Source organism: Myotis daubentonii, chromosome 3 (assembly GCF_963259705.1).
Source record: "Myotis daubentonii chromosome 3, mMyoDau2.1, whole genome shotgun sequence".
Lineage (NCBI taxonomy): Eukaryota > Metazoa > Chordata > Mammalia > Chiroptera > Vespertilionidae > Myotis > Myotis daubentonii.
Genome location: NC_081842.1, coordinates 96,201,107 through 96,345,285, shown reverse-complemented (window position 1 = coordinate 96,345,285; position 144,179 = coordinate 96,201,107).

Here is a 144,179-nt window from a genome sequence, read left to right as displayed (position 1 = left end):
TAGGGTTGTTGGAGATACAGTCTACAAATAGCACAGAATAATGGAAAAAACACTTTACCTTTGTTTCAGCTCAGCTAGATTAGATATGTGTCCATAAGCAAGTCCTCTAGCTTATCTCTACCACCCTTTCTTTATCTGTAAGTCATGTCATTTGAACTTGTTCTCTAAGATGCAGCTCAGGACTTATAATGTTTCCATCTTAAAATAAGAGTTTTCAAAGCAGAAAGACAAGTTTTTCAGGGAAGGTATAAACACAAAGGGGCTGGGATCATCTTAGAATCAGCCTAGCACAAGGTGAACTACTGTAAAGAGTATTTTAGAATTGGTTGGAAGCTTGCACTGGCTTGGTTCCAAATTTCTTTCAGTGCTATTATTTTTTAATTAAATTTTTATTGAAATATTTGGAACACCAAAAAGCTTGCTTGTGATCATTTACAAGATATAGTTCAAAGTAACTCCTGCCCAGCAGGGTCATTTGCATGCAGAAAGACTCAAAAATTTGAATATGCCAGTTACTTTCATTTATTTGTTCATTCATTTAACAACTACATGCTATCTACCATGCCAGGAAAATGCTATATAACAAAACTATACTGGAGGGAAAAAATTTGAAAGTGCCTGCCTTCATGGATCTGAACGATAATGGGAGAGAACCACATGAATCAAATGTTTAATTACATTTAGACATTTTTAGATAAAACCATTAGAGCCCTTACCTTCTTTTTTCTTTCCTAAGTCTCACAGATTCAGATACATCACAGGGACTAAACTGTGTTTAGAACATAGTGTTAATACAGAGTGAAACCACACCTGAGCTTGGTCAGTTTGAGTGTTTAATGCTTTTCATCAACATTCACAGTATTGAGATATAACACTGTATCAGTATGTGCTTATTGCACTGGTAAGCTAACAACAAAACAAGCTGTGTTAGATAATATTTACTCCATGCTGGCTTGTGACTAAATGTTTTTTGATGGACTATGACTTGTGGATTAAAAGTATAGCAACATCAAATAGCTTTGAGGCTCATATAAAGTGTCATCAAAATTCATAGTAAACATAGCAGGAGAGACTACAGATATTTTAAACTCACTGTCAAGGAAGTATTGCCATCTTTCATGAAATTGATAAGGGCCATATAAACATATTAAGGAAAATCTCTTTCCATCTACTTTACTTTTTTAAAGCTTACAGCATATGTGGGGGGAGCGAAACCTTCAGAAACATAGAAGGGTGAATTGCTAATAGCTATTCAGCAGACATCCTACATATTTTGTTGACTTATAACTTTGTAAAATTCATAGTATGTTATTTCTTATCACCATTGCTTGTGTTGTCTTTTCTCTGGCCAATTTTCTAGGTGCATTTCTAGTGGCATAGATGTAACTAGCCTGCCTGAACATTTTTATGATGCATTTGACAGAAACTTTTGTCTTTTAAAGTAAAGTAAATTATTGTGGAGGGATTGAACCTACTTCCATGCTCATTACTATTCAAATTATGGACTAAATGAATGACCTAGTGGGCCTTTCAATTGATCCTATTTTTACTATAAGGTACCCATATTATTTTTAAAGTTTAATGATTTGGGATTTCATTTACACAAAATAATGAGAGCCTGTGCATGACTGCAAATTCTATCTTGGGTGTTGTCATGCACTACTGCACTTGATAGATAATTTATTCAATCTTGGAAGAGAGCTTCTTAGAAATAACTGACATTGAGGATGCCAATAAACATTGATGCCATGCATGTATCAGCTGCGAAATCATTACTAGGTGAAACACCTACTGTGCAAAAAGCTTCAAACTGACTCAATGAGGGATGTAGTTTAGCCAAAGGCATAACAATGAATTCATTAATATATCCTACTTCTCAATCTCAGTTCTATCTTTTAAATTTGTATTTATTCATGTTTTATTGAGGTAAGTTGGTGGAATAGCACTTAAAAAAACAAAGTACTCTCTTTTCATATATCCTAATAGATAATTGCTATTTCAAGTTCTATTAGCAAATGATTGCCATTACAAACCTGCCTTTCTAACTAGGTGGCAAATAAACAGACTACCTGAAATTTTGCTTGGAACTTTTTATTGAGACTAGGTGAGATTATAGAAAGCCATGCTTAAATACTGGTACATGTTTATGTTATAAGAAACATATACATACTAGAGGCCTGGTGTACAAATTCGTGCACTGGTAGGGTCCCTGGGCCTAGCCGGCGATCAGAGCCGATCAGATTCCCGGCCTCCTGACCTCCCAACCTCCCTGCCTCCTCCTCTCATCTCCACACACACTGCCACCTTGTGGTTCCCCACCTCCTGGCCTTCCCACCTCCTCCTTCCCTCACTCCCTCAGCGCACTGTCACCACCGCTGGTCACCTGCCATGTTCTGTACCACCCCCTGTTGGTATCGGCCATGGCAGGATGGTGGAGCAGTTGAGTGGGGGTGCCAAGAGGTTGGGACTGGTGCCAGGCGCTGGCAGTGGGCTCCCTGGTGGTCAGCACACTTTATAGCAAATGATTTAACTCCCAGTCTTCTGGTTGAAACTTTGAGGGGACAATTTCCATACTAGCCTTTTATTATATAGTAGTAGAGACCCAATGCATGAAATTCATGCACTGGGGGTGGGGAGTGGGGGGGGGTTCCTCTGCCTGGCCTGTGTCCTCTCGCAGTCCAGGACTCCTCAGGGATGTCTGCCTGCCCACAAGCCTAAGCTAGCAGTCATACATCTCTCTTACAGTCCAGCACCCCTTGCTCCTTACTGCCTGCCTGCTCACTGCTCCTTACTGTTCGGCTCGCTGCTTAGTGCTGCCACAGAGGTGGGAGGGGCTCCTGCCATCACTGCTGCGCTAGCCAGCCAGCCAGGAGCCCAGCTTATGGCTGAGCGGCACTCCCCCTGTGGGAGCACACTGACCACCAGGGGACATCCCTCTCACAATCTGGGACCTCTGGCTCCTAACCTCTCACCTGCCTGCCTTCTTGATTGCCCCTAACCACTCTGGCTGCCAGCCTGATCAACCCTAACTGCCCCTCCCTTCTGGCCTGATCACCCCTAACTGCCCACCCCTGCTATAATGATTGCCTCCAATTGCCCGCCCCCTGCTGGCTTGCTTTCCCCCACCTGACCCCCCTGTTGGCCTACTCACCCCCAACTGCCCCTCCACCAGCCTGATAACCCCCAAATTCCCTCCCCTCCCCTCCTGATCGCCCCTAACCGCCTCTGCCTCGGCCCTGCCACCATGGCTTTATCTGGAAGGGTGTCTGGAAGGTCTTCCAGTCTAATTAGCATATTACCCTTTTATTAATATAGACTAGAGGCCCGGTGCACAAAAATTTGTGCACTCGGGGGGGAGGGGGGGTCCCTCAGCCTGGCCTGTGCCCTCTAGCAGTCTGGGACCCCTCGGGAGATAACGACCTGCTGGCTTAGGCCTGCTCCCGGGTGGCAGAGGGCAGGCCCAATCCCTAGGTGCAGCCCCTGGTCGGGCTCAGAGCAGGGCCGATTGGGGGGTTGGGGCGCCGTCCCCTGTCACACTCAAGGCAGGGTCGATGGGGAGGTTGTGGAGCAACCCCCTGTCACACACAGAGCAGGGCCCATCAGTGGGGTTGGGGCTCTGTACCCTGTCACGCACAGAGCAGGGACCATCAGGGGGTTGGGGTGCTGCCCTCTATCACCCACAGAGCAGGGCGGATCAGGGGGTTGGGGCGCCACCACTCTCACACTCAGGGCAGGGCTGATGGGGAGGTTATGGCTCTACCCCGTCACACACAGAGCAGGGCCGGGGGCGGGGGGGTTGGGGCGCCGCACCCTGTCACCCACAGAGCAGGGCCCATGGGGGGAGGGGAGCTCCCCCCTATCAGGCACAGAGCAGGGCGGATAGGGAGGTTGGGGCCCCGCCCCCTGTCACACACAGAGCCGCAGGGCAATCAGGGGGTTTGGGCGCTGCCCCCTGTCACGCTGATCCCAGTGCTGGGAGCATATTACCCTTTTACTATATAGGGTAGAGGCCTGGTGCATGGGTGTGGCCGGCTGGTTTGCCCTGAAGGGTGTCCTGGATCAGGGTGGGGGTCCCCACTGGGGTGCCTGGCCAGTCTGGGTGAGGGGCTGAGGGCTGTTTTCAGGCTGGGGGTGACTGAAGCTCCCAACCGCTCCTTTTTTCCTTTTTTTCTTTTTTTTTTTAATTCTGGGCCAGCTTTACCTTGAGGCTTGGCTCCAGCTCTTAGGCCTCCGGCTGAAAGTAGGTTTCTGGCCTTTGCTTACAATGTTGCCAATCTGCTGGCTGAAGTTGGGCGTATTTGTTACAGAGTTTCTTAAACTGCCCGCTCAGAGGCAGCGGCAGGCGGGAACGTTGGAGTCCTCCGTCACTGAGGCAACCAAGCCTCATGTTAGTTTCAAGCTGCCTGGCTGCCGGCCGCCATCTTGGCTGACAGTTAATTTGCATATCTCGCTGATTAGCCAATGAAAAGGGTATCGGTCGTACGCCAATTACCATGTTTCTCTTTTATTAGATAGGATAGAGGCCTCTTCAGGGCAGACCAGCCAGCCAGGTGGGGGCCGGCTGGTCTACCCTGAAGAGGGTCCTGGATCAGTGTAGGGGTCCCCTTGGGGGGTGGGGCCGGCCTGGGTGAGGGGACTGTGGCAGTTTGCAGGCTGGCCACACCCCCATTGGGGTGGGGGTCCCCAATGAGGGCCATGGCTGGCTTGGGTGAGGAACTGAGGGTCAGTTGCTGGCTGGCCATGCCCCCATCAGGCTGAGGGTCCCTGCTAGGGACTGGGTGGGCCTGGGCAAGGGGCTGATGACCTGCTGGGGGGCATGGCCAGCCTGGGCGAGGGGCTGATGGCCATTTGCAGGCTGGCCACACCCCCATTGAGGCGAGGATTCCCACTGGGGTAGGGTGGGCCTGGGCAAGGGGCTGATGACCGTTTTCAGGCTAGCCATGCCCCCATTGAGGTGAGGGTCCCCACTGCGGGGCATGGCTGGCCTGGGTGAGGGGCTGAGGGTCATTTGGGGGCAGTTTTCAGGCCAGCCAAGCCCCTGCTTTGTTCGGAAGGACTTCCACAAGGTCGCCCGGTCTAATTAGCATATTACTCTTTTATTAGTATAGATTGAAATCTATAAATCCTTCTTTAGCTTCTCTTGCCTTCAAAATAATTTAACTATTAATCTTTTAAAAAACATATTACTTTCATCTCTTAACATCCTCCCCATAATAAGCAGCCACCAATCTACTCTGTGTCTGTAGATTTTCATACTGGGGACATTTCATATGAATGCAATTCTATACTGTTTGTTCATTTGTGACCTTCTTCTTTGACTTGGCATAATGTTTCTAGGTCCATGCATGTTATAACATGTGTCAGTACTTTATATCTTTTTATTACTGAATAAAATCCCCTTGTATGGATATAGCACATTTTATTTATCCATCCATCACTTGATGCACATCAAACTCCATTTTCATTAAGGATACAAAGAGAAAGTTACAGTGAGAAAACTTATTTGTAAATGATTGAATATTTACAGTTTTATATTTACAGTTGCTTATTTATTCTAAAATGTTATGTACATGCTTTTGATACCAAGGCAAGAAGAACAAAAGAGAAAATACACCAGTTCCACCTTCAATTACTTGTAGTTATTGAAATAACTTACAGAGAAGGAGGCTGAATAAGTTCCCAAAATGTGAAGAAAGAGCAGAGCTATTCAGTTTAAGGAGGCATTAATTTCTATTATCCCCTTTTATAAATAAGAGTTGTTAATAGCCTTACACTTTAATTTAAAGTTCCTTTCTACCATGACAAGAATAATGAGCAATACCAATAGAACAATCTTTTGAATAAAAGACTGAATTATCAGTGGTAGGCTAGGTCATAAGAAATTGCTGTTTTTGTAGAGAAAAAAAGTATTGTCTAATGTGGTTAATTTAAGCCTACCAGAAATGACTGAAATTCACTGATGGAAATAAATAATTTTCTTCACTTACTTTGATAAATGTGGTAGATTGATATTAAAATGAAATAAATATATAAATGCTGTTGTTATAATAATCAAATATCACAAATAATCACATTAGAATACTAAAGTGTATTTTTTTTCTCCATTCTTCTTTCTGGGAGAATTTACACATACAACTTCTTTTATGTGGAAATTCAACTTTCACATCACTAATTTGTCCTCAACATTCCAAAAGCCATGCTTGCATAAGCCATTTTTTTTTTTTATAGACTAGCTAGTAATTATGTCTTGGCTCAAAATAATAACCTTGAATAAACAGATTTACTAACAAAATTTTCAAATAAAAGGAAAAAAGAATTCAGGAATGAATAGGAGAGGTGAAAGTAGTCATACCTAGGTCCACTGCCTTTTCTCTACTGTGTAAGCATACTTTCACCCACTTATAGATTTCCATTAAAAGTCTATATACCCCCAAAATAAATCTACATTTTCTTTCTTTTTATTGTTTTTTTTAATTAAATCTTTATTGTTCAGATTATTACATTTGTTCCTCTTTTTCCCCCCATAACTCCCCTCCTCCCAGTTCCCACCCCACCCTCCACCCTCACTCCCCACCCACTGTCCTCATTCATAGGTGCACGATTTTTGTCCAGTCTCTTCCCTCATCTCCCACACCCCTTTACCCCCCAAGAAGAGTCAGTCCATTCCCTTTCTATGTCCCTGATTCTATTATAATCACCAGTTCATTCTGTTCATCAGATTCTTTATTCACTTGATTCTTAGATTCGCTTGTTGATAGATGCATATTAGTTGTTCATAATTTGTATCTTTACCTTTTTCTTCTTCTTCCTCTTCTTAAAGAATACCTTTCAGCATTTCATATAATACTGGTTTGGTGGTGATGAACTCCTTTAGCTTTTCCTTATCTGTGAAGCTCTTTATCTGACCTTCAATTCTGAATGATAGCTTTGCTGGATAAAGTAATCTTGGTTGTAGGTTCTTGGCATTCATCACTTTGAATATTTCTTGCCACTCCCTTCTGGCCTGCAAAGTTTCTGTTGAGAAATCAGCTGGCAGTCGTATGTGTATTCCCTTGTAGGTAACTGAGTTTCTTTCTCTTGCTGCTTTTAAGATTCTCTCTTTGTCTTTTGCTCTTGGCATTTTAATTATGATGTGTCTTGGTGTGGTCCTCTTTGGATTCCTTTGGTTTGGGGTTCTCTGCGCTTCCTGGACTTGTAAGTCTATTTCTTTCACCAGGTGGGGGAAGTTTTCTGTCATTATTTCTTCAAATAGGTTTTCAATGTCTTGCTCTCTCTCATCTTCTGGCACCCCTATAATTCTGATGTTGGTACGCTTGAAGCTGTCCCAGAGGCTCCCCACACTATCTTCGTATTTTCGGATTCTTTTTTCATTTTGCTTTTCTGGTTGGGTGTTTTTTGCTTCTTTGCATTTCAAATCTTTGCCTTGATTCTTGCACTCCTCTGGTCTGCTGTTGGGAGTCTGTATAGTATTCATTATTTCAGTCCGTGTATGCTTAATTTCTAGTTGGTTCTTTATCACAACATCGAGGGTCTCATTAGATTTCTTGAGGATCTCATTAAGTTTCTCAGCGGCTTCTAGACAGTTCTTGAGAGACCTTAACATTATGGTTTTGAGCTCTGAATCCTCCATTTCTGTCATTTCTGTCCTGTTTCTTTGTCTCGGCATTTTTTATGCTTTCTTTGTGCACCCCCTAGTGGTCTTTGTGTGTAGTCTTGTTGTAGTTAAGCCTTGATTGTTGTGGGTAATACCAGGGGTGATTTGACCTCCATGCCAGCTGGCTGTGAGAATCAGCTGTGTCTGCAGTGAGAGAACTTCTGTCTTCTGGAGAGGTGCTAATCTAGCCTTTGCCTGAGGCTATCTGGCAAATGCCTCTGTGCAGGGCTTGGGCGGGGCTGGTCCCAGGGGATCAACAGGGCGGGCGGAGCAAGCAGTTATGGCTGCTCTCAGTCCCGTCCCCAGAGGCTCTGCCTCTCAGAGTCCCAGCAACCACTGCAAGCACCTCAGAGAGAAAGCTGCCTTCGAGTTCAGACGGAAGCCAGACCGTCCCGCTTCTCCCGTTTGAGTCTGGGTCCCTGGAGACTCACCCAGAACTGGAACTCAGAGCCTGGGACTCCCTCCCGATTGAATCAGACAACCGCGCCCCTCTGCACCTTTGTATTTTCCACACTGCACCTCCTCTGAGTCTCAGTATGCTGTTCTCTTTCCTTCTAGTTGAAGAATTTCCCCTCAGCCAGCCTTCCTGTGGTTCTGGGTGATGTCCATTCCATCTTTTAGTTGTATTTTTGAAGTGGTTGTGTAAGGCAGCAATCTCCGGTGTTTACCTATGCCGCCATCTTGGTTCACCCCTAAATCTCCATTTTCTTGATTGACTTATCATATATCTCAAAGAAGCTTTACTGCAAGATGACTTATAAATAGCAGAAGAGAAATCTCAACAATTTTAGTGCTTTGTCAAACAAAGTCTGAAGGTAAACAACCTCTGCTTTCAGGTACATTGGTCCTTGCTGACTGAATTCACTTACTCTTATTCAGATAGTTTATAAACAATTTTAACACAGTTTCCTTTAGAAAGAAGACTTACTCAAAGAAATTACATTTTCTACAAGTGTTTTTTGTTTTTTGTTTTTTGCCTCCGTGTATAGCATGTTTTAAAGTGATTATATTAGTGCATTAGTACATGTGGCATACCTGAAGGAAATACTGTGAAAATTAATTAAATTATATGTATTTTATCTTATCAAATGAAAAATGATGGCATGTATTAAATAAAGTAGTGAGCTCTTTTCATATTTAATATATAGATTGAAAGTGGCATACACACACACTCTAAGATAAACATTTTTTTTGGGTAGAATGCTGATTGGAATGTAACTGAGAATAGAGCTACACATATTACAGCTATTAACATCTTGTTCTGATAAGAACGCACAGCCAAAAGAGCTTCCAGACCACTGACACAGAAGTTTTTATGCATTATACTTCACTACAGAAATAAAGAGATTTAAAAAAAAGTTCTAGTTGCAAAGATTATAAAAACTATCTTAAATTATAGACAAAGATTTCCTATCTATGTTAAATCTAAGAGAACTTTGATAATTATTTTTGTTGTTGTGTAGGCAGTCTTTGTGCCCTATTTAATAGCCACAAAATGCCAGGAAGGATTCAGTGTAATGGCAGTCAATGTGAAAGAAAAGAAAGGATATAAACTGTTATTGATTTAGAAACAGACATGTTATTAATGTCCCATGTAGCACATAAACTTTCTGTATAACTCACAACCAAACCATCATATTATAGAGTTATTGGTAATTTTCAACTAAGTATACACTAGCGCTCACTTTATAAACATGAAATAAGAAAATAAAATATTTAATTTTAACCATGTTTTTCAGTTTTGGATATATCTTCTTATCAGCTGATGTAATATAGATTATTATAGAAAGGTAGTAAAATATGGACCTACTGATGGATAACAAGAGTGAACGAGATGAAGCCAGATACTTTAAACAGTATGTTTTTTTTTAAAAAAAATTAAAATCAATTTCATAAAATTTAGAAAATAACAGTGAAGTAAAAGAAAACATTTAAATGGATCATTTAAAATTCATTATCTAGCCATACATAGTAGTAAGCACTGTTAACATTTTTATATATACACTTTTAATATTGTACATGTATTTATGGGTACATACATACACACATGCACAGGAGGCCTCTGGCTTTGCAGATCCTCAAGCCCCCATGGTGCGGCCAGGAGGACGTCAGTCTGGCCCACCACGGTGGCTGTCCCTGCGATCTGCACCTTCTGGGCCAGGAGGCGGATCTTGTGCAGCCACTCCTGGGCACTGATGGCCTGCAGGCGCTACTTCAGCTCAGCCTGCAGGCTCCACTTGGTGCGCTCACAGCTGTCACCACCGCCATGTGGGGAGTACAGGCCACCCTCTGCTGGCCTGCCTCCCCTGTCCAGAGGCTCTCTGCGCTGTTCACCTGCCCATAGTGACTGGGGCTGGGTGGAAGCCAGGTGTCCTGCCCTGCCCAACCCCGGCCGATCCGCCCCTGTGCAAGTTGCCGCCCACCGGGAAGGGTCACCGATCCAAGTCCTGGGACCATGGACAGCCTCAAGCGCTGCCCCCCACCCACCAGGTCACGGATCCGGGTCCCAGGACCACGGACAGCCTCAAGCGCTGCCGCCCTGCCCACCAGGACATGGATCCGGGTCTCAGACCACGGACAGCCTCACGCGCTGCCCCCAGCCCAGCAGAGTCACAGATCCGGGTCCCGGGACAGCAGACAACCTCCCACGGTGCCCCCCGCCTGCCAGATCACGGATCCGGGTCACGACCGCGGACAGCCTCAAGCACTGCCCCCCTCCCGGCAGGGTCACACATCCGGATTCCGGACTGCAGACAGCCTTGCCTGCTGCCTCCCGCCTTCAGTATGCAAATTAGCCACCATCTTGTTGCTTCAGGGTGGGGGTCCCCACTGGGTGCCTGGCCAGTCTGGGTGAGGGGCTGAGGGCCGTTTTCAGGCTGGTGGGCAACTGAAGCTCCCAACCTCTCCTTTTTTTTATTCTGGGATCTATTTACCTTCTATGGCTGTCACTGGAGCTGAGAGCCGGCTTTAGCTCTGAGGCTTGGCTCCAGATCTGAGACCTTGGCTGCTGAAAGCAGGGATCTGGATTTGTTTAGCTTCTATAATTGAAACACTGTTGCTGTCCTGCTGGCTGAAGCCCGGCTGGCTGAAAGCAGGTTTCTGGGATTTGTTTAGCTTCTATATTTGCAACATTGTTTCTTAGAGTACAGCTCAGAGGCCAGCAGCGGCAGGCGGGGAACCTTGGCTTCCTCTATCATGGAGCAAGCAAGCCTCCTGTTTACTTCAGCTGCCTGGCTCCCGGCCGCCATCTTGGTTGGCAGTTAATTTGCATATTGCCCTGATTAGCCAAGGGGAAGCTTGTTGGAGGTACAGTTAATTACCATGTTTGTCTATTATTAGATAGGATACTGTATATTATCAGTTTTACTCATCTATATACTATTGCAGTTATCTTACCACTTTAAATAATTATTGATTGGCCCTAACCGGTTTGTCTCAGTGGATAGAGTGTCGGCCTGCAGACTGAAGAGTCCCAGGTTTGATTCCGGCCAAGGGCATGTACCTTGGTTGCAGGCATATCCCCAGTAGGGGGTGTGCAGGAGGCAGCTGATTGATGTTTCTCTCTCAATGATGTTTCTAACTTTCTATCCATCTCCCTTCCTCTCTGTAAAAAAACAATAATATATATATTTAAATTTTTTTTAAATTATTGATTGATTTTTATTTGATTGAGAGAGAAACGCCAATTTGTTATTTCACTTATTTATGCATTCATTGGTTGCTTCTTGTATGTGCCCTGATTGGGATCGAACCCCAAACCTTGGCATATCAGAATGATGCTTGAACCAACTGAGCTTCCCATTTATTACTACACTTATTTTTTCTTTTATACAATTATAATATAGGCTATTTTTAATGATTGCATAACATGAAATACAATCAACATAAATTTAGTTTCACCTAATTTCCTCCTTCACCATTGTGAACTTGAGATACTTGAGATACTAAAGTTGAAAAGAAACACCCTTTCTCTCTTTCTTGCTCTCATTTTCTTGAACCAGCTACGATACAGCTTCTAAGGACCTCACCATCCCATCTACCATTGTACTAAATGTGTTCCAAATACTTTTACTCATTTATAGATTTATGTTTTTGGAGTTATTGTTAAGAATTTATACACAGTGAAGGTCACGTAATGTTTCATAATTCCATATTCAAAGATTTTTAACAGACTATAACTTTTCTCTTCAACTCATTAAAACAAAGACACCAGCGTCTTTCAGGAGGCAAAATTTTGCTTTCCATGTATATGATCCACTTACAGTTGACTGTCGTGGCTAGAAATGAATAGTTCAGATGCTATTGAATTTTTGACATTATTGAAAAAAAAATGAGCTTGGATAGTCCAGAAAGATTTATTTTTAATAAAGAGTAGTAAAATGAAAAACTTATATTCCCTTTATATGTCTTTTTCTATTTCATAATTAGATTTCTCAGAGACACAGAAAAATAAGAAGGATTATAAATAAAACATAAAAATTGAACAAATTGCTCTGGCCAAAATACATCCAGTTATATGCATAGAGTCTGGAGTCAAATTAATAGCCAGTACTAAGTAAATAAAAAGTAACTACTCAGAAAGCAACTTTACTGAGAAACCACTATATAAGATTATTACATTCGTAAACATGGTCAGAGAGTTGAGTCTTTAAAATCTCATAAATCAATAAAGGGAAAATTTTTTATGTAATTTGTATTTGGCTGTTGGTTTTGTTTTTGTTTTGGTACATTTAAAATGAATATTTATGGTGCTCTGTATAATCACAATAAGTATAATATAAAAGGATAAAAAGGGAAAGATGACTACGTAGACATTAGAAATGTATCTATTCTGTCCTTTCTCATATTTATTTCTATTTGCCTCATTGCATTATGGAAATGATTGTTCACCTCCTATACAATGGCTAAATTCTTAATAAAGCTAAATTGCATTCTCTCCAGACTATCATTAAAGGTTTAAGGTATTTCAACTGGAATAAAGGAAGAGAGAAAAAAGTTTGGGGGTAAGGTAAAGAATAAAATGCAAATAAAATAAATAAGTTTGCCAAGCCTATATTAGTTCATTATTTTAAAATCAATTCACATTTCCTCTTCAAAGTTTATCACTAGAAAATGAATTCAACCTTATTTTAAATAGTTATTTTTGTATTAAAGCATCACACACATTTAAAATAATTAAATGCTGTTGTATAGGTGAAATAAAAATTTCAAACTTAAATTTTTGAAGCATGAAACCCTGAAGGAAAAAACAACAGTTAAGGATGACTAATGATCAATGTGACAATGTGATGTTCCAGTAAAGTTTAGAAGTATAACTTTTTCCAGGGTTTAGTTAGATACCATAAAATAATTACAGAACATCATAGTGAAAGGTTTAGTGTTTGTTTGTGTTACAGGCTGCAAACAGTGTCTAGACTAGAACATCACCAGCTATTTACCTATGTATTCAGACAACCTATTGTTTGTGCACTAAACTGCTAAGTTTCAAAAGGAGTTTGCATTTTTCAATCATGTTAACTTTGTGTGTGTGTGTGTGTGTGTGTGTGTGTGTGTGTGTGTGTGTGTGTAAAAACAGTTTTAATTAAAGAAATCTGTAGTTGATGAAAGGAAATCGGGTGTTATAGTAATGTGTTTAAACACACTTTAAGGTGTGAAATATATATCTGGAATTAATAAAATTATTGCCATTTCCTCTACAGGAAATTCTTCCAGAGACATTTGAAAAATCATTCTGATTTCTTTTCCTGAAACTATGTGAAGGATTGAAAACATCAGTAGAGGGCACTAACAGGCTGTCTGGAAAGCCTTTCGTTTCATTGCTGTGACATGAAGTTGAGCTGGGAAGGCAGTACCTATTAGCTGCATAAAGTTGCAGATGTGGTTTTGGAGATGAAGAATACAACATCTATATTGTCCTTGAGCCAAAAGATAAATTTACAAACCTAATCCATTCAAATGTAATTTACTTTCTTTATATCAGATCTTATCTTACTAGCTTTACATATTCTTTCTAATACCTTATTTTGTCTATGTCCTTTTCAAATAAAACGTTTTTATAGTTTAGACCTCATTGAAGATAACTAAACTCAAACCATAAGAATATTTAGTCAGGCAGTCAATTCTGGGTGATCTATATTGATGGGGGTATATAGGAACATTCCCAAATGAGAACTATCTACAAATAAGTTTTGGTTTTGACATCTTGTTTTTCTTTCAAGTTCATTTTTGAAACTAGACAAAAATGATTATAGAAATCTGTGGTGAAATACAAACCTTGAAATAAACAACTAGTAATGGCGATCCAAAGAGAGTTATTTAAACATTTTGGAACAATAAACTGTGGGCAGAAGCTGCTCTACAGCATGTGACTTTAGAAACTTCGGAAAAGTCTTTCTGATTTGAAGGGCTTTGAAAAATGCAATCAAACCATGTGTCCAGTAGCAGGGGCAATGGAATATTTGTGAATAGTATTGGCAACAACTAAAGGGATATAAGTACAGACACTAAAAATTATGTTAGGAAATGACCATGATGGAGCTAGAGAGCATTTGAAGTTTGTACTCCTCTTCATTTTATAAAATCAGTTAATTATTTTATTTTTTATTTGTTAAAGCAATTTGCTGTGCTTAACTTAAAAATTAGCTGTAGAACTATACCACATTGAGAAATATATTAGGATTCAGGGAGCTAGATCTTCATTCATGCACTATCTCTAAAATGTTAAAGAAGTATCAAAATGACAAGAAGTATGGCCTTTAGAAGTGTAGTTAATAGGCCCAGTTTTCCTTAACTTTAAAATGAATATAATTTCAGCTGTTTAAGTTGAACTGAGCATTAAATATGAATGTATATCTAAAGTACCTGTGGTATTTTGGTATTCAATAAATGCTTCTTCACATTCCTTACCCCCTCCCTTTTTCTTTTAAAATTACTTCCTTCGGCTATACCAATTTTTATTTGAATATCACAAGTTGTCATAGGCAGTATTATTACTGGAATCACTTTGCCACAAGTATGTTATTTGGTTGAAGCCTATGTTTTGTTTCCTCTTGTCTCTTTGCTAAATATGCATGAAATGAGATTTTATTTGCATCACTTAAAATACAATGTGAAAGTGAGTAAATCTGGAATTAGATAAAAGTTTCTTGTTCAACTTAATAAGCTTGATTGCAAAAATTTTAAAGAAATTATATACATGAATGTATGTGTAAGTCCAATTTGGAAATATATATAAAAAGAAGTAATATGCAAATTAGCTGGGACATCATAACCTGTCATGCCTGGACCATTAGCATATTACTTCTTTATTAGCTCCTATCATCAGAAGGCTGCCTGCTCACGCCTCCGGTGTTGCTCTGGAGATGGCAGACAGGGTGGAAGCAGGGAAGTGGGAGCGGGGAAGAGGGGAGGTGGGAGCGGGGAAGTAGGGAGGTGGGGCAGAAGCGGGGAAGCAGGGAGGCAGGAGAAGGCGCGATCAGCCCTAGGAAAATCAAGGGTGGGTGGCGCCATGCGAATTTGCGCACTGGGCTTCGAATATCCTATCTAATAATAGAGAAACATGGTAATTAACCATAACTTCACTACCCTTCCCATTGGCTAATCATCAAGATATGCAAATTAACTGCCAACCAAGATGGCGGCCAGAAGCCAGGCAGCTGAAGCGAACAGGAGGCTTGCTTGCTCCAGTGATGGAGGAAGCCAAGGTTCCCTGCCTGCCGCTGCTGGCCTCTGAGCTGCACTCTAAGAAACAATGTTGGAATTATAGAAGCTAAACAATTCCCAGAAACCTGCTTTTAGCCATCAGAGCTGGAGCGAGCAGGACCACAACAGTGTTACAATTATAGAACCCAAACAAACCCAGATACCTGCTTTCAGCAGCTGAGGTCTCAGAGCTGGAGCCGAGCCTCAGAACTAAAGCTGGCTCTCAGCTCCAGTGACAGCCATAGAAGGTAAATAAATCCCAGAATTAAAAAAAAAAAAAAAGTTAAAAAGGAGAGGTTGGGAGCTTCAGTCACCCGCCAGCCTGAAAACGGCCCTTAGCCCCTCACCCAGACTGGCCAGGCACCCCAGTGGGGACCCCCACCCTGAAGGGGGTGTGAAAAGCTGCAAACAGTCATCATCCCCTCATCCAGGCTGGCCAGGCACCCAACAGGACCCCCACCCTGATCCGGGACACCCTTCAGGGCAAACCAGCCGGCCCCCACCCGTGCACCAGGCCTCTATTCTATACAGTAAAAGGGTAATATGCAAACTGACCCTAACAGCAGAAGGCCTGGGAATGACTGGTCACTATGACACGCACTGACCACCAGGGGGCAGACGCTCAATGCAGGAGCTGCCCTCTGGTGGTCAGGGTGCTCTCACATGGGAGGAGCTCTGCTCAGCCACAAGCCAGGCTGATGGCTGCCACTACAGCGGTGGTGGTGGGAGCCTCTCCTGCCTCCTTAGCAGCACTATGGATGTCCGACTGCAGTTTAGGCCTGCTCTCCGCTGGCAAGTGGATTTCCCCCGAGGGCTGCCGGTCTGCCAGAGGGATGTCTGATTGCCATCTTAGGCCCAATCCCCCAGGGAGCGGGCCTAAGCCAGCAGGTGGTCATCCCCTGAGGGGTCCCAGACTGCGAGAGGGCACAGGCCGGGCTGAGGGACTCCCCCCTCCCCCCGAGTACACACATTTTTGTGCACTGGGCCTCTAGTCTTATATAATAAAAGTGTAATATGAAAATTGACCAAATGGCGGATCAACTGGTCAGTGGGGGATGGGGCTGGCAAGCAGGTGTCACCAGGTCAGGCAAGGCACATGCCAGCAGGCAGGGGGAAGGGACCGTGAAGGAGTAGGGGGGCAGCAGCAGCCAGTGGTGTCAAGGCAATGGGGGCTGGTGCCATCCCCTGATCGTGCACCTGTTTGCCTCCCACAGAGAGAGGCCAGGGGCGGCAGCAGTGGCGGGGTAATTCAGGTAAGGGCCGCCTGGCACCAACCCCAGATAGGCCTGTTGGGGTTGCCTCCCGCAGAGGGAGGCCACCAGTGGCCATGGCACAATTGGATGATGAGCCGGCCACTCACAGCCCGTGCCATCCTGATCGGCTCACTGGTCACCTCCCACAGAGGGAGGACAGACTACGGCTTAGGCCTGCTCCCTGCTCCCCTAAGCCATCAGTAGGACATCCCCCAAGGGGTCACTTATTGGAGAGGGTTCAGGCTGGGCTGAGGAACAGTCATCATCCCCTCATCCAGGCTGGCCAGGCACCCAACAGGACCCCCACCCTACCCCCACCCTACCCCCACCCTACCCCCGTTCACAATTTTCGTGCACCAGGCCACTAGTGATTATATAAAATGGAATAATATACTCAAATATATATTCTGACTTGTATAGAAACAATACTATCTTTATGTTTTGCCAGGTTTTTCATATAGATTTTTTTCTTGTTAGTTTATATAAGTTTTTTGTGTATATGCTATGTATGCTGTTATAATCTTTCATTATAATCCTTCATAAAAAACAAGCATTGGGTTTTAGTAGCTTAGAAAAACAGTTATGTGTGTTTTTTTTCATCATAGGTCCACAGAATGGCTGGGTTTTGGCAAATTTCACCTGGTCAGAACTGAGATTGATTCTACTCTGGAGATCAAGTTCAGGCAACCTTTGCATGCCTCATTCTAAAAACCATTAAGCTACCTGGGCATGTTTTTCTCATATTTACTGCTAAGAAGTGCAAGAAAACAACTCTGACTACATAAATACACTTAAAGCTCTCTTTTAAAAGCATGTATATATTTTCCTTCACATACCATTAACAGAAGTAAGTCACATGACCATGACCAGTAATGAATATGTGGAAAAACAAAAGTAAATTTGTGTACAAGTAATCTGATCTATCACAATATTGTCAATGTGTTCTGCACATAGGTTGTAAATGCTTTCATTTTCCTACAAATTTTAAAATCTATACATTCTAATAAGCTTTTCCTCTTTAAACTCTGGATTTTGTGTCAAGTATGCATGCTAATCATAAATAATTTTCATCTTACATATATTTTTAAATGTTTTTATAGTATTTACTAGAGGCCAGGTGCACAAAATTTGTGCACTCGTGAGGGAGGGTCCCTCAGCCCAGCCTGCGTCCTCTCGCAGTCTGGGAGCTCTCAGGTGACATCCTTAGCACTGCCGCGGAGGTGGGAGAGTCTCCTGCCACCACTGCTGCGCTTTCCAGCCATGAGCCCGGCTTCTGACTGAGTGGCGCTCCCCCTGTGGGAGTGCACTGACCACCAGGAGGCAGCTCCTGCATTGAGCATCTGCCCCCTCGTGGTCAGTGTGTGTCATAGCGACCGGTTGTTCTGCCGTATGGCTGATTTGCATATTAGCCTTTTATTATATAGGACTAGAGGCCCGGTGCACAAAAATTTGTGCTCTCGGGGGGGGGGGGGATGGTGGGGTGCCTCAGCCTGGCCTGTGCCCTCTCACAGTCTGGGATCCCTCGGGAGATAACTCCCTGCAGGCTTAGGCCTGCTCCCGGGTGGCAGAGGGCAGGCCCAATCCCTAGGTGCAGCCCCTGGTTCGGCTCAGAGCAGGGCCAATTGGGGAGCTGGGGCGCCACCCCCTGTAATGCACAGAGCAGGTAGATTGGGAGGTTGCGATGCCACCCTCAGTCATGTTCAGGGTAGGGCCGATTGGGGGGTTGGGGCACCGCCCCCTGTCACACTCAAGGCAGGGTGGATGGGGAGGTTGTGGAGCCACCCCCTGTCACGCACAGAGCAGGGCCCATCAGGGGGGTTGGGGCTCCGTACCCTGTCATGCACAGAGCAGGGCCAATCAGAGGGTTGGGGCTCCGTACCCTGTCACGCACAGAGCAGGGTTGATCAGGGGGTTGGGGCGCCATCCTCTATCACCCACAGAGCAGGGCCAATCAGGGGGTTGGGGCGCCGCCACTGTCACACTCAGGGCAGGGCTGATGGGGAGGTTATGGCTCTACCCCATCACACACAGAGCAGGGCCCGTGGCGGGGGGGTTGGGGCGCCATCCTCTATCACCCACAGAGCACGGCCAATCAGATGGTTGGGGCGCCGCCACTCTCACAGTCAGGGTAGGGCTGATGGGGATGTTATGGCTCTACCCTGTCACACACAGAGCCGCAGGGCGATCAGGGGTTTGGGGAGCTCCCCCCTATCAGGCACAGAGCAGGTCCAATCAGGGGGTTGGGGTGCCTTCACCTGTCAGGAACAGAGCAGGGCAGATAGGGAGGTTGTGGCCCCACCCCCCGTCACACACAGAGCCACAGGGCGATCAGGGGGTTTGGGCGCTGCCCCCTGTCACGCTGATCCCGTTGCCGGGAGGCCTCGTGGCTCCGCTGATCCCAGTGCTGGGAGGCATATTACCCTTTTACTATAAAGGATAGAGGCCTGGTGCATGGATGAGGCTGGCTGGTGTGCCCTGAAGGGTGTCCTGGATCAGGGTGGGGGTCCCCACTGGGGTGCCTGGCCAGCCTGGGTGAGGGGATGTTGACTGTTTGCAGCTGGTCACACACTCTTCAGAGTTGGGGTCCCCACTGGGGTGCCTGGCCAGTCTGGGTGAGGGGCTGAGGGCTGTTTTCAGGCTGACTGAAGCTCCCAACTGCTCCTTTTTTCCTTTTTCTTTTTTTTATTCTGGGCCAGCTTTAGCTCTGGCTCCAGCTCTGAGGCCTCTGCTGCTGAAAGAAGGTATCTGGTTTGTTTAGGTTCTATAATCGAAACAATGTATAACTCCAGCTCTGAGATCCCGGGCTTGCTGAAAGCAGGTTTCTGGGGTTTTGTTTAGCTTCTATATTTGTTACAATGTTTCTTAAACTGCCAGCTCAGAGGCCCGCAAGGCAGGCGGGGAACGTTGGAATGTTCCATCACTGAAGCAAGCAAGCCTCATGTTAGTTCCAAGCTTCCTGGATGCCAGCTGCCATCTTGGCTGGCAGTTAATTTGCATATCTCGCTGATTAGCCAATGGGAAGTGTAGCGGTCATACGCCAATTACCATGTTTCTCTTTTATTAGATAGGATTCTTGAATTTAGATCCTTGTTCCATTTGCAATTTTTATGTGTATTTTTCAACCTAAACCAATTTGTGCTAATTTTAACTTATCTTTCAACTTTGCCACTAATTTTATTAACTCATTTCTGCATGAATTTGTAATGCCGTCATTTTCATATACTAAATTGCCCTGTATAAATTAGTCTATTTCTTGTTGCTTTATTTTTTTGTGGTAATCAATTTTGGTATTTCTGCACTAAAATTACATAGTTCTCATTTCTGTTGCTTAAAAAAAAAAAAAAGTTTGATTACAGTCCTACCTCCCAGGCTTTAATTTATCTTACACATTTTTTTTGGCCTGTTCTGGATGTTTTCTCTTGTGGGGGATCTAAAAGATTAAGTTTTCTGTGCTCAATTTAAAAATACTTTTGTAATTGTGGAAAAATAACATTTATATTAAACCATCTGAAATTGCAAAGCTTTTCCCTTTTAGGTCCACAAAAATAGTGATTCATTGTAATTCATCCTAACATATAAAATATATATTGTAAATATATATTCATTTAGAATAAATTATATCTAAAAAAATATAGACACTTCCCATCCAGGAATATAACTTTTTTATTTTCCATTTATAAATTTTGGTTTGGTTTTCACATAGGCTTTTAACCATTTTTCCATAGGTAATTAATAAGGTTTCTGAAGTTTAATTTGTTGTAAATGAATGAGAATTATTTTGCCTCATATTTTATATTTTTACTAGAGGCTTGTTGCATGAAATTCGTTCATGGATGGGGTCCCTAGGCCTGTTGGGTGATCAGGGCTGATTAGGGCAGGGCCAATTGGGGCCTAAAGGCCCAGGTAGGGTCGGGAGAGGAGGTGATAGTCAGAAGGAACAGACACCAGGTGCTGACTCTGCCCTTAGCGCCCCACCACCCCCACGGTTCCCCGCCTCTTCCCTCCTCCTTCCCTTGGTGCTGTGTCGCCGGGGGGGGGGGGGGGGGGGGGGGGGGCGGGGCGGGCGGGGGGGGGGACGCCTGCTGGCCAGTGGAGGGATTAGGGGAGGAGCCGGGAGAGGTTTTGATCCCCAGTTTGGAATGTGCAGGAGGCAGCCAATCAATGATTCTCTATCATCATTGATATTTCTATCTCTATTTCCCTCTCCAAAATCAATCATATATATATTTTTAAAATGCAAGGTTTTTAGAGGAAGAAGGGTAGGGCAAGGGAGCTATCGACAGGGAGGCATTTGAGATCTTGCTCACATTTCAAATAGAATAACATAAGGTGGTCCTCAGGGGGTGACAGGTGAGGAGTGGCAGTGTGTGGAGCAGGGTACTGCGGGCTAAGGAATGGGCTGTCATGACTGGCAATGTCTGTGACAGTGAAACCGAGCGTGTGTTGGGGCCATCGCTGGGATCATTCATCCCCAAGAAGTTTTGATTTCAGACGAGAGAACACGGATATCAGCGGGCCTTTCTTAGCCTAGAGCAGTGATGGCGAACCTTTTGAGCTCGGCGTGTCAGCGTTTTGAAAAACCCTAACTTAACTCTGGTGCTGTGTCACATATAGAAATTTTTTGATATCTGCAACCATAGTAAAACAAAGATTTATATTTTTGATATCTATTTTATATATTTAAATGCCATTTAACAAAGAAAAATCAACCAAAAAATGAGTTCGCGTGTCACCTCTGACACGCGTGTCATAGGTTCGCCATCACTGGCCTAGAAGGTGACACGGGCAGCAGGAATGGGCTGCCCTGCTTCCAGACAAATGTAAACACACAGTGTAACTGCATATGGACGTCAGTCAGCGGCCAAATCAATGCCCAGCCAGCCCTGTGGCTGTGTCCTGCCACTCTGGCTGTGCTATGGCGGAAGCCACACCCCCAATCGCAGGTATTATACGAAGGGGCAGGCAGGAAGCCAGAAGCTGGAAGTTGGAGCTGAAGCAGGTGGGCAGTAATGCGTCCACCATGGAGCTGGACGGGGAGCAGCTATGGGTGTGACCAGCTTTGGAGTCGGAGGGGCTGTGCTTCCTGCACATCACCAGTGACTCCCTGTGAGCCCGTGGTGCACCAGCCAGGCCAAGCAGGGCCTGGGGAGGCCTTCCCTCCTGGAGCTGGAGCTGTTCTTCCCATGGTGGCAGTGTCGGCAGCTTTTTTTTTTTTTTTTTTTTTTTTTTTTTATTGAAAAGCAAGCTCTGGGCTTGTGGTTCCTGGGATCCCTGGGCCATAGCATACGCCTCCAGGCCTCACTGTGCCCCCCCCCTCCCTCCTCTTTTGTTGAGCACCTGACCCCTGGTGGTCAGTGTTCATCATAGCGACTGGTCGGCCGGTTGTTCTGGTCATTCCACCAGTATGGTCACTGGGCTTTTATTATATAGGAATGCTGATTTATAGGAAAGATACTGCTTTTTCCAAGTTGATATTGAAAGGAGTTGAGTATAGTGGTTAATATCAAATCCTCTGAAGCCAGACTACATTGATTCAAATACCAACTCCACCACTTTGATGAATGATTAGGGGTTAGTAGTCCTCTTGGGCTGTGTCCTTCTTTACAAAAATAAAAATAATACCTGTCATGAAGTTCTGTTTCCCAGATTTCTGTCTTTTGTTTTATTTTCCTCTTTAAAGATCACATCCTCAAATCAGCAGCATGGACATATGTGTGTGTGTATGTGTGTATAAGTGTGTCTATATGTATATGTGTGTATGTCTAAGGGGGAGAGTTCACATTGGAAGGGATGTGGGAAGCAAGCCTGCAAATGCAAACTTTAATCCTGTTTGTGAGATAATTTCATTTTCCTTGTTCTGGTAGGCCCCATTCTGCTAAATTATTGAGCGAAAGTCACCTAGCAATATATGAAAGGCCCCTAAGGGTTAAAATAGCATACAATCTTTATTTAAGTGAAAATGCACAAAGACAAAAATGTCAACCCATCATCCATCACCCACTTTATAAATGTGAGGTTCAAATATTATATTAACCAAGACAGTAAAGAATAAAGAGAATTAGCGAGCAAGAGTAACCTAAGTTAAGTGGGTAGAATAAGGCAATGTTAAGTGAGAAAATTTGGAGAAAGTCAGAGAAAAGAAGACATAAACAGATAAGATTTAACCTTACTAGTACACCTTTCTTGGGAAAATAGAAAAAAACTCCTAATGTCAGTATATATTTTTAAAGTAACTTTCTTATTATTGTGTTTTTAAATGTACAATTCAATAGTTATTATTATACCCACAGTGTCAACTTCAATAAAGAGGAAAACTAAGACAAGCTCAAATTACCAAAAATTGTGTTTATTTGGGAACAGCAGAGAAACTGCTATTTGGAGTAGGCAGATTGTAGCAAGCTAAAGGCTAGTCCACTGAGGTTTTGGCATTATTTATGGGCAGGAAGTACAAAGAGTGGGTAGGGAGTTCAGCTAGAATCCAAGCAGTAAGATCATTGGCTGCCGAATGGGGAGAAGTTTTTGGTCGATTTTTATCAGTTGAGTGATAAGTTTTGGTTTTCTGTCAATAAGGCATTTACCAGAAATCAGTCTTTCAGTCCTTAAGTTTCATTTTACTGAGGATCCATGCATGAGATTCTTTAATTGATATCCTCTTTCTTATGTTCCATTTTAGGTTGAAATACTTTTATAAATAAGTGACACCTTCACCACAGTCAATTTTATAATATTTATATCACCTCAAAAAGAAGTATCACATGTACCCTTTAGCTGTCACCCCACCATAATCCACTCCCTATGGACTAAGCAATCACTAACCTATTTTCTGACTTTATAGATTAATTGATTGATTGATTGATTGATTGATTGATTCTGGACATTGAATTTAATGGTTTAATGTAACATAGATCTTTTATAACTGGCTTCTTTCACTTAACATCATGTTTTTGTTTCATATATACTAAGGTATGTATTAGTACTTCAAAATAATATTTCACTTTATATATCTACCACTTATTTTATCCATTCATCAGTTGATGAAGATTTGTGTTGTTTCCACCTTTTATTTATAATGAATAATGCTGCTATGAATATTCATGTACAAATTTTTGTTAAGACATATGTTTTTATTTGTCTTGGTATACACTTAGGAGTGGAATTACTGGGTTACAGTAACTCTATATGTAATCATTTGAGGAGCTGCCACACTGTTTGCCAAAGTGGCTGCACCATTTTCTATTCCCATCAGCAGTGCAAGAGTATTCTGATTTCTCCACATCTTCACCTGGTTATTATCTGCTTGTTTGTTTGTTGTTTTATTTTGTTTTTATGATAGTGGATGCAAAGTAGTATCTCATTGGTTTTATTTGCATTTTTCTAGTAGACAATTATATTGAGTATGTTTATGTGATAACTGGTCATTTGTATATTTTCATTGGAGAAAATTCTATCCAGATCCATTGTCCATTTTTTAAGTGGAATTATTTGTTTTTTATTGATTGACCTCCAATGATATTTTATATTTTCTAGATCAAAGTTACTTACCTGATGTGTGCAAATATGTTCTTCCATTCTCTGGTTTGTCTTTTCATTTTCTTGATAGTGAGCATTGAAGCACAAAGCTTTTAAAGCTATCTTCCCTTTTCTTGGTGGTTATTCTCTTTATTATCTATAAGTAACTTGTTTCTTATAAGATGCTGCATTAGATTGCCAGGGCTGCCATAACAAAGTATTGCAAACTAGATGTCTTAAATAACAGAAAATTATTGTTTCATAGTTCTAGAGGCTACAAGTTCAAAATGAAACTGCCTGAAGAATCTGTTTCATGCCTTTGTCAGGCTTCTGGTAGGTGTGGGGTATATTTAGCATTTTTTACCTTGGAAAAACATCAGTCTGATCTCTGCCACTATCTTCACATTGGCATTCACCCTGAGTGTCTGTGTCCAAATGTCCCCTTTTCATAAGGATACCAGTTATATTGAATTAGAGGCCCACCCTACTCTAGTATGTCCTCATCAGAACTGAACTAATTGCAAATGTAACAACACTAATTCCAAGTAAGATTACATTCTGAAATACCTGGGGTTAAGACATCAACATATAAATATTTCAGAGATATAATTCAATCCGTAACAGCTGTATTGTCAAATAAATAACTTGTTATCCAAGACTTACTTAGACATTACTTAGTAAAAATTATTTGAAATTTATGTAACATAACCATTTGCAAGGTCTTTCCCATACCTTGTCTCATTTATTTTTCTCATAATCATCTGATGCAATAATCAGTACTTATATTTTATCTCCGTTTCATAAATGAGGCAACAGCTGTTTAGAAAGATTATTGATTTGCCTCAGTTTATTGTTTCTATGTGACAAAAACACAGGGGTATATTGTCTGACTCTACATCATCTCTGAGAGCTTTTAAATTCCTAAAATAATGCTTATGACTATATCTATCAATTGGAAGGAAAGATGACACAGATAAACGTCACAATGTTTTTATACTTCCGTAAATTTATGAGAAATAATGCTCCATGAAAATGGTATAAAAGATTACCAATAAGCCTGTGGATTTTACCAGCTAGATAATCTAGGGAATGCCAAATTAATAAAAAAGCATTATTCCTGCTTTTAATAATTATTAGGAAATTTAAGAATAATATAGAAAATAACAAGTGAGAAAACAAGATCAACCCTGTTCTGGTGGTTCAGTACTTTAACCTCACAGCCTACTCAATCCATTTGTATTATGTATTGTTCAATTGTGTGCTTCAGACAGTGGTCAAAGGACTGTTAAATTTTGGTGGATTAGAATATTCTGGAATGCCTTTATTATGAAAACTAAACTTGAATTAGAGACTAATGTAAGGGGATGGACCTGGAGTTATAGAGAGGAAAGCACATTACAGAGGAGAGCAAAAACATAAACCAAGGTAACAAATTGACATTGTGAATCCTTTCTCTCAGTGACAATTCAGATTACAGTAGCTGGACAAGAAAATAATTATGGACTTAATAATAATAAAAAATAAAATGTGCTGTTTGTCTCATTTTATTACTTATGTTTATTGATTAATAAGTGACTGACTGATAGCTATAAAATTTTATGCTAATTTCAAAGCATTCAGCAAGAAAAGAATCACTATAAAAAATAAGATCAAGCTTTTACTTCATGGTAATAAGGAAAACCAGAGCATATTTAAAGTGGAGGTTTAAACTCCTTAGTAATTTTAGTCTATCTACTCTATAGGTATGGAGTGTGGGCCAGGAAAGAGCAAATTTCCTTTCCAAGGAAAGCCAACCCTGTTCTGGTGGGTCAGTACTTTAACCTCACAGCCTACTCAATCCATTTGTATTTTTCTGCAACTACCAACAAGGTTGCCAAATGTGATCCATGCACTTGTCCACCCGAAACTGAATGGGAGCCTCAGCTCATTTCACACAGGTCAGCAAACAGCAGTCAAAGGCTAATGGCTTTCTGTCACCACTAACCCAGGGCAGGTGCAAAGGCTGACCTGAAGGTTAGAAGCTCTACATCCCATTACCTACCCCAGGAGCTATCTGGTCCCCTCTAAAAAATAATTTACTCAGTGCAAAACTGAAAGTACTGTCTGATTTGCTGTTTTCCCAGTGCTAATTTACAATGTGAAAAGTTTCTGAAGTGGCAGAACTGATGGGCGGACCACTTAGTTAAATATTTGTCAAGTAGGAGGCAGCAGTGGTTAGGACTAATAAAGAGAAAAGTCAGGTTATGTTACACCAAGAGGTGAATCAGCATTCAACATACGATGAGACTCTTGGGCTAAAATCCTCATGCAACTGTTAAATGCAAAATATAGCCACACAAAAATGTTTTTAAGGAAAGCTTTTCTTTCACAAAGTAGCCACCAATTGATATTAATTATTAGAGATAAATTAGTTGAAAATAATTAATTTTCAGACTATTTAAATTGAAACTAGAATTATATGAAGAGTAGCCGACAACATATTTAGTATTAGTGTACTATAATTTTAGAAATATTTATTTTCAGCAATAGTTTGCCCCAAACTATTCAGAAAACAAGTTCCATGTGTTTCAGCTTACATTTTAGGATAGTTTTGCCTTAAAAATAATTTTAAAAATCTGTTTAAAAATTAAAAATTGTGGGTAAATATACTCTGAAGTTAATAAAGATTAAGTTTTAGTCACCCTCAAATGCATAGGTCACATCCAAATCTCTAATAACTTTTGGTTGATTAATTCTATTATTTTTCTTCAAGAAAGCTCTTCACATTATATAATATTTAGTTCTAGATAACTTGGATGCACTCCTATCAAATTACTAATCATAGTAACACTTTATTAAAAGCCTTCCCAGTCTACACAAAAATCACAGGAAATAATGTTTGAAAAGACTGTTCTCTGTGGGCCTCTGGGGGGAGACACAGCCCCAAAAGTGGTTACTGTGTTTTCTCATGCTAGTTCACAGCATAACTATACACAGAGATGCACACTTTGAAAAAATACAAATGCAAATGCAAAGATTAGGTTGAAGTGAAGCAGATACTAAGATCTGAAAAATGCTCAGCAATTCTACTTAGGATGAACCTAAAATATCACATTAATTTAGATATCTAATTGCATTTTGCAAGATATGAAATTACATTTAGTGAACACGAAAATTATATGACTTTCAATTAAAAAGTCCCAGCTTTTTAGTTATGCTTTGTAGGGTGAAATAATTCTCAGAATTCACAAAGACCTTACAGACCCTATATTATTTTATTTTATATTTTAGTTCAAATAATAACATAATGATTTAACATTACCATTATATTCCTGATAAACCGCATATATATATTAGTAGCCCTGCACATGAATCCCTATGCCAGTAGCTCTTGCCACCTTCCTGTAGCTTCCCCCTTTTCCCTGCCCCCCCCATAGCTTGCTGCCCTGCCCCCTCCTGTAACTCTCCACTGCCCACTTGTAGCTCACTGCCCCACCCTTCTGATCCATGATCTGGTCGTTACTCAGTCGGTTGTTACGCATCAAGGTGTAACGATCATTTGTATATTACATCTTTATTATATAGGATATATATATATATATCATTCAAGGTTAATTATGTACTACCAGGAACACAATAGTCAGTTTTTTCAACATATCATAGAAATCTGTTCCTATGATTAACTTTAAAATATTGTTACATGAAAAATATCTTAGAGTCAAATCAAAATTTAAGAGTTTCCTTAGATGTTGTGTTAGCAAAGAGATACACTTTAAATTTTAAAATAAGTTGCCTTGACGGCTGGCCAATGTCACTCAGTGGTTGAGCACTGACCAATGAACCAAGAGGTCACCAGTTCAATTCCCAATCAGGGTACATGCCCGGGTTGCAGGCTCAATACCCAGTATGGAGAGTGCAAGAGGCAGCCAATCAGTGAAGTTTCTCATTCATCGATTTTTATCTCTCTATCCCTCTCCCTTCCTCTCTCTCTAAAAATCAATAAAACATATTAGAAAAAGAACTTGCCTTGAAAGCTATGTTTTTTGCTAAAACCTGAAAAAATATTTTCTTTAGACTTAGAGAAAAGTTGAAATAAAAAGTACAGAAGATCCTTGCATACCCTTTATCCAGCTCCCATAAATGTTAACACCTTATATAATCACTGGGGGTCCAATGCACGAAATTTGTGCAAGGGGCCTGGCCCTTGCCACTGCAGCACTTGCCTTGGCTTTGTCCAGAATGATGTCCGGAAGGTCATTTGGCTGTCCGGCCTAATTAGCATATTATGCTTTTATTATAGAGATAGTACATTTATCAAAACCAGGAAACTCACAGTGTCCAATACTATTAATTAAGCTACAGACCACATTTGAATTTTCTCATTTTCCCATAGTGTCCTTTCAAGGGCCCAATCAGGACCCTTCATTGTATTTAGTTTTTGTCTCTTTAGTCTCCTCCAGTATGAGACAGACTTTTCATTTTGCTGCTTCTCTTTCAATAAAAATTTCATTTGTTTTCTGGAGGAAAAGGATGGACATTGAATCCCCTGATTATTTGTTATCATAATGATTTTATTATCATGTCAACCACTAAGCAAAGATGAAATTATCAATAGTGCTACTAAAATACTTAAAACCACACATTTAGGCTCATGTAAGAAAGAATAATTCAGACATGTATATTGTCCACATAAAGTCATATGATATAGTTTTATATTATCACAATATCTATTAGAAATAATTGTTCAATACCATTTTCTATGTGAGGAAATTGAGGCTCGGATAAAGCACTTGACCAAAATCACTTAACTGATTAGTAGCAGGCCAGAATTTTAAAAAAAAATTAATTACAATTCATACATATTTCACAATCTTCAGTGCATGAGTTGTACTAACAGCTACAATGTGATTACATTGGGATAGAACGTAACAACTGTCAGTAGCTTTTCAGTAGCTTTGCATAGGTTCAAATCCTACTCACAATAAAATGTGACACAACCTAATAGAACATCATTTGCCAAAAAATCCTAAACTTTGCACTTAATTTTTCTTTCTTTTTTTTTTTTTATTAGGCTGGGTCAAATGTCACATCTACACAAACATGTTAACATATTTTACTAAATTGCAATGAGTTCAAATAGTTCTATCCAAATACCAAAACTAAATTTCTCCCTATATAGCACCTCTCAGTTTTGAGAGAAGTCATATTCAGAGAGGTCTATTGATATATCTCTTTTCCAAATGTCCTTGTCACCAAGTTACTAGGCCATCTGAGTTGTCAGTCAAGAGCTAGGTGTTATCTCACTCTTGAGGCCATAAAGTTTGACATGTACAATAGCACTCCATCATCAAATAGAAGTGGCATATACTTGACTGAGTGGTACATATAGGCCTGAGCAGGTCATGAAAATACAAATAAGTTACATGAAGAAGTAGTCAAAATGTCCATGACACTCATTCCTGTCACACGACCTCTTCCTCTCAGCCTACGCTTAAAGTTTCATGATAAGTTCCCTGCCATCAATTGACAGGAAAGAAAGAAAGAAAGAAAGAAAGAAAGAAAGAAAGAAAGAAAGAAAGAAAGAAAGAAAGAAAGAAAGAAAGAAAGAAAGAAAGAAAGAAAGAAAGAAAGAAAGAAAGAAAGAAAGAAAGAAAGAAAGAAAGAGAGAGAGAGAAAAAGAAAGAAAGAAAGAAAGAAAGAAAGAAAGAAAGAAAGAAAGAAAGAAAGAAAGGAAGGAAGGAAGGAAGGAAGGAAGGAAGGAAGGAAGGAAGGAAGGAAGGAAGGAAGGAAGGAAGGAAGGGGAAAGAAAACAGGCCCAGTTTAGAAATAGTTCTACATAATATGTAGGCACTACCCCAAAGTGGACAGCCGGAACACCACAGCCCGTTTCTGGGACATCCTCCTGATAGGCAGAACATCAAGCAATGCATCTATTTTGTCCCTTTGCTTGGAAGAAGAAATAGCCAGATGTGCAATTGTACTAGTATTCTAAATTAAGGATCATGTTAAATTATTTTGCTGGGTGGTCAAGGGTTTAGAAGGAACATAATTGAAAAATTGTTGACAAGGAAATTTGGAGAAGTACATAGATGTTCATCTCTGAATAGATGAACAATGTAAAGATAATTGTGTCCCAAGGAATGCTTCCCAAAGGGTGACTCAGCAGAGAATTTTTATTTATTTATTTTAATTAAATATGTTGTTATTGATTTCAGTGAGGAAGGAAGAAGGAGATAGAGATAGTAACATCAATGATGAGAGAAAATCACAGATCGGCTGCTTCCTGCCTGCCCCATACTGGGGTTCTAGCTTGCAACCTAGATATGTGCCCTGACTGGGAATCAAATCATGACCTCCTAGTTCATAGGTCAATGCTCAACCACTGAATCATGCCAGCGGGCAGAAGAAAAGTCTTTAAATAATCAAGTGGATTGGACCTTCTCTGTAGATTCCAGCCAGCCTCAACTCTGTTGCCACCCAATAGGCTCATAACAAGGTGGCCATGATGGCAGGGATGAAGGTTATGCAAAGGCTCAGCAACATGGACTTACACTCATCAAGGTAGTCGTAGTTATAGTTACTGCTGAGTATACAATCTGCCAGCAGCAGAGATAAACACTGAGTCCAAGATGTGTCACTATTTCCTGGGGTGATCAGCCAGGTTGTTTACACTGGACAACTTCCATCATGGGAAGGGGCACTTGGCCTTATAGGAATAGATTCGGGACATGGGTCTGCTTTCCTGCATGTGATGTTTCCACCAAAACTACCATCCATGGACTTGAGAATGCCTTATCCACGATCATGCTTTTCCACAAAGCATTGCCTCTAATCAAGGAACTCACTTCACAGAAATTGTTCCAATATCCTGAAGCAGCTGACTTGAAAGAACAGTGGAACGGCCTTTTGAAGATCAGTTACAGCTCCAACTAGAATGGAAACACCTTGCAGTGCTGTGGCCAGGTTCTCCAGAAAACTGTGTATGCTCTGAATCAGTGTTCAATACATGGTGCTGTTTCTTTCCCCCATAGCCAGGATATGGAGGTCAAGGAATCCAGGAGTGAGAATGAGAATGGTACCATTCACTATTATTCCCTAGTGATCCACTAGTAAAATTCTTGCTTTCTATTTCCATGACCTGATACTCTGCTGGCCTAGAAATGTTTGTTTCAAAGGGAAGTATTCTTTAATCAGGAGTCATTGTTGTAATAATTCTATTGAACTGGAAGTTAAAACTGCCCTCTGGCTACTCTGACTCCTCATGCCTCTGAAACAATAGGCGAGGAAGGGAGATGTATTTGGTGAGGTGACTGATCCTGGCTACCAAGGAGGAATTAGACTGTTATTCTATAGCGAAGGTAAGAAAGACTATGCTTAGGATATAGAAGAATATAGGGTGTCTCTTAGTTGCCCTGTAAGTTCAGAAAAACTACAATTGAATCCAAGCAGGACTACAATTGGCCCATACCCTTCAGAAATGAAGGTTTGGGTCACTACACCAGGTAAAGAACTATGATCAGCAGAGTGCTTGCTGAAGGCAAACAGAATACAGAGTGGATAGTACTAGAAGGTAGTTATACATACAGCTATTTGTGTTAAAGCAGAATTTCTGTTAAAGCAGCTGTAGTAATCTAATATAGGTGTTCATAGTCATAGCAATATCAAATATAAATCTGGATAGATCACAAAATATTTGAAAGAATGCAGAGTGAATAATAAGTTATTATCCCAGTGCATGAAGGTAAGTTATTCTCATTCAACTTTCTAATTAGCTATTCAGGCATTGTTTGACAGCTACTCAAATAAAGTGGACCCAGCATGCATTGACACATGAGACCTTATTTTCCAAAATTGACTAAATATATGTCCAGCACACCAGAGTGAAGAGTATAAATGGAACAGTTCCAAATGCAGCTATTCCTGATTGCTCCATAAATCACATCTTTCATCTTATGTTAGTTTTTATTGCCATGTAACAAACTGCTATGAACTTAATGGTATAAAACAATATACATTTGTGATCTCAAAGTTTCTGCAGGTCAGAAGCCCAGGCACAGGTTACCTTTGTCCTTAGCTAAGGGTCTACCAATGTTGAAATAATGATACTGCTGAGGTTGCCTTCTCATCTGGAGCTTTGAGTCTTCTTTCAGTCCAATCAGATTATTGGCAAAGTTTAGCTACTTGCAGTTGTAAGATTGAAGTCCTGGTTTTGTTTTGTTTTCTGGATGGCTAACAGTCAACGGTTGCTTGAAGCAAGTAGAGACTTATCTCAGGAGCTGGCTTTAAGATTAATCCTTCCATCTTCAAAGCCAGCAATGGAGAATGTTCCTCCTATAGAATCTAACTTTATAGGCAGAACTCATTCTTTCTTAAATGGTCATCTGTTTAAGTTAGTAACACAGTAAAAACAAAAACAAAAAAACCTCTCTTTTGATGACTCAAAGTAAACTTATGAATAGTCTAATTAGAAGAGTGATATTTCATCATATTTAACGGGGAAGAGGATTTTACAAGTCATATACACCAGAGGGTGGAAATCTTTGGGGGCCATATTAGGCTTCTCTCTACCATATATATAAAGTTCAGAAAAAATTTATGCTAGTGGATAAGAACACAAACCTTCAAGTTAGACTTTCTGAATTCAAAATACATATTTGTTACTTTTTAGCTGTACAAACTTGTGCAAGCTGCTTAAATTTAATATGATTTTATGCCCATATGTGTAATATACAAATTATAATTGTATTTTGTGAGGGTTAAAATTTATATAGAGAGAAAATGAGAAGAGAGCTTAGAAAATTGTGTGGTATACAGAAAGCACCATATGCATTTTAGCAATTTTATTAATATTCAAAATATAAATATGTTAACACAAAATAAGATATAATATTTTTTAAGCTTCCCTGCCCTGCTCTGGATCCCTGAACACTTCCACAATTCCCTGTGACTGCTTTATCTAATTACAATTATTTTTTTTTAACATTTGTTAGTTAAATAATTATTTTTTTAGTTACATCAAGACCTATTTACAAGTTTCTAAGGCAGAAGGTGACATTTAAAGACCAACAAATCTGCAATGATCTAAAAGAATAACTCTCTCATGCTCTATTCTGATGTCTCATAATTTATCTGGACAATATTTTGAAGAGTTTCTCACTTAAATATTTGATATTGTTTGAGTTCATATTATTCACACCAAAATTGGAGTGCAATAATTACCTTTAATAGGCTATGGTTGCTTAATGTAATTTAGTATGTATTATGAAAATATAACATTAGGAGTAGCAAACATGTTGTAGAAAAATAGAAAATTTGGAAATCAAAGCACCTAATTTCTAAAGTTAGTTCCCCATGTAACTTTCCCAGTGACTTGTGAAAATCTCTAAACCATTGTGGGATTCTACACACTAACTCCACAACATCAACAAAACAACAATGAAATGGTGAACAAAGGTTGAAGACTCTTTGAGGTATAAAAGCTAATATCAATGTTAGCTCCTAAAATTTAAGAGACCAGTGCTTGTTTTCCAATTTGATCCATAAACACAGATCATCCAGGTTGAATTCTTTTTAAATAGCTAATATTTTCATTTGAGTCTATTATTTAAAATACTTTTCATATTCATCATCTCATTTTAACTTTACACATACGCAGGCACAGAATGTAGATATAGAGTAGGTAACTATTATTCTTACTTCGTAAATGGAATAGGGTAATTCAGAAAGGTGAAGTAACTTGCAAAAAGGCACACAGTTTATGAGTGCTAGAGCCAGTACTTAACTTTAGGTTTCTGTCGCTTTTTATTTTTAGCACATCATGCTACCTTCTTCATGTAATTTTTACTGTAAAATAACATAGTCTATTATGTTATTGTGTATGTGTATTTCACACACATATATATATTTTTAAAATATACTTTATTGATTTTTTACAGAGAGGAAGGGAGAGGGATAGAGAATTAGAAACATTGATGAGAGAGAAACATCGATCAGCTGCCTCACACACACCCCTACTGGGGATGTGCCCACAACCAAAGTACATGCCCTTTACCTGAATCGAACCTGGGACCCTTCCGTCATCGGGCCAACGCTCTATCCACTGAGCCAAACCAGTAAGGGCTAACACATATATTTTTAATCTTTAGGGCAAATAAGAAAAGAATCATAAATCATTTGTTATCAGGTTTGAGTGGCACAATATTGTACACTGTCCTGTCCACTTGAGTGGTCTTTAGAATCACAAATTTGGCAGCCAATATACAGACTTTTATTGAGTCTATTGTTTCCTAGTCACTTGGTTAAACAATATAGAATCCTGAGATATCGAAAGCAAGGCAACATTGCTGCGTTCCTATGTCAGTTGTACCTAGAGGGGATATCATTGAGAAGAGTATTGTTAATATTATTTAATTCATTTTTTTCTAAATATTGTTTTATGTCTTGTGTTGTCACCTTATATAGGAGATCTCTTTTGAAAATTGGTGTGTAAAAATCAAAAGACATGTACAAAAGGATAATCTCCTTAGAAATTAAATAAGCAATGGCAGAGTGACAGGGTCTAACATTTGAACACAATGTGAAAAATATTATAAAGTAGACAACTTAGCGTTCTTTACTCCAACTATTTTCTTGTCTTCCTTGATGGGAGTTAATTTGGTTTGGGTTTCAAGGAAATTGGTTGAATATATTTCAATATTATGCTTCTAAAAATGTATCACAAATAGAGATGATTCCAGAGAATATCTTAAAAGGATGGCATATATGATCTTTAGAGAAGAATTATGTTTTTATTTCCAAACAGACATGGTACATTTTTTCAATCTTGCCAGCCAATTCTAGTTAATAGAGCACCAATTATAAATTGCGTTTTCTTTTGGTATAAATGTTAGGCTTACTGTTATCAAAGATGAAGAAAAAAACAATAAAAATTTGGAACATAAAGGGTTACTGCTTAAAATTTTCAAAGCCCAAGTTAATACAGTTATTTGCTAAACACAAGAGACAAATTTTAGAGATTGGTTTATGGAGCTGTTAATGAGAATTCAATAGTTTCTTGACAATTTTGGTTTTACAATGACTTGCATTAACTCAAAGGATTCCAGCCCCATATTTTATTATTATATTATTATTACTATTATTTTGGTTAATCTAAACCTGAGAATATTTTTTTTCTATTGCTTTTTCAGAGAAAGTGGAAGGGAGGGAGGGAGAGGAAAAAAGAGGAACATCACAATGTGAGAGAGCCACATCAACTGATTGCCTCTCACACTGACACCAACTGGGGGTAGAGAGTGCCTTTTGATGTGTGGGCCAACACTCTAACCACTAGGGCCCAGGCCCATATTTTAAACTATTTTTTTCTTTGAGAAATACAAAATAGCCAGGTATAGGAGGTATCTCCATATTAACCTTGAGACTAATATAAAAGTAATCTATAATAATAAAAGGGTAATATGCTAATTAGATGGAACGTCCTTCTGGGCATTCTTCCAGATGTCCATCCAGACAAAGCTGGGGCCAGAGCAAAGCCCGGATCCCGGGTGCTGGAGGGAAGCTGGTGCTGGCAGCCAGGGGAAGGAAGGTGTACTCTTGTACGAATTTTTGTGCAACGGGCCTCTAATAGCTTTATAAAAGTGATTAGGTAATCAGGAAGGTATACAAGTAGTATATTTCTTCTTGTATCATCCTTAATTATCTCATAATTTATTTCTGAGTTATAATTTGCCACACCAGTGTGAGCTAAGGTTTAGGATGATGATTGAACCCGAGCTATGTTCTTATATTCCCACTACAAATATCGTTTTACTTTTAGTGGGACATCATGTCTAAAATCTTACGATTCTACTGATGAGTTAAAAAACAGACAAGAGATTTTGTAAGATTACCAAGCTGTAAATTTTGCCTTAACTATATGAATTAAGAGGAACATTTTTAAACACAAAAAGAAAAACAAACTCAGCTTTATCAAGCCTTTCCACTGATTACTTTATGTGATCTGGGACAAATAATTTAACCTTTCTTTTCTTTCAGCTCCATCTGTTAATTTATATTCTACGAAACATTTTTGTGTTTTAGCATATTTGCAAGGTAAATTAATGTTAAAAAGAAAGTGTCATTTAGAAAATGAGGATAATGATATAGTAATTGTCAGTTAAACAGTTTGATTTTTTGAAAAAAAATATGAAGCAATTTGAAGCATTATTACTTAATGAAAACAGTTATATCCATAACTCAGTTCATATGGGCATAACTGCATACATTATAAATGAATCATTTTGTTTTGGATAGAAAATGGGAGGTAAAAAGTTGTCATTCATCAATAACATAATGTGTGAAAAGTAAAGAAATTAGATTTATCTACTGGTTTAATAAGCAATGAACTTAAGGATGAAATCTGTTTCAATAATTAGAGTTTTATTATACTGACTAGGATCCCAGCGCGTGATTGGAAATCGCACGGTGCCACCCACCCTCGAGTTGCCTAGAGATATTTTCCCATTGATTTTTAGAGAGCATGGAAGAGAGAGGGGAAGACAAAGAGAAACATCAATGTGAGAGAGACACATCGATTGGTTGCCTCTTGCATGAGCTGGGCCCATAGCGCAGCAGTCCCTGCAGCTGCTGCCCATCGGGCCCTGCCTCGCATCCCCAGACCCCGCAGCCTGCTGGTCCGGCCCTGCCTCGCTCCCCGGCCCTTGAAGCAGCCATGGCTGCTGCTGATCAGGCCCTCCCCCAGTGCAGGCACGGAAGCCCCTGCCAGCCCTCCCCCGATGCTGCGTGCACAACCTCTTGTCCAGTCAACCCATTACAGAGTCCCAGTTAATTAGCATATTTCTCTATTTTATATATATAGATTGTTTTTGCCTATATTAGTCTTTTCATTGTTAATGTAAATGGAAAACACTTTATTCATATTTTGGTTGCTTCATGTCTTAAAATATCATTTTTTACACACTCAAACTGAAATAGGGATTGTTTTTATCATAGATATGATAGCATTATGTATTGAAAATCCTATCGGATATTTCCACTGATTTGGCATTTTTTCAATAGATAAATATCGGTCACCCATTAAATGCAATGTACTAGGAGTTGTGAGGTTTTACAAAATTGCAGTAAAGCTTGCTAACTATGATACAGGATAGAAGGTTGACTCTGAGATTTAATGAAACAGCAGCAGGTGTAAGCTAGCTCAATTGCAGGGGGTGGGGAGGGGAGAAGGCTGGTCAATAAGGACATTAGGTGTAAGTCTCCAGCCAGTCTCCATCTACATGTCACAAACAGAATCCCGCAGTTCTCTCTTTTCTCAACTGTCCTTTCTACCTTAAACATTTCTGTTAAGTCTGGATAGTCAGGAGGCATCACCCTTGGTTAAAGATTCAATACTTCTCTCTGTCACCCTAGTAAGAAAACACACAAAGATTTGGTCTGCCACTTTAAGAAGGTGCATTCGTTCTCAGTCTACATTTTGTAGATTCCTGTATAGATTAATAAAAATAAAACTCAATTTTGAACTTTTAGTTAACGAATAATTCACTCAAATTTTGACTAAATATCTGATCATATTTTGTGGGGAAATTACTTAATATTTACTCACTTTTAAATAATTGGCTTGAATAAGGATGATGTGAATTGATTTTATTAAACAGCTTAATTAATAACTTGGGAAGCATTTTAATAACTACTTCAATAATGTCACTGTATATGCAGAGCTCTCTGTGAATATTACCATGAATTACCAAAAATAATGCCATTGGCTAATACTCTCAAAAAGCTAATAGTCAAGTGAGAGAATCTGATATGTACAGTGTGTTTCAATGATACAAGGAAGTATATTTTAAATGCTTTTTAGCTCTGCAAAATATAATGCCAGTGCTCAGAGAAAAAACAACAATACTAATTCTACCTGAGGATCAGGAAAAACTTAATGAAGGAAAAGACAGAAAATAAGGGTAAGATTCCTATTGGTGGATAAGTATTGGAATATATCTCTATAGTAAGAATACTGCAAAAAGAATGATTGCCAGGGAGCAAAGTATGCTTGTCCAAACAGCAGTTTGATATGCATCATTCGTACAATATGAGGTTCAGAAGAGGGAAAATAGCTAAAGTGTGACCAAACCAAGACTGACCTTAAATCAATTCTAAAAAATCCAGACTAGGATAAAACATATGAAACCTATTAATGTTGATTCCTAACCAAATCATTAAGTATATAAATGTCCTGATAAAATAATTTTTCAATACAAGTAACGGTAGGTACTATACATTTCAAGGATTCTTAGAAAAATTGAAGACACATTATGCTAAGTGAGGACTCAGTTTGTTTTTCTAGATGGCTATATAAGTCTGAAGTAGCCCAGAGAAACACCTAAATGCTAGTTGATTTAAAATATCTAGTCCTTTATGAGTTGAAATGTGTTGGTATTAAAATTTTTATGGCATCTTGAGAAAAAGAGAAACTGAAAAAAAGCTTAATAAGATTATAATAATTTAATTAATATGCATTTTATCTGTTCTTTTAAATAAAGAATTGTAATGTGTTTGGTGGCCGGGGGGGTCCCCTAAGGCTGAATTGGGCCTAATGAGTCATTTACAATGGGGGCATATCACCAGTCATTTCCTTAAAAATAGGTCAATGGGGGGAAAAAATGAGACATATGTACTACTATTTGTAATACTTTAAACAAGAAAATAAAAAAAAATAGGTGAAACAGAATATTCTAGAAAATCCCACATCTTTTTTAATCCATTTCACTCTTCTTAGAGAAGATAGTAGTTACACTATTTGTAGCTTTCTCATTAGAACAAAATTTACTTAGTTGTCTGCATATCCAGGGTAAAAATATAATGAATGCTTTAGTTTTATAAGTGTGTTGAGACTGTTTTCCAATAGTGAAAGAATGACTATCAATATGCAAGAAGTTTAAATAAGCTTTATTAATATTTGAATTTTTATTTTCTATGTTAAGTAGAAATTATAAATATAGTTCCATTTAACACAATAGAGAGGGTAATTAGGGATTTATCTTTAATATTTTATGTATGTAAAGGTTTATACTATTTTAATATGTTTCTAATTCTGATGTTGTTCTGAGAGAATTAGAATGGCACCATCTGTGCATTTGTTAATTAATCATCATCAAATCAAATGTGTCACCATCAATGGTAATGTGTGTTGATCAAATAAACTTTGAATGAGCTTAACCCAAGTTAGTATTACAAGAGTAAAATATGCTATAGATTATAAAGCCTCTTATTAAATAATGTGAAAAACACAAATGATAAAGTCTAAAGTTTTAATGATGTCTGACAAATAAATGTTGTATCAAAATCCTGCTTCAAATTTATTTTATAATGGTAGACTTTAATCAGAATGGAAAGAATCATGGAAAGAACATATATTGAAAATATCCTTGAAAACTGAATCATTAAGCTTCAATTAAAGACACTCTAACAGTAATTATATTTACCTATAAGTTTTCATCCCTGTTTACTATTTGACGTGATGTTTAATGTGGATTAATAGAAGTGAAAGAATTTCCTTTAAGTGGAAACCACATTTTCAGTCCTAGATTTACCATATTTTTTGAGCTTCACATTAGTCTTCAGGGACATCACAGACTCACTCTAATTTATTTTTTTAATGTATTTTTATTGTTGAAAGTACCCTTTGTGGTTTTTCTGTTGCTGTTTTTTTATTTTCCCATTGACACCCTCTACCTGCCCTCCCCCCATCTGCCCCCCTGAGGCCTTAGCCACACTATTGTCTGTGTCCATGGATTATTCATATATGCAATAAGTTCCCAGATTAATCACTCGCCCACCTTCCCTCTGAAATTCATCAGTCTATTCCATGCTTCTATGTCTCTGGATCTATTTTAGTTTATCAGTTTATTTTGTTCATTAGATTCCACAAATGAATGAGATCATGTGATAATTATCTTATTCTGACTGACTTATTTCACTTAGCATAATACTCTCCAGATCCATCCATACAGTTGCAAACGGTAAGCATTCTTTCTTTTATACAGTTGCATAGTATTCCATCGTGTAAATGTACCACAGCTTTTTTATCCACTCATCTGCTGATGGGCACTTAGGCTATTTCCAATTATTAGCTATTGTAAATTGTGGACCTATGTACATAGGGGTACATATATTCTTTCTGATTGGTGTTTTTGGTGTCTTAGGATATATTACTAGAAGTGGGATCACTGGATCAAATGGGAGTTACATTTTTAATTTTTTGAGGAAACTCCATACTGTTTTCCAGGGTTAGTTTCCAAAATATGTAAGGAACTCATAAAACTTAACAGAAGGATGACAAACAATCCAATTAAAAAATGGACAAAGGACCTAAATAGATACTTCTCCAAAGTGGACATACAGAAGAAGAAGAGACATGTGAAAAAATGCTCAGTCACTAATCAGCTGAGAGGTGCAAAGTAAAATGACAATGAGATATCACCTCATACCTGTCAGAATGGCTGTCACCAACAAATTAACAAAAGACAAATGTTGACAAGGATATAGAGAAAAGGGAACCCTAGCACACTTCTGGTGGGAATGCAGACTGGTGCAGATCAACTCAAGACCTTTTATGCATGCATATGTGCTGGGGTCCAGCCCCAGCGGGTCCAGGGGTCCCCAAAGGTGTGGACGGAGTCGGCGAAGAAGGAATGACATGGAGACAGCGTTCAGTTGATCAGCAACCTAGCCAGGATCAGTGTCCAGGTTCCAGTCAGGTTCTCCTGCCAATCTCTGTAGTCAGGTTCAGTCCAGGATCCCTTGCCATGTTCTCCCGCTAGGCTCTGTCTCTAGGCTCTGAGGCCAGTCCCTCTCCAGGATCCTCCGGCATGCTCTCTCCAGCTAAGTTCTTCTGTCTCCAGGCTCCGTGTAGGTTCTGTCTTCTTGATTCTGTTCTAAGTTCTGAGTCTTTCTGTCTTGTTACATCTGTATTTATACCACTTGATTCAATCCTATCAATCTCTATTACAAAGGTTAGGGCGTTTCTTATCTCCATTCCAGGGAGTAAAGATTATGCAGCTTAAGCATGATTGTTCACAGTTAAAGTGATTAATTACCCGCCTGGCACTTAGTTAAAAGGTTTTATTCCCTCCCTAACTTCAGGGGAAAATCCCTACCTGGGGAAACAACCTTTCTCGGAGAGGTGACCTTGGTTAAAACACACAGCGCTAAGGGGAGCAAACATATTAAGAACAGTATGCTATATACGCCAGGTCCCTTGAAACAGCAAGGATGGACCGGCTCCCGGCAAATTCCCCCTTTTTTATTTTTTAAAAGCAAGCATTAAAAAGAAAAACCTGAAATGCTCTCTTATATCCATTTTAAGAGTAGGATTGGCGCTTTCCACTATTACCTGAGTCCTGATCTATCATCCCAGGGAGAGCTTGCCAATCCTGCACTTTCCCAGGGTAGAAAGGCTGCAGTGGGGTTAAGGATGAGGCTCCTTGGGCCTACCTTCTCCCATGCCATTACATTTACCTTTCCTTCCTCAGAAAAGCATGGACATACTTCTTATATAAAACGTTCTGTCTGACTGGGAGTAACCTTAATTCCTCTGCTAGCAAGCATATATGTTAAAAGATCAATACAGAGTCTTTTTCTTTAGACTCAGTATGGCACGTCTTCTTAATCTAAAGATCAATACAGAGTCTTCTTTCTTTGGACTCAGTATGGCACATCTTCTCAATCTAAGAATCAATACAGAGTCTTCTTTCTTTGGACTCAGTATGGCACATCTTCTCAATCTAAGTTCTGTACTATCCACCTTCTTACCCTACTTATCCTCTATAGGGGGGTCTGTAGCACCCTGGTGGAGTCCTATCCGTCCCGAGTGTGGGGTTCTCAATGGGGGGGGGGGGCTTACCTAAGGGAATCCTGTTCCAGGGGTTCCCAAAGGTGTGGACGGAGTCGGCGAAGACTATCCACCCTCTTCCTACGGTGGAGTCCTATCCGTCCCGATAATGGGGCTTACCTAGGGGTCCCTGTTCGGGCGCCATATGCCGGAGTCCAACCCCAGCGGGTCCAGGGGTCCCCAAAGGTGTAGACGGAGTCGGCGAAGAAGGAAGGACATGGAGACAGTGTTCAGTTGATCAGAAGCCTAGCCAGGATCTCCAGCCAGGATCTCCAGCCAAGTTCTGGTCTGGATCTCCAGAGAGGTTCTGCTTAGGATCTCCAGCCAGGTTCCGTCCAGGCTCTCCAGCCAGGCTCAGTCACCAGGTTCCAGTCAGGCTCTCCTGCCAATCTCCGCAGTCAGGTTCAGTCCAGGATCCCCTGCCATGCTCTCTCTCCAGGCTCCGCCTCCAGGCTCAGAGGCCAGTCCCTGTCCAGGATCCTCTGGCATGCTCTCTCCAGCGAAGTTCTTCTGTCTCTAGAGAACGTTCTGTGTAGGTTCTGTGCCTAGGCTCTGTCTCTCTTGGTCCTGTCTTCCAAGCCCTGTGTTCCCAGTTCTGTGTTCTGAGTTCTGTGTGTTTCTGTCTTGTTACAACTGTATTTATACCAGTTGATTCAATCCTATCAATCTCTATTACAAAGGTTAGGGCGTTTCTTATCTCCATTCCAGGGAGTAAAGATTATGCAGCTTAAGCATGATTGTTCACAGTTAAAGTGATTAATTACCCGCCTGGCACTTAGTTAAAAGGTTTTATTCCCTCCCTAACTTCAGGGGAAAATCCCTACCTGGGGAAACAACCTTTCTCGGAGAGGTGACCTTGGTTAAAACACACAGCGCTAAGGGGAGCAAACATATTAAGAACAGTATGCTATATACGCCAGGTCCCTTGAAACAGCAAGGATGGACCGGCTCCCGGCACATATGAGCATAACCAATGGACAAAGACAGGAGGTGGGAGGTGAGGGCATGTGCTAGGGGGTAGGGGTGGCCGAGGAGAGGTCAATGGGGAAAAAAGGAGACATATAATAATTTAAACATTAAAGAATTTAAATTAAATATATATATTGGGGCCTTGACTTACGAGTGTCCCGACTAACAAGATTTTCGAGATACGAGCGGTCTCTCGGCCGATTTTTTTGCTTTGAGTTGCGAGCTAAAATTCGGGTTTCAAGCCAGCTTCAGATATCCCACCACTAGTTGGCGCAGCGAACGTCACAGTGAACGCCACAACATCAGCCCAGCATCACGTGTCTCACTCGTTCACAATTGATTTGACATATGAGTAATTTGTGTTACGAGCTCCGTCACGGAACAAATTAAACTCGTAAGTCAAGGCCCCACTCTCTCTATATATATTTTTCATTGTTTGGTAAGTTTAAAAGCCTTTGAAAAGATTAATGTATTATTTATTAAACAACATATATGCATGAACATTTTTTACTATTATATAAGTCTGCTCTGAACATATTAACCTCAAAATATATATTCTTCATCATTGTTTCCTGGTATTTTTTGTTCAGGTATAACTTCCTACTTTTAAATAATTAATATACTTTATTTTATATAATAAAAACTATTGACTATAGCTTGAAAATGATATAATAAAAATAATGCAAAAAGCACCAAGGCAAAAAGAAAATGAGGTAGGACCATAAAATGAGGTAAGACAATAAATGGGTACACATTTCATAAATAGTTAGTCAAGATTATTACAAGTTTGTCCTTGAGTTTTCATGCAGCTAAATCAAAGAAATATCTGAGGCAAATTTCATAGGATTGTGCTGACAGTTTTTTAAAGTAAGTTTTTATTTATTTATTTATTTAAAGAGGAAAGAAGAGGTATAGAGAGATAGAAACATAGAGAAACATCATCGATTGGCTGACTCCTCCACACTCACTACTGGGGATCCAGGCCACAACCCAGGCACATGCCCTGAATGGGAATCGAACTGGTTACCTCTTGTTGAAAGCTCTACTTTTGAATTATAGTGTTTTAAAAGCTACTGATATTTCACTGATTGCTTATATTTTCTATGCACTCTATATTTTAATGACTTAACATTTTAAAAGTTCTGAGACTTTTTTTTGCCAGGCATTATAGCAACATAATAACCCTATCACTGCCAGGTGGAAAGGGGTAGACACTGTTCAGATAGGTCAAAAATTCACACAACCAGTGCATTGATCCTAAAACGTTTACTATTATTGATAAGGAAAGAGTTGGGGCTAGGCTAGAGGAGGTGTTGGAAAGCCAGAACCCTTAGGCAATCTTGTCAGGATACTGCATCTCTAAGCATATTTTTTACCCTCTGAGTTGGCAGGAACACACATACTAGACACAAGTCTTATCAGTTCCTGTTTTATTCCCTTTTGTTGTAAACCGGGCCAGAAACAAGACCTACAAAGATGGATTGCCACAGCTGTTGGAGGAAGTCCCATCTAATGCTCATATTAAAAATTAGGAGATCTGGGTCTGCCCAGGAGTTCTACTTCCACTCAGGATGTGGAAAACTAGAAATAGCACTGATCCCACTCCTACAAGAAAAACGTAGCTTGAAGTATTTCCTTGTGAAGAGAGACAGGAAACAAGCATTGGTACATGTGTGGTAGAATAAGGGAAGAGAGATTCTGAACGACATACCAGTAGATAGAAAAAATTAGCTAGCTTGCCTCACACAGGCTGCAAGAAAAGGATGGTAGCCAGCGGCCAGAGCTCAGTAGGTGTGGGCTGCTTTATTTATTTATTTGTTATTATTCTAGTCTCTTCTTTTGTTCATATATCTATTTTTTCATTTCCTATTCCTATTCAATTATTTTCTCTTTTTTGCTAATCAACTTTTTTCTCTTTTCTTTTTCTTCTGTTATCTCATCTTTTTTCCCTTTTATTATTTTATGTCTATCTGCTTTGTGCCCTCTATTTTCCTTTTCAATTTTTTTTCTTATCTCTTCTTTACTCTTTCCTTTTCTTCCTCCTTTACACTGTGTTTTTACCCTACTCTCCTAATTCTTTATTCTGATTTTCTTATTTTTAATATATTTGTATTGATTTCAGAGAGGAAGAGAGAGGGAGATAAAGTTAGAAACATTAATGATGAGAGAGAATAATTGATCAGCTGCCTCCTGAAAGCCTCTTCCTAGAAATATAGCCCACAACTTGGGCATGTACTTTGACTTGGAATTGAACTGTGACCTCTTGGTTAATAGGTTGATCTCAAACACTGAGCCACACCAGCTGGGCTATTCTTATTTTCTTGATTTCAGCTCTGCATCTACATATTCCTTCCCCACCTTTTTGTTTGTTTGTTTTCTCCTATTTCTTTTTCTAACTATCATTCTTGCTGTCTTTTCTCTTTCCTAATTCTCTCTTCTCTGGTGGTTGATTTTGTTGCTGCTGTAGGGGTCTTGTTTATTTTTTTGCTTTGTTTCTTTTGTTTCATGTTTTGTTGTGTTGCATTTTGTTCTGTTTAGTCAGCTTTTATGACATGGTTGGGGATAAGCCACATAGTCAGCCACCCTGAGAGGAGACTCCATCCATGAAAGGGACAATAAGATTCAAGACTAAACTACAACAGGAGAGCCCAAATAACTCAAGTAAGGGGCTTCCCTAGAGCAGCGGTCGCCAACTGGTGGTCTGCAGACCATTGTGATCCATGAGGTCCAAAAGGTTGGTGACTGCTGCCCTAGAGCACCCAGCTCAAGAAATCTAAGAGGCTGAACCACTAGGTCCCATAAAATACCTACTTACTTAAGAAAACCCCACAAAGCCTGGGAAGCATAGCAGCTTTATCTAATACATAGAAACAAAACTAAAGTGACAGGAAAAAATGGGGAGACAAAGAAAACAAGAAAAGGAGGAATTGCCAGAAAAGGAACTAAATGAAATAGAGGCAAACAATTTGTTAGATAGAGAATTCAGAGTAATGATAATAAGGGTGCTCTAGAAACTTAAGGAAAATTATAAGGGACTTAATGAGAGCTACATCACCATGAAAAGAAAGATTGAAACAATAAATAAAAATCAATTGGAAATGAGGAATGACAAAGTTGAAATAAAGAACACCTTGGAAGGTTTCACCAGTAGACTAGTAGAAGTTGAGGACCAAATCAGCAAATTAGAAGATATAGAAAAACATCCATCCAGAACAGCAAATGAAAAAAAAGAAAAGTAGGTTGTTAATCTAAGGGAACTTTGGGACAACATGAAATGTAACATTTGCATATAGGAGCAAAATCAGAGAAAGGAATAGAGAGCCTTTTTGAAGAAATAATGGCAGAAAATTTTTCTAACCTAGCAAAGAAAAACATCATTGAAGTTAAGGAAACAGAGAGTTCAAATCAAGATGAACCCCGAAAGCCCCATTCCTAGGCAGATATTAATTAAAATAACAAACATTAAAGATAAAGGAAGAATCTTAAAGGCTACAAGAGAGAGACAGAAAGTTACAAAGGAGCTCCCATTAAACTGTCAGCTGACTTTTAAGTAGAAAAAATTCAGGCAAGAATAGAAAGGCATGAAGTATATAAAATAATAGAAACTAAGGGACAGAACCAAAGACTACTCTATCCAGCATGACTATCATTAAAAATTGAAGGTGAGATAAAGAGTTTTGTGGACAAAAAAAAAAAATGCTAACAGTATCCATTATCACGAAGCCAGCACTGCAAGAAATGGGAAGGGGATTGCTATAATGAGAAGAAGAAGTATAGAGAAAGAGAAGATTACAGGCATAAAGAATAAGAATGCCAATATAAGTACCTATCAATAATAACCTTAAATATAAATGAGTGCCCCCCAAAAAGACATATGGTAGCTGAATGGATCAGAAAACATGACTCATATATATGCTGTCTACAGGAGACCCACCTCAGAACAAGAAACTCACACAGAATTAAAGTGAAGAGATGGGAAAAAATTCTTAAATAAAAAAAAAGCTGGGGTAACAATACTGATATCTGACAAAATAGACTTCAAAGTGAAGGCCATAAGAAGAGATAATGAAGTCCATTTCATAATACCAAAAGGATCAATACAGGAAGAGGATATAACTCTGGTAAACATATATGCACCCAACACAGGAGTATCCAACTATATATTAAAAAACTTCTGGAGAATTTTAAGGGAGAGATGGACAGCAATACAATAAGAGTAGGGGACTTTAATATCCCACTGACATCACTGGATAGATCTTCTAGACAAAATATCAACAAACAGCTATCTTAAATGACACACTAGATCAGATGGAATTGACATTTTCAGAAAATTTTACGCTAAAGCTACAGAATATACATTCTTCTCAAGTGCACATGGAACATTTTCAAAGACAGACCACATGTTAGCAAACAAACTAAGTCTCTACAAGCTCAAGAATATTGAAATCATAACAAGCATCTTCTCAGATTACAATGGCATGAAATTAGAAATAAACTACAATAAAACATCCAAAAACATTGGATGGGTTACCAAAGAGATCAAGGAAAAAATAAAAAACATCTTGGAAACTTAAAAATGAACACACAACAACCCAAAATCTATGGGAGACAGTGAAATCAGAACGGCTATTATCAACAAATGACAAATGTTGGCAAGGATGTGGAGAAAAGGCAACCCTTATACACTGCTGGTGGGAATTCAGACTGGTGCAGCCACTTTGGAAAACAGTATAGAGTTTTTCCTCAACAAATTAAAAATCGAACTCCCATTTGGCCCAATGATTCCACTTTTAGGAATATATCCTAAGAAACCAAAAAAACCAATCAGAAATAATATATGTACCCCTATGGTCATGGGAGCACAATTTACAATAGCTAACATTTAGAAATAGCCCAAGTGCCCATCGGTTGATTAGTGGATAAAAAAATTGTGGTACATATACATAATGGAATATTATGCAGCTGTAAAAAAGAAATAATTCCATTATGCATCGTCATGGATGGACCTGGAGAGTATTATGCTAAGTGAAATAAGCCATAAGAGAAAGATAGGTATCATATGATCTCATTCATATATGGAATCTAATGAACAAAATAGATCCAGAGATATAGAAGCATGGAACAGACTGATGAATTTCAGGGGAAGGTGGGGGTTGGTCTGGGTGGAAAGTGATTAAACTTATATGCATACATGCATAACCCATGGACACAGATAATAGAGCAGGGAAGGACTGGGAAGGGTGGCTGCGGTGTGGAGGGGTAATTGGGAAAAAACAAACAAACAAACAAACAAACAAAGGTGACATCTGTAATACTTTCAACAATAAAGGTACTTTTTTAAAAATGTAGAAACATTAAAAAGAAAAGAAAAAATCAGCTAAAGTTTATCAAATTGCTACAGTCTAAGATAGTGTAATCTGAGAGTACAGAAAACCTTAAGAGCCACAGACATAAGGGAAGGTCATCGTACCCTTATGCTTTCCTCTACCAAACTCACTGGCTGTTCGTGAGAAAAAATGGAAACATGGTAGACAATAAGAGAAAGACATTGGTGAAAAAGAAAGTGTATGTACACACCATGGGAAATTAAATAAATAAATAAATAAATAAATAAATAAATAAATAAATAAATAAATTTCCTAGACAATTTTACCAAAAGCAGGTGGTATAAGGGGAAAGATATGCACTGTGGCTTAGGAAAGGGCAGTCTATCATGGGTCCAGATCATAAAAGGGCTTCTGCTGGTGGGAGAGGACTAGAAAACTCTTTCACTAATAATATCTACCAAAAATACAAATCACAGTTTAACCATGGATAGAATCACTGAAAAAATGATCTTAAAATGCAGAATGAGCTAAACAGTCTAAGACTGAAGTTGGATCAGTACATGCACCCCACTTCCAGGGTGCACACACACACACTCACACACTAATTAAGCAATAGCTTCAATTACTGAGGGAGGGGCAAGAATACCAATATTGGAGAGATCATATCTGAATTATAATCATACAGGGAAAATGGGAAGTTGAGGGTGAAGCAAGAGCACCAAGAGGAACTATTTGGCACACTAGCCCACCGTAAACATAACTGATTTTTATCAAAACTGGAAAAGGAAGTTCATTAGAGAAAAAAACAGGGTTTTGTTTTTTTAAAACAAATGATTCTAGAACAATTAGATATCTGTATGTGAAAGATGAAAGAGAGATAGAGAGAGAGAAAGAGAGAGAGAGAGAGAGAGAGAGAGAGAGAGAGAGAGAGAGAGAGAAAGAAAGAAAGAAAGAAAGAAAGAGAGAGAGAAAGAAAGAAAGAAAGAAAGAAAGAAAGAAAGAAAGAAAGAAAGAAAGAAAGAAAGAAAGAAAGAAAGAAAGGAAGAAAGAAAGAAAAGAAAGAAAGAAAGAAAGGTAGTTTTGCTTTCAAAGACACATTAAAAAATTAAGAGACGGGCATAGACTTGGCAAAAAAAAACATTTTCAAACATATATTGGATAAAGGAATTATATGTAGAATATGTAAATACACCTAAAAATCAGTAAGAACACAATCTAATTAAAATGGGAAAAATGATTCAAGACACTTTATCAGAGGTCTAATGACAAACGAGGCATCAATAAAGATGTTGTACTCAATTAGTCATTATGAAAGTACATATTGAAACCAAAACAAAATGTCACAATACCTGTAAAGATGGCTAAACAAGAAAATAAACAAACAAAACAAAACCATAAAATTCTGAATGCAAGTAATAATGGGCAACAGTTCATTACTAAAGTTAAGTACCAATTTACCATAAGATCAAACAATTTGCACTTTGATATTTAGCCAACGGAAATAAAAACGTATGTTCACACAAAAACATATAAATGTATATAACAGTTATATTCATAATTGTCAAAATTACACAAATGTCTTTCAACTGTGTTACACACAACAGTGGTATATATATATATATATATATATTAGAGGCCTGGTGAACAAAAATTTGTGCACTCGGGGGGGAGGGGGGGTCTCTCAGCCTGGCCTGTGCCCTCTCAGAGTCTGGGACCCCTCGGGAGATAACAACCTGCTGGCTTAGGCCCGCTCCCGGGTGGCAGAGGGCAGGCCCAATCTCTAGGTGCAGCCCCTGGTCGGACGCAGAGCAGGGCCGATTGGAGAGTTGGGGCACCGCCCCCTGTCATGCACAGAGCAGGGCGGATCGGGTGGTTGCAATGCCACCCTCAGTCATGCTCAGGGTAGGGCCGATTGGGAGGTTGGGGCACCACCCCTGTCACACTCAAGGCAGGGTCAATGGGGAGGTTGCAGTGCCACCCCCTGTTACGCACAGAGCAGGGCCCATAGGGGGTGGGGGAGCTCCCCCCTGACACGCACAAGGCAGGGTCGATCAGGGGGTTGAGGAGCTCCCTCCTGTCACTCACAGAGTAGGGCTGATAGAGGAGTTGGGGCACTGCCCTCTGTCACACACAGAGCAGGGCGGATCTGGGGGTTGGGGCGCCACCCTCTATCACCCACAGAGCAGGGGTGATCAGGGGGTTGGGGCGCCACCACTCTCAAACTCAGGGCAGGGCCGATGGGGAGGTTATGGCTCTACCCCTCACACACAGAGCAGAGCCCGTGGGAGGGGGTGGGGTGGGGCACTACACCCTGTCACACACAGCTGGGCCGATCAGGGGGTTGGGGTGCCGCACCCTGTCACACACAGAGCAGGGCGGATAGGGAGGTTGTGGCCCGCCCCCTGTCACACACAGAGCCACAGGGCGATCAGGGGGTTTGGGTGCTGCCCCCTATCACACTGATCCCGGTGCCAGGAGCCCTCGCAGCTCCGCTGGTCCCCGTGCTGGGAGGCATATTACCCTTTTACTATATAGGATAGAGGCCTGGTGCATGGGTGGGGGCCCGGCTGGTTTGCCCTGGATCAGGGTGGGGGTCCCCACTGGGGTGCCTGGCCAGCCTGGATGAGGGGATGATGGCTGTTTGCAGCTGGTCACACACCCTTCAGGGTGGGGGTCCCCACTGTTGTGCCTGGCCAGTCTGGGTGAGGGGCTGAGGGCTGTTTTCAGGCTGATGGGTGACGGAAGCTCCCAACTGCTCCTTTTTTTCTTTCTTTTTTTTTTTTTTAATTCTGGGCCAGTTTTAGCTCTGGCTCCAGCTCTGAGGCCTCTGCTGCTGAAAGCAGGTATCTGGTTTGTTTGGGTTCTATAATCAAAATACTGTATCAACTCCAGCTCTGAGATCCCAGCTGGCTGAAAGCAGGTTTCTGGGGTTTTGTTTAGCTTCTATATTTGTAACAATGTTTCAAACTGCAAGCTCAGAGGCCGGCAAGGTAGTTGGGGAACATTGGAGTCCTCCGTCACTGAAACAAGCAAGCCCCATGTTAGCTTCAAGCTGCCTGGCTGCCGGCAGCCAATTTGGCTGGCAGTTAATTTGCATATCGCCCTGATTTGCCAATGGGAAGGGTATCGGACGTACAGCTAATTACCATGTCATATCAACACTAATAAAAGAGAAAAATGGTAATTGGTGTACGAGCTACCCTTTTCATTGGCTAATCAGGGCTATATGCAAATTAACTGCCAACTAAGATTGGCAGTTAACTGCTAACTAAGATTGGCAGTTAACTGCCAACAAGATGGCGGTTAATTTACATATGTAGGCACAATGCAGGGAGGCGAAAGGGAAAGCAGGAAGAAGCCCCCTGCCACTGACAGTGATTGGAAACCCAGGGTCCCCCTGGGACCGCCTTTGCCCTGCCCCCCAGCCATGATCAGAGAATCAGGTGCCTTTTCCGCCCTGGCCAGTGATAGCAGGAAGTAGGGTTGGAGCCAGCGATGGGAGCTGGGCACGGTCGAAGCTGGCAGTCCCGGGAGCTAGGGGTCCCTTGCCTGGGCCTAAAGCGGAGCCCACGATCGCTGGGCCGCTGCAGCTGCGGGTCCCCGCTGCCCGGGCTGGACGCCTAGGCCAGAGGCGTCAGGCCTGGGCAAGGGGCCGATCCTGCGATTGGAGGGTGATGGGGGTCAACGCCTGAGGGCTCCCAGTATGTGAGAGGGGGCAGGCTGGGCTGAGGGACACTCCCCCCCACACACACCCAGTGCACGAATTTCGTGCACCAGGCCCCTAGTATATATATATATACATACATACAATGAAATACTAATCAACAATAATGATAAATAAATTATTGATACAGGAATAATATAGATACTTCTCTAATGAATTATTATAAATGAAAGAAGCTGATTTTAAAAGGCTATATTTAGAATGATTTGCTTTTTTAAGTCATTCTAGTATATGCAAACAGATATATAGTAGGCCAACGGTTGGGGGTACAGGGAATGGTTGATACAGAGAGATGATATGGAATGTTATTCCAATAATAAAAGTGTTCTATATAACTTGATCTCATAAATCTATCCATTTGTCAAAACTCATAGTATTGCATATTAAAAGCAAAAATTTGGGTTGTTGATGATACCTTAATAATCTAAATAAAACACAAGTGTTAAAGGTAAGCACAATTGAATCTTTGCAAGGGTTAAATGAAGGACAGTATTTCTGGTATTTCTATTAATACTAAATGCAAACTATAGTTATAAAATGATACATTTCACAGTAATGGAATTTTAAATATGCCTTGTTGGAATGACCATCACATAAAATTTTTTATGGTAGAAATCTAAGTTTTTACACTCCATAGTAAAATTATACAGTTCTCATACTTGTAGAATGCAGGTCATAATAACAAATAATGGTGTATTTAATAGAAATGAACCATTCATAGTCTATTAATATTCAATGAAAAAGAATATATGCTAACTCTGCTATAATAAACTTTAACAATTACTTTTTCCAAAAATGACACTGATGATATAGAACATAAATCATCGGTTTAGCCAGTGGTTCTCAACCTGTGAGTCGCGACCCCTTGGCAGTCTAACGACCCTTTTACAGGGTTCGCCTAAGACCATCTTGCATATCAGATATTTACATTATGATTCATAACAGTAGTAATATTACAGTTATGAAGTAGCAATGAAAATAATTTTATGGTTGGGTCACAACATGAGGAACTTTATTTAAAGTGCGAGAAGGTTGAGAACCATTGGTTTAAACCAGCCGTGGGCAAACTATGGCCCGTGGCCCTTTTGAAATGAATAAAACTAAAAAAAAAAAAAAGACCGTACCCTTTTATGTAATGATGTTTACTTTGAATTTATATTAGTTCACACAAACAATCCATCCATGCTTTTGTTCCGGCCCTCCGGTCCAGTTTAAGAACCCATTGTGGCCCTCGAGTCAAAAAGTTTGCCAACCCCTGGTTTAGACCATACCAGTTTCACTCTGCATTAAAGTACCACAGTATAGATCAGTGGTCGGCAAACTGCGGCCCCTTGAGTGTGGCTCTTCCACAAAATACCACATGCGGGCTCACATGTACAGTGCAATTGAAACTTCGTGGCCACACTCAAGGGGCCAAAGAGCCACATGTGGCTCGAGAGCCGCAGTTTGCTGACCACTGGTATAGATCATGTCATACAATGATCAATGACTAAATACAAATCCCATACAGAGCTAAAGGACTGTCTTTTATTTGAAAACTAGAGGCCTAGTGCATGAAATTCATGCACGGAGGGTGGGTCCCTCAGCCCAGCCTGTACCCTCTCCAATCCAGGACACCACAGGGGATGTCTAACTGTCAATTTAGGCCCGATCTCTGCAGGATGGGGCCTAAACCAGCAGTCAGATGTTCCTCTCACAATTGGGGACTGCTGGCTCCTAACCACTCACCTGTCTGCCTGCCTGATCACCCCTAACCAGCCCCCTCTGCCAGCCTGATTGCCCCTAACCGTCTCTGCTTCAGCCCCCGCCACTGTGGGGATGGCTGGAAGATGTATGGTCGACCCTATCTCATTAGCATACTACCCTTTATTAGTATAGATCATCTGTCAAAAGTTGGCTTTAGTGAGATAATTAATGTTAAACATAAATGCAAATATGTTAACAAATGGATCTAGCCCAAATACCTAACCTTAGCAATTTACTTGCTGTTTTTATTTAAATAGTCATTAAATGTATTTGTTAAATGTGAGTTAATTTTGTTATGAACTACACTAAGCTCCTAATAGCCCTACCACTATTAAAAATATGTTAAGAAGGCTGAATGCTTGAATATATGTTATATATTTGGGCAAGGATCTAGACCACCTTTGGCAAAGTAATAATAGTGTTTTTAAAAATCCTGTAGAATAATCATGACATGAATCCCATTTTATTTTTCAATCATATTCAGTGAAAAATAATAAAACAAAACAAGATGCAAGCCCAGTCATCTGAGCAATTGTTTCTTTGGAATATTTTGTTGTCTCATTTTACTTTTTCCTGAGGAAAGGAATAGTTTAAATACAGCTAGAAAATCTCCTAATTATATTCAAATTTTCCCATAGTATAGCAAAATAAAGGAGCTAAGGATAAAATAATTTTTCCAGGAGGTAATAGCTTATTGTGTTATTTCTTTAGACCACTATTTTCAGCATTAAAAGGAAAGTTATTATTTTTTAGTTTGACATATAACATTAATACTTATTCTAAAACCAATAGCATCTATTTATGGTTGTCTTAAACAATCAATTTTGTATATTAACAACTTTAATGAGGTATTTAGAGATATGACATGAAGTTCACTGTACTTCACTACTATCTCTGCAACTTTAAATTTAACAAACCCAGTTTAATGTCTTTATATCATCACTATGAAGTGAATAGATTTGAAAATGTTAGAAGTCATGAATAATTTTAATAAATTTTTGATTCATCAAATATTATAAACCATTTTTTGCAGCTTAACAAGAAACATTTTTCTATGAATTTAAATTTAAATATAAAATATAAATGCATTATAAGTTTTAAATATTACACACTATAAACAAGATCCCAGAAATGTCATTTTCTCACAATATTCTAGAAAACAGCTAATGCTATGGAACCTCCTAAATTATGCTTTCCTAGAGGTATAGAGTTTTTGTTTAGCTTTTTTAAGCTTGTATTTTCTAACTGTGAGGTTCACCAATAACTACTTATTTTTCAAACAAGTGATTCTAATTATGTAATTTCAATTCAATAATCTTCATTTATGGTTCCAAGATTAACAACAAAGCTGGGATAGAATGTGGTTTTCCAATGTAGCCCTTAGGTTTTAATCATCAAAATTTTCATCAAGTATTAATTATTGCTTTTTTTAAAAAATTTCTCTGCAGATTTTCCAGGAATTTCTCCAAAGTGATTCGACATATCTTAGTTACATATTCTATTACAGTTCTGAGTTAAAATGATTATTAAAGAGTACATTTGAGGAAAGAAAACTAGTTTGGAAAAAGCACTGGAATATCATCAAGGAATAAAATTGAAGCTCCGTTTTTCCTTTCTGCCTGCTTTCATCTGAAAATCTAATACCTAATTCACTTCACTTGATATTCTAAGTGCAGAGTGGTATGATCAGTGAACCTTCTGCTAACATTGACCACTCTGGCATAAACTTATGGGTTTTAGATTTCATAAGGTATGAAAAGCCTCATCAGTAATCAGTGAGAGTATATGTTATCATACATTTACAGAGTAGTGTGAAATTAACTGTAAATTTAACTTTCCTGGGAGTGTTTGCATTTTGTGTCATGACTTTTTGAGGAATAAAAAGATTGGTGCTCAATTAAAACTGCTGGACATGAGTGCTCAGAATGGGGAGGATTTAGTCAGATAAGAAAACATCTCAGAGACTCTAAATTCATGGTATGCAATCTGTTTGTGCCCTACTTATGCCAATCATATTCATTTTCATTCAACATTCATTGAACACAGGTTAAAACATTTCCTATAACTGCTTAAAACAATGTTAGTCAGAATTCCACAGAAATCAGTCATCAATCACCTTTCTCCACCCATCATCCAAGAAACACCCCTTTCTGAGTTTTCTGTAACATCTTTCAGTTGAATGGACACTTACAGAAAAATATGTACTTGCCATAAATTTCAGTAAACATCAAGAAACAATCTGCCTTCATAATTTAGTGTAAAAGCTAAGCAAAAGCAGAACCTGTGGTGAATTATTGATCCCTGTAGTCATAATGTGCCTTGTTTCACTGCCCATAAAACAATATGAAAAGTGGCCCTGTGATAGATTCAGTAGTTATACCATATGCCAGAATATTTTCCTGACAATATCTTCCCTTAAATATCTAACAAACAGGTAGCTTCTCATGAGCTGATGCATATGTTAGTCTAAGACATGTCCTGCCTACTTGAAAAGGTCCTAAAATAAAATAAAAGGAGAATAAGTTGTTAGAATTATTTCAATAATTAAATGCTCAGGAAGTTAGATGGTGGCATTGGTAGGTTCTTAGTGCCTGATGTACAATTACAAAAACATATCCTATAAAGAATATGTACCCACAACTTAATATCAGGAAGCTAACATGCAGACTGTGCTAACAATTATACAGTCTCAACTGCTTAGCATTTACTAGAAGATGCTACCCCAAAATGACAATAATGTTTTCTAATCTAATGCAATGTTTGAGAAAGACATCCTGATCCCACATTAGTGTTAATAATGGCCAATAAGTGAAAAAATCCAAGCAGAGCCTGTACATCAGGTTGGAAATTAATCATTTACTACTATTTATAATTGAGGTATAATTGACATATAGCATTGTATTAGTTTCAGGTGTATAACATGTTTCAATATTTGTATACACTGCAAACTTATCACTATAGTAAGTCTAGTTAATATCAATCCCTATATATATTACAATTTTTATTTTCTTCATGAGAACTTTTAAGATCTACTGCAAATATGCAACACAGTACTATTAACTAGAATCACCATGTTGTACATCACATCCCCAGGACTTATTTAATTAAACAATAACTAGAGGCCCAGCACATGAAATCGTGTGCAGGTGAGCCGTGAGCCACCCCACCCCGATGCTGCGAGACACCACTTGCAGGCCAGGAGCGGAAGGGACCGAGAGGTGGTCAATGCACCTCATGGTGATTGGTCAAGCGGTCATTCCAGTCATTACGCTTATGGTCCCTGGCCTTTTATTATAAGCTAAATCCATGTGCAGTGTATGATACAAATAAATTTTCACTGTCATTTCTCTTATCCATTAGTCTATCACCACAGCAAGCCCAGGGCCAGATCTATAAGAACAACTTAATAAATAGACTTCAAATATATGAATGATTAAATAAAATGTTTCCTAGAATTACAGTTATTTTTTTAAGTTATGTTTAATTATTTCAAGTCTTTTTCTTAATTAATGCAATGTTTCCTTTCTCTTTTTATCTCACCTCATCATTTTCTATATCATCCTCTTCTTTCCCTTGTATTCTTTCCCTTTCCAAACTGCTGAAAAGTAAGAAAATGTCAAAGGTTAGCTTGTAAAATATTTTCTTCATTAAATGAAAATATATCTCAATTTGAAAAAAAATGGTAATTACTAGGAAGTTAAGTTTTTTAAAGGGAAAAAAAAAAGCTATGTGGCCAAAAAATAATTCTATATAATTGGGGACAATTTGTCCTAGATTTGAAATTTGTAAATAAGAAAAAGAAGAAGAAATAAACAGGTAATAACTTTGTTGTTAATATGCTACTCAATTTCTCTTTGAAAAATATATAAAAGTACACAACAATTTCATATCTTAATTTAAATGTTTTTTTGTTTGTTTTTACTTTCATAAGAGTTAACATTATGTATGCTGTATAATAAGTACTTGAGAATATTTTTCATTGTGGATACATATAGTACTCCATATTTTTTAAACTAAAGGTTGTCTATTTTAGTCAGTTCACAATTATACCTTCACATGCCATTAACTTGTGTCCAAATGGTACATGACTAATATTCCATTGTGAATAGCATATGGAACATGAAGACTAGATTTATAATTATTTTCCTATTGGTAGTTTTATCTTGGAACATTCATTTAAGTTTCTTAGATTTTTTAATCTGTGGAATGAGGACATGATCAATATGTTCTTCCAGAACTATCTATACTAATAAAAGGGCAATATGCTAATTAGATTGGACATCTTCTAGACAACTATCCGGACATCCCTCCTGACAAAGCCAGGCCCGGACAAAGCTGCCCACCTGCAGTACTGGGTACCAGTGGCTGCGGCTGCAGCCAGGAGAGGGAGAAGCCGCCCACCCTGCGCTCTCTGGTGCCAGCACCTGTGGCCTTGGTGAAGCCGCCTGCCCATGGTCCCCTGCAGCTACGGCCGGCCCAGGTGAAGCTGGCCCGAGTCCTGGGTGTCTGCAGCTGGCCAGAGGGAGGGAAGCCCAGGTGCCGGTTGCCAGGTTCCGGGTGCCTGCGGCTGGTCAGAGGAGGGAATCCTGGGTCCCGGGTGTGGGGCCAAGGCAGAGGTGATTAGGGGCAATCAGGCCAGCAGGGGAGCAGTTAGGGATGATCAGGCAGGCAGACAGAGGTGGTTAGGGGTGATCAGGCAGGCAGAGGTGGTTAGGAGTGATCAAACAGGCAGACAGAGGGGTTAGGGGCAATCAGGCAGGCAAGCAGGCAAACAGTTAGGAGCCAGCAGACCTGGATTGAGAGAGGCATGTCTGACTGCCGGTTTAGGTCTGATGCCCTGCGGAGGCCCAGATTGGAGAGAGTGCAGGCCGGGCTGAGTGACCCCCCCTCCCATGCACAAATTTTGTGCACCAGGCCCTTTGTCTATATAATAAAAGTCTAAGTGACCATTGCAGGAGGATGACCATTCGCTATGATGTGCACTGATCACCAGCGGGCAGATGCTCAACACAGGAGCTGTCTCCTGATGATCAGTGTGCTCCAACAGGGGGAGCGCCGCTCAGCCAGAAGCCAGGCTCGTGGCTGGCGAGCATAGTGGCAGTAGCGGGAGCCTTTCCCACCTCCGCGGCAGTGCTAAGGAGCAGAGAGCAGGCAAGCAGCAAGGAATGAGGGCTCCTAGACTGCGAGAAGGTGCAGGTTATGCTGAGGGACCCCCCTCCCCATGCATGAATTTCGTGCACCAAGTCTCTAAGTATTCATATAAGTTTATTGTTCTATTAAGGTTGATGATAATAATAAGATTTAGGGTTATTAATAGCTGCAAATAATATATCTGTTACTCCTAATAAGTCACTTTACTGTAAACTAATGTTCAATTAGTATAATAACTGAAATAAATCAGAAGGTAAATGCTTTACTGGTACTAAAAAAGCCAAGCTGCTAATATGAATAAGATAAATGAGATTTGTAACATTCATACTTCATTAAAGAATACATATAATATATCATCACAATGTATGTGCTGATTGCTAATTAAAAGCAATGTTTATGATAATTATTTCTGATGTTCTTTTGCATTTGGGTACTTTAGAGGTTGATTTGGAAGGCTATGAAACAATTTCTTAATTTTACCTTCCCTTTTCCTTTACTTATCTAATTTCCTGACATCAATAGTACTAATCCAGAAGAAAATATCTAATTTTAAAATTATTTTTTCCAAAATATATTGTTTATCACATAAAATTCTATTGTTTTTTAACTTCTTAACATTATGAGGTTTTATTTTGTTTATAGAATAAAAAAAGCTTAAAAGAAATTTGCCCATAAATGCATTTAATTTAAACCAAATTATATTTAAAACTGTATCATCAGAAGAGCATGATTGTTTACTTTCGTTTGATTCTTGAAAACTCCAATAATAGTTCAAAGAATTGTGAGTTAATACAGTAAGTACTGGATTGGTTTCTAATCTCTTTCGCTAGCAACATTTTGGGCATTTAGCAAGTCACCAATCATCTCTTAGGTATTTTTATTTATATGTGGACTGAAATAAATTTAAGTGTTCTAATTTTTATTGAGAAAAATGTATATTTTTTTCCCTCAGAGTTTTTCTATATTGTTGGTAGGAAAAAAAATGAGCGTAAGAGATTGCTGATCTTTAAATGTACGGGTGGGAACAGATTGGCCCTCTCTCCTGAAATAACTATACACTAAATAAATTTAAGAAACAATAGTATGCAGACTTGAGACACTAGGCAGTAAAGGACAATAACCTGACAGAAGGGAAACAATTAAGATGAGCACTAAGATTGCCCCTGTTCACTGGTGTTAAGAGTCTTCAACTGGCACAGAAGAATGAGGGAAATGGGGACGAGCCTGGCAATGACCCTGAGTTGAGGATATGGAGTTAGCTGCCTGAGAAGGCCCAGATGGCTGGAGTGCGCATGGGATAATATCAAAGAGAGGGAGATTCACAGAGACCTTCAGTCCTCACTTCAACATATGTGGAAATCACATAACATTGGGGTAAGAACTGCACGAAAAAAAAAAAAAAGAAACAACCCCAATTTTCACAGAGCCAAAAACAGTTTGTGATCCCACCAGTAATAGGTATGAAGCCTTTATATTGCACAGGGCATTAAGTATTGACCCATAATAGAGAGAGAGAAAAAATCAGTGTAAACAGATAGAGAAAGGAATTAGATGGAATTAATATTCAACAACATTGAAAATTATTAATTCCATATGTTAAAAAATGTCTAGGAACACGAGCATAATAAATAGAAACAGTATGAAAATGATTAAAATCATGCTTCTAGTGATAAAAATTACCATGTCTGAAATTAAACAAATACACCAGTGGTGATTTAGAGATTAGATACTGTAGAATAAAAGTTTAACAAATTTAGAGACATAGTAATAGAAAATCAAATATATATAAAAACAAAAGATTGCAAAAAATAACAGTAATTCATTCTCTTAAGAACATATTTTCCAGCCAAGACCGTTTGGCTCGGTGGATAGAGCGTCGGCCTGCGGACTGAAAGGTCCCAGGTTCGATTCCGGTCAAGGGCATGTACCTTGGTTGTGGGCACATCCCCAGTGGGAGGTGTGCAGGAGGCGGCTGGTCGATGTTTCTCTCCCATCGATGTTTCTAGCTCTCTATCCCTCTCCCTTCCTCTCTGTAAAAAATCAATAAAAATATATTAAAAAAAAAAAAAAAAAAAAGAACATATTTTCCAGACACCAAAGCCAGAAAAATAAATCATAAGAAAATTAAAATATGCACTAGTATCTCTCATGAATACAGATGCAGAAATAATCAACAAAATATTAGCCAACAAGATCCACCTGTATATAAATAGGAATATACATAAAGTTCAAAATATATGACTAGAATTAACAAGCAAATTAATCATGATCAGTGGATACAATGTCAATATTAATATTGTATTTCTATAAATAGTAAAAAACAATAGAAAATAAAATTAATATAACAATTTCATTAACATGAATATATCGAAAATAAAATAATGAATAAATTTAAGAAAAAAATTATATCCAATAGAAACTACAAAATTTTGCTAAAATAAATTTTCTAAAAAAATCTAAATAATTGGAGTAACATTGGATTTCTGTGGTTTGGAAGATTCACTTCACTAAATATATATATATATAGTCCAGCCTGTGTGGCTCAGTGATTGAGCATCCACCCATGAACCAAGAGGATGCCAGTTTGATTTCTGGTCAGGGCACATGCCCTGGTTGCCAGCTCAATCCCCTGTAGGGGAAGTACAAGAGGCAGCCGATCAATGATTATTCTCGACATCAATGTTTCTATCTCTCTCCCTCTCCCTTCCTCTCTAAAATCAATAAAAATATATTTCAAAAAAGAAAAAAACTGAAAATGCTTCAAATTTGATGAAAATTAATAAACCACTCTTTGAAAAAGCCAAATGGATTTCTAGACTAAGACACATGAAGATAGCTACATGATAAATCAAATTGCTTAAAACCATTGATAAGGAGGAAATTTTAAGAATAGCTAAAGTTAAAATAAACATTACATGAAAATAACAACATGATTCTGGACAGAAGCAAAATGACTAGAAGATCATAGAGCAACATATTTAAAGTATTTTTTAAATAATTGAAAAAATATCAACTCATAAATCTCTAACCAGCAAAAATATTTTTCAAAAATAAGGGAAAAATAAAACCTTTTACAGATATATAAAAGTTGAAATAATTCATCACTAGCAATCTAACAGTACAGATAATTTTAAAGGAAGTCATTCAGGAAAAGATGAATAGAAGGAAATCTGATTCTACTCAAAGAAATAAAGTTCAATGATAATGGTAATTGGGTAAGCAAAAATTTAAAAAATTATATTTTTATTTTATATATCTTTGAAATTTATAGACAAAATGACGACAATGTAACAGGTTTATAAGGTATTTAGAAATAAAAAATATAATAAGAGTGACACAAAGGACAGACTGGAAAAATATACTATCATGAGATTATAAAATGTATGAAGTAAGATCATATTAATTGAAGTTAGGCTACGATAATATATAAATGTATACTATGAACTTTAACCATGAAAAGAAGACAATGAAGAAAGAATTATTGATAATAAATAAGCCAACAAAAGGAAAAATGAAATAAAATTTATCATTAAACCAAAAGATGATTTAAAAAAAAAAGTGGGGGGAAAGAGAAACAAAGAACAAATAGAAAAAATAGAATACAACAAGCAAGATGGGCAATTTAAACCTAATCATCAAAAATCATATTAAACATAAGTAGTCTAACAAGCTAATTATAAGGCAGAGACTCAAATTAGATTTAAAGAAACTAAGCCTCCTACAACATGATATCTATAAGAAACCCACTATAAATTAAAATGCGCTAATAGATTAGAATGAAATGGATGGGAAAATCTGTGTCTGGCTATCCATGATGAAAAGAAAGTTTAACTTGTATTAAGATCAGACAAAGTAGTTTTTAGAGTAAAAGATGCTCCCTGAAATAAATTAAGTTTGAGGCTAAGATCTTTTCCACAAAGGAAACTCCAGACCCAGATAGTTTTACTGATGAGTCAATGTCATTAAAGGAAGAAGGGAAATTTAGCCTGTATTTCACAGCTGCTAATAATAGTAATTACTGTGTTAGTACCGATCTCTGAGTAGTTGATGTCATGACCCAATTAATTATTGAACATACATGGCTTTTATTATGGGACATACATGTGAAAGAAATGCAGAGGAGATAGGATAAGACTGACAGAGCTGAGCATATAGCTGTCCAAATCTAACCCTGGGTGAATGCTGACTGAATGTTTGTATTCCTCCAAAATTCATATGAGGAAATCCTACCACCATTGTGATAAAATTAGGAGATGAGGCCTTGTACGGTGATTACTCCATGAGTTTAAAGTCCTCATGAATAGCATGAGTGCACCATGAATGAAAGGTACACCAGAGAGCTCCCTGGCCCTTCCTAGCATGTGAGGACACAGCAACAGAGCAGCTGACTATGAATGAGGAAGAGGCTTTCACCAGACACGGAATCTTGATTTCAGCTAGTCTGAAGAACTGTGAGAAATAAATATCTGTTTTTAAGTCACTCAGACTGTGGTAGTTTTATTATAACAGCCCAAAAGGACTTTGACAATGAAGTACAGAGGGAAAGGATTGGGTGGAAGCAACCTAGACAGTCATTTCATCCAAGAAAAGTTTAACAAGATCATCAGAGAGTTATCAACCCAAAGTCACTCAACAGACATGTCCTGTCTCTCGAGATCTGTACATGCAACCAAATTCAGTCAGAGCTTAGAGATGATGAAGGAGAAGTGTGGCCCCACTGAAAATACGACCAAGGATTTCAGACTACAGGGACTGGGCCCCTGGTAAATTACTCTCCTTATAGTTGAAGATCTGTGAGTTGCATTCTCATGGCTGCCATAGTCTACCCTTCCTGTTATCCTATCTAATAAAAGACAAAAAAGGTAATTAACCATACCTCCGCTACGCTTCCCATTGGCTATTCAGTGCCATATGCAAATTAACTGCCATCGAAGATGGTGGCTAATTTGCATAGTGCAGGCAGGGTGGGACAGTGACAACTGCCAGCTAGCAGCCATCCGGGGCTGGTGGCCCATCGGTCCCGCCCTCATCAGGCCCTCCCAAGGGGGACCCAGTGCTGGCAGGTGGGACCCTGGCAATCAGGCACCCGCCCGCCCTCATCCGGCCCTCCCCCCGGGACCCGGGGCTGGTGGGTGGGACCTCGGTGTTCAGCCAGCCCACCTGTGCATCCCGTGTGAGACCCAACCTGGGCTGGGGAGGTCGTGGGCATGCCCGGCAGCCCCTGTCAGTGCCTCAAGCCCCAGCAGCAGCAGCAGCAGCAGCGGCAGTGGCAGTAGAGGTGGCAGCAGTGCCCGCAACCTGCCCGCCCAGGTATGAGCGGCCCCAAGCGGGCAGTGCATTCCATCAGCTGCCCGCCGGGTGCACACACATGCAGGTGAAGTCACCAGTGCCTGCTTTCCCACAGGCCTGAGCCCCCAAGCGGCTGCCGTGAGCTGGTGAGCTTGTGATCCCAACGGCCTGATAGCCCGGCAGTGGAGGCGGTGTTGGGACTGGGGACTGGTGAGTGGGCAGAACATGTCCCTGATTGGGCCAGTCGCTATGACGCCCACTGTAGCCAGCACACCACCTGATCTGGGGGTGGGGCCAGCAGCCAATCTCGCAGCCCCTCCCCCCTGCAGGCCTTCCCCTAATCAGACTCTCTCAACCACATCCAGAGCAGCGCGCTCAGATCCTGGACCCTTCCAGGTGTGAAGGCAGCCTCGAGTCTCTGGGGGTGAGAATTCTGATGGCCCTGCCCAGAGAGTAGAGGTGCCTGAGGGGCAGGGACAGGGACCACAGGCCTCCAGGGAGCACCGCAGAGTTGGCGATGGGAGGAGATGGGCCTGCGGAGAGGGGAGGAGACGAAGACAGAGGACATCAACCCAGAATCCAGCCCTTCCCCTCCAGAGGCAGCAGGACCTAAACCCAGAACCCCAGCCTGAATTGGAAGAGCCTGAGGGAGGCTTCAGGAAGCTCTACGCAAGGCTGCACATTGAGAACGAGAGACTTTGTGAGGCCCTGACCCAGACCACGCTGCAGCTGGTGCAACTCAAGATGGAGCTGGAGCGCACCATGCAGAGGCAAGAGCGCTTTGCAGAGAGGCCGGCCGTCCTGGAGCTGGCGAGATTTGAGTGCAGGGCCCTGGAGTGCAAGGCCGCTGAACTGGAAGAGGAACTGAAGGGCCTGTCCAATCTCCGAGCTGACAACCAGCACCTCAAGGATGAGAATGTGGCCCTGATCTGAGTCATCAGCAAACTGTCCAAGTGACCCCGGAGGACTTGCCCCTGCACCCTCATTTATACAGCTGCTTTTGCCACATGCACCCCTTCCCTGTGTGAACATGAGTAACAGGGCTGTCAAGGAGTCTCTGAGATGCCATAACCTCCCTTAAGATCTCCAGGTTAGGAGGGGAGGACAGAGCCCCAGGAGCCAAGGGGGCCATCTGAGGCCAGGATGGAGACGGGAGGCTGAGCCAGATAGGGGGACCAGGGCTGCAGGCAGGACCAGAAAGGAACTGAGGACCAGGAAGTGCCAGGACCAGTAGCCAGGACCAGAGTGGTCACCCAGAGGTCCCCTCATGTGTGCTGCCACCAGTCACCCCTCCAGCCCCTGAGCAGGGATCCTAGAATGTGCCAAGCATCCTGCCGGCCTGGGCCAGGTGAGCCTGTATATAGGGTCCATGTGCAATAGGGAGGGATTCTTCTATTTTTTGCTGCCCCCTCCCCATCGCTGTCTCGGGGAGGGGGAGAAGGTATTTTTCAGACATAGCACAAGCACCACAAGTAAAAGTTGTGAAGTTGCCAAAAAAAAGAGCAGGCCGGCGGCCAAATACCCCCTCTCTTCCCACCCCCCCCAGCCAGCCCCGCCCTTGATCAACCTGCCCCACCGCAATAGGCCCACAGCCCCTCCCCATGGCTGTCTGCCCCTGATTGCACCCCCCCACCCCAAGAGGGGGCAGGGCAGGGTGGCCAACCTCCTGCAACCCCTCCCCAGGGTGGCCCCACCTCTGATCCCCCCACCCCAACAGGGGGGCAGGACTGGCCAGCCAATCTCCTGCAGCCTCTCCCCTTGCTCAGCCCCACCGCAGATTTCCCCCCATACCCCAATCAGGGGCAGGGCTGGCTGGCCAACCACCCATGGCTCCTCCCCCAGGCCGCTGGCCCCGATCTCCACCCCCCACCTCATTTGGGGGGGTGGCTGCCAACCCCAATCAGGCTGGCGAGGGGAGGCAGTTGGGAGCAATCAGGCTGGTGGCAGGGGTTAGTTGGAGGCAAATAGGCTGGCTGGGGGTCAGTTGGGGGTGATCAGGCCAGCAGTTGGGGGTGAGCAGGCTGGCAGACAGCGTGGTTAGGGGCAATCAGGCAGGCAGGCAGGCGGGTGAGTGGTTAAGAGCCAGTGGTCCTGAATTGCTAGAGGGATGTCCGACTGCTGGTGCAGGATCAGGCCTAAACCAGCAGTCTGACATCCCCCAAGGGACCCTCTCCCCCCAAGTGCACAAATTTCATGCACCGGGCCTCTAGTCCTACATAAGAAAAGCCATGTGACCATTACGGTATAACGACCAGAATGACCAGAATGACCAGAACGACCATGGCCTCTCGCCCTGGCCGGCCTGCCCCTCATTGGGGTCCCCATTAGGGAAGGCCGGCTGGCCCACACCCATGCACTGGGCCTTATCAACACTAATAAAAGAGAAAAATGGTAATTGGCGTACGACGATACCCTTTTCATTGGCTAATCAGGGCTATATGCAAATTAACTGCCAACTAAGATTGGCAGTTAACTGCCAACTAAGATTGGCAGTTAACTGCCAACAAGATGGCGGTTAATTTGCATATGTAGGCACAATGCAGGGAGGCGAAAGGGAAAGCAGGAAGAAGCCCCCTGCCACTGACAATGATCGGAAACCCAGGGGGGAGCTAAGAGCTGGGGGGCAGGGCAAAGGCGGCCCTGGGGCCGCCTTTGCCCTGCCCCCCAGCCATGATCGGAGAATCAGGTGCCTTTTCTGCCCTGGCCAGTGATAGCAGGAAGTAGGAGTGGAGCCAGCTGGGCATGGTCGAAGCTGGCAGTCCTGGGAGCTAGGGGCCCCTTGCCTGGGCCTAAAGCGAAGCCCACGATCTCGGAGCCGCTGCAGCTGTGGGTCCCCACTGCCCGGGCCAGACGCCTCAGCCAGAGGCATCCTGCAGGGGCAAGGGCGGAGCCCGTGCAATCGCGGAGCCCCCCGCTGCCACTGCAGGTCCCCGCTGCCCGGGCCGGACGCCTAGGCTAGAGGCGTCAGGCCTGGGCAAGGGGCCGATCCTGCGATTGGAGGGTGATGGGGGTCAACGCCTGAGGGCTCCCAGTATGTGAGAGGGGGCAGGCTGGGCTGAGGGACACTCCCCCCCCCACACACACACCCAGTGCACGAATTTCATGCACCGGGCCCCTAGTACAAATATAAAACTCTACCCTGCCACCACTCTAACCCAACCTGCCAAAGGCTTTTGAAACCACAAAACTAGATCACTGATTCAAGCTAGCAGTTCAAAGTGTAAAGCCTCATTCACACGTGAGGAATTTGCACCTCTCTCCTTCCCCTTGGACTCTGCATCTCAGAGGAGGCATGCACAGTAAGGACAGACAAGCTCAGGAAAGTCACTCTGTTGGGGTCCTGTGGTGCATCCAGACAGAGAGGCAAACTGATCACCAACAGCCAAGCTCTGGACTCTGTCCATTCCTCACCTACGGCCTCAGCTCCAGCAGGCACTCCCCGGGGCAGATACAAGGAGAGCCCTTCTCCAATCTTCACAGAGACAGGAATGCTCAGGAAGCCAAGATAACAGAAATCTAAGGACCCAAATGCTGGGGCCCATGCCACCAGGGCCCGCTCAGCACAAGGCCAAGGGGAGCTTGGACCAAGTTCTGGTCCAATTCCTAACCCGGTCACAACCTGCCATTCTGGGGCCGCAGCACACGCTGGAGTGTGTAATCCTGGGGGGTGCTCTGGAAGCAGAGGGCTCACCCCAACCCCTGGGCCCCAGGGGCTCTCCGCCTGCATGCCCTTCCCCCAGGCGCTCAGCCCCAGCTGTGCCAGCAAAGCCCCTTTGCTGGGGTGGGATCTCAGGGGGAAGGCCCGGGGAGGGGTGGCCCCCTCCTGTGGCCTCCGCTGCAGCTGATACACACATGTAATTAGCTGTAATTATCCCGGGCATAGGCATTCAGTTTGCGGACTCCAGGCCTGGGAGCTGCGCCAGGGTGAATGCGCTCATGGAGCTACTGTTCTGCCAATGAGCCCTCTCACCGGGATGGGAAGCTCTATCCCCTTCCACTATACCCTGTGTCATGTGTCTATATTTGCCCAACTGTCTACACAGCCACCCCGCGCTGACTTGGGGATATCTTTGTGCGTCCTCTGTTGTGTGTCTGCAGTGGCTGCTGGGAAGATTCGCGAGTACCAGGCACCGATAAGGAGAGGAGGGGTGGCAAGTTTGGGGGAGCGGGAGGGTGAACTGGCTGTCAGCTTCGAAGGAAGGAAGTGATAGTGCCCAGCTCTCCGGTCTGCCCAAGTCCTACATGAACGTGAGCCCGGGAAATCAGCCAAGACCAAAAATCCCTGGAATTTCAGATGTAACTGCCAAACCGAGGTGTCCTAGACCGTGCTCTGTCTCCTCGCCCCCTGAGCCATTTCCAACCTCAGCCACCAGTGCTCCTCTCCTGCAGGTCATAGCCAGGGCTCAGAGAGGTTAGGGCACTCACCATAGGTGGCACACTAGGCCAGGGCTGCCAGTCTCCAGAGCCACTGCATGTGATTCGGGCTTTGCTCAAAAACAGAAGGTGTGCGGGGAACTGGGAGGGAACGCCTCCAGGTCCTCCTCTCTGTCTGGTCTGGGATCCCTAGCCCTCAGAGACCCTGGTCCCGGGTACTCAGTCCATTGCCCTCACATCCTTCCTGCCCTTTTCCTGAGGCCAGTTCAGTCATGTCTACACTGAAGGGAACCAGAGCACAGAGGAGAGCAAGCTCAGCCCCCGGGGCCTTAGGGATGGAGGGATCAGCCTGCCTGAAGCAGGATTTCTGGGCACACTCGCTCTGCCCTTAGGGCTGAGTCCTCCCTTAGCCTCCCTGGGTTCTCTGTGTCCACCCTGTGCATTTCTCCCTGTTCCATGCTCCTGATGCTGTTTACTCATTCCCCATGTCTCGCTGGGCCTTTTGTCTCTGTCTCTCATCGGATCTCTGCCCATGGAGGACACCCCTGCCGTCCCCACAAAGCATCTGCCTTTTCAATAAAAAACAACAAGTGGGAAACAGAATAAATTGTAAAGCATTAACTTAAAAGCAATCCATGCGTCTGCAAATGCATTCCAAATGGCAGCACTTCGGTGGGGGTTGCAGGGGCAGGGCATGTTAGTCACATGTTCTGGAGCCACAGAAACAAAGTGTTGGGGGCTCAGCACTTCCTATGGACCCCTCCCGCTAGCCACCTGGGATGGCAGGGTCTGGGGAAGGGACTTAGTCTATCCTCACCCTCACAGGCCCCCATCTGATTCCGTACACCTTTTTCCGTGTTCTGGCATCTGCTGGTCCCTCTTACTCCCCCAGTAGCACCAAACATCCCTATGCTGACCCCAACTCTCCTGCACCAGCCCTCCCGCCCCCCCAAGGCACACAGATTTCACCCTTCCCCTCCCCCAACCCCCCGTCTTCAACCCCATACTTCCTGCCCTGCTCTGTCCCACCTCCAATCTACTCGCCTTCCCCAGACGACCCAGCAGCCCTGGCTCCAGGAGAAATGGTTAGAACAAAGCTTTCCTTGGCCGGAAGAGGCTCTCCATGGAGCTGCATGCAGAAAGGTGCTCCCAGTCCTGTACCTGCAACTGCTCCATCCTGCCAGATGCCAATGAGAAATTGTGTCCCTGGAGACAGATGGTAGCAGAAGTAGGCTGCTGTCTTTTGAAGCTTCTCATCAGGAGGAAACTCACCCTGAAAAAAAAATGTTCACCCTGCTGCCTCCCTTATCACTTTCAGCAACCCTCCTTTGCCCCTTTCCCTGGAAGTGGAATGATTGGAGCACATCTATCTATATAATAGAGGAATTTGCAAATTAGCCAGGATGCCATAACGTCACAACCAAACAGGGGGACCTGAAGCTGCATGGTGCCTCGTCGGGGGCAAGGGACCTCAGGCCGTGCCCCTTGCTGGGGGGGCTTGACAGGGGACTTGAGGCTACACCCCCACCCCAGCGCCGGGCCGGGAAACCTCAGGCTGTGCTCCCCACCCTGTGGGGCTTGACAGGGAACCTCAGGCTGCTCACCTCCCCTCCCTCCCGCCATCTGGCGGGGCTTAATGGTGGACTTCAGGCCATGCCTCTCACCCTAGTGCCAAGCCGGGGGAACTAGGCAGTGCCTGGCAGGGATTGACAGGGACCTCAGGCCATGCCCCCTGCCTCGGAGGGGCTTGACAGGGATCCTGAGGCTGTGCTCCCTGCCCAGATGGGCTTGACAGGGGCAGGGTTGACCAGGTCTGGGTCTCATGCGATGGGGGTGGAGCCGGCGGGTCTGGGTCTCCTGCGTTTTCAAAGTGATGCAGGTGGTGGGAGGGGACTTGATTCTAGCTCCCATGGCGTGCCCCAGACTCTAATAGAAGGGAGATTTTCATATAAATTTTACTAATTTTCTTTCATCTCTGACACTTTTATTATAGAGAAAGGACAAATAGCAATATTAAAATATTTCCTCTAATTAATTCCCTTTTAATGTGCATGAATTTCATTCACTGGGCCACTAGTCATATATATATATATATATATATATATATATATATATATATATATATATATATATACTAATAAAAGACAAAGATGCTAATTGACCTTACCTTCACTACTCCCATCAGCCAATCAGAAGAGTATGCAAATTAACCCAACAAAGATGGCTGTTAAATTTGCATATTGCAGGCAGGGTGGCACAGCTCTAGCCACCATCCGGGCCTCCTGTGTGTGGCATGGGGCAGCGGGGTGGGACAGCACGATCTGCCGCCTGCCCTGCCGCCATCCGGCATCCAGGCGTGCCATCTGCAACCTGGGGAGGTGGCTTAAGCCAGCAGGTGGTTATCTCCCGAGGGGCCCCAGACTTTGAGAGGGCACAGGTCGGGCTGAGGGACTCTGCCCCACACGCCCGCCAGTGCACAAATTTGTGTGCACCAGGCCTCTAATATATATATATATATCCTATCTAATAAAAGAGAAACATGGTAATTAGCCATACGTCCACCACCCTTCCCATTGGCTAATCAGGGCGATATGCAAATTAACTGCCAGCCAAGATGGCGGCCGGCAGCCAGGCAGCTGGAAGAGAACATGAGGCTTGCTTGCTTCAGTGACGGAGGACTCCAACTTTCCCTGCCTGCCGCTGCCGGCCGCTGAGCTTGCAGTTTGAAACATTGTTACAAATATAGAAGCTAAACAAAACCCCAGAAACCTGCTTTCAGCCAGCTGGGATCTCAGAGCTGGAGTTGAAACAGTTTTTTGATTATAGAACCCAAACAAACCAGATACCTACTTTCAGCAACCGAGGCCTAAGAGCTGAAGCCAAGCCTCGGAGCTAAAGCTGGCCCAGAATAAAAAGAAAAAAGAAAAAAAGGAGCGGTTGGGAGCTTCAGTCACCCACCAGCCTGAAAAGAGCCCTCAGCCCCTCACCCAGACTGGCCAGACACCCACGTGGGGACACCCACCCTGAAAGGTGTGTGACCAGCTGCAAACAGCCATCATCCCCTCATCCAGGCTGGCCAAGCACCCTGATCCAGAACAACTTTCAGGGTGAACCAGCTGGCCCCCACCCATGCACCAGGCCTCTATCCTATATAGTAACAGGGTAATATGCCTCCCGGCACTGGGATCAGCGTGACAGGGGGCAGCGCCCAAACCCCCTGATCGCCCTGCGGCTCTGTGTGTGACAGGGGGCGGGGCCACAACCTCCCTATCCGCCCTGCTCTGTTCCTGACAGGTGAAGGTGCCCCAACCCCCTGATCAGCCCTGCTCTGTGCCTGATATGGGGGAGCTCCCCACACCCTGATCGCCCTGTGGATCTGTGTGTGACAGGCTGCAGTACCCCAACCCCCTGATCGGCCCTGCTTTGTGTGTGACAGGGTGCAGCGCCCCAACCTCCCCCCCACGGGCCCTGCTCTGTGTGTGACAGGGTAGAGCCATAACCTCCCCATCGGCCCTGCCCTGAGTGTGACAGTGGTGGCACCCCAACCCCCTGATCGTCCCTGCTCTGTGGATGATAGAGGGTGGCGCCCCAACCCCCCTCCCCACCATGGTCCCTGCTCTGTGTGTGATGGGGTAGAGCCATAACCTCCCCGTCGGCCCTGCCTTGAGTGTGACAGGGCGCGGCGCCCCAACCCCCTGATCCGCCCGGCTCTGTGTGTGACAGGGGGCGGTGCCCCAACTCCCCTATTGGCCCTACTCTATGAGTGACAGGGGGGAAGCTCCTCAACCCCCTGATGGGCCCTGCTCTGTGCGTGACAGGGGGTGGCGCCACAACTTCCCCATAGACCCTGCCTTGAGTGTGACAGGGGACGGTGCCCCAACCCCCCAATCAGCCCTACCCAGAGCCTGACTGAGGGTAGCATCGCAACCTCCCAATCTGCCCTGCTCTGTGCATGACAGGGGGCAGCGCCCCAACTCCCCAATCAGCCCTGCTCTGAGCCCGACCAGGAGCTGCACCTAGGAATTGGGCCTGCCCTCTGCCACCTGGGAGCAGGCCTAAGCCAGCAAGTCCTTATCTCCCGAGGGGTCCCAGACTGCGAGAGGGCACAGGCCGGGCTGAGGGACGCCCCATCCCCCCCGAGTGCACAAATTTATATATATAATATACAATTCAACTGAACAGCAGAATGACCAGAACGACCGCTCAACCAGTTGCTATGAGGTGCACTGACCACCCTTGATTCTTCCCCCAAGCCAGCAGGCTCCAATCTCCCAATGGCAAATGGGGAAGTGGGGTGGGTGGCAGCAGGGGGCAGGCCTGGCTGCTGGCAGCCAGGGAAGATGGCCCTGATCACAGGCCAGGCCTAGGGACTGTACCTGCACACAATTTTGTGTTCCAGACCTCTAGTGTAAATATAAATTTCTTCACAGGTTTGGGAGCAACTTTATGTTCTCTGTGGGTCTTTACTCACATTCAATCTTGAGGGTGCAAATAATACAAATACTATTCTTCCTTTATTCAAAAATTTTCTATTGAAGTTTCTCTCATGCACATTTGATTCGGTCTTCGTGCTAACCTGTCTTGTGATCAAAATTCCTGAATTATCTGAACCCTTGGAAATCATTCTTCTCAATCTGAAGTTGCTACACATATTTGTTTATAATTATAATCATGCAAGTGTCCTTTGCCAAACATGTTATTACATGGTTTTTAATTATATCCATCTGAGTGAGTGTGAAATAATATTTTATTGTGGATATGATTTTCATTTCTCTGATAGTTAACAATGTTGAAAATATTTCCATATGATTATTTGCCATTTGTATATCTTTGGAGAAATATCTAATCAAACTTTTTTTTCAAAATTTAAATTAAAATGTAAAATTCAGCTAATTTATTTAATTGTTTTTTTGTGTTTTTATTATTGAGGTATAAGGATTCTTTACAGATCTTTACAGATTCTAGATACAAGTCCCTTATCAGATATGTGATATGCAAACATCTTACATTATTTCACTTTCTTTATGCTGTTCTTTGACACCCAACTTTTTAAGTTTGATTAAGATCAATTTAGGAGGGGCAAAATGGGTAAAGGGGGTCAAAGGTACCAACTTACAGTGATAAAATAAATGTCATGAGGATATAATGAACAGCATAGAAACTGGTTAATAATACTTTATTGCATATTTGAAATTTGCTGACAGAGTAGATCTTAAAAGTCCTCATTACAAGAAAAAAGAATATGTAAGTGTGATTGGGACTGAAATCAACTTATTAAGGTGATCATTTTGCAATACAAAAAACTACAGTTTATTCTTGTATTTGTTGCTTGTGCTTTTGATATTATATCTAAGTAACTGCTGAAAAGGCTATTCTCATATTGAAATACTTTGATACCCTTGGTGAAAATACTTAATCAATGTATGTATTTATTTCTGGAGTCTCAATTCCATTCTATTAATACATTTGTGTATCCTAATGTCAATGCATCACTAACTTGGTTACTGAAGCTTTGTAGTAAATTTTAAAATTAAGAAATGTGAGTTCTCCAATTTGATTATTTTTAAAGATTGTTTTAACTATTTTAAGTCTCTTGAATTTCCATATTAGTTGTAGGATCAGCATATTAATTTCTGCAAAGAAACCAGCTGAAATTTTGATAGGGATTGTGATAAAACTATAGATAAGTTTAGAAAATATTCTCATCTTAACAATATTAAGTCTTTTAATCAATCAATATGATATGTCTTTCCCTGTATTTAGGTCTGCATTAATATATTTCAATTAATTTTTGTAGCTTTCAATGTATAAGAATTTTACTTATTTTGTTAAATGCCGGGAGCCAGTCCATGCTTGCTGTTTCAAGGGACCTGGCATATATGGCATACTGTTCTTAATATGTTTGCTCACCTTCTTGGCACTATGTGTTTTAACCAAGGTTTCTGAGAAAGGTTGTTTCCCCAGGTAGGGATTTTCCCCTGAAGTTAGGGAGGGAATAAAACCTCTTAACTAAGTGCCAGGCGGGTAATTAATCACTTTAACTATGAACAATCATGCTTAAGCTACATAATCTTTACTCCCTGGAATGGAGATAAGAAACGCCCTAACCTTTGGAATAGAGATTGATAGGATTGAATCAACTGGTATAAATACAGATGTAACAAGACAGCAACAGACAGAACTTAGAAGACAGAACCAAGAGGCACAGAACCTACACAGAACCTAGAGACAGAACATGGCAAAAGATCCTGGACAGAAACTGGCCTCAGAACCTAGAGACAGAACCTAGCGAGAGAACATGGCAAAAGATCCTGGACTGAACCTGACTACAGAAATTGGAAAGAGAACCTGACTAGAACCTGGTGACTGAACCTGGCTGGAGAACCTGGACAGAACCTGGCTGGAGAACCTAGTGAGGGAACATGGCTACAGAACCTGGCTGGAGAACCTGGAGAACCTAGCAAGAGAACATGGATACAGAACCTGGCTGGAGATCCTAACCAGAACTTCTCTGGAGATCCAGACCAGAACTTGGCTGGAGAACTTGGCTAGAGATCCTGGCAAGGCTGCTGATCAACTGAACGCTATCTCTGTGTCATTCCTTCTTCGCCAACTCCGTCCACACCTTTGGGGACCCCTGGACCTGCTGGGGTTGGACCGCAGCAGTTAAATTTATTCTAAGTATTTTATTATTGTTGATGCTAGTGATAAAGGATTTCTTTTCTTAATTTTCTTTTGGATCATTCATTGAAGCATATATAAATACAACAGACTGCTTTATTGATCTTGTATCCTTCAACGTGTCTGAACTTATTTGTATGCTGTAATAATTTGGTGATTCATTAGGGTTTTCTATATATAAGATTATACCATATGCTAAAAGAAATACATTTACTTCCCCCTTTCTAATCCAGATGCTTTTTAAAAAATATATATTTTATTGATTTTTTACAGAGAAGGAGAAGAAAGAGATAGAGAGTTAGAAACACTGATGAGAGAGAAAGATCATCCATCAGCTGCCTCCCGCACACCCCCTACTGGGGATGTGCCCACAACCAAAGTACATGCCCTTGACTGGAATCTAACCTGGGACCCTTCAGTCCGCAGGCCGATGCTCTATCCACAGAGCCAAACCGGTTAGGGCCAGATGCTTTTTATTTATTTTTATTGTATAATTTTCCTGCCTAGAACCTCCAATAGAATGTTAAATAGAAGTGGTGGCAGAAATCCTTGTTGCTATTGATTTATCTGAGGGGAAAGCATTCTTTTCTTTCAACATTAAATATGATCTCAGTTTTGGGCCATTTGTTGTGACTCTTATCAGGTTGAGGTAGTTCTCTTCTACACCTAGTTTTTTTAATGTTTCTATCATAAATATCAGATTCTTTTCCAGTGTCTATAAGATGGTCATGTCATTTTGCCTTTTATTCTGTAGATATAATTATTAAATTAATTGATTTTGGATGTTTAACCGTGGTTGCATTGGTTATGAACTGTTTCTTAAATGATATATTAGTCTCTGCTGTGGCTGGCAGGCTAGCACCTGTGCTTCTTTCACTGGAACTGACTATCATCTCCATACTGAATATTCTTCCATCACAGGCACCTCCAACACCATAGCGTCTGCCAGACCTAGTGTCATTTCCTGCTCTGGATTCCACTCAGGGCTGACTGAATTCACCCAGGACATGGATTAAAGTAATATTCCCGAGTTTAGAAATATGTTTGCTCCAGAATTTGAACAGGCCTTCCAAACACAGTGTGTGTGTGTGTGTGTGTGTGTGTGTGTGTGTGTGTGTGTGTGGTGTAGATGCAAAATGTAACAATTTGTCTTTTATTTTGGAGAGAATGTTTCAGCAACCCCCCAGCTAGTGGAACCTTAAAACTATCGTGGCCAGTCTCTGAAGCTAAATGAAGTTTATCTCTCAGTCTCAGGAGCACATGCATCCTAAGAAAGCCTCCAATGTACCTGCTGCTTCATATATATATTATTGATTTCAGAGTGGAAGATAGAGGAAGAGATACAAACATCAATGAGAGATAGAAACATCCTGAATGCCTCCTACCTGGGCATATGCCCTTGACCAGAATCAAACCCAGGACCCTTTTGTCTGCAGGCTGATGCTCTATCCACTGAGCCAAAACAGCTACTTCTTAGTGTGATGTTCTACAGAATATCCAGGATCCAGATCTCTGGATTATATGATAACATAGGAAAGGACAGTTAACCCTAAGACAAAACTATAAGTTAATATGATTGTCCATCCTAGCTGAACAGATCTATATCTGATTCCCTGTTTTAACTGGAAGGGAAAAGAATACATTTTCCAATCAATATCAAACCAAGAAATAAGCAATGGTCTCAAATAATCTGCTCTAGCAAAAAGATCACATTTGGCACAGCAGTTGTACTTGGGGTAGCAGCATCATAAGTTTATGGTAAGCTATCATAATTCTCTAGACTCTCTGGTTTCAATAAGTGGCATTAAACTCTCTAATTCCACTGAGTATGCGATAGTGTTATTTATTAACTGACAACGGTGGGTGATATTTTCAGACATTTGCTATTGTCCTGCACAATGATAACTCTTTTTATTTTTAATATATTTTATTGATTTTTTACAGAGAGGAAGGGAGAGAGACAGAGATTTAGAAATATTGATGAGAGAGAAACATCGATCAGCTGCCTCCTGCACACCTCCTACTGAGGATGTGCCCGCAACCAAGGTACATGCCCTTTGACTGGAATCGAACCTGGGACTTTTCAGTCTGCAGGTGATGCTCTATCCACTGAGCCAAACCGGTTAGGGCAACATTGCAGACCACTATGGAGGCTACTCCAAATGCCAAGTTTTGCACACACAGACAGCAGATGATCTTTGGATAAACCTGCAGAAGCTGTGAACCCAGCGTGAGCCTATATTAGCCAGGACTCTATTATTTGATCTCTGTTGGCCCCTACTCTAACAGTGGACCAAGATTCTTTGAGTATCAGTGCTGACTAAGTAGTGCTAGAAAACTGTGGGACCTAGAAGTTTCTTTCTTCACTAGCAGACAGTAACCTCAGGAAATAGTTATAAGTCCTTTGGAAAAGGACTCAGGGAATCATCTCAGTATATGCTTTGCATAGTGCTGTAGGGAATTCTCCTAGGGACTTGACCAGTACCTCAACTGGGTTCTGAATCCAAAAATTGGCTCATATTTGGGAACTAATTAAGGGATAATTGAAGGACAATTTTCCTTGGCACTCACATTGTTACACAATTTTGTGAATTAAAGTACTGATTGACCTTTTTTGGACTATCTTTACAAGGGTGTTTTGAATAGCAAACAGTCTTTAAAGATAGTTTCCCCCTCCATAGCAGAGGGTAGATTTGCTTAGTACCCATAATTTAAAAAATTACATTTCCTAAGCTCAGGGTTTCTCTCCTGTAATGCATCGTGTATGCAGATATCACCTGGATTTCTTGCTGTCCCCCTATGCAAATTGGGACATAAGCAACTGCACCCAAAGGGCTGAACTCTGGCTACCATTACTGCTAAGAGTAATAAAGTTTCTCTCATCCATGGCCCAGAAGTCTTGTGTCTTCTACAAGCTTTTATAGAACTGTGGCAGACTAACTTGTTAGCTTGCAAGTAAGGCAAAATATCCCTCTTCATAGTTTTTTTGATTACTCTTATTCTTCCTTTTTTTTTTTTTTTTTTGCTTGTCTATTTGTTTGTTAGAGTGGTTAAGTAGGACCTTTATTGGCTGCCTATACAAGACACAAGTTACATCTCTAAGATGGAGATTTTGTCCTCGTTCAATAATTCTTCACTTCTAAATTAGAAAAAAAAATATTAGTTTCCGTCTCATAAAGGCTTTCTATGTATTAAGCAATATATTACATATAAGATATTGTGTAGTATTTGTGTACAGTGTGTAGTAGTATTTATGAGAACTCAATGTATTATCATCACCTGTTTACTAATATAAAAACTAAAAGTAGTAAGTTACCTGAGAAAACATTTTAAGGCCAATCCTAGGTCTGATCAGCTGCCAAACTGTGAGATAATTAAAAGAACAAAATATTTCATGTTATGTATAAACTAGTGGCCTGGTGCACGAAATTTGTGCACTGTGGAAGTGAGGGGAGTCCCTCAGCCCAGCCTGTGCCCTTTTGCAGTCCAGGAGCCCTCAGGGGATGTCCAACTGCCCGGCTTCTGGCTGAGCGGTGCTCACCCTGTGTTGAGCTTCTGCCCCCTGGTGGTCAGTGCGCATAATAGTGACCGGTGGTTCTGCTGTTTGGTCTATTTGCATATTAGTGTTTTATTATATAGGATTACCTGGAACATTAAGGTTGGTAAGTAACTATTAATGCTGCCTTTCTTATATATGTACACATTAAACTTTTAAAGTAGAATCTGAGAACTTTAGAACAAAAGCAAGATGATCTCAATCAGAATTTCCAAAATTACATAGGCAGTAACAATTGTTATCCTTATTATTTTGAGTAAGTATCATCAGAAAAAAATAATGAAAATTTTCATTAAAATCCAATTGATATATGATATTATGGGCAAAGTATAACAGAGCTATAATTAGAAGATTAAACATTATTTAATGTAGTTAAATATCTTGTCAACTTTAATTTACTAGTACAAGTATGACTAGATATTTGAGTGACTTGATGAGAAATTGCCTTTAATTTATTTCTGTCATCATTTAAAGATAACCTGTATTCTTCATATATTAATACCTCAGTTCCTCCTTAAGAATAATGTGCTGGATTTACAAAAATAAGTAAAAGAAAAGTGGATAGACATATTAACTAGTAAGACATTCAGTGCATTCTTTCACCTAAATGTTTTTGTTTTTTTTCCTCCTAACATTATTGATTTTGGCCCACAGATAAACCCAGTCACCATGAGTGATAAACTATCACCAAATCCCATTGACTTTTTTCTCTTTTTGCTGTAGTTTTTGTCAGGTCAATGAATTATCCTTGGCTTATACTTTGTTCTCTAAGGCATTAATCAAGATTTTTAAAAAATGTTGTATTCTCACAGGTTTAGATGGATACAGCCAAATATAGCCTAAAAAGAATATCCAAGTTATTGTTTACTTAAAATGCCTTGCTCGGATTCATAGAATATCACTGTCATTGCTATTTATTAATGATCAGAACTGGTTTATTTTCATTGATTTTTAATTTTTTAATGAACAAAAATAAAGGACTTCCCTTTGTTTTTCTTTATGCTCTTTAACATCAACAGTCACACTTCTGTAAATTTAATTAGTAAAGATCAAACCATGTAGTCACAATGGTATTATTAATAATCACAAATATTTATTACATGTTCAGCTGTTGGCAGATGGCATATTAAATAACATCTGTCTATCTATCTACTATATATCATCTCTCAATCCATATACCTATTGATCTAAAATCATTTACATCTAAATATAAGAGGTAGATACTCTTCTCTAATTCATAAAGTTGAAAACTGAGGCATATGTGGCTATGCAACTTTCTCCAGTGAAGAAATCTAGTATGTAACGAGAAAAGTCTGAATCCAGGCCTTCTTAGTTAGAGCCTATAGGCTTTTAAGATTAAATTATATATACTGGTTCTTTAATGTAACAGCAGAGTTATCCTATATAATAAAAGGCTAATATGCAAATAGACTAAACGGTGGAACAACCCAACAATCAAACAACCAGTCACTATGATATGTGCTGACCACCAGGGAGTGCACGGGGAACATGGTGGGCATGGGCAGCAGGCAGCAGAGCACAGAGCATGGCAGGCATAGGCCATGGCGAGATGGTGGAGCAGGTGAGCGGGAGAGCCAGACCAAGGCAGGGTGCCGGTCCTGTCAGCGGAGTGAGCCTCTGGTGGTTGCTGAAAATTCTTTGCTCCTGTGCTCTGTAGTTCCACCTGGCACTCGCACCTGCTGCCGGCACACGGTGCTGGCCCTGATCGCTCAGTGCTGTCAGCGGGTGTGAGAGGCCTTATATGAAAATTAAGTCTTATACTAGCTCTCTGATGCCTCTCAAGTCATTCACTCAATAATTGTTTCCCTTCTAGTACATTCATACTTTTCATTGTCATAGTAATGTTGCAACTTCTGATTAAAAACTATATTTCACATTGTATAAGTTTTAACCAATAAGCATAACTCATTGAGTCAGATAATAATATACAATTAACCTATTTTGAACTAAAACTGATATTGAATAGGATACTTTGATTTTTTGCAAACATATTTCTTCTCTCTTTATAATTTCTATTAATGGGATCAAGATTTTCCCAAGTACTTCCAATACCTTACAGAAAGTTTACTAAATACCAATTTTCTAATTACCTTCAATGATATTTTTTTACAACCAGTGTAACAGACATTTAAATGCTAATAAAAAGCAAAATAATTTATTACAATTATAACATAAAGTCTTATTATAAGTCCATATATTTTGATGTTATTTAATATTTTGTAAATAGATCATGAATTTTTATTTATACCTTCTCAAACCTTATATTTGAGGTATAACAGGCAAAGAAAAGCTAACAAAGGTGTAATATGGAGTATCAAAAAAAAGGAAGAAAACCAAAGGACAATAAAACAGGAAAAATATTTTTTAAAGTGTATATAAAACTTGAAACAGTATATTAAAATGCCATAGATTCACTAGCAATATGATAAATGATCTTCCAAAAATATGTAATTCATGCCTCTTTCTTACCTAAAACTATTATATTCCTTTCCACTGTACTTCAAATTAACTCTAATTCTTTATTTTAGGAAGCAAGGCTACATATTACCTAGTTTCAATGTCTCCTGAACTCAGCTTCTCCATATTTTCTACACTGTGGCCACAGTGGCCTATTTTTCTCTCAGCAAGCTTATTCCTGCCTTCACATCCTTATTCAGGTATTCTTTCTGAAAACAACAAGCTAATTTTTCCATGAGATTCTTGCATGACTGATATTTGCATCATTTCATATTTTTTATTAAATGCCAAGTCTTTAGAAAGGCTTTCTCTGAATATGTAAATCTAAAATAACTCCATCTGCCACTATCATATTACTCTGCCCATTGTCTTTGTTGAACTTCCTAAGTTATCATCCATTTCTTTCCTTTTTACTGGCTGTCTTTTCATCTCTAATATGTAAGTTTTCTGAAAGTATAGATATTGTATATCATATTCACTGTTATATCCTTAGCATTATGACAACTGAAACATATCTAAGTGCTCAGTATATATTTGTAAAATCAAGAATAGCCATTTTAAGAAAAAGGGGGGGGGGACCTATGTAATACTTTCAACAATAAAGATAAATTTTAAAAAAATAGGTCATGTTTTAATCAATCATTATTTAATCAAAACATCCTCCTTTATCCACTTTTCTGTAACATAGCTTTTGAGAACATGATGACATATGAAGACTGACATTTGGTATAATAAATCCTAAACAAAAATATTAAGGTCTGAAAATAATATGGTAGTGTGAGTTGATGTGATAAGCAATATGAATTATAAATTGTTAGCTTTTTAAAAAAATGTTGAGGGATCCACATTTAAAAGGAAATTTCCTTTTTAAATTAAATAGCACATTTGATCTTTTCTTTTAAAAGGGGAATATTGTATCTTATTGCTGTGAAACAAGTTATCGCAAACTCAGTGACAAATAATGTCCATGCATTTGCTCAAATTCTTTAGCACAGAAATCTAGACATGTATGGGCCTTATGAGAGCAAAATCAAGATGTGAGCACAGCAGTTTTTTCATCTAGAGCTCAATATTTGTTTCTAAGCTCACATGGCTGTGGAAGAATTAAATTTCTTATGGTTATGGGACTGAGATCCTTGTTTTCTTGCTGTCTATCAGATAAAAGCCATTCTTAGGCCTCATATGCCAGTTTCCTTCCTTCCCACATTGACTCCTTTAACTTTGAAGCCAACTATAAAGAATCTCTGTCATTCTTCCTCGTGTCAAACCCCTCTCATACTTCTAATTTCTTTAAGGGTCCATCTAATTAGGCCACTCTCACTAAAAATTCTCTCTCTCTCCCAGAATCAACTGTTTCTGTAACATAAACCTAATCACAAGATTTATACATGTGTGTGGGTTCCAAATAAAATAGGTTAAAAATACTATTTTTGATCATAGTTGAATCCACAGATGGAAAACCCAGGGATATGTATATTTACTGTTAAAAAAAAGTCTATGTAAAAGGAGCCTGCACAGTTCAATTCTGTGTTGTTCAAGGATCAACTATGTAAAGAACTCATTCTATCTATAAAAGAGAAACATGGTAATTAGCGTACGGCCGCTACCCTTCCCATTGGCTAATCAGGGCGATATGCAAATTAACTGGCAGCCAAGATGGAGACCAGCAGCCAGGCAGCTGGAAGTGAACATGAGGCTTGCTTGCTTCAGTGACGGAGGACTCCAATGTTCCCCGCCTGCTGCTGCTGGCCTCTGAGGTGCAACTCTAAGCAACTATGTTACAAATATAGAAGCTGAACAAAACCCAAGAAACCTTCTTTAGTCCACCATGCTTCAGCCAGTAGGATCGCAACATTGTTTCAAATACAGAAGGTAAACAAAGGCCAGAAACCTGCTTTCAGCAGTGGAGGCCTAAGAGCTGGAGCCAGAGCTAAAGCTGGCCCAGAATAATAAAAAAAAAAAAGACAAAAAGGAGCGGTTGGGAGCTTCAGTCACCCACCAGCCTGAAAACAGCCCTCAGCCCCTCACCCAGACTGGCCAGGCACCCCAGTGGGGATCCCCACCCTGAAGGGTGTGTGACTGGCTGCAAACAGCTATCACCCCCTCATCCACGCTGGCCAGGCACCCCAGTGGGGACCCCCACCCTGATCCAGGACACCCTCCAGGGCAAACCAGCCAGCCCCCACCGATGCACCAGGCCTCTATCCTATATAGTAAAAGGGTAATATGCCCCCCAGCACCAGGATCAGCGGAGCCGCGAGGCCTCACAGCACTGGGATCAGCATGACAGGGAGCAGGTCCAAACCCCCTGATCGCCCTATAGCTCTGTGTGTGACAGGGGGTGGGGCCACAACCTCCCTATCCGCCCTGCTCTGTTCATGACAGGGGAAGGTGCCTCAACCCCCTGATCGGCCCTGCTCTGTGTGTGACAGGGGGTGGTGCCGCAACCCCCCAATCGGCCCTACCCTGAGCGTGACTGAGGGTGGCATCACAACCTCCCGATCCGCCCTGCTCTATGCATGACAGGGGCAGTGCTCTGACTCCCTAATCAGCCCTGCTCTGAGCCAGACCAGGGGCTGCACCTAGGGATTGGGCCTCCCCTCTGCCACCCAGGAGCAGGCCTAAGCCAGCAGGTCCTTATTTCCCAAGGGGTCCCAGACTGCGAGAGGGCACAGGCTGGGCTGAGGGACCCCCCTCCCTCTCCCTGAGTGCACAAGTTTTTGTGCACAGGGCCTCTAGTAATTAAATAATGAGAAAACAACTCTTAAAATGGGGAAAAGTCAACAGACACATACATGAATGGCTAGTAAGCACATTAAAAGGTAATAATACCATCAATCATCAGATGATAATATAGTCTTTATTATGTTGAGTTACTTTCCTTCTCTTCCTATTTTATTGAGTGTTTTAATCATAAATGGATGTTGTATGTTATAAGATGTTTTTCTGCATCTATTGATAAGATCATATGGATTTTATCCTTCCTTTTGTTAATATCGTGTATTACATTTGTTGCTTTTCATATGTTGAACTATCCCCATGCCCCTGGAATGAACCCCACTTGACTGTGATGTATTGTCTTTTTGAGATATTGTTATATTTGATTTGCTAGTGCTTTGTTTAGGATTTTTGCTTCTCTATTCATCAGATATATCAGCCTGTAGTTTTATTTTTTGTGTTATCCTTGCCAGGTTTTGGTATCAGGGTTATATTGGCCTCATAAAATGTGTTAGGAAGTATTGCCTCTTCTTCAATTTTTTGGAAGAGTTTCAGGATAGGTTTTAAATATTCTTTGAACGCTTGGCAGAATTCACCGGTGAAGTTATCTGTTCCTAGAAGTTTATTTTTTAGAAGGTTTTTGATGGTTGTTTAAATTTCCTCAATGCTGATTAGTCTACTTAGATTTTCTAGTATTCAATGATTTAGTCTAAGAAGGTTATATATTTCTAGTAAGTTACCCATTTCTTCTAGGTTATTGATTTTGGTGGCATATAGTTTTTCATAATATTCTAGTATGATCCGTTGTATATTTGTTTTGTCTGTGGTGACTTTTCCTCTCTCATTTCTGTTTTTGTCTATATGGGTCTTTTCCCTTTTTTCTTAGTGAGTCTAGCCAGGTGTTTGTCAATTTTATTAAACTTTTCAAAGAACCAGCTCTTTGTTTTATTTTTTTAAATATGTTTTTATTGATTTCAGAGAGGAAGGGAGAGAGAGATAGAAACATCAATGATGAGAGAGAATCATTGATCAGCTGCCTCCTGCATGCCCCCCCTACTGGGGATCAAGCCCACAACCTGGTATGTGTCCTTGACCGGAATCAAACCTGGGACTCTTCATTCCGCAGGCTGACACTCTATCCCCTGAGCCAAACCAGCTATGGCTGTTATATTCATTTTTGTATTGTCTTTTTGTCCTCTATTTCATTCAATTCTGCTCTAATATATATCATTTCCTTTCTTCAGCTGACTTTGAGCTATGTATTATGAACTTGACCCCAAAGGCAAGGGAAGTACAGGCAAAAATAAGTGAGTGGATGATGAGAGATCAACCAAAGGACTTGTATGCATGCATATAAGCATAAGTGATGGATGTGGACAACAGGGGGTGAGGGTGAGGGCAGGATGCGGGGGGGATGAGGGGACATTGGGGAGATAAGGACACATTTGTAATATCTTATCAATAAAGGGAAAAATAAAAAAAATAAATGAGTGGGACTATATCAAACTAAAAAGCTTCTGCACAGCAAAAGAAACTGACAACAAAACAAAGAGGCAGCCAAGCAGATAGGAGATGATATTTGCAAACAGTAGCTTCTAGATAGGTTTAATTTCCAAAATATATAAAGAACTCATAAAACTCAACACCAAAAAAACAAAAAACCCAATAACAAAATGGGCAGAGGACCTGCACATATGCCTCTCCCAAGAAGACGTGAGAACAGCTAACAGATATATGAGAAGGTATTCAAGTGGCAATTAGGGAAATGCAAAAAACCAAAACAAAACTGCAATGAGATATCACCTCATACCTGTTAGAGTGGCTTTTATTAACAAGGTAAGTAATAACAAGTGGTGGAGAGGTTGGGGAGAAAAGAAGACCCTCATTCACTGCTGATGGGACGGACTGTAGACTGGTACAAACACTATAGAAAGCTGTCTGGTGTTTTTTTTAAAAATTAAAAATAGAGCTTCCATACAACTCAGCAATCCCTCTCCTGGGTATGTACCCGAAAAACTCGGGATCATGTATTCACAAAGATATATGCAACCTTATGTTCATTGCATCACTATTCACAGTGGCCAAGACATGGAAACAATCAGAGTGTCCTGTGTCAGAGGACTGGGTACAGAAGATGTGGTATATATACACATGGAATAGTACTCAGCCATATAAAAGGATGAAATACTGCCATTTGCAACAACATGGATGGACCTTGAGAATATTATGGTAAGCCAAATAAGTCAGTCAGAAAAAGGTAAGGATCATGTGATTTCACTTATATCTGGGATATAAAACTGAAACTCATGGACACAAATAGTAGTTTGCTGGTTGCCAGAGGGAAGGGGGTGTTAATATAATGTGATGGGATAATATTTGATTTGTGGTGGTGGGCACACAGTGCAATATAAAGATCTTGTAACATAGAAACCCACACTTGAAAATTAGTATGAACATATCAACCAATAAATTTAATTAAAATAACGCAAATACACACACACACATGCACAAGGCTCAATTCTATATTAACAGCCTCTTGTTGAAAACAAACAAAAAACACAGCACCATTAATCAAGTTATTTTGTCAAAACAAGAAAACTTTATATGATCTAGCTTCTAGATGTAGCTAGCAGACAGAAGATACACTATTTAGAAAATCATGTTAAACCACAATAATGCAATAAAGCATTATTCAAAATATGGGATACTGGTTCCAGGAACCCCATGAATATCAATAAGGAAGGCAAGCAATCTATTTATTTCACAAATAAATTTCAAAAGGATAAAGGAATTTCGTGGAATCTGTTGATTAAAAGATATTTAGGAGACTTTAAACACAAATGCAATATATAAACATGTTTAGATCCAGGGAAGCTTGGGGTACTATATAGAATCTATGTACTTTATAAATAGGTGATGTATAGGTAGATGATAGATAGATAGATAGATAGATAGATAGATAGATAGATAGATTGACAGACAGAATTATTTATTTATGTGTATTTATAAATATTAATGTTGATAATGCATAGTTGATCAATAACAAGCATGTCAAACTTGCAGCGCATGGACATGCGGCCCACAAGGAATAGTTCTGCGGCCCAACCGATATAACGGTACGCAAAAAACGTTTTAATAAAAAGTTTGTAACTGAATTTTTACAATATCCTCTTATACATAATTATTAATAACAAACTACAATGTTCACTAATGACTGATTACTATAATCATGTTGCATTCATTTCCCTTACACGCCTCTACACGCAGGTGCACCATTTCTTCCCACTAACACTAGCAGCGAATATTTTAGCAGCCAATTGCCACGTCATTAGTCTTGCACTGACTTGTTTGGTGTGTGCAACAGGAACTATTTTGCTTTTGGAGAACAAGGAAAATAGGTTTATTTGTGTTATGCTTATTATTAATTTGTGCAGTTATTCAATGTCTGGTAAGTTAATGCTCAAGAAAAAATATTAATTTTTATTAAAATGTTCTATTATTTTATGTTAATGATGACTCATTTATTTCAGCCCTTTGTATTAAGCATGTCTCTATTGAAATAAACCTACATTTCTATGAAAATTGAGGCTTTTGTTTTTGTGGCCCACATAAACTTAAACCTTGTTTATTTGGCCCTTGTTAGGCTTTGAGCTTGATATGCTTGATCTATAACCTATATAATCTATATTAAAGATATGATATAATAAGACAATAGAAATTACACCATTAGATATGTTAAGAAATAATTGTCTTTATTGTATAATAATGAAATTTTGGCTACATTAGAAAATATGTACTTAATTTTAGAGATGCATACATATGTATTTATGGATATAATTATTATGATGCCTAAGAACTTTTAAAAATAATTCAATAGGGAAAAGAGGGGGAAAAAGTTCTAAATGAAATGGGATTTACCATAAGTTAAATTGAATGAAAGTCAATGATACATATTTAAGGATTCCTAATACAGGTCTCTCTACTTTTTAATATTTAAAACTTCCAAAATAAGTAGTTAAAATGTCATCACAATAGAACAATGACACCTTACAGTAATTACATCTACGCATATAATTGCATCTAAGCATTCTAAACCTATGAATAGGGTCCTTTTGAAACTTTTTTCATATGACAACAGTCCATCCTTAGTTCAAATGAGTAAAAACAGTTTTATGGTGGCAAAATATTCCATTCCATATACAATGTCTCAAAGGATCTATAATAAAATTTTTATTTTAATTTTGACAGTTTTACAGATTTCCCCAAAATTCCCCTCACCTTGACCCCCCCTCCTCCCAGCTCCTGCCCCACCCCAGGCCTTCACCACACTATTGTCTGTGTCAATTGGTTATGTATATCCTATATAATAAAAGGGTAATATGCAAATAGACCAAACAGCAAAACAACCAATCAAAGCGTAATATGCTAATGTTATGCTAAGACTGCACAACTGCTCACTATGATGTGCACCGACCACCAGGGGACAGATTCTCCTACCAGTAGGTTGGCTTGCTCCTGGGGTCCGGCTGATCGGGACTGATCAGGACTGATCGAGATGGGCCGGACACACCCTGGAGCCCTCCCGCGGTCCCTCCCCAGCCCAATCGTGCACTGGTGGGGTCCCTCAGCCTGGTCTGCACCCTCTCACAACCTTGGATCCCTCGGGGATGTCGGAGAGCCAGTTTCAGCCTGATCCTGCAGGTGACTGGCGTCAGGTAGGAGCTGCAGGTGGCGTTGGACTGCGGGTCTTGGCCAGATCCCTGCAGGCCACCCAGAGGGACCCCACCCATGCACAAATTCGTGCACTGGGCCTATAGTATGTATATAAGTTCTTTGGTTAATCACTTCTCTTATCCTCCTGCCAACCTTCCCTCTGAGATATGTCAGTCATTCTACGCCTCCATGTCACTAGACATATTTTGTTTTTCAACTTATTATGTTCATTAGATTCTACTTATAAGTGTGATCATGTGATATTTGTCTTTCTCTGACTGGCTTTTTTTCACTCAGCATATTTTCTGGGTCCATCTATGCTATCTCAAAGGGCAAGAGATCTTTCTTTTTAACATCTGCATAGTATTCCATTGTATAAATGTACCACAGCTTTTTTATCCATTCATCTACTGATGGGCACTTGGGCTGTTTCCAGATCTTTGCTATTGTAAATAACAGCATTGCTGTGAGCATAGGGTTGCATATATTCTTTCTTATTTGTGTTTTGGGCTTCTTAGGATATATTTCTATAAGTGGATCGCTGGGTCAAAAAGTAGTTCCATTTTTAATTTTTTTTAAAATATATTTTTATTGACACAACAATTGAAGAATGCCGCAAGGGTCAGAGCAAACATCGTCCAGAACAACAGGAAGGCTGGCTGAGTGTAATTTCTACAACTAGAAGAAAAGTGGGGCACGCTGAGAGCCAGCGGAGCTGCGGAGGTGAAGTGCAGAGGTACGGCGGCGGCTCGCGCGCGCGGAAAGGGGGTGGCGCCTGAGGACCCGGCTGTCTTTTTGAATCACAAGCTCCCAACTGCTCTGAACTCCGGTTCCAGCGGGTCTCTGGGGACCCAGGGCTCATACGGGGAGAGGCTGGTCTGTCAGGCGGCAGCGGGCGAACTTGAGGGCGGCTTTCCCTCAGAGGTGCTTGCAGCCGTTACCAGGACACTGAGACGCGCGATTCCGGGCGCGGAGAATCACCATAGCTGCTTTCACCGCCCTTTGACTCCCTGAGACCCCGCCCCACCCAGGCTGCGGCAGAGGCTTTTGCATGTGAATGTACCTAACTACAGCCCAGCCAGGCAGACCCGGAACTTCCAAGAGAAGGCCCAAGGCCCCGCAGCGGCTTGCATTGCTTCACAGCTGAGCCTCTTCGTGGCTCCTGCTGTGTGGCCTCAGGCAGGGGCTGAATTAGCACCTCCTTAGATCCAGGAGCCACTGTACCCAGTGGTCAGAGGGGGACCATTCTCCCACTTCAGACACAGCTGATTCCCACAGCCAATTGGCCTGGAGGTCAATTCCTCCCAGTGATCCTACAACAACCAAGGCACCAAGAGTGCACCAAGAGTGTCTACCCCAGGTAACTGGGGAGGCTGAGCCACTGGGCCCTACAGGACACCCTGCGCGCAGGGCCACTCTATCAACACAGGGAAGCAGCCAAAATGCGGAGACAAAGAAATAGGTCACAAATGGCAGAAATGGAGGAAAGCAAACGACTGGATATAGAGTTCAAGGCCACGTTTATAAGGTTTTTCAAGAATTTTATGGAAACCGCCGATAAATTTAATGAATCCCTCAAGGAGTATAGTGAGACCATGGAGGACATGAAAAAGGACCAACTAGAAATTAAGCATACACTGTCTGAAATAAAGAATAATTTACAGAGATCCAACAGCAGACAAGAGGATCCCAAGAATCAAGTCAAAGATTTGAAATACAAAGAAACAAAAAATACCCAACCGAAAAAGAAAAAAGAAAAGAGATTCAAAAAATATGAAGATAGTGTAAGGAACCTCTGGGACAACTTCAAGCGTACCAACATCAGAATTATAGGGGTACCAGAAGGAGAGAGAGGGCAAGATATTGAAAACCTTTTTGAAGAAATAATGACAGAAAACTTCCCCTACCTGGTGAAAGAAATGGACTTACAAGTCCAGGAAGTGCAGAGAACCCCAAACAAAAGGAATCCAAAGAGGACCACACCAAGACACATCATAATTAAAATGCCAAGAGCAAAAGATAAAGAGAGAATCTTAAAAGCAGCAAGAGAAAGACAGTCAGTTACCTACAAGGGAGTACCCATTCGACTGTCAGCTGATTTCTCAACAGAAACCATGAAGGCCAGAAGAGAGTGGCAAGAAATATTCAAAGAGATGAATAGCAAGAACCTGCAACCAAGATTACTTTATCCAGCAAAGCTATCATTCAGAATGGAAGGTCAGATAAAGAGCTTCACGGATAAGAAAAAGCTAAAGGAGTTCATCACCACCAAACCAGCATTATATGAAATGCTGAAAGATATTCTTTAAGAAGAGGAAGAAGAAAAAGGAACTCTTACCATTTGCCACAGCATGGATGGAGCTGGAGAGCAGATAAATACCACAGGATCTCACTCATTTGTGGAATATAATGAACAACATAAACTGATGAACAAGGACTGATCCAGAGACGGAGAGGCATTGATTGGACTGTCGGGCCTTGGAGGGAAGGTAGGAGAGGGTGGGGGCAAGGGGGAAAAATCAACCAAAGGACTTATATGCAAGCATATAGGCCTAACCAATGGACACGGACAACGGGGGGGTGAGGGCATGAGCGGGGGGGGGGGGGGTAGAGGGTAACGTGGGGACAAGGACACATATGTAATATCTTAATCAATAAAAAATATTTAAAAAAATATATTTTTATTGATTTCAGAGAGGAAGGGAGAGTGAGAGAGAGATAGAAACATCAATAATGAGAGAGAATCATTGATTAGCTTCCTCCTGCATGCCCCCTACTGGGGATTGAGCCTGCAACTCAGGCATGTGCCCTTTACCGGAATCAAACCTGGGACCCTTCAGTCTGCAGGCTGGCGCTCTATCCACTGAGCCAAACCGGCTAGGGTTATTTTTAATTTTTTAGTAAATTCCAAACTGTTTTCCATAGTGGCTGCACCAATCTGCATTCCCACCAGTAGTGAACCAGGGTTCCCTTTTCTCCACACCCTAGACAGCACTTGTTTGTTGTTTGTTGATTTATTGATGATAAGCATTCTGTGAAGTGATAGCTCATTGTAGTTTAATTTGCATCTCTCTGATGATTAGTGACTTGAACATTCTTTCATATGTCTATTGGATATCTGATGTCCTCCTTGAAGAAGTGCCTATTCAGGCCCTGTGCCCATTTTTCAAATTGGGTTATTTGTCTTCCTTTTATTGAGCTGTATGAGTACTTTACATAAATACTCCACCAAAAAACTACTAGATTTCATAAATGAATTAGCAAAGTAGCAGGATACAAAATTAACCCCCAGAAATTGATGGCACTTTTATACACCAATAATGGACTCAGAAAGAGAAACTAAAAAAAAAAAAAATTTAACCACTTCAACAACAACTGAAAAATAAGATACCTTGGATTAAACTTAACAAGGATGTTAAAGACCTGTACTCAGAAAACTACAGGACATTGAATAAAGAAATAGATGAAGATGCAAACAAGTTGAAGGGTATATTGTATTCATGGATTGGAAGAATTAAAATCATTAAAATGTTCATACTCCCCAAAGAAATCTATATATCCGTTGCAATTCCTATTAAAATACCACTGGCATATTTCACAGATCTAGAACAAATATTCCAAAAATTTATATGCAACTATAAAAGACTACAAATAGCCACAGCAATCTTGAGAAAGAAGAACAAAATTGGAGGGTTCTCAATACCAGATATCAAACTGTACAACAAATCCACTGTAATCAAAGCAACCTGACACTGGCACAAGAGCAAGCATTTAGATCAATGAAACAGAAGAACGATCACAGAAATTGACCCACATCATTATGGTTAATTAACATTTGACAGAGGCAAGAACATGCAATAACTCAAAGACAGTCTCTTCAATAAATGGTTTTGGAAACATTAGACAGCTACATGCAAAAATAATGAAACTAGATCACCAACGTACACCATACACAAGAATAAATTAAAAATGAATAAAAGACTTAAATGTAAGTTGTGAAACCATAAAAATCCTAGAAAAAAAACATAGGCAGCAAAATCTCAGACATCTAACATACGAGAATTTGCATAAATACATCTCCTAGGGCCAGAGAAACAAAGGAAAAAATTAACAAATGGGACTGCATCAAACCAAAAAGCTTCTGCGCAGCAAAAGAAACCACCATCAAAATGGAAAGGCAACCCACTGTATGGGAGAACATATTTGCCAATGACACATCTGATAAGGGGTTAGTCACCCCCACCCTCTCAAAAAGTGGATTTTTTTAAAATTATGGAATTATAGACATTCTTTGAAAATTTAAATTTATATATGTGAAAACCTTTCTATAACCTAGGCACTGGCATACAATATCAATAATCAAAAGCCTAATTATAATTAAGTCTGTCAGGAAGATTTAACTTTTTCCTTCATTTGCTAATAATGACCCTAATACAGAATAGTAGTATGATTACCTAGATATTTTCATACAGGTTTCTATTCACTTTTCTTCCCCTTTAATAGCTTAGACGTATTTCTGCTGATTGCCTATATCATCCTTGCATGAATTTTAAAACTTCTGGTTGGTAAAATGAGGTCTGCAAAAGCAAAATGTCAACCTTAGCTCAGAGAGGCAAAGAAAGAAAGGAAGCTGGAAACCAGTGTTGTTGTTCTTTATTGAGATTATTTTCACCAACACTGCCCCCGCCCTCAACCTCTATTCTTCTATCCTAATGTAATCATACTAATGTAGGAGCTTAAGGTGCTATTATGTATAAAGTTGAAAATGGAAATAATTATTCAGTGCTTTGCATTCTAGAAGTAGTGCTGTCTCCTACACCTTATATATTAGTTAAAATCTATATCTTTCAAACACATAGAAACCATCTTGATGTTTGTCTCCCGAGATGCTTTTGGAAAGCAATGGTTTATAAAATCTTGTAAACCTCTGAGGAGAAAATATATTTTTCTTAACTGATATTTATCCAAAAATAGGAAACTATTTTCCTCAAAAACAATGTGCTTAACAATTAAATAGATAGAAAAAAGAAGAATCAAATTTCCAGAGATCTTTTTATGAAAAATTAAACTGGATGTGATACATTTCAGTAAAAATTCATTTGAAGTACATGCTACCAAAAACCCACCTTAGCCAGTCAAATCCTCAGCAATGTATTCCCACATGTTCTGACCCTGGTGAGCACTGGTGACTTCCAACCAAGAGAAACTCATTTCTATGTGTATGTCTTAGTAACACAAATTTGAAGGCTGCCAGTTTTCATGACCTAAGCTCTACTTAATTTATAGGGTCATCTTTCAAAAATGATAGCCTTGCTTTTCAAATATTGAGTGTTCCACCAAGTTAAAATTTTTAAAGGTAGTCACTAATTAAATACTATTTCTTTAGGAAATTTAACTTGACAAAACTACTACCTAACTCTCCTGTTTCCAATTTCACTGACTCTCTCAGATACATGATATTTTACGTAAAAATACATATTTATATTTGTGCATTAAAACTAATTTCTAACTTCATATTTAAAGTGAAGAAACAGAAAGTAAAAGTCACAATTAATGCTAAAGGTTAATGTTAAATTCATATTAAAGTCATTTTTTTCCCCTGGGTAGACAAACCCCACCAAGATTGGTTTCTTACGACCCACTCCAATGAAGAGCTACATTGCTCAGATATAATGATCTATCATTAGACTAATAAGCCGGGATTCTGTTTTATTAATGTCTCTTTTAAATTTGGTTCATTTGATTTGTATCTCATTTTGACAATACCTCTGATATTCAATGAGTTGAACAAAAACTAGACCATAGAATGTTGAACTGTAACACAAATAATAAGTGGTTCCAAATATGTTATACATAAAATACCAATGGCATCCTTATCTGAAATAGAATAAATAATCCTAAAATTTACATGAAATCACAAAAGACCTCAAATATCCAAAGAAAACTTGAGTAAGAAGGACAAGTTTGGAGGTATTATGCACCCTGATTTTAAACTATACTAAAATGTTATAATAATCAAAACACTATAGTACTAGCACAAAAACAGACACTTAGATCAATGTAATAGAATAGAAAGTGTAGGAATAAACCCTCACTTACATGGTCAATTGATCTACGGCAAAGTGTTGTATCATAAATCAGCGAGCTAGATACAAGACGCCTTAACAAGCCAATTAATTAGAAGTCTTTTATTGTGTGAGGGTTCAGAGCAGAATATCTCTGTCAAATTCTGAATCAAAAACATGGAGGAAGCTTTCTCTATTTATATCTTTCCAGTTTTTTTGTCTCCCAAATATGTTTTTTCTGGACCTTCTGCAGACTTTACAAATAGCTTTGTGTAAGTTATTTTTTTTTTATTTTTTCTTTATTGGTTAAGATATTACATATGTGTCCTCATCCCCCCCATTAACCCTCAACATCCCCCCCCCGATTTTTGCAGACAGTTTGTAATCTTGGATATATAATGAACAAACAGTTGGCATGAGAATATGGGAATTATTATCAGTATTTGCCTATTACGTTAGATGGCTAGCTTGCAAAGTCAGACAGTTAAGCTTTATCTTTTTCTATCATTCAAACTAAAATGGTTATTTTATAGAATAAGGGACTATATAAAAATAACATAGTTGACCTACAGAATAAGAGACTATCTAAGAATAACAGAGTAGTTCAAACAGCAGTTTTCCAAAGGAGGGATTACTATGCTTCAAAAGGAGGTAAGAATATTCAATGGGGAAATGGCAGTGTCCTCAATAAATGGTTGTTGGGGAAATTGGAAAGATACATGTAAAACAAATGAAACAGGGCCATTTATTGACCTACATAAGAAAATAAACTCAAAGTGGATTAAAGACTTAAATGTAAGGCCTGAAGCCATAAAAATCCAAGAAGAAACATGTAGTAAACTCTTTGACATAGGTTTTAGCAATATCTTTTTAAATATATCACTCGGTGCAATTGAAACAAAAGAAAAAATAATCAATGGGACTACAGCAAACTAAAAAACTTCTGCGCAGCCAAGAAAAACACCAACAAAACAAGAGACAACCTATTGAATGGGAGAGTATATTTGTAAATGATTGCTTAATAAAGAGTTAATATTCAAAATATATAAGAAACTCATGAAACTCAACATGGACAAATACAAACAATCCAATTCAAAAATGGGCAGAGAATCTGAATAGACATTTCTCAAAAAGAAGACATTTGCATGTCCAACATACACATCAAAAGATCACTAATCATCAGGGAAATGAAAATCAAAACCACATGAGATAGGTTGATACACCTGTAAGAATGATTATTATAAAAAATCAATAAATAACAAGTATTGGTGATATCACTTTAGTTTAAACCTATATATTCTCATAAACTGTTCAAGCAGCTGTGATATCCCTCAATGCTTTTAATCACTTCTGTGCTTTTGCTGTATTAGTTCCCACATATTCAGCCTCACTTCTTTCCTCCTCTCCATCTCAAGAAGTTTCACAAGATATAGTTTAAGTACAGACTTATCTATAAAATCTTTTTTAAAAATTTGAGTATATTTGGTATACAATATTATATTAATTACTAGAGGCCCAGTGCAGGAAATTTGTGCATAGGGTGGGGGGGCGCAGCATTACTCAGCCCGGCCTGCACCTTCTCCAATCCAGGATCCCTCTCACAATCCAGAACCACTGGCTCCTAACCACTCACCTGCCTGCCAACTGATCCCCCTAACTGCCTAACCGCTCTCCCCTCCTGGCCTGATCCTTCTAACTACCTAACTGCCACCTTTGCCCTTCTCCCATGGTGCTGGCCTTCTCATCTTCTCCCTTCTGGCATGGGTCCAGGCCTTCTCACCTTCTCCCTTCTCGCATGGTACCAGCCTTCTCCCTTCTCCCTTCTGCCTTCTCCTGCAGTGTCTTCTCCCATGGCCTCTTCAAAAGGGACAGCAGCACTGGACTGACCCTCACAGCTGCCACAGCTGCAGGCCCTTGGCCCTTGCAGCCACTGTAGCTTTGTCTGGAAGAATGTCCTGAAGGCGTCCAGTCTAATTAGCATATGACCCTTTTATTATCATAGATAATTAGTTTCAGGTGTACAATATAGTGATTTGACATTTTTGTACATTATGATATGTTCACCATACTAATTCTAGTAATCATCTGTCATATGCAAATTTGTCACAATATCATTGACAATGTTCCCCTTTATTCCACATTTTTACCCATTCCCCAGCCCCTCCCATCTGGTAATCAGAAATCTTTATTTTACATATCTATGAAATTCCAACTCCTGTAAAATCATTGTCAGAATGAACCTTGCTATGAAGTAGTTTAAAGGTTCTCAATGTTTCAAAGAAAGCAAACCAGAAAATGACTAATGACAGGAGCCATGGCCAAATGAGTGATATGAACCATAGTGCAGGGCTGAGGCAAGAGATATTACCATGGACTGGTAAAAGATTTGTTTATTTAAAAATGGCAATATAGTCACACAGAGGAAAACTCCAGAATTTAGGGATAAGATCAGGAAATAATAACTTTGGAAATACATATAAGTGTGAGAAAAATCTACCTTTACTCATCTGTAGGAAATGTGTGTGAAAATATATAGGAGCACATTGTATATTAAATAAAGTTTATAAAACCAAAGCATTTTATTTAAATTAATGGCAATCCTAAGCCCTATCACAAAATCATTTCAAAGAGATACTATTTCATGATTTAAATATGAAATTTAAATAATTGTTACTCAGGACAGGAGATTTTTTGTTTTTTTAATAGCAGAAACTTATGTTGCATTAAAAGAATTGTATATATAACTATAAATTGAAAACTTGTCTGGTTTTCCTAATATTGATCAAAGCAGAACTAGTCTAATCAGAAATAATTCTGATTTGTAACAGGTACTCAGACAAGAAATTCTCTAGAGAAGAGAAGGGATATTCATTTTATTACTACAGCATGAAAAGAATATTTTTAAAGAGCAATCAAATTCCCTTCATTCTAATTCAGTGCGCTCCAGGTAACAATCTTATCCACCATTTATTTTCCTGAGTCTATGTATTCAACCCCACTAGGACTGTTTCTAATGATCTGCACATCAGTTAATTTGGCAATATTGCCCATTAATAAGCAGGCATTGTGCTTCATTAATCAGTCTCCTGTGAAATCGGTTCACTTGATTTTTATCTCATTTTGACATTTCTGTTCAGTTGATAAAATAAAATTCTTAAAATGGAACACCTAGAATATTATATCCTCACAGCATTCTGAAAAAAAATATTTAACTTTAACAGTTTTTATCTTGTTTTTAATTTAAGTTCTTTATTTATTGTTTAATGTATTACCTAAGTCTCCTTTTTCCCCCATTGAACTCTCCCATGCTGCCCCCAAAACCCAGCACATGCTCTCACCCCGCCCTTGTCAGTGTCCATTGGTTATGCTCATATACATGCATACAAGTCCTTTGGTTGATCTCTTACCCCCTCACCCCATGCCTTCCCTCATAGGTTGGGCAGTCTATTTGATGCTTCTATGACTCTTTTCTGTTTTTGTTCATCAATTTATGTTTTTCATTATATTCCACAAATTAGTGAGATCGTGTTATATTTATTTTTCTCTGACTTGATTATTTCACTTAGCACAGTGCTCACCAGTTCCATCCATGCTGTTGTAAATGGTAATAATTCCTTCTTTTTTACAGCAGCATAGTATTCCACTGTGTAAATGTACCACTGATTTCTAATCTACTCATCTACTGATGGTCACTTAAGCTGTTTCAAAATCTTAGCTATTATGAATTGTGCTGCTATGAACATAGGGGTGCATGTATCCTTTCTGATTGGTGTTTCTGGTTTCTTGGGATACAAGTACATTCCTAGGAGTAGGATTACTGGGTCAAATGGAAGTTCCATTTTTAATTTATTGAGGAAATGCATATTGTTTTCCATAGTGGCTGTACCAGTCTGCATTACTGCCAGCAGTGAAAGAGGGTTTCCTTTTTCTCTGCATCCTCTCCAGCACTTGTCACTTAATTTGTTGATGATAGCCATTCTGACAGGTGTGAGATGGTACCTCACTGTTGTTTTGATTTGCATCTCTTAGATGATTAGTGACTTTGAGCATGTTTTCATTTGTCTCTTGGCCTTCTGCATGTCCTCTTTGGAAAAGGATCTATTTAGGTCCTTTGCCCATTTTTGATTGGATTATTTATCTTCCTTTTGTTAAGTTGTATGAGTCCCCTATAAATTTTGGAGATTAGTAAACCCTATCAAAGATAACATTGGCAAATATGTTCTCCCAAGCAGTGGGCTCTCTTGTTTTGTTGATGGTTTCTTTTGCTGTGCAAAAGCTTTTTATTTTGATGTAGGCCTATATTTTCTCCTTTGTTTCTATTGCCCTAGGACCTGTATCGGTAAAGATATTGCTATGACAAATATCTGCTATTTTGCTGCCTCTAGCTTCTTCTAAGATATTTATGGTTTCCCGTCTTACATTTAAGTCCTTTATCCATTTTGAGTTTACCTTTTTGTATGGTGTAAGTTGGAGGGCTAGTTTCATTTTTTTTTTTTTTGTATGAATCCATCCAATTTTCCCAACACCATTTATTGAAGAGACTGTCTTGACTCCACTGTATGTTCTTGCCTCCTTTGTCATATATTAATTGAGCATAATGGCTTGGGCCAATTTCTGGGTTCTCTTTTCTGTTCCATTGGCCTATATGTCTGTTCTTGTGCCAGTACCAGACAGTTTTGAGAACAGTGGCTTTGTGATATAACTTAATATTTGGTATAGTGATCCCTCTAATTTGTTCTTCTTTCTCAAGATTGCTACAGCTATTCAGGGTCTTTATTTTGTTCCAGATGAATTTTTGAAAAGTTTGTTATAGGTCTTTGAAATATGCCATTGGTATTTTACTGGGGAGTGCATTGAATCTATAGATTTCTTTGGATAGGATGGACATTTTAATGATGTTGATTCTATCAAACCATGAACACAGAATATTCTTAAATTTGTTTATGTCTTCCTCTATCTCTTTTTTCAGCATTCTGTAATGTTCTGAGTATAGGTCCTTTATCTCCTTGATTAAATTTATTTGTAGGTATCTTAATTTTTGTGTTGCAATGGTCAATGGGATTGTTTTTTCTTTTCTCTCTCTGTGAGCTTATTATTGGTGTATAAAAAAGCCAAAGATTTCTCTGTGTTAATTTTATATCCTGCTACATTGCCAAATTCATTTATTAAGTCTAGTAATTTTATGATGGAGGCTTTAGTGTTTTCTAAGTACAATATCATGTCATCTGCGAATACAATTTTACTTCTTCTTTTCTAATTTGTATGCTTTTTATTTCTTCTTCTTTTCTGATCGCTATGGCTAGCACTTCCAGTACTGTGACAAACAAGAGTGGTGAAAGTAGCCATCCCTGCCTCCTTGTTGTTCTTAGGGTCAATGGTTTTAGTTTTTGTCCATTAAGTATGATGCTTGCTCTAGGTTTGTCATATACTTTGATTATGTTAAGTTATGATCCCTCTATTCCCACTTTGCTGAGAATTTTTATCAGGAAAGGGTGTTGGATTTTGTCAAATGCTTTTCTGCATCAATTAATATGATTATGTGATTTTTGTCCTTTAATTTGTTTATGTAATATATCATGTTCATTGATTTGTGGATATTGTACCAGCCTTGTGTCCCTTGGGTAAATCCCACTTGGTCATGATGTATGACCTTTCTAATGTAATGCTGGATCTGATTTGCTAGGATTTTGTTGAGAATTTTGACATTTATGCTCATCAGGTATGTTGGCCTATAATTCTATTTGTCATGTCTTTATCTGGTTTTGGGATTAGAGTAATGTTGGCTTCATATAAAGAGCTAGGAAGTGTGCTTACCTCTTGAATTTTTTGGAATAGTCTGAGAAGGATAGGTTTTAGTTCTTCTTTGAATGTTTGGTAAAATTACCCTGTGATGCCGTCTGGCCCCAGGCTTTTGTTTGATGGGAGTTTTTTGAGACTGCTTCAATTTCCTCCTTAGTTATTGGCCTATTGAGATTTTTTAATTCTTCTTTTCATTATTCTTTTATTTTTCTTCATTGATTAAGGTACTACATATATGTCCTTATCCCCCTATTGCCCTCACCCCCCACTCATGCTCTCACTCCCCTGCCCCCTAGTGTTTGTGTCCATTGGTTATGCTTATATGCATGCCTACAAGTCTTTGGTTGATCTCTCCCCCTTCCCCCCACCCTCTCCTGCCTTCCCTCTGAGGTTTGATGGTCTGATCAAGGATTCTCTGTCTCTGGATCTGTTTTTGTTCATCAGTTCATGTTGTTCATTATATTCTACAAATAAGTGAGATCATGTGATATCTATAATGAGTTTTTGGAGGTCATATTTTTCAGGAATATGTCTATTTCCTCAAGTTATGAAGATTGTTGGAATAGAGTTGTTCATAGTATTTTTTTTTTTTACAATCCTTTGTATTTCTGTAGGGTCTGTTGTTATTTTGCCTTTTTCATTTCTGATTTTGTTTATTTGGGTCCTCTCCTTTGCTTCTTGGTGAACCTGGATAGAGGTTCATCAGTCTTGTTTATCCTTTCAAAGAACCAGCTCTAGGTTTCAGTGATCTTTTGTATTTCTTCTTTTGGTCTCTATGTCATTTATTTCTGCTCTGATCTTTATTATCTCCTTTCTTCTGCTCACTCTGAGATTTTCTTGTTGTTCTATTTCTAATTCTTTAAGTTATAGAGTTAGCTAATTTATTACCATTTTTTTTAAAGGTAGGCCTGTAATGCTATGAACTTTCCTCTCAAAGCTGCTTTCACTGTGTCCCATAGGTTTTGGATTGTTGTGCTATCATTGTCATTCATTTTCAGGAAGTTTTTAATTTCTTCTTTGATCTCTTTGGTAACACAATCAGAGTGTAATATCATGCTATTCAGCCTCCAAGTGTTTGAATATTTTTATTGTTTGTATAGTAGTTGATTTCTAATATTATGCCATTGTGGTCTGAGAAGATGCTTGATATGATTTCAATCTTCTTGAATTTGGAGAGACTTTGCCTGTAACCCCATATGTGATCTATCTTTGAAAATGTCCCATGTGCATTTGAAAAGAATGTATATTCTATAGCTTTGGGATGAAATTTTCTAAATATGTCAATCAAGTCCACCTGATCTAGTGAGTAATTTAGGCTATCTGTTTCTTTGCTGATTTTTTGTCTAGAGTATTTATCCAGTGATGTCAGTGGGGTATTAAAGTCCCCTACTATGATCATATTGCTCTTGATCTCTTCCTTGATATCTTCCAGAAGTTTTTATGTATTTGGGTGCTCCTGCATTGGGGGAATATACGTTTACCAGAGTTATATTCTCTTATTGTATTATGAAGTGGCCTTCATTATCTCTTGTTATGGCCTTCACTTTGAGGTATATTTTGTCAGATATAAGTATTGCTACCCCAGTTTGTTGTTGTTGTTTTTCTGTTGTTGTTGTTTTTATTTTTTATTTCCATTTGCCTGAAAGATATTTTTCCATCCTTTCAATTTCATTCTGTGTAAGTCTCTTGTTCTGAGGAGGGTCTTGTAGACAGCAAATACATTATGAGTCATGTTTTCTCATCCATTCAGCCACTTGCTGTCTTTTGATTGGAGCATTTAGTCCATTTATGTTTAAAGTTATTATTGATAGGTACTTGTTTGTAGCCATTTTTATTTTTTTTTTTGCCTGTGTTCCTTCTTCACCCTTTTTTTATACTTTTTCTTCTTTTTACATCAGTCCCTTTAGCACTTCTTGCAATGCTGCAAATCTCCCTGAGATTTTCTTTGTGAAGCTCCTGATTTCCCCTTCAATTTTGACTGATCGTATTGTTGGATAGAATATTCTTGGATTCAGTTCCTTACTTTGCATCACTTTGTGTACTTTCTTCCATTCCTTTCTGGCCTGATGTGTTTCTGTTAAGAAATCATTTGATAATCTAATGGGAGACCTTTTGTAGGTAACTTACTATCTCTCTTGCATCCTTTAATGTTCTTTCTTTGTCGTTAACATTTGACATTGCTATTACAAAGTGTTTTGGTTTGTATATTTTTAGGTTTATCTTGTTTAGGACTCTGTGCTTGTGTGACTTTTTCTTCCCCAAATCCGGGAAGTTTTCTGACATTATTTCTTCAAATAGGTTTTCTAGCCCTTGCTCTTATTCTTGTCATTCTGGCACTCCTATTTTATGTATGTGGCTTCATTTCATGTTGTTCCAAAGCTCCATCAGGCTCTCCTCCTTTCTTTTGATTTTTTTCTCCTATGGCAGTTCAGCTTCCCTATCTTCTAATTTGCTAATTTGGTCCTCCACTTCTCCTAGTATACTGTTTAAAGCTTCCATAGTGAATCTATTGTAGCTATATCACTCTTTATTTCTTTTTGGTTCTTAAATAGGTTGTTGATTTTCTCATTCATCTAGTTCATGAACTGTGCGACACTTATTCTGAATTCTTTTTCGGACATATTGTATGCCTCCATTTCATTTAGTTCCTTTTCTGAAAATTCCTTCTTTCCTTTGGGAGGGGGTGTTCTTCTGTGTCCCCATTTTGCTCTCACTGAAGTATCTAGGTGTGGAATCACATGGGACCGAGGTTTCAGCGAAGTGCCTGGTGACAGGTCACATGGTCGTGGGCGGCAGCTGCTCCTCAGGCATTCATGGGCAGTGTTTACTCTTCCTCGGTTGCCTGCTGCTCTCGGGGTTCATGTGGTGGCTGCTGGCTCCTCACACCATTGCAGGCAGCGGCTGCTGGATCCCTGCGCGGTCACAGATGGCATTTGCTGGCTCCCCACAGGTGTGTGTGATCTAGGGCAGTGGCTGATGCTCCCCGTGAGGTTGTGGACAGTGGCTGCTGGCTCCCTGTGTGCATGGCAGCTGCTGGCTCTCCCCTTCAAGATGGATCAGCCTCTGCGGCAGAGACAGCACTCTGGGAGAGATTATAGCAGTATCTGAGACTGCCTGGCTATATTAGCCTGTTCAGCCAGTCCCCGAAGGTCCTGTGAGGTCTAGCTATCCCTCCCTCAGACACACACAGACACATCACACGTTCACATACTCCCCTTTCACTTCCTCACTCACTCACACTTTCCTTTACTGCCATCCTCCTGGCTGCTACCTTGGAATCCAGGCTTTATAATTTTTCTAATGGTTTTTATCTTAAATGAACTATTTGAAGTAATCTAGAACCCAAACCTACAACCGTAAAAATTTGCACAAATTTAAAGATAAAGTTGTTTATTAATGATTTTAGTATTAGCTTAAATAATTGATGTAAAACTGAAAATTAAGTGTTATGGAATATAAAGTAGATAATTTTTAAAATTATGTTACAGGCTTTAACATTTTTTAATAAATATAATGGTGTGTTGACCTTGGTCTTCTATAATTAATTTTATGATCATATGTATCAATGTTAAAGATAAATGTAGCTGAAAATAAAATAGGGATTCTCAGGTTTTTATACATATACCTGAAAGGGACTAATTAGTTATAATTCATAAATTGCTTCTATAAAATAAAAATGTGAAAAACAATTATTAATAAACATTTGGTTCTATAGTCCACTAATAACCTCCAATCAAGAAAAAGACTTCATTAAATATTGGTAACAATTAAACATTCAAAATTACCTAAATTAAATACCCCAAATCTTCCTTTCTATAAAAGACTTGGTCTGATAAAATTACTCACTTACCATATTATATCAGTAATTTTAAATGCTCTAAAAACACTAAAATTTATATTTGGGTAATGTTAATGGCTTTTCATTTAGTTAGGATGATGATTTTGAGTTTTCTCATTCCTTCCAATTTTATTTTCATATTTAGAGAAAAAATAAAGAGAAAAAGAAATTAAACAGATGGAAAATTAATATTGCTCATAATTGTCTTCATTTCTCTCCTTTATTGTTTATCACCTGGTTTATTTGCATGAGAACAAGGCCTCTGATTCATAAAAATGTATTTGCCTAAACTGTTTCAGCACAAAAAATAATCACAAGATTTTCATTAAGTACAACTGTCTAATCATATAACAACAGAACATAAAGGTGAATGGGACCCCAGAGATAATTTGAGCCATTCTTCACACAGATGGAGACAGTAAACTCCAGAAAATAAAAAATTCTACCAAAATCACTCTATAGTTTTAACAAATGCAGAATTTGGCTCAAATCCTTGTGAATTCCAAGTAATTATTTATATTTCATTACAATATAGCAGTGATGGTGAACCTTTTGAGCTCAGCGTGTCAGCATTTTGAAAAACCCTAACTTAACTCTGGTGCTGTGTCACATATAGAAATTTTTTTATATTTGCAACCACAGTAAAACAAAGACTGATATTTTTGATATTTATTTTATATATTTAAATGCCATTTAACAAAGAAGAATCAACCAAAAAAATGAGTTCACGTGTCACCTCTGACACTTGTGTCATAGGTCCACCATCACTGCAATATAGTATCACCATGATATTAATGTGACACTATATTGTTAACTTTTATTTATTTTATTTACTTACTAGAAGCCCATTTCACAAAATTTGTGCAAGAGTAGGCCTTCCTTCTTCCAGCTATCCGCACTGGCTTCCCTCTGGCAGCCAGGACCTGGGCTTCCTTCTGACTACTGGAAGGCACCTGGGACGAGGGCTTCCCCCCAGCCACCAGCAAGCACCCGGACCCGGGCTTCCCTCGCAGCCTAGGCCTCGCCCGAAAGATCGTCCGGAAGAATGTCAGGAAGGATATCCAGTTAAATTAGCATATTATGCTTTTATTATTATAGATTCTATTTTTATTGATTTCAGAGAGGAAGGGAGAGGTAGAGAGAGATAGAAACATCAATAATGAGAGAGAATCATTGATCAGCTGACTCCAGCATGCCCCACACTGGGCATTGAGCCTGAAACACAAGCATGTGACCTGATCAGGAATCAAACCATGACCTTCTGGTTCATAGATTGAAGTTTAACCACTGAGCCATGCCAGCCAGGCTAATGTGACATACTTTTAGATCTCAGGATACAAAATTTATTTTTATATTATGTTGTTTATTGATGTTTTGAATGTCATTTATTTTTTTCTTGGCATTATTATGACAAACCACACAAAGCATAATAATTTTAGATGAGGGGTGGTTAATCTACACTGTTTTCTTTATATTTTAACTAGAGGCCCAGTGCATGAAATTCGTGCACTCAGGGGGTGGTCCCTCAATCCAGACTGCACCCTCTCTTAGTCTGCGAGCCCTCAGTGGATGTCTGACTGACGGCTGCGGGGAACAGACCTAAGTCAGCGGTCGGACATCTTTAGTGCTTCCGTGGAAGTGGGAGGGGCTCCTGCCACTGCTGCTGCTCTATCCAGCCATGAGCCCAGTGTCTGGCTGAGAGGTACTCCCCCTGTGGGAGCACACTGACCATCAGGGTGCAGCTCCTGCACTCAGCATCTTTCTCCTGTTAATCAGTGCAAGTCATAGTGACTGGTAGTTCCACTGTTCAGTCAATTTGCATTTTAGCCTTATATTATATAAGGTAATTCAATTTGATGCAAAATGTGAAAAACTATAAAGAAATTTATAAGCAGCCTTGTTTCTAGGTATAAAGCTTTGGAAAGTTTTTATTTGCTAATTTTTTATTAAATGTATTGTGGTGACATTGGTTAATAGGATCATATAGGTTTCAGGTGTGGATTTCTATGTGCCCACTACTCAAAGTCAAATCATCTTCTGTCACATATAAGTAATGTAATAATGCTTATACTTTTAAATATTGTCAGTAGCCTATTATTTTGTATTAATAGTAGACTTCGATTTTTAGTGAAGGCTTAGGTTTACAAAAAAAAAAGAGTAGTAAATAAAGAGAACTCCCATATACCCCTCTCCCTCCTCCCTCCCTTCCATCTCACCATCTCACACAATTTCCCCTAACATCTTTTATTACTGTGATTACATTGTTACAATTGTTAAACCAACATTGATACGTTACTGCTAACTAAAGATCATCTATATATATAAAAACTTAAGTGACATTGCAACCAAACGGACAACCAAACAGGCTGTGTGAGAGGACTAGGCCAGTAGGGGGATTAGTCAGGGACAGACAAACAACTGAGCAGAAGGCTGCATGGGGCGACCAGGCTGGCAGAGGGGGTCAGTGAGGGGCGACCAAAGGACCGAGCAGCAGGCTGTGTGGGGTTATCAGGCCAGCAGGGGATTAGATTAGTGAGGGGTGACCAAACAACTGAGCAGCAGGCTGCGTGGGGCGACCAGGCTAGCAGGGGGTATAGTGATAGGCGACCAAATGACCAAACAGCAGGCTGCTTGGAGTGTCCAGGCCCACAGGGTGGGAAGTTGGGGGTGACCAGCCCAGCTGGGGGGAGGCAATGAGGGATGACCAGACCTGTGGGGGGATAGTCAGGGGTGACCAGGCCAGCATGGGGAGCAGTAAGGGGCAACCAGGCTGGTGGGGGGGGTAGTTAAGGGCGACCAGCCTGGTGGGGGGGCAGTTGGGGGTGACTAGGCTGGAAGGCAGGTGACCAGTTAGGAGCCAGTGGACCCGGATTATGAGAGGGATGTTCTGCATTGGAAAGGGTACAGGCTGGGCTGAGGGGACCCCCCGCCCCACCACCACCACCATGCACAAATTTCGTGCACCGGGCCTCTAATACTTTGTACAAGAGTCCAGTCTTTGTATTGTATAATTCAATAGATTTTGACCATTTGCATGTCATGTCTCTACCATAACAGTATCATACCATTATGTTATAGTTACTCTGCTCTAAACATCCCATGTTCTACCTATGCATGACTCCCCCTACCTTTCCTTTACCCTGAAGCCCTAGAAACCATTGATTATTTTAACTTCTTCTATGGTTATCCTTTTCCATGAAGTCATATATTTGGAATCATACAGTTTTTAGTCATTTAAGATTGGCTTCTTTCACTTAGTGATATGCATTAAGGTTACTCCCTGCTTTCTCCTGGCATGCTATCTCCTGGTGTTTCAACAAAGTTTTGACAATATAAAGAAAAGCTTTATTAATGTCCATGTGTAGGCTTTTGTGTGGACATAAGTTTTCAACTCATTTGGATAAATTCCAAGGAGCATGATATCTGGATCTTATGGTATGATTATGTCTGTCTTTGTAAGAAACTGTCAAACTGTCTTCAGAAGCTAAAAACAAAACAAATCAAATCTCTCAATAAAAGAGATTTTAATTAAATCTCTCTATCATTTTTAATTAAATCATATTAAGTGGTAAAAAACTGAGAGCAAGGCCCACATGTATCACTTCTACTCATCATGAACCTGGAAGTCCCAGTCAGAGCAATGAGGCAAGACAATAATCTATATAATAAAAGCATAAGCGAATGTTAAGTCATAATGACCAGAACAACTGGCCGCTATGATGTACACTGACCACCAGGGGGAAGACGCTCAATGCAGGAGCTGCCCCTGGTGGTCAGTGTGCTCCCACAGCAGGAGTGCTGCTCAGCCAGAAGCTGAGCTCATAGCTGGTGAGTGCAGTGGCGGTGGCGGGAACCTCTCCTGCCTGCATGGCAGCACTAAGGAACAGCGAGCCAAGCAGAAAGGAGCCTACTGCTAAGGAGAAGTGAGCTGAGCAGTAAGAAGCATGCAGAAGGGTGGTAAGGAGTGAGAGATCCGGATTGCTAGAGGGATGTCTGGGGTATCGGGGTATCGGCCTAAGCCAGCAGGCAGACTGTGAGAGGTCATAGGCCAGGCTGAGGGACACCTCCCCCGGCCCCCAGTGCATGAATTTTGTGCATCAGGACTCTAGTAAATAAATAAAAGGCATCCAAGTTGAAAATTAATGAGTAAATTATCTATGGTTACAAATACTATGATTTTACATACTGAAAACCCTAAGGACAAACAAAACCAGATCTGTTAGAATAAATGAATGTATAATATTGCAGCAAACAAAATCAACATACAAAAATCACTTATTTCTATACACTAACAACAAACTATATGAAAAGAAAATTTTAAAAATAATTATATTTACTATAGCATCAAAAATAATGAAATACTTAGAAATAAATTAACAAAGAAGAAAAAAGACTTGTACATTGAAAATAATAATATATTGATGAAAGAAATTAAAGACATAAATCAATAGAAAGACATTCTGTGCTCATGAATTGAAGAGTTAATATTGTTAAATTGTTCATACTTCCCAAAGTGAACTACAGGTTCAATGCCTATGAAAATTCCAATGGCATATTTTTACATTGGTAGAAAAAAATAAAAAATCTAAAATTCTTATGGAATCACAAGAGGCCTCTAATAACCCAAGAAATTTTGAGCAAACAAACCAAAAACTAAAAGCTTTGTGTCTTCTCTCTCTCTCTTTTTTTTAAAGTTACTTAATCTGGTTAGAGGTTTATCAATTTTATTGATATTTTCAAAGAATCAGCTTTAGATTTCATCCATTTCCTCTACTGATTTTCAGCATCAATTCCATTTATTGTTGCTCTGGATTTTTTATTTTTTTATTTTCTTCTGCTTAATATAAATTTAATTCAATCTTTCTAGTTTCCTAAGGTGGAGCTTAGTTTATTGATTTTATATCTTTCCCATTTTCTAATATGTGTATTCAATATTACAAATTTGCCCTTAAAAACTGCTTTGCTACAGCCCACAAACTGTGATAGATTTTTATTTTCATTTTTATTTAGTTACAAATGGCATTTAAAACCATTCTATGATGACACATTTAAAGACCTTTACTCAACAAAGTTAAACCAATATGGTATGCATAAATTATTTAACATTATGCCATGCTAATAATCTCCAAGAACCACTGTCATTTTTTCAAATTATCATTTTTAATTAAATGGAGTCAAATATTTGTTTGACTTCCACTTGTCTCCATTAAACATTTATTAATTGCCTTCATAGTTTTTGGGTACTAAACCATCCAGTGCAACTGAAGAATTAAATGATATATGATTACAACTACTCTAAAGAGCTAGATATTAGACCCAATTCTGTTCCTTTAAATTGTTTGTGATACAAGGCAGCTTATTTAATAACACTTATTTTTATTTGATTAAATAAAATAGCAATATGAGATTAACACCCTCCTTTAAATAATTGGAAATAAAATTTTAAAATAAAAGGGATAAAAATGTAAAAGTCAGAGAGCCAGTCATTAAAGGAGCCAAGGGCAGTTTTCAGTTTGAGTTTTTTATTTTGTACAGTGTAAATAAAACATTTTTTCTTTGGATCTGTCCCTGTTCATCATTCTATGTTGTTCTCTATATTCCACAAATGAGTGAGACCATGTGGTATTTGTCCTTCTCTGACTGGCTTATTTCACTTAGCATAATGCTCTCCAGTTCCAGAGAAACAGCGATCAGACTATCAATCCCCAGAGGGAAAGTAGGGGAGGGTGGGGGTAAGGGGAAGAGATCAACCAAAGGACTTGTGTGTGTGCATATAAGCCAAACCAATGGACATGAACAACAGGGGGATGAGAGCATGAGTGGGTTGGGGGAAGTTGGGGGTTAATGGGGGGGATAAGGACATACTTGTAATACCTTAACCAATAAAGAAATTGAAGATTAAAAATAAAACATTTTTTCACTTGTAGGTAAAGAATTGTACTGTATCCCAATAATCAGAACTATTTTAAAATATAAGAAATAATACAACACTTAAAAAATAATATTAGATAAGATTTGTTTTAGTCATTTGGTCTATGCTTTGTTTAGCAGAGCCAATTAAAACAAACAAACAAACACAGCCTGGCCAGTGTGGCTCAGGGACAACCCATGAACCAGGAGGTCATGGTTCAGTCTTCATCAGGGCACATGCCCTGGGTTACAGGCTTGATCCCTAGTAGGTGGCATGCAGGAGGCAGCTGATCAATTATTCTTTCTCATCATTGGTGTTTTTATATCTTTCTCCCTCTCCCTTCTTCTCCGAAATCAATAAAATTATATTTTAAAAAACACAAAGATAATGCCTGATGACTGTATTGGCTACAAGAGGAATAGGAGCTAAACAAATTGAGTTAATATGTAGACAAGTCAATTTAAACATACATCTATGTAAACTAATGATATTAATAATGTTTGAAGTATTGACTTTTTAAAGTCTGTGTTGTTCAGAAAGGGTGTATGGTATTAGTTTATACTTTAAGAATGCAGCATAAAATTTTAAGCCCACCCACCAAAAGATAATTTAAAAAAATTATCTTCCAAACTAAGATATTGAAAAATGCAATAATGAATGACCAATCATGAATGACTGCTCAGAAATGGATCCACACATGTATGTCAACCTGACATATGAGATTACTATCAGCTGAGTGGAGAATGTTCAAAATATGACACTGTGGCAATTATTTATACAACAGAAGCCCAGTGCATGAAATTTGTGCACAGCGTGGGGGGGGGCATGCCTCAGCCCAGCCTGCACCCTCTCTAATCTGGGACCCCTTGGGGGATGTCCAGCTGCTGGTTTAGGCCCGATCCTGGGCAGTCGTACATCCCTCTCACAATCCTGGATGTTGGCTCCTAATCACTCACCTGCCTGCCTGCCTGGTTGTCCCTAACTGCCCCCACTGCTGGCCTGGTCACCCCCAACTGCACCCCTTCACCAGCCTGGTCACCCCTAACTACCCCCCGTGCCAGCCTAATTGCTCCCAACTGCCACTCCCCCCACCCCCCGCCACCCTGGTCACCTCCAACTTCCCTTCCTGCTGGCCTGGTCATCCCTCATGGCCCCCCTTCTGGCCTGGTTGCCTGACGCAGCCTGCTTGTTCAGTCGTTTGGTTGTCCCTTACTAACCCCCCTGCCAGCCTGGTCATAGGAAGCCATCTCGTGAGGGTATGACAGTCAATTTTCATATTATCTCTTTACTATATAGGATAGCAAAATAATGTAGGATGTTTATATACTAAAAACCTAACTTGAAGAGTTCTAAATGAGATAGAATGTTAAAAGATCTCAGAAGAATACAAATAACAGTATTGTGTATATAAAATATTACATATATGCCGTAACCGGTTTGGCTCAGTGGATAGAGCGTCGGCCTACAGACTCAAGGGTCCCGGGTTCGATTCCGGTCAAGGGCATATACCTTGGTTGCGAGCACATCCCCAGTAGGGGGTCCGCAGGAGGCGGCTGATTGATGTTTCTCTCTCATTGATGTTTCTAACTCACTATTCCTCTCCCTTCCTCTCTGTAAAAAATCAATAAAATATATTTTAAAAAAAATTTAAAATATTACATATAATAAATATTACAAGGTAAGCAAAAATTTTTGTTCTTGTGTTGTGCTAGTTTTAAGCTAGTCTGAAAAAATAACTAAATATAACAGGTGCATTTGCAAATATGACTATATTAAAATAAACTACCTATTTATCAAAAGACTACAGGCCCGGTGCACGACATTCATGCCCTGGCAGGGTGTGGGGGGCATCCCTCAGCCAGGCCTGCATGCTCTCTCAGTCTGGGACCCATTGGGGGATGTCTGCCTGCCGGCTTAGGCCTGCATAAACTGGCAGGTGAACATCCCCCAAGGAGTCTTTAGCGCTGTTATGGAGGTGGGAAAGGCTCCAGCCACTGCTGCTGAGCTTGGCAGTGGTGAGCCTTGCTCCTGGCTGAGCAGCATTCCCCCTGTGGGAGCACACTGACTACCAAGGGGCAGCTCCTGCATCGAGTATCTGCCTCCTGGTGGTCAGTGCGCGTCATAGACACCAGTCAGTCCACTGTTTAGGTCTATTGTGTATTAGTCTTTTATTATATAGGACTAGAGGCCCGGTGCACAAAAATTTGTGCACTCGGCGGGGGAGGGGTGTCCCTCAGCCCGGCCTGTGCCCTCTCACAGTCTGGGACCCCTCGGGAGATAACGACCTGCTGGCTTAGGCCTGCTCCCGGGTGGCAGAGGGCAGGCCCATCCCTAGGTGCAGCCCTTGGTCGGGCTCAGAGCAGGGCTGACTGGGGAGTTGGGGTGCCACCCCCTGTCATGCACAGAGCAGGGCAGATTGGGAGGTTGCGATGCCACCCTCAGTCACGCTCAGGGTAGGGCTGATTGGAGGGTTGGGGCACCGCCCCCTGTCACACCCAAGGCAGGGTCGATGGGGAGGTTGGGGTGCCACCCCCTGTCACGAAGAGAGCAGGGCCAATCAGGGGGTTGGGGCTCTGCCCCCTGTCATGCACAGAGCAGGGCGGATCAGGGGGTTGGGGCGCCACCCTCTATCACACACAGTGCAGGGCCGATCAGGGGGTTGGGGCGCTGCACCCTGTCACACACAGAGCAGGGCCCATCAGTGGGTTGGGGAACTCTCCCCTGTCACGCACAGAGCAGGGCCCATCAGGGGGTTGAGGAGCTCCCCACTGTCACTCAGAGTAGGGCCGATAGGGGAGTTGGGGCACCGCCCCCTGTCACACTCAGGGCAGGGCCAATGGGGAGGTTATGGCTCTACCCCATCCCACACAGAGCAGGGCCTGTGGGGGGGGGCACTGCCCTCTATCGCCCGCAGAGCAGGGCCGATCAGGGGGTTGGGCACCGCCACTCTCACACTCAGGGCAGGCCTATGGGGAGGTTATGGCTCTACCCCGTCACACACAGAGCAGGGCCTGTGGGGGCGGGGGGGTTGGGGTGCTGCACCCTGTCACACACAGAGCAAGGCTGATCAGGGGGTTGAGGCCCCGCACCCTGTCACACACAGAGCCGCAGGGCGATCAGGGCGTTGGGGAGCTCCCCCCATCAGGCACAGAGCAGGGCTGATCAGGGGGTTGGGGCGCCTTCCCCTGTCATGAACAGAGCAGGGCAGATAGGGAGGTTGTGGCCCCGCCCCCTGTCACACACAGAGCCACAGGGTGATCAGGGGGTTTGGGCACTGCCCCCGTCACGCTGATTCCGGTGCCGGGAGGCCTTGTGGTTCCGCTGATCCTGGTGTTGGGAGGCATATTACCCTTTTACTATATAGGATAGAGTCCTGGTGCATGGGTGGGGCTGGCTGGTTTGCCCTGAAGGGTGTCCTGGATCAGGGTGGGGGTCCCCACTGGGGTGCCTGGCCAGCCTGGGTGAGGGGATGATGGCTGTTTGCAGCTGGTCACACACCCTTCAGGGTGGGGGTCCCCACTGGGGTGCCTGGCCTGTCTGGGTGAGAGGCTGAGGGCTGTTTTCAGGCTGACTGAAGCTCCCAACTGCTCCTTTTTTTTCTTTTTTCTTTTTATTCTGGGCCAGCTTTAGCTCTGGCTCCAGCTCTGAGGCTTCTGCTGCTGAAAGAAGGTATCTGGTTTGTTTCGGTTCTATAATTGAAACAATATATAAGTCCAGCTCTGAGATCCCTGGCTCACTGAAAGCAGGTTTCTGGGGTTTTGTTTAGCTTCTATATTTGTTACAATGTTTCTTAAACTGCAGGCTGAGAGGCTGGCAAGGCAGGCGGGGAATGTTGGTTTCCTCCATCACTGAAGCAAGCAAGCCTCATGTTAGTTTCAAGCTGCCTGGCTGCCGGCCGCCATCTTGGCTGGTAGTTAATTTGCATATTGCCCTGATTAGCCAATGGGAAGGGTAGCGGTCGTACGCCAATTACCATGTTTCTCTTTTATTAGATAGGATAAACTAATAATAGCAAAGAGTTATGATCTAACAAGTTCACACCTAGATACATATCCATGAGATATTCTTTTTTTTTAAATATATTTTATTGATTTTTTTACAGAGAGGAAGGGAGAGGGATAGAGAGTTAGAAACATCGATGAGAGAGAAACATAGATCAGCTGCCTCCTGCACACTCCCCACTGGGGATGTGCCCACAAACCAAGGTACATGCCCTTGAGCGGAATCGAACCTGGGACCCTTGAGTCTGCAGGCTGATGCTCTATCCACTGAGCCAAACTGGCCAGGGCTCCATGAGATATTCTTGCACATACACAGTAGGAACTATCTGCCAGGAATGTCATAGCAGTGCCTGTATAATAAAAATCTGGAAAATATATATACACAATAAGTAATTATATACACACACATTAAATAAACAAATAAATACTTGTACCTCTTCTCTTCTTCACTAGCATGAAGACAGCAATGTTATAGTGATAATGGAATTAAAATTAATATAACACCTAATCATATATTCACCTAGCCTTTCTGATATCTAAAGAACTTAAAAACAGTAGTTTCTATCATAACTTACAATTATTAAAGTCATTGGCTTTAATAGTAATATTTTCCTAATGCCTCATTTTCAGTAGGTGCTGTTATTTACATTTTCTGAAGATTAGAAAGATGCCCAAGATCATAATGCTTGATGTTCTTCTGATCCCTGGTCTGTCTCTCCAAGGCTATTTCTCATGACCTCCCTTGGTCTGGCAACCCACAAGTCTCTCTGCATTCCTCAAATAGTCAAGCATACTGTCCCATGTAAGGTCTGGAAGTTCCTTGCCTCTGTCTGGTCTATAATCTCCCAAACAATCTTTTCAACTCACCAATTCATTCAGGTCTTTTTAAGTTTTATTTTTATCAGAGAGGCCTCCTTGAACACCTTATATAAAATTGCATTTTATATTTATATCTTCACTTTTGACCATGTTACACTGGTTTGCCTTTTTTCTTCTTTTTTATAGTACTTACTACCACCTAACACATTATAGAATTGCTTATTTTCTACTCACCTTAGAAAGTCATTTTGACGAAGCAAGGACTTAGTTTCTTTTGTCCACTATTGTGCTATATATTCATAGAACAACGCTTTACAATGGTAGGCATTCAATATATTTTTGTTCAGTGAAATCAAAGAAGATAGTGAATCGAAGCCAGGTACCAGGAGATGAATATCACAACGCCTACTAAAATGACTGTGCACTTTCATTAGTTGATCCATAAAATGCTCCCCACAGTGTTAGCTGTTCTAATCCCTCTTGCAGCTGTGCTGGTAAAGGCAGGCAGGAAGGAAGAACCTGTGCTCATCACAATATGACCATTGCCTCCTTCCAAACTGGATGATGGCATGCAAGTAAGTCCTCAGGGACGGATCCTCTTACTTCCTAAGAAGACCACAAATGTATGTTGCATGTCTACACACAGAGAACTAGGCCGTGCACTGTATCATTGGAGTACTCAATTCACATTTATCCATAATTGCTACAAGGAAGAGAGCGATTCACACAGAGCAAACCTACAAACACCTGTTTCTGACCTACTCTTTTATTTATTTTTACTGTTGTTTGTGATTGGGAAAAGCTAAACAGAAAGTTTCCTCTCTGTCTCTGTCTCTCTCTCTCTGGCTAAACTGCGATCCCCTAAAACAGTGGTTTTCAACTTGTGGGTCGCGACCCCTTTGGGAGTCGAACGACCCTTTCACGGGTGTCGCCTAAGACCATCAGAAAACACATATATAATTACATATTGTTTTAGTGATTAATCACTATGCTTTAATTATGTTCAATTTGTAGCAATGAAATTGGGAGTCACCACAAAATGAGGAACTGTATTAAAGGGTCGCGGCATTAGGAAGGTTGAGAACCACTGCAGAGCATCTTTATTTATTTATTTATTTATTTATTTATTTATTTATTTATTTATTTAGTCCCCAGCACAGTGTTGGGTTAAACTAAATAAATGAACTAGCAAAGAAAGGCTTTTAGAATTTATAATATTCTCTTAAATTGTTTTACAATTTTTTTGTAGTCTAAAACAATCTGACCAAAAAATATAACCTGCTAGTTAAATTCTCAGCTTTGTCTGCTCCTTTAGTTGCAGTTATCTATGAAAACCATACCACTAAGCAGGCAGCGGAAAAAATCAAGGTAAGTGTTAGCTATTTAACTTTAGAATTGCACTCTTTGTAACAGCCAAATGTTTCTTCTCTTGACCGTTTTGGAAATTTCACTCTCCCATAGTTCTGTTTTTGAAGTGCCCTGGCATCCCAAGCAATCGTATGATGGTTCACTTCATTCTTCCCATACACTGAGACTCTCTGAATGTCAGCCAAGAACACAGTATAAATATCCCCAAATAAAGCATATTTAGCCTTTCACAACTCACTTAAAATCTCTTTAACAACCCTTTTTAACTTTTTCAAAATGGAGATATAAATACACAAACATACACAAGCTTAAAAGAAGTAAACTTTTAAAAAGAAACAAAAAAGGGAGGAATAAGGTTCTTCTATCCGCATGATATGTTTTACATTTGATTTTGAAAGCAAATTTGCATTTTGAATTATTTTGGTAGCATCTGGAGGTGGCTACCTACCTTTAGTAGATTCTTATAAAGTAATGTGATATAGAAAGAGAAAATATATAAATATTAAATCAAACAGACATTATTTTGAATGTCTCTGAAAACAGTTGCAATAAAGAATATATTTTTATATTTTCACTATATCATTTACATGTTTTAAAAAACGGACACTTTGCCCTGGCCGGTTTGGCTCACTGGATAGAGCGTCGGCCTGGGGACTGGGGAGTCCCGGGTTCGATTCTGGTCAAGGGCATGTGCCTTGGTTGCGGGCATATCCCCAGTGGGGAGTGTGCAGGAGGCAGCTGGTCAATGTTTCTAACTCTCTATCCTTCTCCCTTCCTCTCTGTAAAAAATCAATAAAATATATTTCAAAAAAAAAAAAAACCACCGACGCTTTAAAACACGGGCAAAAGTAGGTTTACTATGCCATTGTGGCATTTTTTGAGTTAATAAGACTATTGTAATAATCACATCCTGCATGTCTTTTTCTATATGAGCAAATGTAAACCTATTTTGCTAAACTCTGTAACTAACAAAAATTTATACAAGCAATAAGTTAAAATAGAAAATATTTTTTAATTTATTGCCTTTATATAATTCAGAATGTTTTTTTATTGTATGTAATACTAGCTGTGAAATTTTGGGAATGAAACTTTACTTGTCTGGGTTGATCTTCTGAGCTTTCTGTTTAATAATAGCATTAAGACTCAGCATTATATAAAGATCTAATTGAATAATATATGTAAGTCATTTCAAAAAGTTGTAAGGAGGGACTAAGTGCCTGCAATTATTTATTAATAATATTCTCTCATTTATGTAGGCAATAAATACACACACTCATATGTACAATATAGGGAACATGCTTATTTTAAATTAAGCAAAATAAAAAATAAAACTGAGTCCTGGCCAATGTGGCTCAATTGATTGAGCATCATCCCATGCACCAAAAGGTAACTGGTTAGATTCCAGGTCAGGGCACATGCCAAGGTTTGATCCCCTGTCAGGGTGCATATAAGAGGCAATCAAACAAATCAGTGTTTCAATCTCCCTCTCTCTCTCTTAAAATCTATATAAATATTAAAAAATAAAAATAAAACTGAACAGTCAGAGGAAACCACCAATGAACATACAGTTTCTTTTCTCCTAGGTATTCAACTTTAAAAAAATTATAGATTTATATGTGTTTAAAATGTAATCATATTATATTTTCTTCTGTAACACTAGAGGCCCAGTGCACAAAATTCATGCACGGGTAGGGCCCCTAGGCCTGGCCAGTGATCAGGGAGGGTCAGGTTCCCCACCTCCCTGCCTCCCCACCTCCTCCTTCCCTGCTCCCTCAGTGCTCCACTGTTGCTGGTCTCCTGCCATGTTCCACACCACCCCTGGTGATCAGCGCATGTCATAGCAAGCAATCTAACTCCTGGATGAACTCCTGAGGGGACGCTTTGCATATTAGCCTTTTATATATATAGAAAGCTTTGGATTTTGCATTGCAACTTCAAATAAGTTTTTATATCATTTTAATGACTACATGATATTCTAATCATATATATATATATATATATCCATATCTATACCCCAATCTAATATATATATATATATATATATATATATATATATACATATATATATCCATATACATACATATGCAGTTCCAACAGGCCTTTATAATGATTTTTATTTTATCTTATTAAAATATTCCTGGAATAGAAAGTTGGGACATAATATTTGGCATACTAACTATTTTCAAAATAACCAACCTAATAAATAAGAAATAAAACTCTCTTGTTTTAAATTTGTATTATATTAATGATTTTTTCTGTATTTTAACTTATGTTTATAAAGTATCTCTCATATTATTTAAAATATACAATAACCCTAAGAATCAAACTTTGTGATTGTTCTATAACTCATCATACACAAATTTAACATTAATTTTAAATGCTATTTACTTACAAGAATCACTGAGATTACCAGTTTAAAATATATCCTATATAATAAAAGGCAAATATGCAAATCAGCCGAATGGCAGAACGACTGCTCATTATGAGGCGCACTGACCACCAGGGGGCAGACGCTCAACGCAGAAGGAGCGCCACTCAGGCAAAAGTAGGGCTCATGGCTGGTGAGTGCAGTGGAGCTGGCAGGAGTCTCTCCCACTTCTGTGGCAGCGCTAAAGATGTCTGACTGATGGCTATGGCCTGCTCCCCAGCGCTTGAGTGCATGAATCTCGTGCACTGGGCCTCTAGTATATACATAATTATATAATTTTAAGGCCTACCTCCTGGAATTTTTAATTCAGTAGGTCTCCATAGACTCTGAGGAATTTGTATTTTAATAAGCTTTTGAAGTAATTTTTCCCCTTTTACACAGTGTGCCAAAAATTGCATAATCTTTGTCCTAATTTTGATGTTCTTACTCAAGATATTCCTGCAGAATGTTTAAAAGTTTTAATGAGGATGGCTTCCAATTGCATCCAATTACCATATCCACTAATTATGTATTTATTTTACTTAAAAAGGTTTTTCCACATTTTTTACTCAAGATATTGTAGTTAGTATAATATGGTAGTTTTTTATCTTTTATTTTTTTAACTCTTTATTGTTTACTGTACATACTATACATACAAATAGTATTACATATGTCTCCTTCTTTCCCCATTGACCTCTCCCAGCCACCCCCAACTTTTTAAAATTTATATGTAAAATAGAAATGGCAAATGCTAGAAGGCTTTAGCTGAAATATTTTTTCTTAAGACTTGAAACTTTACTGAAAATTCTGAGAAATATAATAAATTAGAAATAAATTAGTAATGTGTGTGGTTACAAAATAGGTATGACTTACTCAAAAGTCAGTTCATGGAGGAAAGGAGATAGGTGAAAAATTTGGGAATAAAGAAATGTTTTCACCAACATTTTACAATGTTTTAAGCTTCTGGGACTATAGAAAAAGAAACAACCACAGTATAGTTTAGTAATTACTAAGGCACAACAAACCAGTACAGAGTTTCTATGGATAACAAGTTTACATTTCCTTCAGGTTTTGTACACACACAATGCACACACACATGCACAAACTATCCTATCTAATAAAGAGGGAATATGCTAATTGGCCCTCAGACCATTGCCAAGATGGCGGCACCCACAGCCAATAAGGAGGGAATATGCTAATTGACTGCCATGTCCTCAAAGATGGCAGTGCCCACAGCCACAAGATGGCCTGCAGGGGAGGGCAGTTGGGGGTGACCAGGTTTGCAGGGGGGCAGTGAGGTGTTGATTAAGCCAGCAGGGGAGTGGTTAGGGGGTGATCAGGCTGACAGGCAGAAGCAGTTAGGGGCAATCAGGCAGGCAGGCAGGCAAGTGTTTGGGAGCCAGCAGTCCCGGATTGTGAGAGGGATGTCCGACTGCTGGTTTAGGCCCGATCCCAGTCAGACATCCCCTAAGGGGTCCCAGATTGGAGAGGGTGCAGGCTGGGCTGAGGGACACCCCTCTCCAGTGCACGAATTTTATGCACCAGGCTCTAGTATAGATATAAATATATGTATATGTCCATGCATATGTATATAAGTGTATGCATATGTATAAATATATAGGAATATATTATTTGCTACCTTCACTTTGGAAACAGGTGTGCATTATCTCTGAAACAATCCTAAAAATAACTTATTCAAAGTATCACTGTCAAATTTTCCACACCATATCATGCCTTATTTTTTTATTGTTAACAGTATTACAGATGTTCCCCTTTCTTCTACCTTTTCCCCTCTCCACCCAATCCCCACACCACCCAAGACCTTCGCTATCTGTGCCCATGGTCTATACATACATACATATATGCATACATACATATATGCATACATACATATATGTTCTTTGGCTAATCTCTTTCCATTCTCCCCACACCCCTCCCGTCTGAGATCTGTCAGTCTGTGCCATGCAATCATGACTCTGGAACTATTTGGTTCATCAGTTTATTAGGTCCATTAGATTCCACATATAAGTGAGATCATGTGACACTTGTCTTTCTCTGACTGGCTCATTTCATTTAGCACTCTCCAGGTTCATCCATGCCATTACAAAGGGTAAGAGATCCTTCTTACTTACACCCACTTAGTATTCCATGGTGTAAATGTGACACATCTTTTCATCCATTCATCTACTGATGGGCACGTGGGCTCTTCCCAGAACTTAGCTATTGTAAATAATGCTTCTATGAACATAGGGATGCATATAGCCTTTCTGATTGATGTTTCAGGTTTGTTAGGATATATTCCTATAAAAGTGACTCAAGTGGCAGTTCTATTTTTAATTTTTTGAAGAAACTTCATACTGTTTTCCATAATGGAAGCACCAGTCTGCATTCCCACCAGTGTGTACTAGGGTTCCCTTTAATCCACATCCTTGCCAGCACTTGTCATTTGATGATTTATTGCTGGTAGCCATTCTGGCAGGTATGAGGTGATACTTCATTGTTGTTTTAATTTGCATTTCTATGATTAGTGACTGAGCAATTTTTCATGTTTTTTGGCCATCTGTATGTCCTCTTTGGAAAAATGTCTAGGTCATTTATCCATTTTTTAATTGGATTGTTTATTTTCCTGGTGTCGCACTGTGTAAGTTCTTTCTATATTTTGGAAACTAATCCCTTATGAGATGTATCGTATCATTCACAAATATTTTCTTCTATACATTTGGGTCCCTTTTCATTTTGTTGATGGTTGTTTTGCTGTGCAGAAGTTCATTAATTTGATGTAGTCCAATTAGCTTATTGTTTCCTTTGTTTCTCTTCCCCTTAGAGATGTATGGGTGATAATACAGCTATGTGCAATGTGTGAGCTTTTACTGCCTATGTTTTCTTCCAGGATTTTAATGGTTTTGTGATTTTATTTAAGTATTTTATCCATTTTGAGTTTATTATTGCGTATTGTGTAAGTTGGTGGTCTAGTTTCATTTTTCTGCACGTACCTAGCCAATTTCCCATCATCATTTATTGAAGAGACTGTCTTTATTTCATTGCGTGCTCTGGCCTCCTTTGTCAAATAATAATTGACCATAATGGTGTAGATTGATTTCTGGGTCTCTGTTCTTTTCCATTGATTTATATGCTTATTCTTGTACCAATACCAGGTTGTTTTGATTACATTGGCTTTGTAGTATAGTTTGATATCTAGTAGTGTGATCTCTCTGACTTTGTTCCTCTTTCTTAAGATTCCTTGGGCTATTAGGGTATATTTTAGGTTCCATATAAATATCTGAAATATTTTTTCTAGATCTATGAAGTATGCAATTGGTACTTTAACAGGAATTGTGTTGAATCTGTAGCTTGCTTTAGGTAGTGATGTTTGTTGCATTTTAGTGATGTTAGTTCTTCCTATCCATGAATACAATATATGCTTCCACTTATTTGTATCTTCCTCTGTTTCTTTCTTCAGTGGCCTATAGTTTCCCAAGTACTGGACTTTTCCCTCCTTAGTAAAGTTTATACCTAGGTATCTCACTTTTTGTTGTTTTAATAATAAATGAGTTTTTTTTAAGTTTCTCTTTCTGAGAGTTTTTTATTGGTTTATAAAAATGCCATTTGTGTCTGGATGTTAATTTCATATCCTGCTACTTTGCTGAACTCATTTATCATATCTAGTAGTTTTTTGGTGAAGTTTTTAGGGTTTTTTTAATGTACAATGCTATGTCATCTGCGAATAATGACATTTTATTTCCTCATTTCCAATTTGTATGTCTTTTACTTTTTCTTCTTGTCTGATCACTGTGGCTAGGACATCCTTATACTATGTTGAATAAGAGTGGTCAAAGTGGACATCCCTGTCTTGTTCCTCATATTAAGGGAAATGATTTTAGTTTTTGCCCATTGATTATGTTGTTGTCTATAGGTTTGTCATATATGGCATCTATTATGTTGAGGTATGATCCCTCTATTTCCACTTTTCTGAGCTTTTTTATCATAAATCAGTGCTGGATTTTGTGGAATTTTTTTTCTGCATCTATTGATATGATCATGTGATTTTTATCCTTCATTTATTTGATTCAACAGATTTATTTATTTGTGAAATTGTACCTGCCTTGTATCCCCAGAATAAATACCACTTGGTCATGGTGTATGATTTTTTAAATATATTACTTGATACAATTTGCTAATATTTTGTTGAGGATTTTAGTATCTATGTTCACCAGGGATATTGTCCTATAATTCTTTTCCTTAGTGGTTTCTTTATCTAGTTTTGTTTTATGTTGCCTCATAAAAAAGCTTGTTAGTGTTCCCTCCTCTTGAATTTTTTGGAATAGTTTGAGGAGGATAGGTATTAGTTCTTTAAATGTTTGGTAAAACTCACCTGTGAAGCCATCTGGTGAAGGTTTTTGTTTGCTGGGAGGTTTTTTTTTTTTATTATTGTTACTGCTTCAACTTAATTAGCTGTTATTAATCTATTTAGGCTTTCTGATTCTTTCTGATTGAGTGTTGGAAGGTTGTACACTTGTAGGAATTTATCTATTTTACCCAGGTTGTCTAATTTGTTGGCATTTAGTTGTTCAAAGTATTTTCTTAGAATCTTTTGTTTCTTTGATGTCAATTGCTACTTCACCTCTTTTATTTCTGATTATATTTATTTGGGTCCTCTCTCTTTGTTTCTTCATGAGTCTTGCTAAAGACTCATTAATCTTATTTATCTTATCAAGAACCCACTCTTGACTTTATTAATCTTTTTTATTGTTTTTAGAGTTTCTATGTCATTTATTTCTGCTCTGATCTTTATTATTTTTTCCCTCCTACTTACTCTGGGCTTTTCTTGTCCTTTTTCTAATTCTTGTAGTTGTGGGGTTAGCTTATTTATTTGAGATTTTTCTTGTTTCTTGAGATAGGCCTGTAATGCTGTGAACTTCTCTCTCAGGACTGCTTTCACAGTGTCCCATAGATTTAGGGTTTTTGTGTGTTCATTTTCATTTTTTAAGGAAATTTTTCATTTGTTCCTTGATCTTATTTATTCACTGGTAGCCCACTCACTATTTAATTGTATGGTATTTAACATCCATATGCTTGAATGTTTTTGAATGTTTTTACTGTAGTTGATTTTTAATTTCATGCCATTGTGGTCTGAGAAGATAGATGCTTAATATACTTTAAATCTTCTTGAAATCCTTAAGACTTATTTTGTGTCTTAACATGTGATCTATCTCATGTGCACTTAAGATGAATTTATATTCTGCTACTTTGGGATTAAATCTTCTGTAAATATCAATTAAACCACCCGATCTAGAGTGTTATTGGAGGTCAAAAGTTTCCTTGTTGATTTTTTTTTATCTGAAAAATCTTTTTGGTGAATATAGTGTGATGTTAAAGTGTCCACTATGACTGTATTGAAGATAATCTCTCCTGTAACATCCACCAAGAATTTTTCTTACGTATTTAGGTGCTCCTATTGTGGGTGCATATATACTGTTGTTGTATCTATCCCTTTAGAATTATGAAGTGACCATCTTTGTCTCTTTCCATGGCCTTTGTTTTAAATTAATTTTGTCTGATATAAGAATTGTAACCCATGCTTTTTTTTAACTTTCATTTGCTTGGAAAATTACTTTTCATCCCTTCGCTTTCATCTGTGTGTCTTTTGTTTTGTGGTGGGTCTTTTGTAGACAGCATATATATGGGTCATGTTTTCTTATCCATTCAAGCTACTCTATGCCTTTAACTGGAGCATTTGATCCATTTATATTTAAGATTATTATTGATAGGTACTTTTTATTACCATTTTTAGTCTTTATGCCTACATTTCTCTCTGTCTTCTTACAGCAGTCCCTTTAACATTTCTTGCAATGCTGGTTTGGTGATAATAAACTCCTTCAGCCTTATTTTGGTCTGCTCTTTAACCTTAGAGTTTGACTGATAGCCTTGCTGGATAGAGTAGTCTTGATTTTTGATCTTTCTTTTCATTACTTTGAATACTTCATGCCATTCCCTACTGGCATGTCGTGGCTCTGTTGAGAAATCAGCTCACAGACATATGGGAGCTCTCTTGTACATAACTGACTGTTGCTCTCTAGCTGCCCTTAAGATTCTCTCTCTTGAAGCATTGACTGGACTGTCAAATTACAGCAGGAAGGCTGGGGAGTGTTGAGGGGGTGGTAAGAGATCAACCAAAGGACTTGTATGCATGCATATAAGCATAACCAAAGGACGCAAGACACTGGGGGGTGGGGTGAGGGCATGTGCTGGGGGGTAGGGAAATCTGGGGGAGGGTCAATGGGGAAAAAAAGAGACATATGTACTACTATTTGTAATACTTTAAACAATAATATCAAATTTAAAAATTAATTAATTAATTAATTAAAATAAAATCCACATGACTGTACAATTAAAAAAAGATTCTCTCTCTCTCTCTCTCTCTCTCTCTCTCTCTCTCTCTCTCTTTAAGTATATTTATTGATTTCAGAGAGGAAGGAAGAGGAAGAGAGAGATAGAAACATCAATGATGAGAGAGAATCATTGGCTGCCTCCAGCACGCCCCCTACTGGGGATTGAGCCCGGAATCCAGGCATTTGCCCTTGGCCAGAATTGAACCCGGGACCCTTCAGTCCGCAGGCTGATGCTCTATCCACTGATCCAAACTGGCTAGGGCTCTCTCTCTCTCTCTCTCTCTCTCTCTCTCTCTCTCTCTTTTTAACATTTTGCTATTTTAATGATGATGTGCCTTGGTGCAGGTATCTTTGGGTCCACCTTGATTGGGACTCTGTGCTTCCTGAACTTTTTTGACTTTTTCCTTCCTCAAGTTAGGGTAATTTCTGTCATTATTTTTCCAAACAGGTTCTCTATACCTTGCTCACAGTCTTCCAACTCTGGTACACCTATGTTGTGGATCTTATTACATTTCATGTTGTCTCAAAGTTCCCTTAAACTATCCTCATGCAGTCTTAATTAGTATTACTTTTTTATTTTTTGCTGCTCTTAATTGATTTTTCTACCTGGTCTTCTAATTCGCTGATTCAGTCATCAACATCCTCTAACTACTGTTTATTCTTTCTAGTGTTTTCTTTATTTCAGCTATCATTCCTCATTTCTGACTGGTTGTTTTTAATGGTTTATATATCTTTTCTCATGCTGAGCATTCTTTTTTTTTCTTTTTTTTTTTATTGCTAAAAGTATTACAAAGGGTATTACATATGTGTCCTTTTTTTTCCCCCCCACCCTTAACAATCCCCTGGCCGCCCCTACCCCCCAGTGTCTTATGTCCATTGGTTATGCTTATATGCATGCATACAAGTCCTTTGGTTGATCTATTACCCCCCTCCCTCCTGCCCCCCAACCTTCCCCAGCCTTCCTGCCGCAGTTTGACAATCTGTTTGAAGCAGCTCTGCCTCTGTATCTATTGTTCAAAAGTTTATAATGGTCTCTATTATCCATGATTGAGTGAGATCATGTGGTATTTTTCCTTCATTTAAAACCATTACTTTTTACAGTTTCTGATAAAGTTCTTGCCTCTATTTCATTAGCGCTTTTTTTTTCTGAAAATTGCTTCTACTCTTTCATTTGGGGCCTGTTTCATTGTTTTCCCATTTTTTCTGTTTCTTTCTTTTTGTTTCTGTGTAATGGATAGGACTGCTATGACTCCCAGTCTTGGTGGTGTGGCCTTATGTCATGGGTGTCTTGTGGGATCCAGTGGTGTAGTCTCTTTAATCTCCTGAACATAATGCTCTGGGAATGTGTGGGATATGCAGGCCCTCCTCCTGTATTTGGGTCTTGATTACTGCTGTCCTCTTCTTGGTCAGGCTCACCCTTCTGCCTGGATGATTGTGAGACTCAACCAAAACAACATATTGCCAACTGTTATACCAGTGCTCACAAACAAAACAAGACATAACTAGACCAAACCAAAAACAGCATGTCAAAATAACAAACCACCACCAACAAAACACATAGAATAATTTTAAAAAGTATACTAAAAGACAAGAGACCAAAACAATTAGACACACACAAAAAAAAGATGCAAGAAAAAAAAGATACAAAAGAAAAGAAGGAAAAGAAAAAAAAATAAGAATTTTAAAATAATAAATGAAATAATAATAGTAATTTTTAAAGTAATATTAATGAATAAAAGATGAGGAAATAAAAAATTAAATAAAATAAAAGAAAGAGAAAAAAGAACAAAAGGAAAGAGAAATAAGAGATATGAAACAAAAAGAGAAGAAAGAAAAAAAACTAAAGAAATACAAAAGAAAATATAAAGAAAAATTAAAAATATAAATTAATTAAAATAAGTGGTGTTCACCTCCACAGATTTTGGTGCCTGCTGTGATTATCTTTTGGATCTGCTATTTGTGGAGCTTGCTGGATTTTGCTTTGATGATGACTGGATCTGGCCTTTTGGTGCGCTGGTCCCAGGCCTACCATTAGTTTCTCTGGTAGAAGCTAATGTCAATCACTTTCCATGCCTGGGCCTTGGCATCCTGACAAAACTGTGGTAGGGCAGAGCCCCAAGCAGTTCATAGACAGGCCTCTGCAGTCCAGAGCCTGGGTCACCTTAAATGTTTGTGCTCACAGCTGTTCTCTCTCAGTTTGTGGGAGTTTCTGGGATCTGGTAGGGTGGTTTAAACGGACTCCTCTTGTGGATAGTGCCTGTAGTTTATAAAAGGGGAGGTGGGTACTTCCTCTCCACCTCAAGGCTCTGTTGGCTCACCTCCCTGGGGAGCTTGGCCCTGGCTCCCCATAATTCAGCAAAAGGCCTCAGGACATGCCAGTGTGTCCCAAGCTCACCCGGGACACATGGCCACAATGCCTCAGCTTTGCCTGGCTCCCTGATGCCTCTAATCACCCCACAAGCTGGAAGGGATAAAACATCTTATATAATAAAAAGCTAATATGAAAATCGACCAAATAGCAGAATGACCAGTCGCTATGATGTGCATGACCACCAGGGGGCAGATACTCAACACAGGAGCTGCCCCCTGTTGGTCAGTGCACTCCCACAGGGGGAGCACCACCTGAGCCAGGCTCATAGCTGGTGAGCACAGCGGGGGTGGAAGAAGCCGCTCCCACCTCCACGGCAGTGCTAAGGATGTCTGACTGCCGGCTTAGGCCCGCTCCCTGCCTAAGCTATCAGTTGGGCATTCCCCAAGGGTTCCCAGACTGTGAGAGCATGCAGGCTGGGCTGAGGGACCCTGCCGAATGCACGAATTTTGTGCACCAAGCATCTAGTATAAAACAAAATAAGATCAACCTCACTTGACACTCCAATTTTTCAATGCATCTGGCTCCTGCTAATGGCTCTGCCCAGGTTCTGACCAGGCCAAATGTCCAAGTCCTTTCTCATCAGACCTAGCGACATGAATGCAGATTTCCAACCCAGAGCCATTCCCCTTTGCCTCTAGTAATAGCAGGACTTCGAAGACCTAGTGCTTCTGCAGGTGTTGGAGGATTGCAGCTCATGCACTAGAGTTGGGCAAGACTCATCCTTTTTCCCAAGCCGAATTGTTCATCTCCTTTCTGGCTCTATGCCCAAAGTTCTTCCAGAGAATAAAGGACCCCTCAGATTCACTGCTGGGTGTACCAATCAGACCCCTCCACAGGCCCTAATTATTGCCACATGTCCCCTCACATAGATCAGAACAGAACAAACTTTCTGGGCTGGTGTTGAAACAACAAAATCCCTCATGCAGTTTGAGACCCCCAGGTGGATTGAGTCCCCACCGATTCCCACCCCTGATGCTATGCAGGCTCCCCTTCCCTTCTCTGTTGCCCTTCATTGGGGATCACTCAACTCATTATTATTTTTTCAAATATATATTGATTGATTTCAGAGAGGATGGGAGAGGGAGAGAGAAACATCAATGATGAGAGAGAATCATTGATTGGCTCCCTCCTGCACATTTTGGATTGTGGATCAATCCTGGTAACTGGGGCATGTGCCCAGACCAAGAATCAAACCATGACCTCCTCATTTGTAGGTTGATGCTTAACCACTGAGCCATGCCAGCCTAGCTCCGTTAGTTATTTTTTAATTGGTACAACTTTTGATGGTGATAAAGTACAATATAAAAACATATTAATTCATTTTCTGAAAAACCAGTAAATTCAGTTCAGGAAAATTAAGTATGTGAGCAACTACCTATTTTTGGATTAGGACCTGAGATCTATAGTCTTTCATTGTCTGAATATTTTCTAAAAGTAGTGTTTTTCAATTTCAGAAAATATCAGAATCAACCATAGATTTACATATGTAAAATAAAATTTTCTTAAGGAAGTTTTCTCTTATAGTTCCCTTTTCATCCTTTTTGCTTCTCTCTTTAAAAAATTCCCTCTGCATTTCATGTAATATTTTTCTTACTCCAAAATAGATTTCAATACCCTTGAAATTCATTCTTATATCATCCAGTTTTTTTATGTATCCCTGCTTCTTTTTGGTTTAGACTTGATATGTTTTTCATGTGTCTTATTTTTCCTAATGGATTTCCCTTAGAAGCAATGCATTGAAGATAATTTGTTTTCTAAAAATGTATTCAAGTATCTGTTAAAAACATTTCAAAGTTATGCTTTAGTCTTGAATTATGAAATTATATTCCCCTTATCTGCTTTTAGGATGTATTTTAAGGGGAACCATACAATGATACAACTCCCCTTTTATTTAGTATCATATAAGAAGAGCTATTTAAGCCTGATATTTCCTAGGAGACACATTGTGCATATTGTCCTTACTTCAGCTAACTTTTCATTCAGGGCTTGATTACCTACAGCTGAATACACTCAGCTCTCATTCCAATTCCCAGAAGACTTAATCTAAGTCACCTATTATGGACTCAGGTAGAACTTGTTCTATACCTATTACATGAATAAAGAACACAAAAATCCCATATTCCTAATATTTACTGTTGCAATTTTTTTATTTTTTTAAATTTTGTTACAGCCTTTAAGTTGTAGATTCTATATTTTTAAATATAAAATGTACAAATACTTTTACATACTACTTCATATTTCCAGTTTGGTGCTTTACCAGAGTTTATTGTTTACAGTATTTATAAAGAGAATACTGTTAGGAGAAAGAAAAGAGGGTATTGGAAATCCTGTTACCTCAAAAATACCATATCCTTTAAATAAAAAAGCTTGTTTAGGTCTGGGTTTCTTCATATAGCACTATATGAAAGCAAAAGAAAAATCTCACTGTAGATTTACTCTGCTCAGGACAGACAGAAATGTGTGAAATGCCAACACTTTCTTTACTTAACCCAGTACATTAGGATATAGTTAGTGGAAATTATCCCAAGCTTCTGAAATACATTGATGGCAGTTTTTTGTTGTTGTTTTTCTTTCTTTCTCTGGTAGTCACAGTTCCATTAGAATTATTAATAATTTTTATTATTAATGGATGCATGAGTAAATTCAAGGAAGAAATATCTTTATTTTGAAACAAGAGAAAGTACCAAAATCATTTGGAATACATCTTCAAATATGTGCTTCCTTTTTCCTTCTCTTAAAATCTAATAAGACTAATCTGTTGTTTTCTTGGAACATCAGCACTGACAGAATAAATCAAAAGCCTTCATCAGAACATTTAATATTTAGATGGTCTATTCCCCAAATAACAAAGCAGCTTCTTTCTCCTTCCAATCCCTAAACTAGATCTATGAGCCACTTGGGGAATATGCTGACCTGACTATTCCTATATAAGTTGCACATTCTACAACTCCCTGTATCGTCTATATTGAAACCGTGTTCTTCCTAAAGTTTCCCACAAATGCTACACATAATTATGTGTTTTTTTTAATTTTATTTGCTGACATGAGTGGATCTACCCCCCTTTTGTGCCACAGCCTGGTTTTTATAATGCTGTTTCGCACTATTCACAAATGAATACTGAATCCCTTGTATATCTTCTCTAATGAATTCTCTTCTATCTCACAGTATTTCTTTTAAAATACCACACTTGTCAAACACCTTTCCCTCTACTCTCCATTTAACTTTACAGAGAAATGCCAACCAGGAGAACTTCATTAATTCTCAAAACCTTCTTGGTCATTATGCAAATCTTCTCCTCTCTCTCATCAAAAAGGGAAGCAGCCTCCCTTTTTATTGCCAAGACAAACCCCTTTACTTTTGCCTTGAGTTCTATCTATTCTGACTCAAATAACAACCAGTTCATTTGAGTTCTAACTGTCTTCACCCCAATAACTGCTGGTTTATCTCCTTTAAAAACATTTTTTACTAGCTTTTCATCAGTATTTCAACATGTTTAACATCTCCCACTTAAACATTATTCTTATAATCTCACATATTATTTTATGAAAAGAAAGTACTTAGTAAGTATAATTTTAAATGCGATAAGTATAACGAAATATATTTATTCCTTTGTCATAATTTGGGTCAATAAAGTGATACCTTCTAAGTCTCTGTTTCTGTCCTTACATTTCTCTTGAATCCAAAGACTTTCTGAGCATCTCCATTTACGCCCTCAAACACTCAAATCCTTCTAATGTACTTCTCTTGCAAAATCACATACCTTATTAAATTATGAATTTTCACCCCATTATGAGAATTAGACACTTGCCTGTATTATTTGACTTCTAATCACTAAGCCCCAGTCACTACCAGGCCCTGTTGTTTCTCTAATACCATTTTTTTTAGTCGTCTCCCTTTCCTTCTTACTCATGTTCAGGTTACGGTCCCAAACACCATGACTTATTACCCTTTTTTTGACAATATTTTCTTTGCGGTGACTTTGCTCAATTGAGATGTATAATTTACAGAGAAGCCAGAGTGTTGTTTCTACTGTAAATCACACAACTGATGTTACTGACTAAAAACCTTAACACATTTCAAAAGCTCATTGTCTTCAAAATCCAAATTTCTTTGTGTAGCACAGGGGCTTTCCTAAACAGAAACTTAATTTCTGCTCCCATGATTCCAACATTTCTAGTGGGCCCTTAAAACCTATTCTGCGATTCTCCACATGCTCTTTGGTTGACAAACAGATGTGAAGGTCCAGTGGAATCTGCAGGACTCTAAAGAATGGCTGGACTGCAGAATGGAAAGAGCCAATGTCTTTGTGAAATAGGGAAACCTCAACGGATTTGCAGTGCACTATTATAGGAAAATAGATAAAACGTGTGGGTTTTCATTAAGCAGTGAAATATAGTACTCATTTGTTACAACAATTAATCTACCATAGCTAATATGGTTAGGAGAAAAAGTATTTATTATAAAAATAGTATTCTCAATAGATGGTTAATCAACACAATGGACTAAATGAATAGGGTTTTTTGTTTTTGTTGTTTGTTTGTTTTTGTATGATGATCGAATCTGTGAAAACTCCCAAAATTTAGTACAAAAATAACAAAATGAAAACTATAAAATAAATACTATTACTGATGTGAAATTCCAGATGTAGTAACATACATGTACATTTGTTTCTGGATAAATATGAGCGAATGGAGAGAGCGAAAATAATCACTGGAGAAATTTTAAGAAAAAATTTCCCTAGCTTAAGTAAGATACAAAATTTTCAATTACCCTCAAAATGGCAAACAGAAGAAATTAAACAGACTATAGCTATAATTGCCTTTGAGAAATATCAGGATTCCAAAGACAAATGGATCCTAAATACTTATAAAAAAAAAAAAAAGTAAGCGGAGAAAAAAGAAAAGAAAAAAAAGCAATTCACTTACAAGGACTGTAATTTCACTTTCACAGGATTTCCTATTGGTAATGCTGAATATAAAACAACAGCATTGGTTTCAAAAGGATGATGGAAATACATTCACTCAAGAAAGTTTGTGCTTAGCCAAACTGCAAACTATTAGGGCAGAAGAAAACATTTTTAGACATGTAAGCACATACAAAAAAATTAATTTTGTTTCCATTTTTTTTAACGAAAGATACTATGGAATGTATTTTAGGAAAATTAGAATGAAAAGAGAAAAAGATGACTACTCAAGATCAAGAAGCTGAAACAAACCACGACATAATGAAGGGAACTCCCCTCTGTATTGAGATAGGGATGAAAAAGGAGGTACTCAGTGTCATAGGCATATTAATAAATGGAGGAATATGAAGAAAAAGATAAATATAAATTGTTGCTTTAGAAATTAAATAAATAATAGACATAACCATAAACTCCAAGATAAAATTTTAGAGATTTTTTATTTGACACAATTCTAATACTTTTGGTAGATTTATTGTTTGTCTTGAATGAGTAAAAGCCAGAACTTAAGGAAGAAAAACCTTCAATTTCACCTTTGAGTCACCCTTGTCTCAATTAGCAGTGGTTTTCATTTAAAAAAAAAGATATATGCTCTTACATACATGCAATTTGAGAAGTGTCTCAATATAGTAACAGAATAAGAATATGTCCAGTGTGCATTAAATTTAAAAACATGCCAGAAAACAATGAGACATAAGTTGTGCAATTTTATGAACTTGAGAGTTCCTTTTGGAATAAATTTCTCCTCTTTCTTGATGCAGAATTAGTTTAAAGAATGAATAGAACATTTTTAGTTTTTGTTATTTTTTATTTTTTTTTTATCATAAAATGCCATATATTCAAAGTTTAAACTTACGGAATGAAAGGTAGCATTTATAAGAGAAAATGACAGAATTTATCATTGACATATCATAGTGATCACTGAAATAACATTTTGCTTACTGAATATTAAACTAGTTAACTTTAGCTTGATAGATGTAACTAGCATCATTTATTTTGGCTCCAAAACAGAATATTTTTACTTGTCAAATTGCTTTATATGAGCTAAAACTATATAGAAATAAGGACTATATTTTGTGACATGAAGCACAGAAAAAGAATTGATTTTTTATGTCCAAATATAAAGAAGACCACCTTTTCTTTAAATTCTGGAGTGATTTGAGTTCAATCAATGAAGGCAAGTTCTTTGTGTGGAAATAATGTTTGACTCTCTATTATGGTGTCTTGTCTTCCATGGAACAAAAGACCATGATGGTAATGAGCAAAATGCTTTTCAATGATGAGGAGCAGGAGAAAAATGTTGTTTGGCTCATCTAGTACCCTCATACATCCTTTTAGTGGCAAGTTCTGAAAGCAATAACATAAGTTGCTAGAGTGTGTAGTCTAACATTGTATTGATCAGCTGCAGTGAAAAGGGGCCATAAAAACAGAAGCTAATGGAGTAGCAAAGGGAAAATTCTATTCTGATAAACACATAAAGCCTACAGTTAAGGTACAACAGAACTTATAATAGAGAAGAATAATATTGTGAGCCCTAAAATACAAAAAGAGAATTGAGAAATTAATTATATTAGTTTGAAAGCTCTACTCTTTTTATATTCAGTAAATACTAAATATTTGAAGGAGGAAGGTCCATCACTGAAGGGAATATGTATCAGGGATACCACTTTTGTATTGTGCATTAGTATTGGACTTGAGAATATATTGGTAAGGAGATACTGTTATAATTCTATCAAAGTGCCTTCTTAGTGAAATAAGTCAAAATGTTGACTGTCCTGTGAACACATGTTTTTTGTTTGTTTTTCTGGGAAATCTGCCAACAAGGACCTCTGTATAGCCTTATTGTATAATGTGGGTCATGTTCCTTTTAGCTGACTTATCTCAGCCCTTAACCTCTAACTGGTGATGTTCTTTTGCCCCTAGAGCAGCGGTTCTCAACCTGTGGGTCGCGAACCCTTTGGGGGTTGAACGACCTTTTCACAAGGGGTCGCCTAAGACCATCAGAAAGCACATATATAATTATATATAGTTTTTGTGATTAATCATTATGCTTTAATTATGTTCAACTTGTAACAATGAAATTGGGGGTCACCACAACATGAGGAACTGTATTAAAGGGTCCTGGCATTAGAAAGGTTGAGAACCACTGCCCTAGAGAGTTTTAAAAGTAAAATGTAAAACAGTGCAAAATTGTAATGAAGAAAACAAAGGTGGGGAGAAAGAAATGAGTTGGATTCAGAAATTAGTCTGAGATGATATATTGTAGTGTAATGCATCTCTGGGAGGGGAAGTTTGGGAGAAAGCCAGACTGAAGTGGGCTGAATAGAAAAGAGAAAGAAGGAAATGAAAATAATAAGTAGAGAAAAGTATTTCTAGGAATTAGAAAAAGGGATCTTAAAAGTTAAGGAGAAATGTGTTTAAATTCAAGGGGTTTAAATAAAAAAGAAACCAGAGTGAAACTTCCTCTATGGGAATGAAGGGGGAAAAGATAGACTGATTTAGATACAATTTTTAAGTAACTTCATGGTTAGGGTTTTCTATTCCCATTTTAATATTGGCTAAGACTCATCTATATATATAAAAGTCTAAGAGACCATTGCAACTGAACAGATGACCAAGCAGGCTGCGTGGGGCGACCAGGCCAGCAGGGGGTTAGTGAGGGCCAACCAAACGACTGAGCAGCAGGCTGCAAAGATGACGGTGCCCACAGCCAATAAGGAGGGAATATGCTAATTGAGTGCCATGCCCTCAAAATGGTGGTGCCCACAGCCAATAAGGAGGGAATATGCTAATTAACTGCCACGCCCTCAAAGATGGTGCCCACAGCCACAAGCTGGCTGGCAGGGGAGGGCAATTGTGAGCAACTAGGCCTGTAGGGGAAGGTAGTTAGGGAGGACCAGACCAGCAAGGGAGGGCAGTTGGGGGTGATAGGGCCGGCAGGGGAGCAGTTAGGTGTCGATTAGGCTGTCAGGGGAGTGGTTAAGGGGTGATCAGGCTGGCAGGCAGGCAGGTGAGTGGTTGGGAGCCAGCAGTCCAGGATTGTGAGAGGGATATTCGACTGCCAATTTAGGCCCGATCCCACAGTCAGACATCCTCCGAGCGGTCCCAGATTGGAGAGGTTGCAGGCTGGGCTGAGGGACAAACCCCCCAGTGCACAAATTTCATGCACTGGGCCTCTAGTATCAATTATAAAAATTTACAGGTACTGAAAAACTAATGTGGTCAAAGTTTACATAAATAATCCTGAGGAAGATTATCTTTGCTTTCTAGATGAGGAGACTGAAACACAGAAAACTAACAAGCAGATGACCACATATTTAGTAAGTGGTAGAAATTTTTTCTAGAACTGATATTCTTAATTAGTAGTATAATAGCATCTGAAAATTAACCAGCAGTGTTAGAAGGTTTAAGTAGTTTGGTCTTGGCCATAGTTTATAGTGGTAAAGTTATACTTAAAATAACAAGAAAGGAGGATTTTTAAGGGATTATGAAATTTTTCCATTTAGTTTTGTGGGCCCCAGTAATGTTAGGACTAAGGATTTTGAATGCTATTTATCACATTATTGTATGAATGTCCTTTTGTTTTTCTTTAAAAAACAAAACGGAACACTGAATTTGATCAGATACTAAGAAAACAAAATAAAAGAAAAAGATGAGCCTAGAAAAGACAAAACAGAATTTAGAGAAAATATAAAGAACTCAGGCCTCGGGGTTAGAAAGTAAAATTCTCCTTTATCTCAGATTATATTTGTTTTTAAGGGCTGCTATAACAAAGTACCACGAACTAAATGACTTACAACAGAGGCTAGAAGCCTAAAATCAAAATGTTAGCGGTCATACTCCCTCTGAAACCTATAGGGGAAGGATCCTTCCTTGCCTTTTCCAGCTTCTGGTAGGTAAACCCAAACTATGATTGATTTGTGACAACATAACTCCAACCTTCACAGGGTATTCTCTCTGTGCCAAATGTCTCCTTTTTATGACTCCAGTCTTATTGGGTTAGAATCCACCTTAATGACTAACTCTTTTTAACTTAATTACCTCTGTAATACCCATTTCCAAACAAGATCAAAATCTGAAGTACTGGACGCTAAAACTTCAAAGTGTCTTTTTGGAGGACACAATTCAATTCAGAACACCAATATTTTTATATAGGAGAAATTCTCAAATCAAAAATAGCCCAGAGAAATATAAAGAGCACTAAGATATACCAAGTGGCCGTAGACCAAACCAATCACAGCCCACCCTGTCTTTAGTAAGCCCTCTATGGTTATCCTAATAGAGTTCCTTGTCTGGTGAAAACTATTCCTAGAAAGATTAAAGGCATGGTTTCATCACAGCCGAATGTACCAAAATACCCATAATTAAGTATATATAGGGAGGCATGTCTATAAAAGAGTTATCATGTGGCTTCTGCACTAAATAAAATAAAATGCTTTGAATTTTTAAGTTACTGAGAGAACTTTATTGGAAAAGCACTCCAGTCTGGAATAAAAGAGAATGAGATTAAGATAAAAGACTTCTGCCACCCAAATTTCTACATAAGAAGGGAATTGAGAAAGCTGCTCAATTGCCAAAAGGGAAATGTTATTAAAAAAAACTTTTCCAGTAAAACCATTCAGGATAATTAAAGAAACTTCCAAAAAGCAGCATATTGAATTGTAGTGGTATTGGAAGCCACTACTAAGAAGCCTAAAGAAGGTGTGTTACCTAAAGCCAGGATGGGGAGACCTGACAATAGCTGTTTGTGGGGAAGCACGAGACCTGGTTGGAAAGTTTGTAAGGAGGACATTCTGAGAAAAGGGGAGTGTGTGGAAGGCCCCCTGCCTTGTTTATTGTAATACTGACTTAGGGGCGACTTAGGGAAGTGTCGAAGGTGGCACCCCTAATTATCCCTTGACTTTTCCAAACAAGTCTGTGCACGTGCAGACCCCCAGGTGTTTACTGGAATCCTTATGCTTAATCCCTGGATGCCCTTGCCTAGAGGACAATGTAAACACATGTGTCCTTCCAAGATTACTCACCCTACTGATTGTATCGAAAGATAAAAATTCCAATAAAAGCCTAAGGAGGCAGACATTGAGGCTGCCTGGTCACTTCGGCTAGGCCTGTGGTCGGCAAACCATGGCTGGCAGCCACATGCGGATCTTTGGCCCCTTGAGTGTGGCTCTTCCACAAAATACCACGTGTAGGCACGCACTTACAGTGCAATTGAAACTTCATGGCCCATGCACAGAAGTCGGTATTTTGTGGCAGAGCCAGTATTTTGTGGAAGAGCCACACTCAAGGGGCCAAAGAGCCACATGTGGCTCGGGAGCCGCGGATTGCCGAGCCACAGTTTGCTGACCACTGGTAGGCCATACCTTAGCTTCTCTTTCACAGTGAAACTGTTGGAGTAACCCATTGATTCATCGCTCAGGGGCTGCTGGTCAGCCCTGGCAAGGTGGTTCCCCATGTGAGGATCAAGGAATACAAGGCGACGCAGTGGAACCCTCATAAATGAAGAGGAAGAAACAAAAGTAACTGCGCCGTAAGTCATTGGGGCCCGCTTGGGATTTCCAAGTTCGAGGGAATTGTTTTTCATCTAAGGTTTCACAATAGGACAGCAACTGTCCACCGAGTAACAGATCTCTTTGTTACTTAAAAAGTTATCAAAAGCAAATGGTGCCTATAATTTATAATCCTTGGTTCCCTGATGCTGGGACATTAGATGTTGATCTCTGGGAACAAGTAGGTAGGAATTTAAAGAGAAATCAGGCTCAGGGGGGAAATCAAGTGCCTTTGTCATCTTTAACTATGTGGGCTCTTGTTCAGCCTGCACTATGTCCACTTCATATTGAGGATCAAAAGCCTAAAGAATGCCAGGAGGATTTACCACCCCCACTTCCTCCTGAAGTAGAGCCTGTAATACCTAAGGCCCTTGATCCTCCACGTCTGGTGTGGGAAGGCTCATCCACTAGAGAAAATGGGTCTAACAGTCCGTTTACAAACAGACTCCTTAATGCTTTGTCTGAAAATTACCATATGACACCTGGGAATGGCAGATTTGTGCTAAAACAACTTTAGACGCCAGTCAATATTTGCTATGGAGAATGGAATATGATGAGGTCTGTGAACAGCAGGTTGTTTGTGGGTATTCACTAACGACCCCACCTGGGAACCCTCTGGGCAGCATTCTGGCTGTAAGTCCCCAGCACTATAAGACATCTGTGAAAGATCAATGAAAAGAACTCTGATTTATTCCACTCAGAAAGAAAAATATAGGAAATAAAATCTTCTAAAATCCCCATCTTATTCCTAGAAAGATCAGACTTGTAGAAGTGCCCTCCAGCAGGCTGTATAAATAGCAATGTTGGGGCCACTCCCATTAAAAAAAAAATAGTACTTTAACATTAAAGCCACTGAAAGCCAGTGAATTATCCCTGTTAAAAAATTCGCCAAGAAAATGCCTTGGGTAATAATGATTGGTTTTAAAATCTCAAAGTTGTTAAGGCAAAATCAATATAACTAAACTGAGGAGTATATGATAAAGCTTTTTCAGTGGTAATTATATATGCCTAAACATAGTTTTCCAAAGTGTTTGGTAACTTAAAACTTTGGAGTTTGCTGGATTAAATAGTAAAATTTATTAAATATCTAGGTATTTTGAAATAACAGGATACTGAAATACGTAGAATTTGCCTCATATGGAGAATCTGGAAGATGGATTTGAGTTTGTTAATGAATGTCTTGTATTTTATTTGAAATATCTCTTAAAATGTGAATGTATTGCTAATCTGAGGAATGTTAATTACTTACATGTCACCTAAAAATTAAGGGTATGCAGGGGTGGGCAAACTTTTTGACTCGAGGGCCACAATGGGTTCTTAAACTGGACCCGAGGGCCGGAACAAAAGCATGGATGGAGTGTTTGTGTGAACTAATATAAATTCAAAGTAAACATCATTACATAAAAAGGTACGGTCTTTTTTTTTTTTTTTAGTTTTATTCATTTCAAACGGGACGTAGTTTGCCCAGGGCTAGAGAGTGTTTTAGATAGTATTATAGCAGGGTCCTTGAGTCCCATAGCTGTTCAGTGATATTTTGGACTTGTCATAAAACAGTGGCTGCTATGTTTCCCTTCTCTAAAAAGAAGTCTTCATGACTATCAGCTTTTCCCTATTTCTACATTATGTGGTGGGATTTGGAAGACAGCTATAACTTGGTCCTTTATATTATAGGTCTTTGTTTCAAAAGCAAATACCTGAATACTTGTAGAGTACAAATCCTGGATTTCTTTTTATTTTCAAGTTTTCTTTAAATATATATATATATATATATATATATATATATATATATATATATATATATACACACACACACACACACACACACACACTGAGTGGCCAGATTATTATGACCACCTGGTGTTTGTAGGCAAATTAGCTATAATTTCATGCTGAAGTTGCTAGAGGGCCAGACCATTATAAATAGGGAGGCAGGTTGTTTACCACGACAGTAGAAGTGATTTTTTCTGGAGATATGAGTAAACAATGCAATTTAACAGCCTTTGAAAGTGGGATATATATATATATACAATATATAGACACTGAGTGGCCAGATTATTATGACAACCTGACGTTTGTAGGCAAATTAGCCAGTGTACGCATCATATGGGATATGGAAGCGAAAGGCCTGTTCGAACACCTTTGCTGTCTGCAGTTACCAAAATAAAATGTCTCCAATTCGCACAGGAACACAAGAATTGGACAGTCGAGCATTGGAAAAAAGTCATGTGGTCCGATGAATCACTTTTCCAGTTGCATTATGCAGATGGCAGAGTGAGAATCTGGCAGGAACAGCATGAAAGCATGCACCCCACATGCATGAGTACATCCCTTCAAGCTTGTGGGGGCAGTGTTATGGTTTGGGGCATGTTTTCCTGGCATGATTTAGGCCCTTTAATTCGCATGGAACAATGTCTGAATAGCACAACATACCTAAGTATTGTTGCTGATCAAGTTCATCCTATCATGTTGATGGCCTATCCCAGTGGAGATGGCTTCTTCCAACAAGACAATGCGCCATGCCACAGTGCTCATATTGTGCAGGAGTGGTTTCAAGAACATGAGGGAGACTTCACCTTGCTTAGGTGGCCCCCACAATCACCAGATCTCAATCCAATTGAGCATTTGTGGGACGAAGTTAAAAGAGCCATTAGGCAGCTGGTTCCACAACCATCAAATCTCACAGAACTGGACAGTGCTATTCATCAGGCATGGTGTCAGATTCCTCGCATCACCTTTCAACATCTCGTGGAGTCATTGCCAAGAAGAATCGCCGCAGTATTGAAGGCAAAAGGTGGCCCAACAAAATACTGAGGGAGTGGTCATAATAACCTGGCCACTCACGTTCAAATATATCCCATGTTCAAAGGCTGTTAAATTGCATTGTTTACCCATATCTCCAGAAAAAAATCACTTCTACTGTCATGGTAAACAACCTGCTTCCCTATTTATAATGGTCTCGCCCTTTAGCAACTTCAGCGTGAAATTATAGCTAATTTGCCTACACACATCAGGTGGTCATAATAATCTGGCCACTCAGTATATATATACCAGTTTTATTTTCTTCTCATTCATCCACTTTACATTACTTCCATGATGAGGTTCACCTGCCATTGCAGTAAGAATATTTAAATTAAGAATCCACCTGCTAATATAACTTGTGATTTCTCAACTTGCTTGAACCAGAATATATGTGCTGCTGGCCATGTCAGCTTTATGGTTTGGTAAGTAAGAAGACACCCACTTTAAGAACAGCAGTTCAAATTATTTTGATACTTTGTATGACATGTTAAACATGGTCTCTACCAAGAACTAATACTGAAACTTGACCTCTAGATTGGAAGTAGAATAATAATTTACCAAAAGAAGAAATGGCTTTGTTATAAAATAAATGTCACAGAGATGTAATATATAGCATGGTGATTATAGTTAGTAATAATGTATTCCATATTTAAAAGTTTCTAAGAGATTAGACCTTAGAAGTTCTCATCACAAGTAAAAAAAATCTGTAAGTATACATGGTAATAGATAATAACCAGATGCATTGTGGTGATCATTTAATAATATATATACATATTGAATTATTATGTTGCACACCTGAACCTAATATAATGTTACTAGGGGCCCGGTGCACGAAATTCATGCACTGGGTGTGTGTGTGGTGGGGGAGTGTCCCTCAGCCCAGCCTGCCCCCTCTCACATACTGGGAGCCCTCAGGCGTTGACCCCCATCACCCTCCAATTGCAGGATAAGCCCCTTGCCAAGGCCTGATGCCTCCGCCAGAGGTGTCAGGCTTGGACAGGGGACCCCCATCTCCCCCTGATCACTGGCTCTGGCCCCCGCCCAGGCCTGAGGCCTCTGGCCCAGGAATCATGCCTGGGCAGGGGACCCCCATCTCCCTCTGATCGCTTGCTCCACCCCCCACCCAAGCCTGACGCCTCTGACCCAGGCTTCAGGCCTGGGCAAGGGGACCATCATATCCCCCCAATCCCCAGCTCAGCCCCCCGCCCAGGCCTGATGCCTCGGCCAGAGGAGTTGACCCTCATCACCCTCCAATCACCAGTCACCGGATCGGCCCCTTGACCAGGCCTGAGGCCTCCGGCAGAGGTGTCAGGCCTGGGCAGGGAACCACCAGCTCCCCGCGGTTGCAGGCTCCGCCCCTGCCCAGGCCTAACGCCTCTGGCCTAGGCGTCCGGCCCGGGCAGCGGGGACCCGCAGCTGCAGCGGCCCCGCGATCGTGGGCTTCGCTTTAGGCCCAGGCAAGGGACCCCAGCTCCCGGGACTGCCAGCTTCGACCGTGCCCAGCTCCCATCGCTGGCTCCACCCCTACTTCCTGCTATCACTGGCCAGGGCGGCAAAGGCACCTGATTCTCCGATCATGGCTGGGGGGCACGGCAAAGGCGGCCCCAGGGCCGCCTTTGCCCTGCCCCCCAGCTCTTATCTCCCCCCTGGGTTTCTGATCACTGTCAGTGGCAGGGGGCTTCTTCCTGCTTTCCCTTTCGCCTCCCTGCATTGTGCCTACATATGCAAATTAACCGCCATCTTGTTGGCAGTTAACTGCCAATCTTAGTTGGCAGTTAACTGCCAATCTTAGTTGGCAGTTAATTTGCATATAGCCCTGATTAGCCAATGAAAAGGGTATTGTCTTACGCCAATTACTATTTTTCTCTTTTATTAGATAGGATGTCAATTACACCTCAAATAGAGAAGATATGATTTTGCTCCAAAGCTCAAATAACCCACAGTATAATTATTTTATGTGGGCTTCCACAATCACTCATATATAGAAAAAAAAATTCCTTAAAAGCCTTGTAACATGTAAATAAGAATTTCTTCATAGTAAATGGAGATTTTTCTCTCATGCCATCCTTGCACTGACATAGTTTGTGTCATCTGCCATTAGATCCAGCCTTTCCTCCATTGTACAGAAAGTTCTTAGTTATGTGGGAATTTTGTACATAACAGAAATGATTAGCAAGTACACTATATCTGAATTACATTTTTCTACTTTACTCTCATAATCTATTCTTTTGGTGATCAATAATATTAACAATCTCTGTCATGCCCTGTCCCAACCCAAGTGATTGATTGAGTAGTATTCTTTAGCTGTACTTTTGCTGATGTTGACTTTCCCTATTCCATACTGCTGTAGCAATAGATGATCAATAAATGTTCCTTGAGGTAGCGATAATAAATAATAATAGAACACAAGGAATTCAGAACTAACTGGGTAAGATAATATTTATCTCCTTCTAGATATTTTTATAGGGATATAAAGTATGAGTTTCTTGATTTGAAAACCTGGATTTAGTTACTAATATTCATATTGTTTTTCAATTTCTATTGCAATTATCTCATCCTTTATTACACAACCTAAAATAAAATTTACCAAAATCCCATAGCCTATTGTAGCACCCAGAATCCATGTTCACTCTCTACTCTCTCTTTCACTCATTACATAAATAAATATATGGTATGCTTTCTTTACTTTACACACCTAAATATTGTGGTGAATGTTTTATTTTGTCTATTGTGTGAAGATTTTATTTTGATGAAACATTCTTTTATACAAACTAGAGGCTCAGTGCACGAAATTCATGCACTGGGGGATGGGGGGGGGCGTCCCTCAGCCCAGTCTGTGCCCTCTTGCAGTCCAAGAGACTTCGGGGGATGTCCAACTGACAACTTAGGCCCACTCCCCAGAAAGCACTAAGTCATCAGTCGGACATCCTTAGCACTGCTGTGGAGGTGGGAGAGGATCCCGCCACTACTGCTGTGCTCCCCATCTTGAGCCTGTCTTCTGGCTGAGCGGCGCTTCCCCTATGGGAGCTCCCGAGTTGAGTGTCTGCCCTCTGGTGGTCAGTGCATATCATAGCAACCATTTGTTCCACCGTTTGATCAATTTGCATATTAGCCTTTTATTATATAGGATTAGAGGCCCGTTGCACAAAAATTTGTGCACTTGAGGGGGGGTCCCTCAGCCCGGCTTGTGCCCGCTTGCA